Source organism: Papio anubis, chromosome 19 (assembly GCF_008728515.1).
Source record: "Papio anubis isolate 15944 chromosome 19, Panubis1.0, whole genome shotgun sequence".
Lineage (NCBI taxonomy): Eukaryota > Metazoa > Chordata > Mammalia > Primates > Cercopithecidae > Papio > Papio anubis.
The window spans coordinates 38,213,855-38,358,033 of record NC_044994.1 but is presented as its reverse complement, the minus strand read 5'-3'; the positions used below and the strand labels follow the sequence as shown (position 1 = coordinate 38,358,033).

At 42.7% G+C, this 144,179-nt stretch overlaps 1 protein-coding gene across 3 annotated transcripts; it reads right to left on the bottom strand.

Moving 5' to 3' along the window:
• Positions 1-34,564: 34,564 nt before the first annotated feature.
• C19H18orf25 (chromosome 19 C18orf25 homolog) lies at positions 34,565-133,324 on the bottom strand. 3 transcript variants are annotated; one of them, XM_009192662.4, is made up of 5 exons: positions 133,217-133,324; positions 85,318-86,102; positions 61,311-61,493; positions 47,656-47,782; positions 34,565-38,568 (listed from the first exon to the last, which is right to left on the bottom strand). In XM_009192662.4, exons 2-5 carry the CDS (start codon positions 86,030-86,032, stop codon positions 38,379-38,381), a joined length of 1,215 nt encoding a protein of 404 aa, XP_009190926.2. In that variant the 5' UTR covers positions 86,033-86,102; positions 133,217-133,324; the 3' UTR covers positions 34,565-38,378. The 3 variants fall into 3 exon arrangements, with proteins under 3 accessions (XP_009190926.2, XP_003914392.2, XP_003914391.2); XM_003914343.4 differs by lacking the exon at positions 133,217-133,324 and adding an exon at positions 132,598-133,021; XM_003914342.5 differs by lacking the exons at positions 61,311-61,493; positions 133,217-133,324 and adding an exon at positions 132,598-133,021 and having other exon boundaries at positions 38,197-38,568.
• Positions 133,325-144,179: the final 10,855 nt, after the last annotated feature.

Below are 144,179 nucleotides of genomic sequence, written 5' to 3'. Positions count from 1 at the left end.
GCACCTTTTCTTTATTGTTTTGCTGATGGGGCTTCTGCAGATACAACATCACGCGAACATCCCTGGGTTTGGACATGAGCCCCACCTGCTCTCCCCTACAGGGCACTTGGCCTATAGTCTCCTAGGTGTACTGGAAGGTATCTGAGCACCTGGGACCAGCCCACCTGTCTCTTTCATTCCACCGAGGAATGAGCTGAACGATTCCTGCCCGCATCTGGCTCCAAGAAGAAATAAACCAATCAGGACACATGGAGATAGTTTCTCCCTGAACAGGATTGACATCTCCTTGCGGGCACCTGAGGGAGGTCAGGAGTTATAGTAAGAGTATCCCCCTCTGCTCAACAGCAACCCAGTCACTTCTTCAATGTTGTCCTGTCCCCCGTCTCCCCCACACACCTGCTGGCCGGGGTGAGTGAGCCCCACTTGCCACTTTGTGTGCAGGCGGCATCTCCTGCCACTCCCCACTCCTGGTGAAAATCCTCGTTCTGTCTGCAGCCTCCCTCATGCCCTCCCCCTGGCCAAGCTACAGCCCCTGGAATGCGTGGAGAACAGCTCTCCTGTTTGCCAAGCCACACTCACCACCATCACTGCACTAACAGATGGCACCCACATTGGTGAGGCAGGGAGTTATTGTAAAGATACGAAACCAAGGCACAGAGAAGAGAAAGTCCCATGCATGGCTAGGGAGAAACGACAAAGGGCTATTTGGGACTCTTAGTCATTCATTCATTCATTCATTCATTCATTCAATGTTTGGGAGATTTTAGAGTCAGGCAGACCTGGCTTCAAATTATCCCAAGATCACTAGCAGATACCTCCAGCAATTACCCTCACTGAGCCTCAGTTTCCTCATTAGTAAAATGGGAATGGTAAAATTCTGGTTTCAGAGTGTTGTGAGGACTAAAGGAGACAACAGATGAGGGGTACTGGCAATGTCCAATGCACAGTAAGTGCACAATACATGAGGGCTCTTATTTTTTTAACTTTTATTTTGAAATAATTTCAAACAGAAAAGTAGCACTAATACTTTAGCATGTATTTCCTAAGAACAAGAATATTCTTCTGCATAACCACAGTGTTTAATATACTATAAACATAATTTACATTTGTCATATTGATACAATTATTTTTTCCTAATCTGAAGTCCATATTCCAGTTTTGTCAATTATCCCAATAATGTTCTTATTATACTGCAAAAAACAAGCCTCCTAAGAGATCAAGACTTACTTTTAACTCTGTTTTTCTGTAGACTGAGGGTATATGGTCAAAGCACTGTGTTCAAAAATTACTTGGAGCTGGGTGCAATGGCTCATGCCTGTAATCCCAACCCTTTGGAAGGCCGAGGCAGGAGGATTGCTTGAGCCCAGGAGTTCGAGACCAGCCTGGACAACATGGTGCAACCCCATCTCTACAAAAAAAAAAAAATACAAAAAGTTAGCTGGGTATGGTGGTGCACACCTGTAGTCCCAACTACTTGGTGGGCTGAGGTAGGACAATCACTTGAGCCTGGGAGGCAGAGGTTGCAGTGAGCCGAGATCGTGCCATTGCACTCCAGTCTGGGTGATAGAGTGAGTGAGACAAACAAAAAACAACAAAAACCAAACATACTTAGTTTCCTGTTTTTTCCCCTTTAGTGTGGTTATTTTAGTAATTTGAAATACACTTGGATTCATCTACTCCCATTTAAACTCAATTTTAGGGTTTGCCACATCCTTGTTGATTTACTATTAGTTTTTTAATACATATAATATTTATATAATTCTGAAAATGAAAACTCAGAGAAGCATCACTGTCACAAACTCCTCTCCAGTCTTCGTCCCTCACCTCACCCTTCAAAGATAATCAATTTTATTTGTTTCTAGTTTATCTTTCTTATGCTTCTTTTTGGAAAAGAAATTAGCTGATATATACACTTTTTCTTATTTCCTTTATTCCTTACATAAAAGACAGTATACTACATATTCTCTTTGCATTTTGCTGTTTTCACGTAACATTTCCTGAAAATCACTCTGTATCTGTTCAGAGATCTTGCCCGGTCATTCTTATGGCTGGGCAGCACCCCACTGTGTGGCTGTCTCCTAGTTTATTCAACTCATCTCTTATGCTCTGACATTTAGGTAATTTCCTATATTTTTGCCATTACAAATAATGCTGCCACGAGTGTGTGTATTTATGTATTTTCATACTGTTAAGATGTGTCTTCAGGGTAAATTCCTAGAAGGGGGTTACTGAGTGGAAAGGTAAATGTCTATGTAGTTTTCTCAGATGTTGACAAATTATCTTTCATGGGATTTTGCCATTTTGCATTTCCACCAGCAACGAATGTCTAAGAGAACCTGTCTCCCCACCGCCCTCAGCAGCGCGGATTGTCAAGCGGTTGCATTTCTGCCTGGCTGATGAGTGACTTTTAATTAGCATTTCTCTTAATATGAGTGAAGCTGAACATCTTCTCCTTTGTTTAAGGGCTATTTTTATATCTTTTATGTGTGTGAATTGTCTGTTCCTATCTTTTTACATTTTCTTATAGGATTTTAAGTCTCTTTTCCTTCAGTTTGTCCATATTCTTCATCTGTTAGGGACAGCTCTGTTATTATTACTGTGTATTGCGTGCCTTCTCTGTGCCGGGTGCCGTACTGGATACTAGCAGTCCTGGGTCTGGGATAGCCATAGTTTAGAAAGAAAGATAAACGATGACACCACGACCTCAGGGTTGTAACAGGCGCATGAAAAAGGTGGGAGGGAATTCTCTGCCTGATAGAACTCAGGAAGGCTTCACGGAGGAGGTGACCTCTAGAAAGCTAACTATCAAAACTATAAAATATGGAAAGGCAAATAGACCCAGTGGGGAAAGGCCAGAGCTCTGCTCCATGACTCTCTCCAGCACCTTTGACACCCAGGCTTGGAACTGAGCTCAGACCCTCCCACCTAGACCTCCTCCAGGGTCACCCCAGTATCCTTCCTTGGAGTCCCAGCTCTGCCTGGCATGTGGCCCACCAAGGCCTGCCAGCTGCCGCAGCAACTCTCACCCACGTGGGCGAGGTCCCAACTTCTCAGTTGTTTCAGGCACAACTGGCCTCGCTGTCTTGTTTGTGAGTCTGAAGGCGTGCGTGTGTCCAAGAGAAGAGTGAGAGAGGACATTAGAGGCTCATACCCAGGAGAAATGTAATCCATTATCAAGAGGTCCTGTTTCCTCCACATGCCTGACATCTGTGGGTTTATAGCTAAAATTAGCTTTCACCTTCTCTCTGCCACCTGAGACTTTTACTATCCCAGTCTGGGAGGATTCACATCCCTGTCTCCCCCGTTTTGCCCCCCAGAAAAGAATCCAGGAATGGGTTCGTGGACTGGCTAGTTGTGAGGGATTGAGTTGTCAAAGGCCTGGCCTGCAGCGGTCAGGAAGGGCTTCTGAGCAGGCAGCGGGTCTGAAGTAGACTGGGAAAATCGAATGGGATTCAGAGAAGCTGGAGAGGCAGTGAAGAGTGTGAGCAACACAGGAAGACATGAGTCCTGCACCTGGCACAGTGTGCACATCCAAAAAAAGTCAATAGCATTTGTAGGATGAATGGGTAGATGGGTGGATGGATGGAGGAATCCAGCAACTATGGAGGCCTAAGCAGGGACAGACTCAACAGGGGTAATGATGCGTGCACGTACAAGCCTGGGAATGTTGAGTATTAGGGCAGGTAAACAGCTGAGATAACCAGGCCCTAGATGCAGACAGGCTTGAACACAGTAGAAATCTATTTCTCCTGTCTGAGTCCAAGGCACAGTCCAAGTCCCGTCATGGGGCAGCTGTCTTCCTTGTGGTGATTCAGGCACCCAAGCTCATTCTCTTCTGTGGTTCCACCAACCCTGGCCTAATGCCTTGTGGTCTGCAACTGTGCAGTGGAAAGAAAACTTAGAGGAGGCACACCCACTGCTTAAAGGCGCCAGCCTGGGGTGGGGAGGGGGCGGGATTAGAGAGATGTCGATCGAAGGATATGAAATTTCAGTTAGGAGGAGAAATACATTCAAGAGAGCTATTGTACAACATGGTGACTATAGTTAATAACAATGCTGGACACTTGAAAATTGCTAAGGAAGTAAATTTTAAGTGTTCTCACCACACACACAAAAATGATAAGTGTATGTGGTAATACATATATTAATTAGTGTGATTTAGCCATTCCACAATGTTTACATATTTCAAAACATCATGCTGTATAGCATAAATCTATGCAATTTTTATTTGTCGATAATAAATAAAACCCAGCCCACAAATTCCCACCAGGGACACACATCATTTCCACTCATGCTCCTGGAGGGGGTGGCCACTCTTCTATGTACTTGGGACCCTGAGCCCTTTTCTCTTTAATGGGTCCTGCCAAGTGACAGGCCTCAGGCCCCTCCCCTGCTGACGATGGCTTCTATAAACCTGAGCTTGCTCTCTTGGGCCCTCCAAGAGGTTTGCTGGCCTGTACCTCCGTACTTCCTGGTGACAAAAACTGCAACTTTGGGCTCTCTTCACTGGGTAAATTTGAGCCCTAACCACCCCTTCCCTCATGCCTACGTGCACACAGGTGCTTGCCTGTGCATGCACACACACACACACACACACACAAACACACACACACACGAGAACCGACCGGCTCAGGAGAAGACTCCAGCCTGCCCTCCACACTTGCCCCTAGAGAAGCCTCCTCCACAGGGCATGAAGAACAATGCCCAGCTCCAGGTTCAGACCCACGCCCCTTTCAAAGGTACTGAGAGAGGCCAATCAAAGGAGTGCACGCAGGAGGTCTAGCGTGTCCTCTTGCAGATGAAGGGGTCCAAACCAGCTACCCCTGCTTCCAGAGTACACAGCAATAGCTCCTGCCGAGCCTGCTCAGCCTCTGGCTTGGTGCTTCTGGCTTCTGGTGCTCGCCTCCTTCAGGAAGCCTCCTGGATTGGCACTCTGACCACAACCCACCATGCAATATCTCAGTGAGGGCTCATTTATTTGGTTCATGTTTGCTCTGTGAAAAGTTCTGGAGTCATTTAGTCTACAGGGCTCCTCTTCTTCATTGGAGAGTAACTCTCCAGTACAGAGTGCGTAATTCTCCATCCTCGTTTTTTCTTTTTCTAGTTCATGTCTCACCCTGGAATCGTCTTGTATCTTCACACGGTCAAAGTCTGACTCTCTCTGATTGCACTTGCAGGTGGCCTTGATACAGGGGCAATGCAGCCACTGTCATGGCGTGGGATCAGCTCAGACACACCTGTCCCTTCCTATGCAGAGAAAGGGACTTCTTTTCTTTGTTTCCACAACGTTTTAAAGAGAACATTGTATCGGTCCTTTACCCTTTGCCCTGTAAGCCATGAAACAGCCTTCAGGAAAAAGAAACACACACACACACACACACACACACACACACACACACACACACAAGTCTGCTTTTAAAAAATGTCTAACCAAGACCTGGTGCGGTATGGCTCATGCCTGTAGTCCCAGAGCTTTGGTAGGCCGAGGCAGAAGAATCACTTGAGGCCAGGAGTTTGAGACCAACCTGGGCAACATAACAAGACCCCCAACTCTACAAAAATATAAAATATTAGCTGAATGTGGTGGCGCATGCCTGTAGTCCCAGCAACTCCAGAAGCGGGGCGAGAGGATCGCTTGAGCCCAGGAGTTTGAGGTTGCATTGAGTTGTGATTGGGTAACTGCACTCCAGCCTGACCAACAGAGTGAGACCCTATCTCAAATAAAATAATAATAATAATAATAATAATACTGATCAAAACAACTTTCCATTTTTGAAAATTGTACAGGCTTTATTTTATGTGAAAAAACATATATGTTAAATAAATCCACATTTTATTCCCAGAAGAAACATTCAGAAGTGGCTTAAAGAGTTTGCTTGCTTCATTTTTCTTCCTTTTTCCTCTCCCTGTCTCTCTCACTCTCTCTCTCTCTTTGTTCTCTGATTTCTTGTTGACCCCACTCCCTACTCTCTTCCTGTCTGCTCCATGGGGCACCTTGCTAACAGACTTCATGTTTTTATACATGCACATCTTCGTTTGGGGCACATCTATTTTAATTAATGTAAATGGGTTGTGTTGTGCATCTCACGCTCTGACTTTCTTCTCTCGGCTCTGTTTTAAGCTCCTCCATTTGGCCGTGCATGCATCAAATCTGTTACTTCTGACTGCTGTGTGTGGGGAGGAAGGAACACTGGCTTTGGCATCAGATGGATCCGAGGATAGAAGAGGGAGGCTGGTGTCCAGGACACGGGATGTGTGAAGACCTAGGGGGATGAGTTAACTCAAAGGGCAGCACCAGTACGCCTTCAACACTAGAGCCCCTTCTGTTCTGCTCCAGCAGGGCCTCCCTCCTTGGTCACATTTATAAAATGCATGCTGTCGTTCTCATGTGTCCAGCCAGGGGCTGCCCAGTAGCCTGGCTGGATCAATTTCAGAGGAATTTGTTTGTTGGGGGTGGCAGCTGGGCACACACAGCAGAAAGCGTGGGACCTCCCTCCAGTGGCATTTCAGGGTACAGGAGGGAGTGATGGTACGGACAGGAGGGATAATATGGGGTGACAGCTCATCTGATCAGCCCACCTGGGCTGTGGGGACCCTGCCTCTAAAGCACTCTCACCCCTAATCCCTGGCACAGGGAGGCAAGAGTGTTGGCAGTAAGTGGGGTTAGATCTTCATTTTTGTCCCCTCCCTGCAAGCTCCCAGGACCAGGAAACAGAAAACCCTCAGACAAGGGCTGGAGACCTCAGGTTTCGGGCAGGAAGGGTCTGGCACAGGGTCCATGCCCAAATATCGGAGTGGGTCCTGCAGGCCTGGAGCCAGTCTGGCAGGATGGGCAGATGAGAAGCCTCCCCGTCAGTCCCCACCACCAAGGGCCGAGCAGGAATCTGACGACAGGGTTCTGAGTTCAAGTGCTGACTCTGCCCTTCCTGGCTCCAGGAGTGTGTGGGCGGCGGGGGCAGGAGTGGGCAGCTCACAGGGGAAGGGGACAGGGAGTGGATGGGCCTCAGAGGCTCTTGTGGCTGAGACTCCCTGGCAATCATCTCTCCCCAGCCCCAGGGACCCAAGGGGTACCCCTGGGACTGCTGTGTGTGTGGCAGGGACGATGCCAAGCCCCCCGTCTCTCTCCAGTCTGAGCACTTGAGTAAGGAACATTTGAAGAAAGGGCTCTGGTGCCAGTTGCAAAATCACTACAAGGTATTGCCCCATCTTAAATACGACACTTAATGGGTGTGAGTTGGCTGAGCCCCCTTCCCCTGCATGGAGGGTGCTTTGGTAGTGTGAGTGCCTGCACACCTTGGGGATCAGGGCTGCCAAAAAAGAGGGAAGAGGGGATTCTGGGGAGTCTGTGAATGTACCTCCTTCACAGCCCTGTCAAAGCCTCCCCGCCGGCGCCAGCACTCCTCGCCCACCCCCAGCCCCCCAGCATCCTTCTCTGGTTCCAGGCTTCCCACCTGTTCATGCTGAAAAGGAACGCCTGTCTGCATGGCTCTCCCCTCGCTGAGAACAGCCCCCAGAAGAGAAAGGGTGCGGGTGACACCAGAAACTCTCCAGTTCCCAAAACCAGTTTCCCCAGCTCCAGACAAAGGAGGGTGGTCCCAGCTCCAGCCTGAAAGGAGATCTGGCTGGGCTGGATTTCCGGAGGAGCCTCTAGCCATTGGCATCTTGCCTGTGAAGGAGGGAGAAGAGTCTGCAGCTCGCTTGGGCCCCAGAACAGAGAACATTCCTTCCCCTTCACCCTTGTCTGATGTCACCATTGGAAATAACAGAGTGGCTAACATTCTTGAGTGTGGTGTGTCAGATTCTGTGCTAAGAGCATTATCTCACCTGAGGTAAGGGCTTCGATGATTTCCATTTTGTAGATAAGCAGGCAGAGGACTTCAGGGTCAAGTGACTTGCCCAAGGTCAAATAGCTCCTGAGGAGGTGGACCAGGCAAGTCTGACTTCCCAGCTCCGGCTGTATACACAGCCCTGACTCCACGCTCCCCTAGGAGCAGGTGGCTACATTCAGCCGTGAGCAGATCTGGGTCCCCACGGACTTCTTACTCCCATGAGCCCCTTGGGCCATGGTTCTCACTCTGAGCATGGATGGGTATAAGATTTGCCTGGGAAATTTTCCAAAATGCACCTGTCTTCTCCCTATCCCTGCTGGTATTAGAATAGGTTGGGATAAGGCACACAACACATATATAAGAAAAGCTCTCCAAATGATTCTGATGCTGTTCCCTTGCCCAGAGATATGCTGTCCAGAGATCTGTGCCCATCAGACCCCAGGGAGACACAGACTCAGTCCTCTCCATGCTCAGAAGCATCCCGTCAGCTCAGCTGCAGACAGCCCCCCAGCTGCCACTGGATTCCTGCCCCCACCCTGAGGATCAGAGGTGCTGCCTGTTTCCAAGCCAGGTGGAAGGATGCAGATGTGACCACATAATTACATATGTCATGTGCCATAAAGTGTGGGGGCAGCATGGAGAGACGAGTCAAACTGCAGAGATCATGCGTCTGGCCCTGCCATTCCAGAACCGGGTGCCAGGGAACGTCACCAAGCCCATCCTGCACCATGCATCGCGCGTGTTCACCTCCTTTTGTGTACATTCAAACACTGCCACAATGAAAACATGGAGTTTTTCCCTAATGGTTTGCAGTAAGGATCAAATAAAGTCATGTGCTTTTGCCTCTGCACGTGTGAGGGATGACTGAACAATTAACAGGATCATCTCTTAATTCTCTCTGGAAGAGGGTTCGAGGCAAGGTCAGGGCCCCATCCCTGCCTAGAAGGAAGGACACAAGGCCCAAAGAGAGTGACCGAGTCATGGGTCTGCAGTTTACTGGGGGTGGCGGGGGAGGTTAGATAAGAAAAATAACACCAAGGCCGGGCACGGTGACTCATGCCTATAATCCCAGCACTTTGGGAGACCGAGGCAGGCGGATCATCTGAGGTCAGGAGTTCGAGACCAGCCTGACCAACATTGAAAAACCCCGTCTCTGCTAAAAATACAAAAAATTAGCCGGGCATGGTGGCACATGAGCATAATCCCAGCTACTTGGGAGGCTGAGGCAGGAGAATCGCTTGAACCTGGGAGGTGGAGGTTGCAGTGAGCTGAGATCGCACCATTGCACTCCAGCCTGGGCAACAAGAGGGAAACTCCGTCTCAAAAAGAAAAGAAAAGAAAAGAAAAATAACACCAAATAACAAATACAAAATTAGCACAAACATGACAATTTATGTAGAACGAGAAAAGAAAGCATAACAAATTACAAGTGTTAAAAAGCGGAGAACTACCACAAAATCACAAAACACAGAAAAATAACACAACATTTTTATTAGTTAACAGCCCAATCTGCCTCTATTAAAATTTTCCTGTATATTATTTGGGGGGCTGCATACTTTTTGATTAGCTCTTCTTGGGACAATTTTGTAATGTTTTTCTCCATGGAGAAAATAGAAAGATATTTCAGTGTTTTCTCTAACATGGTTAATCCAAATTTGGTTTTGATTATGGACAGTTTAGAAAATTCACATTCACAAATTATTATTGGTATTGTCATGTAACTGTTGAGGGTTGTTGCTAAAGTTGGGGAAACCCCTATCAGTTTTTGGACATGAGCTATAAGATTTCAGGGCATTTCAAGTTTCCTTGTTCAAATCAGTCAGAAATTTGCACACCAAAAAATCTGATTCTATTACAGAATAGAAATACATTCTATTGCACATGATTCCCACTTAAAAAAAAAAAGTATTGTGACCAGGCAAGGTGGCTCACGCCTGTAATCCTAGCACTTTGGGAGGTTGAGGTGGGTGAATCACCTGAGGTCAGGAGTTTGAGACCAGCCAGGCCAACGTGGTAAAACCTTGTCTGTACTAAATATTAAAAATTAGCCAAGTGTGGTAGCAGGTGCCTATAATCCCATCTACTTGGGAGGCTGAGGCAAGAGAATCACTTGAATCTGGGAGGCGGAGGTTGCACTGAGCCAAGATCGTGCCACTGCACTCCAACCTGGGCAACAAGAGTGAAACTCTTTCTCTCTCTCTCAAAAAAAGTATAGTATGCATTATAGGATTGTACTGCCATTGAGATGAGCCCAAGCTTCTGATGTTATGCATTCGATGGTCAGAAGAATGTTCCCCAGACCAGTTTCTGGCTCTTTCATTTCAAACCTTACTTCTCCAACACTACCCACATATACCACAGTCCAGCCTCACCAGACACACTCATATTGCAAACAGCTGCTGGCCCTAAGCCTTCATGTCATGGCATTGGAAGAGTCAGTAGTGAGCTGCAGGAGTCGCCCCAGAAGCCATTTCTACACTAGGATGACTAGCAAGAAGCAATATATACATGGAAGTGGCTGTGAGCCACATAAGTGAACCCCACTTAACCCTAACTCAATGTTCCTCCAACTCAACTTCCCCTTAGCTAGATCCCCAAATACCCAGAGCCACCCCAACACCATCTGTCAGGAGAGGAAGTGTGACAGGGGGCAGCAGAGGAAAGGGACAATGGACTTAACCAATGCCATTTAAAACTATCTTACTTTAGTCAAATTTATAAAACCAGATGGCCATGTACACACCGTGCGTGCTAGGGCCTCTCCCGGTGCAACCTTTCCAGGTAGTGAGCCTCCAGTCCAAGGTGGGTTTAACCTCTGCCTCCCACCTTCAACTCAGCAAACATTCTGACCACTTGACCCACCTGGCACAAAATATCACCCTGGGTGTGGTGTGGAGGAAGGACTAAGAAACTAACACCCAGGCTCCACCGTTAGGTGTTTCTTACTTAGTGGAGGGGATGAGTGGGTCCAGCAAGGTGCTAAGGGTGGAAAGTTCAAAGAAGTTGGCTTCAGGAGTCCTGGGTTCTGGTCCAGCTCTGCCACATAACCTCCCCGGGCCCGTGTGCTGTGCTGCAAAATGAGCATGGAGGAGACCTTTTGTGAGAGCGGCTGGGAAAGCACACTGTAAGCTGCAGATCCCTGTGCAGGCACCAACGGTGAGAAGAGTCGGTGGGTGTGGCTCAGAGCAGCCAGGAGAGGGTACTCCCGGCAGAAGACTCTGTGTGCCAGCGCAGGCCCCCCGCTGGCTGCCTCTGAGGGAGACTGGGAGAAGAGAGGCAGGTTCTTTTGCTTTTTCATAGAGATGGGATCTGGCTCTGTTGCCCAGGCTGGAGTGCAAAGGTGCAATCATAGCCCAACGTAAACTTGAACTCCTGGGCTCAAGGGATCCTCCTGCCTCAGCCTCCCAAGTAGCCAGGACTACAGGCATGTGCCATCACACCCATCTTTTTATTTTTTATTTTTTTATAGAGAGAAGGTCTCACTATGTCACCCATGCTGGTCTTGAACTCTTGGCCTCAAGCAGTCCTCCCACCTCAGCCTTCCAAAGTGTTGGGATTACAGGCATGAACCATTGCACCCAGCCGGAGAGGCAGGTTCTGAATGCCCCCAGCAAAGAGGGGTCCTGGAGATGTGGGGAGTGACTCCCTGAGAAAAGCAACACTGCAAATCAGTCTGTGGGTACAATGGGAGCCAGGGGTGGCCTGTTCTTGCTAAATGACTCTCAAGAAGTCTTCTGATCACAAGGAATGAAAAATGTCCCAAAGTGTCTGTCCTGGTCTACAGGTCAGGCAGCTGGGGAAAGTCCCAGGTCAGTGTCTGGGCCACTTGCTTCCTGCTGTTCCTCAGTGGTCAGTGGCACTGAGTGGTGTGTGAGCCCCTACTCAGGCAGCCTCAAGGGCCACCTACGCAGTAGAAATGTGCTCCTCCTTCCATTCTGTCCCCACCCACTAAACACTCCTATGATCTCTAAGATTACTACATCTGCCTTCTCACTGGTCTTGACTCCACGCTCTCTCCCCACTAATCTGCTGTGCATTCATTCATCTGACAAATACTTACCAAGTCCTGTTATGTACTGGGCACTACATTTTTCACTGGGTACAGCTCTGGCCAGAGTGTGTGAAGGGAACAGACAAGTAAATTGACACCACAGTGAAATAAACTCCATGACCCAGAAAGGACGGTGCTCTAGGAGTATGTAGACAGAACTCTGAGGCTGTGGGGAGGGGAGTAGGAACCCTATGCCAGGACTCTCTTCCAGTTACCTGGCTGTGCCTTGAGAGGCATCACAACCATTCCTGGCGATAGCAAAGACAGCGGCTGCATAGCAAGAAATATTTGGGAGGGCTCTAGAGATCTGTTTTCCCTGATACCTCTCACTCTTCCCTGATATCCCCATTCCAGTCAACCAGGAGTCATAATCCACAAACTAAAATCAGATTTAGAAGTGAGGCCAGGCATAGTGGCTCATCCCAGCACTTTGGGAGGCTGAGGCAGGAGGATTGCTTGAGGCCAAGAGTTTGAGGCCAGCCTGGGCAACATAGTGAGATCCCCATCTGAATTAAATTTTTTTTTTAAAAATTAGCCAGGCACAGTAGTAAGCATCCGTTGTCGTAGTTCCTGGGGAGGCTGAGGCAAGAAGATCTCCTGGGCCCAGGATTACAAAGCTGCACTGAGCTATGATCGCACCACTGCACTCCAGCCAGGGCAACAGAGCAAGATCCCATCCCTTAAAGAAAAAAAAAGAGACAGAGAGAAATGGGCTGTGTCAGAATTTTGCTTCTGTAACTGATCAAGGCAAATGGATTTCTGATCCTTCAGCCATCTCAGATTAGTGGTTTTCAGCAGAAAGGATTCATTACATCATGGAATATTTATTATTCTCTATCTACTTTCTGCCCTGGGTTAAAGTTTTTATCTCCACGTTTTAACACCTACACCCATTAGAAATACGCTCATATAGTGTATTTCTCTGAAATACACTGATGTAAAACATAGTGCTCTTTCACTGTTAAATTCCCTAACTCCGGGTGGGTACATAGCCTGAGTCTGAAAAGAGCCACAGTTTCAGCGATGTCTGTACCACCACAAAGAAGGAACTGCCGGCCCCTCCAGGATGTGAGAATGCGTGTTACCCTTCACCTCACTTTTGCTTGGTCCATCTCCCACGGACCCCACAACAGGACTTCAGAAGTGGGCTGCAGCCAGGGGCTAGACCACTGGAGGACATGCAGACAGTCCTCTCCCAAGTATGTCTCATCTTGGTCCTTCTTGGCGTACCTATATCATTTCTACCTCACCAGGACCTGGCCCTCTTTGATACCCAATTCACAAGATAGGATATTAGACACACAGCTCTCAAATTTACAGTAACTGCAAGAGATCACTGAGGCTGATGCTAGGATCTAGTGTCCCAGTTCCAAATTCCCTGGAAGGACTCTGAACATCTCAGTTTGGTCAGGATTCCATCCCTGGACCAGTCAACTCTGGTCTGACAGACACGTATATCCTCATAACTCTTCTTGCTGTAATTATGTAGAATGGGATGGAGCAGTTTTCAGAAAGGATAAAGGTTGGTTGGGCTGACAGCCCTACAGATGTGCAACCAGCATTCTTTGTTTGTTTGTTCATTTGGTTGAATTTTTTCGAGACGGAGTCTCGCTCTGTCGCCAAGGCTGGAGTGCAGTGGCATGATCACGGCTCACTGCAGCCTTAACCTTCCAGGCTCAAGCCATCCTCCCACCTCAACCTCCTGAGTAGCTGGGAACACAAGTATGTGCCACAAGTATATGCCCTGGCTAATATTTTATTTTTTGTAAAAATGAGGTCTCCCTATGTTGCCAAGAATGGTCTCAAACTCCTGGGCTCAAGCAATCCTCCTGCCTCAGCCTCCCAAGGAGCTGGGATTACAGGTACCCAGCCCGCAGCCAGCTTTTAAGGAATGCTGGAAATAAATGCACACACAAAGCAGACTGAGAGGGACCACGCCATCATTCCCCCACCATACCGTATACCTTATTTTTCCATCTACTGGGAATGACTTCCACCACTCATCCCACCCATGGACCATCCCAGACAACTCCGTGTGCCCAACTCAGATGTCACCTTCTCTCTGGTGTCTTCCTTGACCCCTACAGATTAGAATATTTGTACCTCTATCTGGGCTCACCTTAGTTCACATTACATTAGTCTGTTATAAGTGCTTTTCATTGCTTACATTTGTGTCTCTCCTCTCAGACTGTCATTTGGTGGATGCCTTTGGGGTGATGGCTATGTCTCTTCCTTGTAGCTTTAGCAATAAGCAATATAGCTGGCATGCGGTAAGAATTCAGGGTAAGTATATTGCAACAAAGTGTTGATTAATAATTATTCTTCATTTGAGGTTCAGTTCAAGCCCTTCTACCCACAGAAACATTTCCATTACTTACCTAATGTATGTTGAGTGCCTACTGTTTACCTACCCCGTTCAGGGTAATGAAAAGAACCCTTAGCCCAACTGTGAAGCAAGCAAAGGCTTTCTTTAAATATCACCAGAACTCCTATCCTCACCACTCCTATTCCTGAGACTTAGAATCCCTCACCTAGATTTTCAGGGATCTGCTAACTGACCTGATGAATTTAACTTTCATCTTCCAGTGTGTCCCATCACAGCTCCCACAAGACCTAATTACATCATATGCACATCAGTGTCTAGCACAGAGCTAGGGCTTCATAAATGCTACTAAGCTAAATGAATGAATAAGCAAATGAATGTCACTATCTTAAGAATCCCACAAGGCTCCCAACTGTAATACTGATCGTTATGGACAGAATGTCTGTGTCTTCCTGAAATTCATATGTTGAAGCCCTAACCCCCAAGGTGATAGTATTTAGGGACGGGGACTTTTCAGAGGCAATTGGGTTTAGACGGGGTCATGAGGGTGGGGACCCTATGATGAAACTGGTGTCCTTATAAGAAAAGGAAGAGAGTACGGTGTTCCCTCTCTCTGCCAGTCGGGACACAATGGAAAGGTAGTCGTCTGCAGCCCAGGAAGAGAGCTCTCACCAGAACCTGAACTCTGATGGACTCTGATCTTGACTTTCCAGCCTCCAGAACTGCGAGAAAATTAATTTCTTTTATTTAAGCTACCCGATCTATGGTATTCTGCTATGGCAGCCCAAGCTAAGACATGATTTTTTCAGAGACTTTTGCAATTTTGAATACTGTATTCTGTCCTCTTATCCCCATTAGCATGCTATTGTTTGTTAGATTATCAGTCCTGAGTTTGGTTCAGCAAATAAAGTCATTTTCATTGCCACTATAGTGACCTTCAAATCTAAACAGTCCTGCCTGATTTTCGAGGCCTTCGACAATCCATCCCACCCTATGTACATACCTAGAGAAAAGCTCCCTCCTGCCCCTGCCCTAATCTATTGTTTCAGTAGAGAAAGTATCCTCACACATGTAGCAGATACATTACTGGGTTTTAAAATAAGTCAACTGTAGAAAAATTGGAAAAATCAAAACAGTCCAAAGGTGAAAACATCTCCCACAGTCCAAGCATTAATATTCACTTCCTTGCCATGTCTTTTCAATGAATATATATTTAACTATATTCTTCCAATAAAATTGAGAGCACACTGTTTTGCATCATGTTGATTTCCCTGAGCGATAACTAAACACATTTCTTTCTGCCTCCATGTCTTCACCTATAGATACACAATCTTAGCGTTGAAAGGAGCCAGAGAAGGGCAGGGAATCTTCGGTAACATTCAGAGAAAGTGACAAAGAACCAGCTTCCACTGAATACTCCCAGGAATGGGCACCCCCCTCCCTCCCAAGGCAGCCTGACCCCTTGGGGGAGAATTCCTGCCTGCAACGCTCTTCCTGTTGTCCATGAGCTGAAACTGGCCTCTCTGAGCCTCTGTGTTCTACTCCTGCCCTCTCGAATGGTACCCGATAGCCTATAGATTCTTCCTGACAGCCTGTCAACTCCTCAAAAACTGACAGCATGACCCCTTTTCTTGGCTCAACAATCCTGAACCCCTTGCCATCTTCTATATTACCTAAATTCCACTCTCCCGGTAATTCTTGTCAGCCATGTTATTAAATCGTGCCATTCAGGTAGACTTGCAGGTGTCTTTTAGTTACTTCTTTATGATCTTCTGTATTTTCCCAATTTTGTACCATGAATGTATATTACTGCCATTACTACAAAGAATAATTTCATGTATAATGTTACTTCTCTGTTGTCCTGCTATTGCTTTTCATGCTTAAATGGCAGGCGCCTCCAGAGCCACTGACGTTCTCTAATGTGCCATCCCTCCCCATCAGAGAGAGGGTCAGGGTGCTCCTCTGACCCTCCAGTGACTGGACTAGAGCCCCATAGCTTCCACTGTCACGGACTTCACCTCCTCTTCACACATCGCTTTCTCATGACCACACAGAGAGCATGGGAGACTTCGTTCAGTGCCTTGCCAAAATGCCCCTGGCATTTCCTATGATGCTGACAATAAATATGTGACATGAATGAAAAAAAATTCTTGGCTGAGCACGGTGGCTCATGCCTGTAATCCCAACACACTGAGAGGACAAGACAAGCGGGTCACTTGAGCCCAGGAGTTTGAGACCAGCCTGGACTGCTTGAGCTCAAGAAGGCAAGGCTGCAGTAAGCCATGATTGTGCCACTGCACTCCAGTCTGTGTGACAGAGTGAGACCCTATCTCAAAAAAGAAAAGAAAAAAAAAAAAAAAGGAAGAAAAGAAAAAGAAAAAAAATTATTTGATAACACAAGTCCCTGGGAGTTTGATTTGACACGATTTTAATGTGTTAATTCCAGGATAGGCGTGGTTCTTTGCAAAACACTCCCAGACCACCTGTTCAATAATTCTAGAATGCTACTGAGTGTCATTAAGCTTACATCCCAGGAATCATATTCTTCACTTTTTGGAAATCGGGACATTTTGCTCCTACTGGCTGGTTGGTCCTTCCTCTCTTTCCGAACTCATCCTAAAAGTCCCGTCTCCTTCTCCGGCCATTCAGGACCATTCTCGGTGGACTCTCCCTTCCTGCAAATCCGGTAATTATTCAGAACCAGAATGAAACAACAGCAGGAGCAACAGCTGCCACATACTGGGAGCTTGCTCTATGCCAGACACCATGCTAAAGACCACAATACTTCATCGTGTGTATCACTTAGCACTGTATCATACTTTCGAATATATATATGTCTGTGTGTGTAAAGTTTTAATAACTTGAATAACAGTTGCTATTATGACCATTTAGCAGATGAAGAAACTGATTCAGAAAGGTTCAGGCTCCTGCACTGACCCTTAGACTGTGAACAATTGCAGGTCCAAACCTGGGTTTATCTAGGTCCAAAGTCCAAGTTCTTACTTCCTCTACCCTGGCATTGTTTCTGGGGCTGTTATTTCTGAGGCTTCTGTCTGAGTAGTTCTGGCACGTCCTGTGCAGCACCTAACATGGCCATAGGCACATAGTAAGGGAGTCCTTAGGGGCCAAGTGGTTTTTCTAGAGCACTGGCCGTGGTCCTGCCTCTTGCGCGTGCTGGTGGCATCTTTCACCTCCACCTCCAGGCACCGGGAGAAGCGGATTGGAAGGGATTTGGCACAGGCCAAAGAGGGCTCAGCCCAGCTGTCTCCACCTCTCTTGCTGGATGGGAGAGGCACCACATTACAGAAACTGATATACCCAATTCCGGAGACCCAGGGAGGGCAATCCTGTGAGAAGTTCCCACCCTTTGTTCTCTCTCACTGAGCCCCCAGGGGCTGATAATCCAATTCTCAACAAGTCCTTCCTGGCTGGTAATTGAATTGTGTTTTCTTCCCAGTCTAATCAGGGCCCTCATCCTACATCTGTTTGACAAAACACTAAGCCAGGCATCTTGGGAGGGGCAGAGACCTGGGAGGCCCTTTTCAGCCTCCAGGAGCTTATATTTCAGTTGCCACAGGTGCATGGACTGACATCCGATTGAGCAGCAATCCACGACTGCTGCTCACTTCCAGGACAATCGCTGAGGTCAGGAGGGCTCAAAGCGGCGAGCCTTAAAGGAGCGGTGTGTTGTGAAGGGGAGGATGATGGACAGCTGGGTTCTGGTAGACAGGGAGGAAAGGTGGAGGTGTGGGCAAAGGCCTGGAGGTGGGAACATGCATGACACATTCAGTAACAAGAAGTCAGTCTGCCTGGATGGGCCTTCACTGTCTTCAACCGAGGGATGACGAATGACTCCAAAACATTCAAATTGTTCCTGGGAAGTCGGGTGGGGGGAAGTGTGAGTCAGCAGGCTCCTCTCACTATGCCTATGGCCCAGACTCGGTCTACAGAACAGAGAGAGCCTGGTGCTGGGACTGGGTGTGCAGGGGTGCCCCAAATCAGGACACAACCACCTCATTCATCCAGCCCAGAAATAGGGACATTTCTTCATCTCCTCTCCCACTCCCACCTAATCTAATCTGTCTCCAAGTCCTGCCTATTTCACCATCTCAGCTCTTCAGTCATCTCTCTGGCAGGCAGGCACCACCACATCTCCCCTGTCTCTTGGGGACAAGCCCCTCCCTGATTGCTCTTCTCCACCTTGTTGCTCTCTGGCACATCCACACATATCTCCATGTGGCTCCCCCATGCATGCCACTTTCCATGGCTTCCTAGTGCCTTTAGGTCCAGAGCCTTTTGTGGCTTTGTCCTCTCATCTGGCTGGTGCCATCTCTTGCCACTCAAAGCTCCCCAAAACATTCTGGTTTAGTTCTGGGCCTTTCGCTCAATTTATGATTATAATGCCCATCCCACCAGCACCTTCTATATGTGCTGAATGGGAACCCCGTGTGGAAGAGGAACAGAGAGGTTAAGTGACTTTCTATGGTCACACAGCTGGTAAGGGCGGAGCAGGATTCGCACCCAGGCGGCTTATCCCCATAGCCCAGCTTCTTTATTTTTAGACACAAGGCCTTGCTCTGTCACCCAGCCCAGAGTACAGGGGCATGATCATAGCTCATTGGAACACTGAACTCGTGTACCCCAGCTTCTTAACGCTAGATTATAGTGTCTTCAGAAATGTCTATGGACACCAGTGGCCTCCTAGCCCCTCCACATTCCCCTCCAACCCATGTTCACTATCAAGCCCCAACTGCATTTAAGGTTTCTGCTTATCTAACACCCCTCCAGGAAGCTTTCTCTGGTGCCCCACTGCCCAGGTTTGGGTTAGGGTAGCAGTTCCCCTACTTTGATGCACACTGGAATCACCTGGGAATCTTTGTAAAAATCCTGCTACCTGACTCCCACTCCTAGACATTGCAATTAAACCAGTACAGGGTACACCCTAGACAAAAGCCCTGCAGATGACTGTAACTTGTAGTGCGTCTGGTAACGATGGGCAGTCATTCTGAAATTGGAGCAGGCATCAGAATCACCAGGAAGGCTGATGAAAACAGATTGCTGGGCACGGCCCCAGACTTTGATTCTATACATCTGGGTTTAGGTCTGAAAATGTGCATTTCTAGCAAGTTCCCAGGTGAGACTGCTACTGCTGTGGGTCCAGAAACCACACTGGGAGAGCCACTGAGCTAAGGAGTCCTCCAGGTGCCCATATGCTCCCAGAGCACCCGGTGGTCATCGCCACCTAAGCCCTTGTCACATCTACTGTAATTGTCTGCTCCTCCACTACCCCGGCCAAGCCACAGCTCTGTTTGGTAACCAGTGTCAACAGAGGTTGGGTCAATGAATCCACAAGACACCCAGGCAGGCTGCGCACTCCACAGCAATCCTTGTTTCTAACTGGAAAAAGAGTTGCTTTTTCTGAGCACCTCCTGGGGGCAAGCACTGTCCTAAGCGCCTCACAAGCACTCTACAAGTAGGTGCTACTACCATTCCGTTTCAAAGACCCTCGAGGAAACCTGAACACAAAGGGGTGGAGTAACCATTGTGCTGCAAGGCCCTTTATCAAGTGACCCCAAAGCTCTCCCCAACCACTGGACCCCCACGCCCAGTCTAGACTCCCAGTAGGTTTCTGAGTACAAGTCTCCATCTATTGGTGGGTTGTGAGATCAGCCAGTGGGTGTAAGCAGCATCTTTTAAATGACCCAATCTGGCAGACCTGAACAGAAATAGACAAGAATGCACTCAGGTAGTGACAGTAAGTATTGTTCAGCAAAACATCCATGTGCGTAAGCCTATACTGGCTCGTGCTATAAAATCTATGTCTGACTGTGAATCATAGTCAACAAAGTTTTCAAAACATTGGCTTAGAGAAACAGCCTCCAAATCTCCAAGCGAGTCCCCACCCCCCGCACCCACTCACCCCCCTCGTTCTGCCAGAGCCGGAGCTAGGGAAGAGCTAGGTCGGCCTCTGCTGGGCACTGCCGGGACTGCATCAGGAGCCTGGTAAAGTGCGGCTAGGCGGGAGGGCTCTCCTCTGACTGTGCAGCTGTGGAGAAGGAGTTCCAATTTCGAAATACAAAATAATAATAATAATCAAATAAATAAAATAAAATATTAATTCATTTTTATTTCCAAAATAAATTCTTCCCTGGCCATCAGTCCCACAGTGTCTCCGCTGTGGTTGATGGCTTTGTCTGTAATCATTTCATCTTCTCAGGTAGAGCAGAGGCTCCGGAGGGGCACCAGGGATTTGTGTCTCCACTGGAGACATTTGTGTCTCCAGACCACTGTGGCTGGCTGACTGGCCAGCATGAAAGAAGGAAGCTGTTGAATCATTTAGCTCATTATGTAGAACCATTTAGTTTATGATTCTGAATATCCAAGCAAGAAATATTAAGGCCTGGGCCTTTCTCTTGCTGCAAAATCAAAGAGGGGATATAGTGTGTAAAATATATTAAGTAGCTGACCGGTCACAGTGGCTCATACCTGTAATCCCAGCACTTTGGGAGGTCAAAGCAGGAGGATCACTTGTGGCCAGGAGTTTGAGACCAGCCTGTGCAAGCACTCACAAGCACAAGCACTCTACAAGTAGGTGCTACTACCATTCCGTTTCAAAGACCCTCGAGGAAACCTGAACACAAAGGGGTGGAGTAACCATTGTGCTGGAAGGCCCTTTATCAAGTGACCCCAAAGCTCTCCCCGACCACTGGACCCCCTACCAAAAAGTTGTTTTAAATAGCTGAGTGTGGTAGTTTGCACCTGCTATTCAGGATGCTGAGGTGGTGGGGATCGCTTGAGACCAGAGGGAGAGGTTGCAGACCATGATGGCACCACTGCACTCCAGCCTGGGTGGTGGCGACGAGACCCTATCTCAAAAAAGAAAATAAAACATATTAAGTAGCTACTGAGGCAGGTAAGCATATATCCTACATCACCAAATCTTTGTTCCCACCTTACTATGCTAACTTTACAGATGAAAGTACCAAGGCCTAAGATTATAGACTGATGAGTAGAGTAGCAAGTTCCAGAAGCCAGGCCTCTGGACCTCCAGGCCAGTCCTCTGGAGACAAGCAGAGGGGGGCAGGGTTGGCCAGGACCCTCTTCCCACCTGGGCCTTTCATTTGCCTCTAGCTTTGCTGTGCCTTTCAACTTCTCCCTACAAGGTCCCTGGCAAAGCTAATCCCTTACAGATGAGACTATGGTCTTTGAAGAGTGGGGCCTTCCTAGTTTAGACCTCTTTGAGGTTCCCAAACCCTAACTACTGAATTTGTGGCCTTACAGACAGAAAGTACATTTTCACTATTTTTCATGATAACAGCCTTCTATTGGAGGATGAATCGGACTAAGAGGAGGCTTTCTTGTCTACTGTGCACCATGATAATTTGAGCTAAGCCTGTTTCGGGGTGGGGAGCTCAGGACAGTTGGGTAAATAGTAGAGGAGAGATTTGAAGATGGGGGGAATTTGCAGGGTAACAGATGAGGAGCAGTGAAGAAACGAGGATCACCAACATGCTCACAAAATGGCACGAGGGTACTACAAGATCTAAAGCAGACCCAGCCCACACCCAAATGCTTGGGCCTGGGCAGTTCTGTGGAGTAACAGAAGGGTTTCATGTACAAGTTTTAAGTCCATGGCAGAATAGAGGGAGCACGTGCAGACACAGGAACCAAGAGGCAGAGGTAACATCAAGAACCTACACCCCAAGTCCACAAACATCTTGGAGTGAACTTTGAGTTTCCACAGGGCATTCCACAGAGAAAGGGAGTCTCAGCTGGCATCTCAAGAAAAACCCGAGTTTCTGGGATTGCCCTGTGTTTACCTCTGAAACACACCAGGCAAGAAGGACAAACTTCCCAAGGAGACCCTCGGGAAAGCAGAGCAATGCAAACTGCAGTAAACCGCCATATGTAATGAATCAACAAGTAGGTATTAATACCAGGCCTCTTACCTTATCACTTCTGTACTTACAGCCTGCAAAACAAGCAAAGAAAAAAAAGGCTTATAGATTAACTCTCTCAACAGTCTACCCTTCCTCCCTGACAACTAGGTATAACTATGCCCGCCCTTGCCTCCTTCCAACTTCCAGGGAAGGTTTTCCTTACCTGATCCAAGTTAGTTCATCTGTCTTTGAGTACCACATTATGTCCCTGGGCTCTCTCTCTTCCATCAATCATCCCTTTCTGGTGTCCCCACTGGTGCTCTGTCATCAGCATATACAGGATGTTTATCATTCCAGTATCTTTTAGAACTCTTCCTTGACTCTACAGCTCCTTCTGGCTAAGCCCAAACACTTGTTCTTTTCCTTCCCCTCAAAGCTCATGGAAAGAATCTGTACTCATCTTCATTAACTGCCTTCAAGGCACTGGCTTCTGCCCCATGGTGCTGATAAAATTGTTTTGGCAGTTGCTGAGCTCAATGGGCAATAATTGGTTCTTACTTCCCATGGCCCCTGCAGCACTGCCTGCTGGCCCCTCTGGCTACATGAAACTCCAGCTTTCACAGCATCACTCTCGCAGCAGCTATGCAATGCCCTTAGAACAGGTTTCTCCACCTCAGCACTAGTGACATTTTGGGCTGGATCATTCTTTATTATGGGGTTCTGGCCTGTGCACTGTAGGATGTTCAGCAGCATCCCTCACCTCTACTCATTAGATGCCAGTAGCAGGTTCCTGTTCCTGTTGTGACAACCAAAAATGTCCTCGGGCATTGCCAAATGTTTGCTAGCGGGTAAAATGGCTCCTGGTTGAGAACCCCTGCCTTGGAAGGATGCTTCAGCACTGGCCTCTTAGGAATGCATTTTCTCTAGCCTGTGGTTTTATCTGTCACCACATGCTGATACATAAATCAGCATCTCCAAAAGTCACGTGGCCGCTGCCTTGCTGCACATTTCCACTGGATGTCTCTTCAGCACCTCAAGCTCAGAGTGAACTTGACCTTTTCCTTCCTGTCTTAGTTTGAATTCTCCTAGGAGCAGAGATTGAGACAAGGATTTAGATGCAGGTGGTTTAACTGGGAGTTGATCTCAGGACATAGGAGTGAGGAATTGAGGAGAGTGAAAAAGTGAGAGTGAGGAGGAAAAGCCAATATAAAGTCCATCATCAAAGTCACTGCCATGAGCAACGGGGGCTCAATTGTGCTGGGATCTCCTGAAAAGCATACAGAATGCTTCCCAGAACTATCCAACTCAAAGAGGCTGGGGCATTTGTCTACCGGCTCCCATCCTCCATTGGTGAGGGTTGTCCCAGGGCCACTAACTCCCCTAATTTCTGGGCTCTGCTTGAGTCACACAAGCCAAACAGACTCCTGAGACTTTGGAGTAGGAGCTGAAATAGAAATCAGAATGATGCACTCCGTGTGATGGAATTGGGGTGCTGTCAGCATGAGTCCAAGCTCACACAGAACTGCCTACCACAGCTGCAGCTGGTCAGAGGCCAAGAAAGGGGATGTGATGCAGGACATGGAAAGCGGTCTACTCCCTGCTTGCACCACTCTGATCCACTCATGCCCCACATTCATTAAGTCCATTCTGTTACTGGGTCTTCAAGGTGGTAGCCAGGCAACCAGCAAAAATATTTCATACAAGAAAGTTAACAGGAGGAGCTACCACCCCGCTCCCTGCTGCCGTAAATCCAGGGACTGACGTTGCTGTTCATTGTCTTCCTTCTCCAGCCTCTATTCAGGATTGCCCTCATTGTCAGCACTTGAGCTGGTCTAGGTTGCTTGCCTGATGGGTTGACAGTTACTGACATCCCTGGGGGTCTGAGCCCTCAGGTGACTTGTCCTTTTCAGGCCATGCTTGCTACAAGGGCCCATGGCACCAAGAGACATTCTCCTGGATTTCAGATCTATTCTTGAGTATATTTTTTGAATGCTAGACATTCTTTCACCTTGGTGCTAGTGGATCACTGAGAGTGATGGTGAGAGGGACCAATCCTGTATCTACCCCTGATTCCTGAATCTGTGTGTTCTAGCAACTGGAGACACAGTACCACATATCAGCTACATCCTGGATGACAACAGCCAACCCCAGTGTATCATCCTTGAGTTGGGAACCTTAACTGAGTCTTTTAATATACATATATCTTTTACCTTTATGGTTTGACTCTGGGAAACTGAGTTTTTAACGAGCAATCCCATCATTCTATTAGGTCCATGGCTTCCTCTAGTTGTGGTATATACCAGATCAGTGAACCCCCTGGTCATGCAACCCTTATTGCACTTAATTTGCCGTAACATGGGCCCCTTAATCTACAGTGATGTGATGAGGCATCATATGTAGATAAATTAGGCACTCCAGAAACCCTCAGCTTAACACCAGAGGTAGCAACCCCAGGAAAAAGGATTTGCTGCCCTTTCCAAGGTGGAAGGGGCCTGATGTAGTCAAGATGCCTCAAGTGGCTGGCTGACCAAAGGCTCAGGGCCTGTCTCTGCACTGACAGATCACCAGTCAGCAGTGGCAGTAGCTATCTCCGTGGGCCCACGCCTCGCCTCCATCCTGGTCACCATGGCTACTCCATTCACAGGCTTACTGTGCAAGCCCTGGGGACGAAGCTGGCCTCTACAGGGTGAGTCACGTCATCCACCTTGCTGTTCAGCACCCTTCCCATGGTGGATGCTCTCTGGGAAGCATTTGTGCGCACTCCCATGGGATCATCCACAGGCCTCCTTGTCTCCCTTCTCATCTTTTTCCTTTGAGGCCCGTGACTGACCAATCAGCCAAGCCGCTTGCTGCCCAAGATTCCATATATATTCTTATGGAATCCTAAGTCATACAGTTCAAGCAACAGAAATACATACACTCCTATGTACTGCAATGAGGACAATCTAGAATAGAAAGAAGGAAGATAATGAACAGCAATTTCAGCCTCCAGATCTGCTGCAACAGTGAGCAAGGTTGTAGCCTGTTCTACTTTCCTGTACAAAGTATTTTTACTAGATGACTGGCTGCCACCTTGAAGACTCAGTGACAAGACAGTCTTAATGTGGGGCATAAGTGGCTTGGAGTGGTAGATTTATCCCATGCCAGGGAGGCTCAGAGAGTGTGCAGTGGGGAAGGTGGCACTTCCAGTCCACCCTATTTTTATTTCTTCCTGCACCAATAGGTCTTTTCAAGCTGTATATTCAGCAGGACTGGCCATGGCCACACACGAACATTCACAAATCAGAAATTTCATCACATTCCCTTCTTCAACCTCTGATTTCAGCTGCAACTGTGACAGACAGTTCTGTGTGAGCCTGCATACCACCTTTCCCTCTTTTCTAAGTTGGTGAGCAGGTGTACATGAAGAGGCTTGAAGCTCTGCCCACTGCAAGAATTTCCCCTACCCACTGTCTTTCAGGGTTACCTTAACTGGAGCTTTAAATAGAAACAGCAGTCCATTTTGGCTAACACGAACACAATGAACTAGGCCTAGGATTATTCTAGACTAGTCAAAGAAAACCCTTGGTGTGAAGTGAAGGAGAGTCATTAACGCAACAGGGTGCCGGCCTTGGGGGCCTGAGGAAGAGGCATGTGCTGCTTACTTTTACCCTCTGGCCCTGTTCATGCCGGATCCCTGAGCTGTACACCTTCCATCTTAGAATGAATTGCTGTTTGCCTGCTTGAATTTATGACTTGAGTGGCACAAAACCCAGCTCATGATAAACATCTCTGATGTCTTGATTAATTATGTCCAATGGTCAGATGCTCTGTCTCTACCAGGACCCAACATATATTGGGATCTGACTTTCAAAATGTTTATAGTTCTCTGCTGCAGAAGGCATAGCCTTGTTCCAAAATCCTTAGGAATCTATAATACACCTCTCCTACTGCAGCTTGCCAGAGACTCCACACTTCATGTTCTACTGGGAATACTTCTGGCATCGTGGATTTGCTGGGTCATATGGTCCAAGTGACAGGGCAGCTAGCACTGTAGCCTGGCTTGTGCTGCAGAGCCTTTCCTTGCTTCAAGTCATGCAATGAATGGGTTGGAGCAGTATTTCTAAATATGGTATGTGTTGTGTTCCAAAGCCAAAGAGCACCATGTGTTCTTCGTAATGCCAGAGCAGGGGTCCCCAACCCCCTGGTCACAGACCAGTACCCGTCTGTGGCTGTTAGTAACTGGGCCGCACAGCAGGAGGTGAGCAGAGGGTGAGCAAGCATTACCACCTGAGCTCCGCCTCCTGTCAGATCAGCTGTGGCATTAGATTCTCATAGGGGCACAAATGCTACTGTGAACTGCAAATGTGAGAGATCTAGGCTGCATGCTCCTTATGAGAATCTAACTAATGCCTGATGATCTGAGGTGGAGCAGTTTCATCCTGAAACCATTTCCCCCATCAGTCCCCAGTAAAACTTTCTTCCACAAAATGGGTCCCTGCTGCCAAAAAGGTTGGGGACCACTGTGGTAGAGCATACAAAAGGCAATTAACTTATCCTCACCTCAGAGGGCACACGTGACCCAAAAGCATCTGCTGCACTCTCCAAACCTGATGCCTTGTCTGTATTTCCTACTTAGCGAATGCAACATCTGGCAGCCTTTCTTCCTCACCCATGGGCTCTTCACCTCATCCCTCACCCCCGCCAACACTGCATCAACAAGTCCCACAGATTCAAACTTTCTTCATTCTGACCTCTTTTCCATTTCCCCTCCCACTGCCTTGATTCAGCCTTCATCATTTATCTGTTTCGATTCCTGCAGAAGCTTCCTAATAAAATTCCCTACTTCCAATGTCAATTCTCCTCTAACTCACTCCACTTCCAGGGAGAGTGGCTCTTATTCCTCCCTTCTATACAATACTTACATTGTTCCCCATCATTTCGGAGGTACATCTTTGTTGCATTTATGTGTCTAGATGCCCGCTTTCTACCTCCAACAGTAGGCTTTTTGTAGGTAATAAACATGTTCTATTGGTTTCCAGAGGTGGCATGTCTGTGGAATGTTAGTGAGGCATTCAAGGTCCATTGCCATATAGCTCTTACGTCTCCAGCTTGCTCCCTATCACTCCTGCTTTCTCCCAACTACCAGTCCCTCTACTGAGACATGCTCTCTCTCACCTCCATGCCATGCCTGAGCTTTGTATCTGAATGACTCCTACCCACACCCTCCACTCTTTACCTCCCTGGATTTCATTTATTCCTACTCATCCTTCAAACTCAGCTGAACTATTGCCTTCTGCAAGAGCTCCTCCATCATTCATTCATTCCATCCCACCAGCTAGTTTAGGGAGTCTTTTTGTTCCCAAAGCACCCTGCATTGAATGCTAATCTTAGCAGCATTTGTCAGGTTTTGTGACAATAGTTTGTTATACCAGACAGAGCCCGCTACTTGAGGGTGAGGATTGGCCCCAGGGTCTGGCCGAGTGCCTAGCACATAGTAAATACTAAGTGCTGGCTCAATCAGTGAAATGTGCATATTCCAGAGGGAGTAAACCCCCAGCCCCCAAGCTAAACCAGTCCTCTAGACAAGTATTGTTTGGCCCACACAGTTCCTGGCTGAGAGGACAAACAGGATTGATCCAGGTTAAGACTTTCAAGACTGATGACCCAGAGCTGGCCTCCATTCTCTTTGGTTACCTGTCTAGCCAGCCAGAGATGTACACAGGAAACATCAGACCAAGGACGCAAGTGACCACAGCTCCCTGGGTGCACTCAGTCCCTTACAGCAGTACCTCAATTGTAACTCCAGGTCTCAGTAGTCTGCACAAAAATGGGGGTCAGAGCACCAGAACCACCCTAGGCTCACTGTTTTTTATCCCAGGCCAGGGAGGCTCACAGTGTGGAGTGGGGAAGGTGGCACATCAGTGACAGCCCACCCAATTTTTCTTCCTTCCTGCACCAACAGGTCTTTTCAAACTATATATTCAGCAGAACTGACCATGGCCACACACGAACATTTACAAATCAGAAACTCCACATCTACATTTTTAAAATCCAGATTTCCATTTTCTCTTGAAAAATCCATAGATATGGCAACATTGAACATTTACTCTCATAACAGTTGCAACTTCCTCCTTTAGATTAGCATATATTCTATCCAGTTTGCCACACTCCCCATTTGACTTTTATCTGGACCAATGAATTATTTCCATTAACAGCATTGCTTCTATAGTCATCTGAGTCTGCAAATTCCAAACTGCTGTCCTGTTGTCTTATTTGATCCCTCACAGCAAATCTAGGGATGGTGGTAGGCATACAACTATCCTCTCTTTTAGAGATGAAGAAGGTAAGAACCAGAGGTAGCTGGCCTCATAGGTCACACAGCTTGTTGGCAATGAAGACATGACCCAAACCTAGACCTTGGGACTTGTGATTTTTTGCCACCCCATGCCAGTTATCATATACCCAACTGTTGCTTGCTCCTTTCTCTAAAGTACTTCATTTATGTCTCAAGGATGCACGTAATGCTTTAACGGTGTTCCTGTGAAATAGTCAGCAGGCCTACAGACAGATTTTGTTATACACACTTCTCAGCTGAGCTAGCCAAATAAGGACCAGTGTAGGGCTGACAAGATGGATGGAGCGAACTAGACCTCCACTCATTAACTCTTTATGACAATCCTGTAAGGTAGGAACTATTATCCCCATTTTATGAGTGAAGAAGCTGAGGTCCGGAGAGGTTAAGCAAATGCATTCTTTGGTTCTATTGGCTATTAAAACAAGGACATACTTGAGTTCCAGCTGGTAAAGGGCCCCTGCCCTGAACTGCTTGAGTGCCTTCTTCCCCACCCTGGCAGCGCCCGAGGATTCACACAGTCTAGCAGTGTTAGGGTTAATTCCGTATCTGCCACAGACTGCGGTTCCAGGAACTTGTGGCAGCCACACCTCCAGTGTTAATTCTAACTGGTTGGTGCCTGAAAGGATGCTGAAAATTTTTTGAATATTTCACCTGAATAAAAGGTTTGCATTCTTAAGATAGCCACTTTTAACGTAATGGCAAATGAATCCACTCTACCAAGAGCCCAAACTAATCAGCAAGAATTTAGCCAAGACTTGAGGAGATGTAGACTATTAAATGGACCAAAGAGATGTGCCCAGCACTGACTAAAGTCAAGGTCCCAACATGTTTTCTGCCTTCACACCCCTAAGGAATGCCATGAAATTTCAGCAGTTACAACAGTGACTCTCAGGGCTTGCAACCAAGAGAGGGAGTGGGAATCATGGAAGCAGCATCTCAGAAGGAAAGGGCATGTATAATGAGAAAGCATCCCCATCCCCACCTCAGTGCCCAAAGGATGGAGTTACAGCCTCTCTGGTAGGATGTCAGAGTGACTGCAAAACTTTCTGGGCAAAAGCCAGGGGCAGGCCCAGGAGCTCACAAGCTATGGTGATGTTCTTGCCCAGAGGGGGAAAATGCCTGCACCCTTTACCCCACCTCCCAAAAGCCTGTCTGTGGAATGCTCCCTGGCAGTTGATAAGCACTCAAATTTCAGCAGGGAATAAAGGTTAGTTTCTTTCTGAATCTTCATCCTTCGGTGGCAGGTTTGGATGTCACAGAAACCTCAGCAAGCCACATTTCTCTTCACAGGGGATAGGTCTCCTACTAAAGGCACATCTCGGGGTCAGGGAAGCCTGCAGCCAGGGAGAAAGTTGGTCATGCTCACCTTCAGTGACTGCCATCTTGGTCTTTGGGGTCCCCTGTAGCTGAGCTGTACCTTCCTACTATCCTTCCTACCTCCACCATCTCAACTCACTTTCTGAAGTGTGGTACCTATTCATAACATGGTATTAACAGCTTAAGGCACTACACTCTCAATTCCAAAGGTTATGTGTATTTTCACATAACAGCTTTATTGAGATATAATTCGCATACCATAAAATTCACCCTTTTAAAGTGTATAATTCAAGGCTGATTAGAACAACAGTCCCCTTATTTGCCAGAGATAGATTCCAAGACCCTTAGTGGATGCCTGAAACCATGAATAGTACTGAACCCTATAATACAGTGTTTTTTCCTCTTCATATATACCTAAACTTTAATTTATAAATGAGGCAACGTACCAACAAAACAGAATTTTAATATACAGTAATAAGTTATATGAATGTTGTCTCTCTCAAATCTGACTGTACTACACTCACCCTTCTTGTGATCAATCTTATAAACAAGACAGCTACTAAGTATCTGCATGAGCAGACAGTATATACAGTACGGATGTGCTGGACAAACGGATAATTCATGACCCAGGTGGGACAGAGAGGTACGGTGCAAGATTTCATCATGCTACTCAGAAGAGTGTGAAACTTGAAACTTATGAATTGTTTATTTCTGAAATTTTCCATTTAATATTTTCAGACTGCAATAGACAGGTTACTGAAACTACAGAAAGCAAAACCATGGATAAGGGTGGGCTACTGAATGTTCAGAGGTGCAACTACCACCACTCTAATTTTAGAGTATTTTCAAGACCCCAAAAAGAATCCCCTTACCTATGAACAGTCACTCCCTATTTCTACCTCCTTCAGCCTCTGGCAACCACTAATCTACTTTACTTCTATAGATTTATCTATTCTGGATATTTCCTGTAAATGGAATAATATGTGGTCTTTGGTACCTGGTTCCTTTCATTTAACATTGTGATTTTTTTTTTTTTTTTGAGACGGAGTCTCGCTCTGTCGCCCAGGCTGGAGTGCAGTGGCCGGATCTCAGCTCACTGCAAGCTCCGCCTCCCGGGTTTATGCGATTCTCCTGCCTCAGCCTCCCGAGTAGCTGGGACTACAGGCGCCCACCACCTCACCCGGCTAGCTTTTTGTATTTTTTTTAGTAGAGACGGGGTTTCAACGTGTTAGCCAGGATGGTCTCAATCTCCTGACCTCATGATCCGCCCATCTCGGCCTCCCAAAGTGCTGGGATTACAGGCTTGAGCCACCGTGCCCGGCTAACACTGTGATTTCAAGGATTATCAATGTTGTAGAATGTATTGGCATTTCATTCCTACTTACAGCCGGATAACATTCACTTACAAGGCTACATTGTATTTTGCACTCATTGGTTGATAGACATTTGGGTTCTTTCTCATTTTGGCTATTATGAATAATGCTGCTATAAACATTCATGGCAACTCTTAGGTTTAACCTTTGAGGGACAGCCAAACTCAAAAGTGACTCACCATTTTATATTCCCACCAGCAATGTACGATGGTCCTGATTTCTCCACTTCCTCACCAATACCTATCTTTCTTATTCTAGTTATCCCAGTGGGTGTGAAGTCGTATCTCATTGTGGTTTATCTTGGCAGCTCTCTGATGGAAATGTTAAGCATCTTTTCATGTGCTTATTGACCACTGTATATTTTCCTTGGAGAAGAGTCTATTTAGATCCTTTGCTGATTTTTTAATTGGATTTTTTCTTTCTTTCTTTTTTTTTTTTTTAGTATTGAGTTGTAAGAGTTTTTTATATATTCCAGATACAAGTCTCTTATCAGATTTAGTATTTCCAAATATTTTCTCCCATTCTGTGGGTTGTCTTTTTACTTTCTTGATGGCATCCTTTGAGGTACAAAAGCTTTTTTTGATAAGTCTAATTTATCAAATTTGTTTTTTGTTGTTGCTCATGCATTTGGTGACATAGCTAAGAAGTGTTGAGAGCTTCTAAAAGGAATCAGCTTCAGATCTTGTTTCCACTAACACTGGGAAAGTCACAAAAGAGTTTTCATTCTCAGGAAAAAAATTAATTTGATTAAGAAATATTTAAGATATACAAAAAGGTACAATGAATAACATACATTTGTGTCTTTGCTACCCAACTTATGAAATTTTACCGATAAAGCTGAAGTCCTCTGTGACCCCTCCGTTCCCCTTCCAGAGGCAACTATTACCCTGAATTTGGTGTTTATTATTCTCATGCATGTTTATACTCTTACTACATGTGTATCCTTTATCAGTATGCAGTATTATACTGTCTTTTTAAATTTCAAACAAATAGCATGTAGTGCACATTCTGCAATTTGCTTTTTCTCTGCCCTAAGTGAAGCAGAGAAAATGGGCAGGAAAACCAGAAAATTGAGGTTTTGTTTTTCTGAACAGTTAAAAGGTTCTAATTTGAACCATTTTTTTTGAAAAATCTACTCTCCCAAAGTCTACCTATGTAAATCCAAATACACAGTTATTCTTCTATCAGTTTTCCCATCTGTAAAATTAGGATAATCTGTACTTCTTACCCCATGTGAAATTTTTGAAATAAACATTCTTTTAAAACTTTGAAAATAGCTTGTAGAAATTCAAGGTTCTGTGGGTGTTAGTCATCCAATGCCTTCCCAAGGTTTAAGTGAGATGATAGAACTATAGTCCTTTGAGCAGTTTTTTGGAGTAAGCAGCTCTCTTGAGTTACTGTTTGAAAAGCCTGATGGCTCTGCAGAACAATGAATCATCCCCTAAAATCGCACAGCCTTTTAATTTCAAAAAATAAACCTGAGACATTCTTCATTTTACAGGTGCAGAAACCAAATCCTTTAGCAGTCACTTGGCCTTTCTGGGATCTCCTGTTCCCTGGGTCAGGCCTAAAGTCACTCACCTGGCCTCTGGTCTAACCCTCTCATGCTGCAGAATTCAAGATCCAGCCTCAAGTCAGATTTGCTCGCTTTAGAATCAGTCACAAAAGTGCGGGCTGAACAGTCCACTACACTTTACCTTTCCACTCTCAGTATGGAGCAATCATGAAAGAGGAACAGATGTGACTCTTATATGTCAATTACCAAAGCACAAAAGAAAAAGCTGGTGTCTTCTAAAAGCTTCAGCAAGGCCAATGGGGAAAAAAAAAAATTAATAAAAAAGAAAAAGCTGGCACCAAATAGCTTCCTTCACTAAAGAGTAAGAAGTTAGACAGATATAATTTACAACCAAGGTGTGTTCCCAACAGCAGGCCAGGGTCTATGAACAGATTATACCACCTGCTGCTGCCATACTTCCTTTCCGAGGGCTGACTTTGCTGGCAGCACTCACTCCCATCATTCACCCTACTCTACCAAATGGGTCCTCAAGGCTTGGCAGGGAATCTTCATCACACAGAGGGATCCCTGCCTAAAGCCATTTCCACCTAGAAGGCATGTCACGTGTGGAGCAGTACATGGATTAAACCAACAGAGAGTATCAAGTGAATGGGTGCTCTTTCCCAATTTCTGACACTCATGATCATTACTTGCATCTTTTTCTGAGCTCACTGCTCCTACCACTACTTACTGTTGCTTTCTTCTGCTCCAGGCAGATTCTCCCAGCTAAAGTTCCACTGTAGCCCAGAACTTCTCTAATTCTATGAATCAGTGCTTTCAATCATGGAATCATTAAAAAAAAAAAAAAAATAGTGCCTACCAATGACTTAGGAGGATCGCTCTTTCATAGAGCACTTGGTTCCAAGTGCGGTTAAAACAAAACCTAGAAGAAATTCACTTTACTTTGGTTGCAAAAATGGAGCTGAAGAGATACATATATATTTGGTAAAGACTCTTTATCTGTAATTTTTCTGATTAGACTATAATTATAAATAGCTGGCATCTACTCTGAAAAACAAACCAATAAGGGAAGGAAAGGCCAAATGCCTGCAAAAGAACAGAAAGAAGCAGTCCAAATGAGATAAAGCACTAGCTACAGATTATATTACTTACTTGTGCCTAGTTTCTTCTTCAAAAAGCAGCATCCAAGGGCAAAAGGGTTCAAACGTGAGATCCTAGGTAAACTATTTCCTTCTAGAGTCAAAGAAGAGTTTTCCTTTTTTTTTTTTTTTTTTGTGAGACAGAGTCTTGCTCTTGTTGCCCAGGCTAGAGTGTAGTGGCACGATCTTGGCTCGCTGCAACCTCTGCCTCTCGGGTTCAAGCGATTCTCCTGCTTCAGCCTCCTGAGTAGCTGAGATTACAGGCTCCCGCCACCACACCCAGCTAATTTTTGTATTTTTAGTAGAGACGGGGTTTTGCCATGTTGGCCAGGCTGGTGTCAAACTCCTGACCTCAGGTGATCCGCCCACCTTGGCCTCCCAAAGTGCTGGGATTACAGGTGTGTGAGCCACCGCACCCAGCCAGAGTTTCTTATAGGTATGAATATGTCTATGTCTTAGATACAGGGTGGTATAAAAGAACCATTTCAAAAATCTAAAGATATTTCCTACTTGTTAATATTGTGTTTCCTAATTGTTAATAGATCATTTTCCAGTACAAGCAGAACTAAAAATTCTTGAGGAAAACTACTTCTTGGGAGTAGTTTTGCAAGTAACCTTGCAAGGATACAGCTCTTGCTTTGAAACTCAGACATCTTATAAAGATAAGACCTGTTAACAAAATAGAATCTACTTTCACATTCAAAAGGTAACCTGGAAACTGCTCCAGGTACCACTTAGTTAACTGAAGCAGATAGGAAAAAAATAAAAAGTAAAAAAAATTAAAAAACCTCAGAAGATATCATTGTTTAAATACACTCTATTTTATTTTGTCTTAAAATAGTTCAACCTTTATGCTACAGACTTATTTCAAAAAACAGAAAATCTTATCTTGCACCAAAAAATATATATATAACACTCTGTTTTATTATTTTTTCTCCAAAGACCATTAAATACTAAAGGGAAACAAAACCTAAATAATGAATGTAAAGAACCAATTTTTGTTTTAAAAACTAGAGTTGCACATTTGAAAACATTAATTCTAAGCAATGATTTGTCGTCACTGCATCAAGTCCACACTCACACTCCAGCAACAGCAGATCCATTAACTGCCAAGTGCATTGGTTCCTAGCCATACAATGGCTAACATTTCATTTTCACGGTAAGAGGAGCAAAAGGCTTCAATGGCCTCTGTACTCTTTAAAAAACAAAACAACAACAAAAATATTTCCTAGTTATCCAGTGATTTTTTTTTAAGATCACTACCTTTTAAAATTTGTTAAGAGAATAAGAAGTAAGTAGTGTTTTAAATAAAATGAAAAAATACAACAGCATCAGACTAAAATACGTGATTATTTTAAACAAACAGTGCACAATCTGAGGAAGTTTGGTTAGGGCACAATCATTTTTATATCTACATGGAAGTCACATCATACACATATTGGAGAACAGGGATTGGGGTGCTTGCTTTGCCTTAAAAAAAAAAAGTTTAAAACTAAAAGACAAAATAGTGTCCCCAGCTTTTTCAAAAACCTTTGTGACAGTATGAAAAGCAGGTAACAAACTTATTTTAAGTTAGTTATGGTGCTAATCTACTAAAAGTAAAGATGAACAAATGACTAAATTAGTAAACCAGACGATTCATATTGATAATTGATAATAAAAGCAAAGTTTATGGGATGTTTGCCAAAAATAAACTGAATGAAATAAACTGAATAAAAAAGAATGCATTATTCATTCAGTCTGGCCCCTACCATCAAAATGAAAAGACAATTACTGGAGAGCAGCACTTATAGGTTACATGGCAGTCATGATGATAAAACAGCTAGGTCACTGCTCTGTTTTTCACAAATCGGAGGGAATGGAAACTTTACCAAGTCAGTGGCATAAACCAATCTGTGACCCATGTGTACCATTTTAGCAGAGAGATTACTCTGAAGACAACGTCCTGTGAAGCATAAAGAACTACTTATGCTACCAAACGTAAAACTCTGATTAAGAAAAATCCCTTTAAAATAAACTTCAAATGTCACAGGAGTTGTATACCACGGAATTGTATCATTAATACCTTGCCTGAAACCACACTCTCCACTCTTCTGAAAACAGCAATGAAAGGAGAGTTGAAACAGTCTCTCTACAGTTATTAGGGAAATGTCCCGACCTAGTAGGGGAGAGCTGTCTATCTCCACCATCCCTTCCCCTCCCCTCTTCATCTTAATATCCAAATCTCTGTTCTGGTCCATTAAGTCAGGCAGTTGGGAGCTGGACTAGGAATAAGTGAGGGAAAAGTGCAAGCTGACATAAACGCAAAGGGCCAGAGAAGAGACTGGTTACAGCTCCACTCTGTTCCTCATTCACAGTGCACACAGCACACCAACTCTGTAGAGGATGACTATTAGGGACTATGAAGAAAATATGTCACGGGAAATCACCTGCTGTGTGGAATTGGGGGGGAAAAAAATATGTGGTTAACATAAGAACGGGTCATGCAAAAACATTCATTAAAATGGGCCTCTGCCCTGATAGTGGGGGGAAAAAATAAGCTGCAAAAACTTCAAGTCACATAATCCACTCTATTCTCTTCTCAATGATTTTCCTGGAAAACACAGACCAGAAATTGTACATTTCTGCTTTGTCTAGTATTTTAATTCAAGTCAAAAACTATGTGTAACAGTAAAATTCAATAAATTAATCCTAAAGTAAAATGTGAAGGTCCAAGGATACACCAGTAGTGAATCTTCAGACGGTCCTACTTTGCTCTGGCCTCTGGGTCTTTGGTTTTTGTCTAGAATTGTGGCCATGTGAGAGATTGATTTGCTAAAATTGGAGGTTCATGATCTTAAAAGCCTGATCTAATAAAAGCAGGAAAAAAAAAAAAAAACTGATGAAGGACAGAGGCCAGATCAAATGAGATGTTATCAGAGAAGATCAAAGAAGAAGGAATATATAGGAGAACTAATGCAACAAGAAGGGTAAAGGAATAAACTTGTCTTTACAAAACAAAAAAAAAGAAGAAGAAGAAGAACAGGCCAGGCAGGTGGAGGCAGGCAGACTCTGATGCGTGCTTAGGTGGGGTGTGTGTCATTCATCTCAGCAGCCCCCAGAGCACCCACCCCTCACAGTGCCTTATGCAGAGCAGGCACTTGGTAAATTTGTTTGCTGAATGAAAACTGAAAATGGTAGTTCTCATACTCTTATGATAAGAAGAGCCACCAGGGGATTTGGAGAGAGAGGCAAAGGGCCATAGTAATGGTAACAATGGAAACAAACACACACACAAAAAAAGCAAACAAAAACCCATGAAAAACAAAAAGTGAAGTCTTCTAAACCAATATTACTTCACTCCCCCTGTGCAGAATAGTGTTCTAACTCTAGGTATTGCTTTTAAAAGAATTCACTAGTAACTACAACATATTATAAGAAAGAAGGTAGTAACTAATGCCACAAAATTCCAATGCTGGCATTTCCTGAATTCCCTGAAGCTCCTACTACCCTTTGCTAATCCTTTTAGATACTGTAAAACTTACCAATTAACGTGCTTTGCATCTGACTTCTTATGGTACATTCTGATTCTTCTTATGGTATTTTTTTTTCTTAGAAGATAGAGGAGAAAAATACCCAAATACAACATCAGGTCCACTTCATCTTGGATGTTAAACAGTTGTTGCTACATCCTCTTCATATAGAGACCAGCTATGAAAGACAGCACTTTCCTCTCAGATTTGCAAGTGCCTGTAGCCTCAGAGGCCACGTAACTTTTCATATTCTTCCCAACAGGTTTCTATGTTCACCCATTATTTGACTAAACCAGAAAAAAAAGCCGAGGGAGAGAGATTTTTCCCACTGAACTCTTAATACTTTCAGATGCCCAGAAAACCTCATGGTGGGTATCTATCTGAAATGCCTCTGTCTCCAAGGAGACATTTTGCAAAGAGTTATTAATTATTGCAACAAGGAGACCAACTAAGTCACCTTAGTAGTATTTATAAACACAAAGGGACATGTCAATTATCTGTGCTGTGGGAAGTCAACAGGAGCAAACTCAGGAAAGAAGGCAGAAGACTTACTTAAAATAAAGAAAAAATACTTTTAATACTTCTGTCTTCTATTTTTAAGGACAGGTTTTTAAATGCACATGCCCTACTAGGTGCCAATAAGGACCTGACTGATATGTGTGCGAATGCCCTAAGATGGAAGTGCCAATGGGGTGGGCAGATAGTGGTCAAGTCTAGATATTAATTTCATTATACAGAAAAATAAATACAAGATTCAAAAACTGAAACCCATTTTGCCTGGCAATTAAAATATTATTCTAAAAGGAAGGCAGAGTTTCCTAAGATTAAAAGTCACCAAGTAAAATAAAGCTGTCTAATAAAATTCATCATTCTCATATTCCTACTGAGTGAAGGAAGAAATTCTTTTCTCTGTGATAAGTTATTTTCCTAAGTGACTTCTTTTAATTAAAAAAAGGGGAAGAGGAGGGAATTTTCCATGAGTTTGAATCCTACAAATGCCACAAACAGCTTCTGAAGCTGAAGCTATGACAATGAACTTCCATGTCACAAAGGATGAGGAAGTGGAAGGGAACAGTGCAGAGGAAACACAGTGACATTGTATTACAGTAGGTATTTACGCCTGCTATCCTCATCCAAGGTAAGGTCAACAACTTCTGCTGGTGAAGCCCAAGTCTGCTGGGGAGTCACAGCAGTCCATGACTGTGTTTGCCTGGTGCTAACATACTGCGTGCCCGAGCCATGCTTCCATGAAGAAACACTCTGAATCACACCACCTCGAGGATGAACACACCTGCAATCGAGATGAAGAACAAAAGCATGGTTAATTCCACCACAGGAAAAACAGAAGACGATATGACCTCAGTTGTACTGATCAACATTTTTACTAAGATAAACCTAGTATGCAAGTTCATAAAACCCACAATCAATATCCTTCCCTCCATCTCTGTCTCCCTCTCTCCCCACCCCACGGCACTCCACTTGGTCTCTCTCTCTCAATTTAGCCTTAAAAAGGCCAAGGGTCTTATCTCAGCCGGAAACTCCTGAGCTGTGTCTAAATTAGTCACTGACCATGGGTGAGAGGATGTTTCTCTGGACTCATTTACACCTCTGGGATCTTCATGACAGGGCAACACATAAATCCAGAACAAAGATGCCCAAACAATCTTAGTCTGAACAAACCAAACAGTAAGAAAAATAGTTAAAACTTGTTCTTAAAATAAGCTTTATAATTGGTAATAATGCCTTCAAAGACAGTGACAGTAATACCCTTTTATAGATTAAATTTCTAAAAGTCTGTCAGTAACAGATCATGAATAAAGGATCAATTTCCCTTGTCCTGAAGGTCACAACAGAAGCACTTGGTTCATTCAACAGAATCGCTTACAATTTGGTTCCGTGAAAGTAACACAGCTGAATCTTCAGTTTAGATCCACTAAAAGGGTTCTATCAGAGGGACAGAACTGCCTTGTTAGCAAGTCATACCAAGAGTTCACTGAAATAAAATTGTTTCAGAAACACTGACAGTTTGAATTCCACATTCCAGTCAAATGATAGAATTGTGAACCTCCAGGCCAAAACACTAAGTTCTGACTCAAATGAGAGGAAGGCAGGCAACTCATGAGACCAATGCTATGTCCTCTCATCTAAACTTTCTGAGCAGACCTTAGGTAGCGTACGTGAGAAGTAACAAGTGGCATGAGTCCAGTCACTAAACTACCACAGTGGCTCCTGAGCAGCTGTCTGACGATCTGTAAGCAACAAATAATGCTGGGCCACTTGAGAATTTCGGCTTTGATTTAATGCTACCTAAACTCCCAGGTTCAAAAGAACATTCAGGTAATAATGGACAAGATTCAGTTGCAAAACTACCCCAAGGACCCTTAAGCTCCTGCAAACATGCCCTACTCCTACAAAGGCTTAACCTGGTAACTTCTCCCTTACTAAGAAAAGTTCCTAAGAACAGAACTCTCAGGGCCAGAGCAGAGGGCAGAATGCAAATTTGTTACAGTACCAGAAGCCCGTCATCTGTCCAGAGATGGGCTAAGTAGTTACTAACCCAGAGGCTACTACCTTTTCAAATATTAGCTAGCGAAATAAATAGGAACATTAAAATAAGGGACATAAAGCCCAATGTCTAATTCATATCTGTTCAACCCATTATATAAATTCATATTAAATGACCATGTAGTCATGGAAAAATGTCAGCCAAAGGAGTCCATTCAACATTTATAGAAATGGTTTTGAGGACTGAAGGCCAATGAAACACTACATTTACTAAGCAGTTTCACATATATTATCTCATTGGACAATTCCGACAGACCTATGAGGTAAGCATGGAATTTACTATCCTCACTCTACAGAGGGAAACTGAGGCTTAAACAGGTTACATGATTTGCTCAGATTCACAATGCTTGAAAGTGATAGGCCAAGGAAGACAGGTCGGATTTTGGGTCCAATGCTTTCCATATCATGTTGCTGCTTTACAGATATGTGTATCAAATTGGGTGTGGCAAAACACAGCTAAAATCATCAGAATACAAAGATAGGCCCAAACTAACAATTTAGAAGTATAAAGTTACTTGACAATTCAAAAGCTCACCTGTACAAGCACTAATTGAAGTCAAGCTGGCTAGAAACCTGGTAAGAATTCAGGCAATGAATGAGTGGCAGAGAGAGTCAATGTAATCTTTGGCAGAATTTCTAAAAATATCTTCGAAGTAAAAGAACTATATTGTCCCAATTGTTTATCTGTATTGCTCACTAAGTAATCATACAATGTAACATCAGGCAATGGCTTTTTAAAAAATCTGATCTAATCTGTTTATTATACAGAAGAAAAAACCTAGGCCAAAAGACAACCACCTAGGCTCTTAAACAAGTTAAGTATAGAACTGGAATAAAATCAGGTCTCCACTCAATGGTTTATTTTCCACTGAATAAGAATGCCTTCTTCAGGCTATACCTGAAGTTACTATAGCATGTTTGACTGAGAGAAGCACTGCCTGGTTCCCAGGGCCATTCGATAAGCAGCAAAGAAGAGTCTAGAAAGTGTCTGGCATAGGAAAAGAACTGGGAGAGTAAGAGGTTTAGAGACCATATCTCCTACTGAGGAATGGCTGAAGGAGACAGAATAGGAGACAGGGCACTTCAACTATCTAAAAATAGATCACTTCTGTAGTTATGTTACAAATGGTTCCAGTTACCAAAAACCAGCTTAGGCTACTTTAAATAATAAAGAGAATTTATTAGAAGGACACTGGGCACCTCAAAGAGCCTAAGATGACGGAACAACCCCTGACCCTCTCTATTTCTCCTACTTCAAAATTTTAGATTATCTGGAGAATGTGATGATACTACCTTTGGTCAAAAGCTTTCCTAACTCTAATTATTAATAGTTGTACATGGAATTCCCAAAGACGGGAGAATCACTGTGAGGCGGAAGCCACCATGAAAGGTACTATTTCATGCTCAAGGTAAAACTACTGAGAGCATGCTAAGAACCGTGAATCAGTTTTTAGAAGGCAAGTTTCAGATAATCATTGCTATAGAACAAAGCCACTAACAAATAGAATGAATTGCCTTTTAAGCGCTCAAGTAATTGCTGAGGCATTTGTCAGGAATGTTAAGGAAGATTTTAAGATGCCCTCCAAGGTCAACAGTGACTTTAACATTTGTTCAAAAACAGGCAAAACAATCATTAAAAGTCAGAATAGGCTGGCACGGTGGCTCATGACTCTAATCCCAGTACTTTGGGAGGGTGAGATGGGAGGATCGCCTGAGCTCACAAGTTCGAGACCAGCATGGGCACCATGGTGAAACCCCATCTCTATCTCACACACACACACACACACACAAAATCAGCTGGGTGTGGTAGTAGGCACCCGTGCTCCCAGCTACTCGGAAGGCTGAGGTGAGAGGATGGCTTGAGCCTTGGCGGTCAAAGCTGCCGTGAACAGAAATCATGCCACTGCACTCCAGCCTGGGTGGCTGAGCTTTGTCTCAAAAAAAAAAAAGAAAAAGTCAAGATAGTAGTCACAGGGGAAAAGAGAAGGGGGAGGTTGTAATTAGAAAGTAGTGCAGAGTGGCTGAGCGTGGTGGCTCACGCCTGTAATCTCAGCACTTTGGGAGGCCAAGGCAGGTGGATTCACAAGGTCAGGAGATCAAGACCAGTCTGGCTAACATGGTGAAACCCTGTCTCCACTAAAAATACAAAAAATGAGCCAGGCGTGGTGGCATGCACCTGTAGTCCCAGCTACTCCGGAGGTTAAGGCAGGAGAATCGCTTGAACCCAGGAGGCGGAGGCTGCAGGGAGCTGAGATCGCGCCACTGTACTCCAGCCTGGGTGACAGAACGAGACTCCGTCTCAAAAAAGAAAGCACAGCATGACTTCTGTGTTTTGATCTGAGTGCTTGTTACTTGGGTATAAGGAGTTTGCAAAAATTAAAGATACATTATTAGTTACCTATACGTGTTATTAGCCAATAAAATATTCACAAAAATCATTTACTTTAATGATCTCAAACACACTGAATAAAATGGGAGTTAGGAGATGGATGAGGACAGAACAAGGCTTTTAACACATTTTTTTTAAACCACAGAGGGAAAAAACAGTCCATCTAGTAAACAGAAGGGTGCTAGAGAAATATTTCAACTATTTTATAAGACAGTATACATTACACAAAAATGTATACCAGATAGGGAAAAAATTCCAGGAGAAAGAGGGAGCACAATGGTTGTTAAGCCTCTGGAGTGGTCCTATAACAGATGTTAAGAGGCTCAAAATTTTGTGAGACAACATAAAAAATAAAGAGTTTCATGTATTATCACATATGCTTTTTCTGTATCATGAAAGATATGAGGTAGGAACATACTCAACTGATTTTCAATTAGTCCAATCAATTGTATTACTAATCTGTATTAGTGCAGATATAGGCTTTGTTCTCACAAAGCGTTTAATCTGCATACAATTGGTGACAGGTATGAAACACAACCTAGAGCCATATTTTGCATTTTATAACCAAGAAAATGCTTGGGTCTCGCTTCCCAAAATGTTGGGGAAAATACATTATAAACAATATGGTTTGACAGAATAATTTCCTGTTCTTCATACACTAATATCAATAGAAAGGCTGCACAGTGGAAATGAAGTGCGCGCGTGCACACACACACACACACAGAGAAGGCTCTGATGATCAACTTTTGATATAGTTAGCTTACTATTCTAGGAAAACAACATTTAAAATTAATCATTTTTACTCTTATTTATAGACAGCCTGAAGGTGACCTCTTAGATAACATTTCTACTTCTTTTTCCTAACTGAAGAGGAAATGAATCCTTGTGATTGTAGGGAAACACTCATTTGTCTCCCTAGTTTTTTTGGAGTTAATGTTAGCAACAGGGCCGGGCATGGTGGCTCAAGTCTGTAATCCCAGCACTTTGGGAGGCCGAGGCGGGCAGACTGCCTGAGCTCAGGAGTTCGCAACCAGCCTGGGCAACATGGTGAAACGCTGTCTCTACTAAAATACAAAAAATCAGCCGGGCATGGCGGCGTGCTCCTGTAGTCCCAGCTACCCAGGAGGCTAAGGCAGGAGAACTGCTTGAACTCGGGAGGTGGAGCTTTCTGTGAGCCAAGATCACACCACTGTACTCCAGCCTGGACAACACAATGAGACTCCATCTCAAAAAAAAAAAAAAAAAAGTTAGCAACTGGTCCTATGAAGCAATGAGTCTCAAATACAGCTTCCTACACCAATTATTTTGCTGAGGAATAACCCAATAGAGTGAGACTCCATCTCAAAAAAAAAAAAAAAAAAAGTTAGCAACTGGTCCTATGAAGCAATGAGTCTCAAATACAGCTTCCTACACCAATTATTTTGCTAAGGAATAACCCAATATTAACACCAATGATCACAGGATTAACAGACTAGAATGAGGTCCTCAGAACAGGTATCAAAAGAACTGTTTCAACACAGTTCCAAAACATACAGATCTGGGCTATATGTATTCATCTTCCTAGAGCAATTATCAATGAGGTCGGTAGAAGGAAACAATAACAGGACCAAGGACAAAAACACTTACTGGCCTGAAGTTTGTAAATTAAGAGTTTTGGCAAAATTAAGTGGGCACAGAAGAACTAGAGATGCTGGGAAAGTCTCCATCTCACTAGAAAAGAGCATCTGTGAAACTGGACTGTCCAAAAATTAACATCTGGAAATAACATTTAGGTAACACCAGGAGTTCAACACAGCAATACAAGGCAATCATAAAATATGCGTTCAACCATTAGTTCAGAAAGCATGCTTTCTAGTCTAGGACTAGGGGATACACAAAAGAGAAACGAATACATCAAAATCTAAAATAAAAGAATAGGGGAAGATATTAGCATTCAAGAAAAGAAAAGTAACTATCAAAAAAGGTGGGGGCGGGGAGGCATATCACAACTAGAATTACTGAGTGCAAAGGCCAAACAAAATGCTTCCAATATGGAAAAATGGCACCCAAAACAAGTCAGGGCAGCCACAATTCCAGAGAACAACTCAAGGACCAAATCTGAGTTCTTAAAAACTCTTAAAAATCCAACAACAATGTAGAATATGAAAAGAAAAAAAAAAAACAGGACAACTAAATCCAAACAAAACATCTACTCTATACATGTAAATCAAATGAGAACAAAAAGATGTGGATCAAAACCTAAAACCTTTTTCCAAGTGATAACCCTGCCAGAAACACATCAATACTTCATAACTGCAACCCTAGACCTGTAAAAGAAATAAATTCCAGATGAGATACAGGCAGCCAAGGGGCAACTCTGAAGCAACCAACAAGAACGCCTCTTCTCCTACTTGCTTCTCAGCTTTTTAATCTCAATGTCTGAAAGATTATCAGGCTACTGATACAGAAGCTGCTGGGGGGAAAAAATGTTGGAAAGACTCAGTCCTAGACCCAAGATCAATATAAAAGACACCCTCACAAAATAATAAAGGAGTCAGTTAAAAATACTCCAAAGAACCTGTAAACTCTACATTCCATTATATGGACAATTTTAACCACCAGTGAGGTTTTAAAATGGATGTCACCTACAAGATATGATTTCCCAGGATTCAACCAATGAATAAGAATAAAACACAGCTTTATGCTTCAGAGCCTGTAAGAAAAAATCCTTGAAAATAATGTAATGTTATTTAAAATGTAGACAAAGTCACTTTGTTCAAGTGTAGAATAGGGATTGTGTGTTGGGGTGGGGAGAACTGAGAATTTAAATTTCCAGGTTTTAATAGAAAGATAATGATAATTGTAACTCCAGATATAAAAATGTTGTTTTTTTTTAAAAAAGAAGATAAACATTTAATGATGAAGAAACACTGAACAAAGAAGCTAAAAATAAGTGTGGTTCATGCTGTAACATTTCTAGGCATAAGGAAACAATAAAAAGGGAGACGAGTTAGAAATTAATAGAGAACCTGACCAAGTGATATGTCTTAGCACAGAGTAAGAGACTAGATAAACAATACAGGTTTCTACCTATTCCTTCCCTATTTAAGTAGGAACCCATAAGTCCAATGAATTAACATTTGAAATGTAACTCAAAAGGAAGTTGGTGAATGAATAATATGTCCCTGACACATCTGAAGATAATTCACACACATCAATCTGTCAGTGGGCAGGGTATCATAGTAGGAACCCTAAAATTTAAAAATACAATAGTCTAGAAAGATCCTGACACATGGCTTAAAAGGATAACTTATATCGTAAGAAACAATGGTGAAATAAACCAAAGGCAAAAATTTGCTGATGTAAAGGAAGAAATCAGTAGTTCTAGCTTTCTCATCTGGTGGGTAAGTCGGCCTAAACAGAAAAATGGAAGAGAATTTAATAGGAAAAAAATTGTAATTAAGGCAGAAAAAAAAGAGGAAAGACTGAAAAATAAAAATTCTTTCCCACCAGAATAGGGAAAATAATCATTAAAAAAAGAAAGAAAGAAAGAAAAAGAGGCAGGGCATGGTGGTTCATGCCTGTAATCCCAGCACTTTGGGAGGCCAAGGTGGGCAGATCACCTGAGGTCAGGAGTTTGAGACCAGCCCGACCAACATGGAGAAACCCCATCTCAACCAAAAATACAAAATTAGCCAAGCGTGGTGGCGCATGCCTGTAATCCCAGCTACTTGGGAGCCTGAGGCAGGAGAATCGCTTGAACCCAGGAGGTGGAGATTGCAGTGAGCCTAGATTGTGTCATTGCACTCCAGCCTGGGCAACAAGAGTGAAACTCCATCTCAAAAAAAAAAGAAAAAGAAAAAATGAAGCAGCCTTACAGGCATACTTACAGAATAAAACACAATAAATACAGAAGGCATAAAAATACAAAATAGAAGATGAAGTTCTAGGACAAGACTAGTTCTCAAAAAGTCAGAATTGGCCACTTTTGGGGAGATGGCATGTTAAACTACAAATTAACTCTACATCCTTAAGGTTCCAATTATTTGACTGCAAAATGCTCTCAAAGTATACTTAGATCTCACTAGAAAAGGTACCCTTAACATACATGTATCTGTATTTCATCTCCACTCTACACTTCTAAGTTCATCTTTTATATAAAAGACAGAAGAAATGCTGGCAAATGTGCTTTATTACCTGGGTAACCAGAGTAAAATCAGATCAAAGAGCCAGGTAATGAATACACTATGTTATATACCTATTTATCAGAAAATCACAACTTCACTCTTGTGGCATGGGAGAAAAGTTGTTTGCTTTATACAAAACACACAAGCTCTAAAGTCTAAAGTTTGGGGGGTGGGTGGGTGTGTGCACGTGCGGTGGGGGAGGTGGGGAGAAGAGGATGTTCCAGAATGTTTCAGAAGAATATCGCTGAAAGGGCTGGAACCAATTATTATGAACATACCTTAAAGCAGGAGTCAGCAAATGTATTCTGCAAAGGTATTGACTTTTCAGACAGTACATACCTTAGGCTTTGGGGAGGACATATAATCTCTGTTGAAATGATTCAACTTTGCCAATGGAGTGCATAAACAGACATAGATGATTACATACAAAATGAACAAGCACGGTTGTTAAAATAAAACTTTATTTATAGACTAAAATTTTAATTCCTGTAATTTTCACATGTCACAAAGTATCATTCTTCATTTGATTTTTTTTTTCCACCAGCCATCTAAAAAGGTAAAAATCATTCTTAGCTCACAGCCCAGACAAAAACAGGCAGCAGGCCAGAACTAGCCTATGGACCACAGTTTGCTGACCCCTACCTTAACGAATGCCAAACTTCATAAAATTATGTTTATAATGCTACATACCAACTTGATGTCTTGTGGGGTTTTTTTTAATCCCAAGAAACAAGACTCCCTTAGTTATATGAACATTACTAGAAATATATTCTGTAAAAACAGACCAAAATAACTTAAAAGTTTGCTTTTAATGAGAGACAAGGAGAGGTGCTCTAGGAAACCAGTCAAAGAGGCATGATGTCAGATGCATGTTTCCCAACTGTTTGCTCCCAGTATATTTCAAGGTAAAGTGAAAGGCAAGAAAGTACGAACGTGAGAGAAAAAAGTAGTGATACTTCTGCCTTAAATGAGAAGTCTGTCAAGCTAACTAAACATTTGCTTAAAAGAAAAAACCATCAGCTCTAGTTCACAGACATGTATGGTTGAAATGTTCTTGATATGAGACAATATATAACACACTCTAAGGCTCATATCATGTCTAAAGAAAAAGTACTTCTTAGGCCAAACAAAAGCGAGAACTCCCATCATTCATTCATGCCGGCAATGCCATAAAGTCTACCATTTTCTTTTAACTTGTTTTCTGGTTAAAATAGAATTTATAACTTAAAATATCAGACTACTCCAATTAGTATCCTACCTTGCATGTTCCTGAACTCCCACAATCTCTACTTCACTATCTGAAGAGGCAATGTTAATTTCTTCATTGAGTGGTGCATTGCCAGCAGATGTTTTGTCACTTGCTAGGAATCCTGGATCCAAATGACCTGAGAGAGAAGGGGAGAGAAAAAAGCACTATAATTTTATTTCTCATAAACAGTGGAAACAACTCATTGACAGATTTGTCATCTAGGTTTAGTCACGGAAACAGAATCACCCTGTGAGAGCTTGCCACAGCAAAACTGTCAAATAAGCTGGGGCAGTGTTCTTTGTTCAAACATTGGTTTTAAAAAAATAAACAGAATACATGCTCATGATGTATATTCAAACAACATGGCAGTACATAAAAGTATGAACTCAAAGTCTCTCACTCGCTACCTCCTTAGGATAAATAATTTAAATGCTTTGGTAAATACCTATATCTGTCTACCTAAACCATAATAAACTCTATATATTTTATGCTGTAATGCTTTCTGCATTCAACTCCAGTCAGTTTTTAAACGACCTGCATAACCACCTAGAAGGCAGTGGGGATCTCTACTGCTTATCATTTTAATACAGCCAAACTCTAAACCGGAAAAGCCCAAAGGCACATATGGAACAATAACAGAAGTAATCTCTAATATCATATTTATACTGGGATGCTTTGTGAAAGATTTAGCATATGTTCTCTCTAAAGAAACATAGATTTGACAAAATCTGACCCAAAACTACATCTAAAAAGAAAGACTGGAGGTAAATCACAATTTTGGCTCTGAGCAACTGAAATGTAACTTGCACATTGCTGAGAGTTCTCCTTAGAAACAAACCACAAACTCTGGAAAAACAAACAGTTTGTGGCACTGGGGCATGTAAGGACTTCTTCTGTAAGAGTCTTCCCAAAGCATGTATTATATGATGCAATAAAACACATTCTCCAACATCACAGAAAACACGAGCTTCACAGAACTCTCAATAATGGCTAATGGCATGGCATCAAAGTACGTGGCTCTAAAAACAATTCTAGCAACAGCTAAAATAAATCGGCCTATGTGTACCAGCTCTTAAATGTTCTGATTTAAAAGGGTGAATTTTAGAATACCTAGGAGTTAACACAGAATAAACAGAGTTGCAATGAGTACAAATTCCCATTTACTCTCTAAAGGGTATTTTTATTTAAATATATTATGATCTGATACAAAATTATTTCCCATATTAAAAAAAAAAAAAAATCTACACGATACCTAACCTAAACTAAACCAATGTAAAGAAAATAAAATTTTGGCTCACGCCTGTAATCCCAGCACTTTGGGAGGCCAAGGCGGGCGGATCACAAGGTCAAGAGATCGAGACCATCCTGGCCAACATGGTTGAATCCCTGTCTCTACTAAAAATACAAAAATTAGCTGGGCATGGTGGCGCGTGCCTGTAGTCCCAGCTACTCAGGAGGCTGAGGATAGAGAATTGCTTGAACCCAGGAAGCGGAGGTTTCAGTGAGCCGAGATCGCGCCACTGCACTCCAGCCAGGCAACAGAGGGAGATTCCGTCTTAAAAAAAAAAAAAAAAAAAAGTAAAACATAGAAAATTTTACATACAACTCTCTTCTCTCTTCACTCAACCCAATGCTTCAAGGTTATTGAGAAATCTTGTACTTTTTTTTTTTTTTTTTTGAGATGGAGTCTCGCTCTGTTACCCAGGCTAGAGTACAATGGTGCAATCTCGGCTCACTGCAACTTCTGCCTCCTGGGTTCAAGCAATTCTCCTGCCTCAGCCTCCCAAGTAGCTGGGATTACAAGCACCCGCTACCACATCCAGCTAATTTTTTGTAATGTTAGTAGAGATGGGGTTTCGCCATGTTGGTCAGGCTGGTCTCAAACTCCTGGCCCCAGGTGATCCGCCCACCTTGGCCTCCCCAAAGTGCAGGGATTACAGGTGTGAGCCACTGCACCTGGCCAAATCTTGAATTTTCATACTCCTGTCACCCTTGAGTGTAAACCTTTTGGAAAGCTACAGACAGTCACAAAGCAAGGCTTACAATTTTTATACCTTCTGACCCTGTAAAAACCCATCCCTAATAATTTACTCTTTAGCCTTTAAATAAGCAAAATGTTATATCCAAAGATATTCATTACAGTGCTATGTAGCAACTTGGAAAAATGTATACTAACATATAAAGTATTACATATAACACTATAAAAACATGTAGATTCTGGGTAAAGCTGTGAAAAATAATCAAGTTTGAATATGATTGTGGGTCTTTTTCATAATTCTTTAGTACTATTTTTATCTTTTATCCTTCGACTGAAAAGGATGCATATATGTGAAAAATTTTTAATGCTTAGAATGGCTCCTAGCTAAACAAGTGATTGAGATTATATATCACAGTCTGCATGGGTTTGTAATCCAGATCATGTGGCACTGGCAGTGGGCACATATCTGGACCCTATAAGTACACAAAAGGTGGCATTCACCAGATAAAACTGTTTTATTAAATCTAGGGAGGCTGCTTAAATAGAATTGGTTAAGCCTTGCTTTGGTAAACCTAGATTCTTGTTCTGATCCCTAATACCTTGTTGTGGCCAAGTCTTCATCCAATTTCTACTTCAATGTTTTAGTCATGGCTATCCTCATGCACACTGTTCCAACTGTACTGCTAGGGAAGAATGCAAAATCACAGACTCTCTCAATAATTCAAACAGTCTTTACTGTTTATTTGTTTGTACCTGCAATAAATACTTGTGACATGCTATGCACTGTGCTAAGTGCTAGAAATACTATGGGGAACAAGGCAGGCATAGTCTCTACCCTCAATGAACCTGCAATATATGCAGAGATAATAAAAAGCAGTCTATTGCACCATCGCTTGAAAACTGCTCTGATAGGGAACATTCACCAGACTTGAGGGCAATCAGGGTAGCTGAGTTCTAAAGGAAGAGTAGGCACAGGTGAGGGGAAGTGGCATACGGAACATTCTGTTGTCCTTTAAGGTATAAAAGTTTGGTGAGATTTTGGGGTAACAGTCAAAAGAGTAATAAGAAACAAGGCTACCAAAGTCAGCAGGTCAGATCATGATAAGCTGTCTGGATTTAACTTCGAGAAGTAGGAAGCCACTTAATGATTTAAGCAGAGGAGTGACGTCATCTGGTTTTGCATTTTAAAGAGTTTCTTTTCAGAGTATAGAAATGAAACTGATAGCAAGCAGGACAGGAAATACTGGAGGCAACAAAATCAGACTGCTGCAGCTTCCTGGGTGAGAAATGACTGCGACTGAACTAGGAAAAAAAACAACGGAAAATACTCTGTGTGTGTGTACGAATGGAGTTAGTGACGTTGGGAATTAGGCAAATGAAAAAACACAGAAAGTCAAAAATGATGCTTAGGTTTCCGACTTAGGTAAAGGGATAGAGTTACAGGGCCATTCAGTGCACTAATAAAAGCTGAGGGTGGTTGCTTAGGGCATGATGATAATGTGCCTTTAATATATACAATAAGCAGTTCACATAACTTAAGTTTTCACATAAATAATGAGTGTTCATAATAGCAGGACTTGCAAGCAGAGACAGACTAAGACAGGTGCCAGGAATGTTTCAAAAATGAGTGAAACTATCATAAAGTCAGTAGATGACAGTCAATGGTACAATCGGTACTGTTCTAAAGCTCAGGTCAGAGATCTAAAGAGGAAATACAGACTTGCTAAATCCTCTGCAATAAGTGAGAGAATAAAGATCATCCAGAAAAGTAAAAGTGGTCTATAGAACACAACCCAAGTATTGATGAACATAAATAATTAAGAGACAGGGTGGGGCGGTGGGGCGGGGAATTAGGCTTGGTGGTATGTAACTATAGACTCAGCAACTCGGGAAACTGCGACAGGATTGCTTGAGCCCAGGGGGTCAAGGCTGCAGTGCGCCATGACTGCATCACTGCACTCCAGCTTGGGAGAAAGCCAATATAGCAAAGCAATCTGAAGAATAATGAAAGGGAAGGAAGAGTAAACACAATTTAAGAAGTTTGGCTATAGAAGAAAAGGAGATAGGATGATACTGAGTAAGGAATATGGGCTTGAGGGAGGGGTGTATGCATGTATGTATGTACGTATGTATGTATGTGTAGTTTTTAACAATGAGAGAGACCTGTTCATATTCCAAAAGGGCAGAGAATAGGTTTGACAGCAGAAAGCTGAGGTAATCTGGATTTTGAAGAATGTGGCAAGGCCATCTGCAGAGTGTAGGTGCAGGCAGATGCAGAAAAGCCAAGTAGCCACTATGAAGAAAGAATCCTGCATAAGGAAAAGGCGGGATTTATGGGAAGCACTGAGAGCCTGAATGAGGCCACAGACTAGGAAATTAAGGCAACCTTTAACTCTGTAACAAAGTGATTTTCTCCAGCTATGCTTAGCAGGGTAGATAAAGGCTCAAAGTGTGCATCCAGTGATCAGACTGCCAGGTGAGTACAACAGGAAAGCCAACTCTACAAGTGACATTTGGCAAAGGACAGCTAGGCCTATATAGGCTTGATAGGGAAGGACATGAAGCTGGGAGAGGACTGATAAAGGGATGGGTGATTGGTCCAACGACGTAGAAAAGTAGTGTGGTAGAAGTAGCTACATAAGAGAATAGAGGCCGGGTGCAGTGGCTCACACCTGTAATCCCACCACTTTGGGAGGCCAAGGCAGGCAGATCACGAGGTCAAGAGATGGAGACCATCCTAGCCAACATGGTAAAACCCCATCTCTACTAAAAATACAAAAATTAGCTGGGTGTAGTGGTGTGCGTCTGTAGTCCCAGCTACTCAGGAGGCTGAGGCAGGAGAATTGCTTGAATCCAGAAAGCGGAGGTTTCAGTAATGAGCCAAGATCGCGCCACTGCACTCCAGCCCAGTGACAGAGCAAGACTCTGTCTCCAAAAAAAAAAAGAGTGTAGAAAAGCCTACAGAGTAGAAAAGGCAAAAGCAGTAACGAGGGGTAGAAGGAAAACCAGCGATTACAAGAAGTAAAACACTGTACTTTCTCCCTCTTAGCTACCCACAAAATACAAGCACCAGGGATCATCCATTTTTTGCCATCTTATCCCAAACTCTGTTGTTTTCCTTTGCTCCAGTCACCCACTGCTCACCCTCCTACAACTTTACCACTGCTTTCTGGAATGCCAACTTCATGGTAAAATACACTGAACTTTCTCTCCACCTCCTTGTGGAAACCTGACTGACCTTCCTGAAGACGTTGTCTCCCCTGAAGTCTTCTGAAGAGGAAGCTGCTCTTAACCCCCAATGCTGGGATGCAGATCACTTATAAATTACTCATCTCCATCCTCTTGTACCAACACCAGCAGGCAGTGCCTTCCAGGAGGTTACCATTTCACTGCCATGTACTGACTCCAGGACAGTTACTCATTCATGAAACAGTCCTGGCACGTGTCTTAGTCTCTCTCTACTTACAAGTCCTGCTATCATGAATACTAATTATTTATGTGAAAAAACCACCTCAAAACTGTCTGTGCCTACTCACTAAGAAGTAAGAAGCTGGGCTGGGCTACATGGCTCACACCTGTAATCCCAGCACTTTGGGAGGCCGAGGCAGGCAGATCACTTGAGGTCAGGTGTTTGAGACCAAGTCTGGCCAACATAGCAAAACTGTCTCTATTAAAAATACAAAAATCAGGCAGGTATGGTGGTATGCCCCTGTAGTCCCACCTACTCAGGAAGCTGAGGCAGAAGAATTGCTTGAACCCAAGAGGCAGAGATTGCAGTGAGCTGAATTATACCACTGCACTCCAGCCTGGATGACAGAGCGAGAAGCCGTCTTAATCAATCAATAAGCAAGCAAGCAATGAGCTGAGCTCCAAGAGGTACTAAAAGCCACTTGTCATAGACTCACAGTAAGGGGTTCAGCCTGTTGGGATCCTAAAAATAAATAAATGAAATGAATTAAACCAAATTAAAAAGGCAGATTGTGGACAGGCAGGGTCACCATAACCAAACTCTTCTTCCTTGATCACTCAATGCTTTTAAACAACAGTAATTAAGAAAATACAACAAGAATATGACATAATTAGTTAATTCTTAGTATCTCTTTGCCCAGTTCCTATAACCAGAGTTCTAATTTATAATTCTACCGTCTCTAGTAGGAATGTTTTGTGAAACATCCATCATCAATATTTCTGAATAACCAGTCTTCACTGACTAGGACCCCGCCATCCTCACCTTACCACCTCCAATAGCCTTACTCCCGCCATCCTCACCTTACCACCTCCAATAGCCTTACTCCAGAGCTAGAAATATCATCACTTTATTTTTTATGAAAAGTTACTATGTTACTTTTGTTAATTTTGTACTGTCTTAAAAAAACAAAACAAGGTACCATCACCAACATTTCAGATTCTTCTAACTTTATTCATTCATTATGGATCTAAAAACTAGTAATATTCCTTCCACACTGTTAGATAATCCAAACAATTCTGGCAGTGCAATTTCTGCCGTAAAAATTGCAATCCAAACCTGCTGGTATTTAACATGGTTATAAAACCCAAACAATATGCTAAAACTGGTCACTTAAAATTGGGGTCTGCTTTTTTTTTTTTTTTTTTTTTTTGAGATGGAGTTTTGATCTTGTTGCCCAGGCTGGAGTGCAACAACGTGATCTCAGCTCACTGCAACCTCCACCTCCCAGGTTCAAGCGATTCTCCCACCTCAGCCTCCTTAGTTGGGATTACAGGCATGCACCACCACACCAGGCTAATTTTGTATTTTAGTACAGATGGGTTTTGGCCATGTTGGTAAGGCTGGTCTCGAACTTCTGACCACAAGTAATCCACCTGCCTTGGCCTCCTAAAGTGTTGGGATTACAGGCGTGAGCCTCCACGCCTGGCTTAGGGTCTGCTCTTATAGACTCTGGCCGGGGGTCTGCTCTTATCTGTATTGCTTGGTCAAAATACTAGTACAAGATAAAATAAGAGGCATGAGAAAGTGATGGGGGTGCTAAATATAGACTGCCTGGTAAATGTTAAGAACTCCTAGACTAATAGTGTGAGACATTTGCCAAATTTCCTGTCAGAGCCTTAGATAAATTGTGCCACGGAGAAAACAAATCAGCTAGGACAATGAGATGGGGACACCAAAGGCATTCTGGGATGCCTCTGCCTCTTCCTTCTTCTATTTCAGAGCCAGGACCATTAGTCCTTTTCTGTCACTGTAACCCTCTTCAGCATGCCATACATTCCTTTGGGAGCTCCAGTACAGAACCTGACATTCTCTGGCCTTTGGGCCTTTTCTGTTCTGCCCCTCCCCACCCCACCCCACCCCCCAAGGAGGACCTCACAGGATTCCAATGGCAGAACAGTGCCTAAAGCATACACAAAAGTGAGCCAAAGATGCTATGAGGTTCTTCAAATACTGTCAGTCGTAGTAATCTTTTCCAGTTCTAAGACAAGAACAAGCCCTGTAGAGAAAAATGTAAATACCACAATTATCATATATTAAACTGAAAATAAAGCAGAGCACTTATATTTAGCTATTGTGACAGCTGGCTGTCTCTGTGTAGGTCTCTGCCTGTGTACGTCTTTGGAAAGATAACTTCTTTCACTATATGAGAAAATTCTGAATTTTGTCCTCCCACTGCAGACCTTTTCAACAAGATAGAGTAAGAAAAAGTTACCAGGATAAGGTAGTTACCAAGATAGGGTAAGAAAAAGAAGCACAGAAAAAGTAGTAACTAAATTATCATGGAAAACAGTTTCTTTCTGTCTTTAAAGGAAATAATCCAGCTACTTTTTAAACTGTAAATCCACTGGGTCAGAACTAGGCCTGAGCTTTGCAGCAAACTGAAGAGAAAGTAATATTACACACTGTATGACAGTCGCATACTAGGCATTTAAAAAAAATAATAATAACATCTTAAGTCACTACTCATCTAGCTTTAAAAACAAGCAAATTACTAGTTTTAGGGTTTTTTTTAGTTTTTTTTTTTTTTTTTTAATTGAGACAGAGTCTCATTCTGTCACCCAGGCTGGAGCGCACTGGCGCAATCTCGGCTCACTGCAACCTCCACCTGCTGGGATCAAGCAATTCTCCTGCCTCGGCCTCCCGAGTAGCTGGGATTACAGGAACCCACACCACCATGCCCAGCTAATTTTTGTATTTTTTTTTAGTACAGACAGGGTTTCACCATATTGGACAGGCTGGTCTCCAACTCCTGACCTTGTGATCTACCCGCCTCAGCCTCCCAAAATGCCAGGATTATAGGCATGAGCCACAGTGCCCGGCCTACTTTTAGCTCTTTAAAGAGAATGTTAAAGACAACCTTAAAAAGTGAAGGAAGAGGGCCAGGCACAGTAACTCACACCTGAAATTCCAGTACTTTGAGATGCAGAGGCGGGTGGATCACTTGAGATCAGGAGGGCGAGACCAGCCTGGCCATCATGGTGAAACCCGGTCTCTACTAAAAATACAAAAAAATTAACTGGGCGTGGTGAAGGGTATCTGTAATCCCAGCTGCTGGATAGGGTGAGGCAGGAAAATCACTTGAACAAGGAGGCGTAGGCTGCAATGAGCCGAGATTGCCACGGCATCCAGCCTGAGCAACAGAGTTAGAATCTGTCCCCCCACAAAAAAAAAAGTGAAGGAAGAGGTCAAAAATCTAAAATCTGGCTGGGCGTGGTGGCTCATGCCTGTAATCTTAGCACTTTGGGAGGCCAAGACAGGCGGATCACTGGAGGTCAGGAGTTCAGGACCAGTCTGGCCAACACGGTAAAACCCTGTCTCTACTAAAAATACAAAAATTAGCCGGGCGCGGTGGCACACACCTGTAATTCCAGCTACTTGGGAGGCTGAGGCAGGAGAATTACTTGAATCCAGGAGGCAGAGGTTGCAGTGAGCCCAGAATGTGCCACTGTACTCCAGCCTGGGTGACTGGAGACTTCCTCAAAAAAAAAAAAAAAAAAAAAAAATATATATATATATATATATATATATATATAAAATCTTACCATCAATTTGATGCAGATAAACGTGAAAAACATGACCATACTTCATCTCCTTCACAATACTGATTCAGAAACATGGCCATTCTGGTCTGATTATTAAAAACCCTACACTAGGAACAGGAAACCCAGGATTCATTTCTCTGTACTGCCACCATGTTAGGGATAAATCAAGATTACCATCCCTATTGTAAAGATGGGGAAAATGCTCAGAGCCTACCTTCTTGACAAGAAGGCTGATGGAAAAGATAAGGTATTTAAAGTTTTAACTTCCCAGGGAAGAAATTCTAAATAAGTTCAGTTTACCACATTTATAAGCCTTCCTCTCCAAGACTTCTGCTTCTTTTTGCCCCAACTACATTTATATTTGCAGTGAGCCCTTACTAGCAACAAAAATGAAGCCATTTTCAGATACATTAATACAGTTTTCTAAACGTGCTGGATACAAGAGTTACCTGAGGTTATTATTAAAAAGAGATTCCCAGAAACCATTTCAGATTTATTGACAGAATCATCCGGGAGAAACCTAGGAGTGTGAATATTTATAAGCACACTGAGTAATTTCTACGCTCTGGCAAAATTTAAGAAGTACTTATAGCAAGAGCAACTCGCAAGAGAGTAATTAGAAATTCAGTGATTGATACATTAATCACTTCCTTATTCAGTCTACTTCAGCATATTAACATAATGCTGGTTAGCATTTCTGAGGGCCTACTCTGTGCTGTCCTCCATAGTAAACACATTGTATTTCACTTAGTGGTAACAATAACCTTTTGGAGTAGATACTATAACTGGCTGTGTCCCAGTTTTGTACATAGGGAAAACTGGGGCTTTATATAATTTACCTGAGGGCATGTGGTTTCTAAGTGGCTACTGGTTCAAAACCACCCACTACAGTGTTCAATTCCATCATCAATTTAAAAAAAGCAAACACATGGCAGGAGCTGAAATTGAAAATTTAGGTCTTTTGTTGATCAGCAGCTTCTCTAATTTCAACCTACTTTTTAACACCTGCATGTGATTCAAGTATTTTGCCTAGGTTAAAACTAAAACTAAATATATATTTTGGATGCAAGATAATCATCTAATTGCTTGGAAATAGGCAAACTACTCTATCTTTAGTGCGTACCGATGCGATCCATGAGGCTGTGGACCTGCATTGAGATGCTGCTGTTGATTAAAGTGAACCCCTGAATAGTCTGTTCAATAACTAGGCTTTTATTTTGTTGTAAAGGGGAAAGAGAGACCCCAAATTAACTATTAAAATTTTAACTTACACTCACACCATAAGAATGACCATCTGACTAATAGTCCAAGTCTCAAAACTATTAACTGGCTCCTAAGCATAAATTCTATTAATATTTTATTGAGATACCATAAGCACATTCAGGTATCTTCACAAGATGGGTTCCACTATGATAATCACATCAAGACTATAGTATTATTTTTATTTATTACCCACATACCAGTATTGTCTGACTTGAGAAAAAAAAATGCCTTTGAAAGAGCCAATAAGCTTCATAACAAAATGTCATGGGGATCTGCCGAGCAGTGGTGACTGCATCCTATGATATACAGAAACCTACACAAAATTTATAGTCCAATATGCACAAATGCTCTACCAAAAAACACATAAAGAAATGTTAAGAGCAGTATCACTTAAGATAGCACCCAAAATGTCCAACAAGAGAATGGGTAAATTGTGACATATTCATATAGTGGAATACTAAATAGCAGTGGAAAATGAATGAACTAGAGCCATACATTACAACAACAAAACTCATAAAATGTTTAACTAAAAAAGCACATTTCATATGATTACCTTCAATGATACCAATTAGTTTTAAAAACATGCTTATTTAGATACATAACAAATATAGTACAAATATATAAAGAAATACATAGGAATACCACACATTAAATATCAAATTTAGGATAGTTTTGGCATGGGAAGGGCAAAGGGAAGGAAAACATCTGAAGCCACAGTTGTTTTCCTCCTCACATACTTTTACCATGCTTTCTTTCTTAAAAAGAATGGTAGGAGTTTCCTAAGAGTGCTTTTTAAATAATCAGGCTAACAATTACTTGAATCTGAAAATGTGAATGCTATCCCAAAAGCTAAACTTTAATGATACTTTAAAACCTCGAACTTTGCACTATTCAGTTAAGTCATATGAAATGGCTGGATTTGTGGCAGGTCAAAAAATCAAATATTAACAATTCCATATGGTTCAACCTAATATTAAGAATTCTGCATATGAAGAGCAAAACGTTGGTAATCATTCATTTTTTAACCCAAAACTTTACTATAAAATGGTCTGTATTTAATAGCAAGACTAAGAAAACAGGGAAATAAAATTGAAGTGGAATGGATGACTTAATTGTCAAAGGATGAAAAACAAAGATAAACTATCTAATATACAAATTACAAGACTGGGTGTGATGGCTCACACCTGTAATCCCAGCACTTTGGGAGGCCAAGGTGGGCAGATGATCTGAGGTCAGGAGTTCAAGAGCAGCCTGGCTAACATGGTGAAACACCATTTCTGCAAAAAATTAGCCGGGCGCAGTGGTGCGCGCCTGTGATCCCAGCTACTCAGGAGTCGGAGGCCAGAGAATCACTTGAACCCAGGAGGCCGAGGTTGCAGTGAGCCAAGATCGCACCATTGCACTCTGGCTTGGGCAACAAGAGCAAAACGTCATCTCAAATAAATAAATAAATAAAGTAACTTAGAAACACACACTGTACAAAATGTGGCCAAACTACTTTCTACTGATATAAAGCATTATTACTTCCTTTTTTTTTTTGAGACCCAGTCTAGTTTTGTCACCCAGGCTGCAGTGCAGTGGCACAATCTCAGTTCACTGCAACCTCTGCCTCCCAGGTTCAAGCAATTCTACAGCTGAGATTACAGGCGCCCACCACCACGCCCACCACTGCGTCCACCACCACACCCAACACGCCCAGCTAATTTTTGTATTTTTAGTAGAGATGGAGTTTCACCATGTTGGTCAGGCTGGTCTTGAACTCCTGACCTCAAGTGATCCTCCTACCTCGGCCTCCCAAAGTGCTGGGATTACAGGTGTGAGCCACTGTGCCCAGAAGCATTATTACTTCTTTGCAAAGTATTTGTATTAATATGTATTAATAAATCCTTAAAAGACACTTGTTGGGCAAAACAAGTATTTATATATATAAAAACTGAAGTCCAGAGGAGAAACAACTGGTCCAAGGACAAACAGGCAGTTACCAGTCAAAAAAAAAAAAAAAAAAACAAAATCAAAACTAAATCCAGGTTCTGTTCCAAAATTAGCTACAGTAAATCAATCAGGTCAACAAACAAGTGATTTTTCTGTAGTTCCAATCGAAGATTATGAAAGGAATCATTTAAGATAACAACAGGCCGGGCGTGGTGGCTCACGCCTGTAATCCCAGCACTTTGGGAGGCCGAGGCGGGCGGATCACAAGGTCAGGAGATGGAGACCATCCTGGCTAACACGGTGAAACCCCGTCTCTACCGAAAATACAAAAAATTAGCCGGGCGTGGTGGCAGGCGCCTGTAGTCCCAGGTACTCGGGAGGCTGAGGCAGGAGAATGGCGTGAACCCGGGAGGCGGAGTTTGCAGTGAGCCGAGATCGTACCACTGCACTCCAGCCTGGGCAACAGAGCAAGGCTCCATCTCAAAAAAAAAAAAAAAAAAAGACAACAACAATCAGTGGAGTTCTGTCGCAATATAAAAAGTTCTAAACTATAACTCAATTTTTTATAAAACTCATTTTTCATAAAAGTAACTTTAGGTAGTGATTAAACTATTAGATAACTCATAAAACCAATGCATTTATAAATTAACTAGAAAACTATAATCTTTCAGCAACACTAAAGAAATTATACACTACACAAGCAGTCTCTCAATCCCCTTCTTCTCTTCTTAAATGTTCAGTGCTAGTACTTTCACAACAACAACAACAAAAAGGTTTAAATTAGAATGCTGAAAGTGTTGAGGAAAATACTGAAGGAGACTTGGAGGTATCGTGAAAGTTTTTCAAAGGTAATAGCAGTGGATTTTTTAGTGAATAAATACCACTTTAAAGAATAATCACAAAACTAAAAAAATGTAAGACAGGGACAGAGATTTTTTTTCCTGAGCTAACAGAGATAGAAACTAAAAGAAAGGGGTTAGAAAAGACAAATGAGAACTTACTGAAGAGCAATTAACAGGCTCACTCCACAGCAAGAAGCACAAGAAACAGTGGCAGCGCTGTGTATGAACAGCCAGCCCCACAGGGAGAGAGATTCAACAATTCCCTATCCAAGCTGCAAGGTCACTACCCAGAATTAAAGTGAGAGAAAGAACTGGCCAAAGAATATGAGCATATCTGGGACATTTTTGCATATATTGGGCATTTTTAATCCAAGAAATATGCCTACTGAAACCTACCAATACCTACAATTAATGTCTTAAATGCTCTTATTTGTATTCCTTCTGAGTAGGAAAGATGAATGACAAGCTATCCAAATTTTTTTGGGTATAAATGGCAGCCTGGATAGTCACAATCAATCATTCAGTGCCAGATGTCTCTGGTATGACCTGTTCTCCTCATCAGGGTCCACTACAAGGAAAACAGCTGCCAGGACACATGCATATTACACCATTAGAGAAGGGGAATGGGGAAGACCAACCTGCCTCTGCATTCAGCTCCTCTAGAAGCCCGGTGGTCCTCCAGGTAGCTCCTGTGTCCTGGCCGCCTACAGAATTATTGTGCTCTTGAACTACTGCAGCCGCCAATAAATTGTCCACATTTACCACTTCTGGCTCAGAGTTGGTGTCAGACATATCATAATGAGCTACAACTGGAGGTCCATCTAGGGAGGAAAGAAAATGTATACTTGTATCTAACGTGCGGGGTGAAAAATACTTCTGAAACTAGTAAGAGCCCTCTAATGTCAGTTGCCTTCATTATTCTATTTGATCAGAAAAGCTGCACTTTATAGATCTAGTATTTTGTACAAAATGTGAAAGTAAAAAAGATAATCCAAGCTTACAAAGATGATGGACACATTTTGGAAGGAGGAAAAGGAGTGTTACTATGAAGAACAGAAGACAAGACTATACTCAACAATGTTACACTGAATTCCTGTCATACTTTTAAAGAGCAAGATTAAGAAAAAAAGGATGACTCCACAGAGAAAGTGGAACTGATTTCTTAAAGGAAAAAACTGATGCAAATTATTAAAACCCAATTTATATTTTTTAAAAGAATGAATCTAGTTCTTTCTCTTACTGGGTAATATAAAAAGTCTCTAGTAGATTCAGAAAAGAAAATCACATATATTTTGCTATGTCCTAAAGAAATAAGGTTAACACTAGAGCTCTTTGACTAATGCATCTATTTCCAGTAAAGTCCTTTTATAATAACAGGGATGTTATATACTTTATGATGTTCTATTAAAAGACAACACAACAAAATCCATTTTCAGGATTTTGCTTTGGATATCTTATGAGGGATATTTCTATTTCCTTTTCCCTAAGAAAGACAACCAGCTCATACTACAATTAAATGACATGCAATCTTATGGGTGATTTTACAAGAAGATATTAAAGTTCTTACTGGAAGAGGTCCCTTCCACCCTCAAATCCCCCTAACTGGCTGAAAAAGGCAGCTGAGTTTCAAAGTAAATTTATTCCACTGCAGCAATTCATGCTAAAATAAGTCAAAATTCATGCTTGTAGAATAGATACATGCTTTAAAGTGCTAATTCTACCCCTTTTTTAAGAAAAACATTAACAGCAAAAAGCAAACATAAAGTTTCCCTTCAAGTAAGAAATTCCTCTACTACCCCTATTTTAATATAAAGCAGAAATAAAGGAATGTTGTTTTCACCCCCAAAGGCTATTTATGAAGCGCAAGCAAACTATTTATTTCCATTAAGGTTTTTAAAATATCATCCAACAAATGAATATTAAACACACCTATTTTATGAAACTCTGTGAAGGAATGCATATATGTCAATGAATCATAAAAATGTAACACAATGAAGTATTACTATTTTAATACAAATATCCATTGTGTCAACTGTCACTGAACAAAAACACACTTTGGGTAGTGACCCCTTAAAACTAAACTACCAAACCACAAGTTTATGTAGTAATATTTTTTAAATACAAAATGACCAAACATAAAAGCAAATGAGTTGTTAGGTGCCACTGTATAAAGAACAGACATGTCACAATATGAAATTCTGACGATCAGGACAACTTTAGTTGACCACTTAAAAATAATTTCCAGATCCCCTTAAGGGGTAAATCAAGTTCAATGACCAAAAAATTCAACAGTGTGGCCTTGGTATCAGTTGGTAATTGATTTTAGTTTAAATATCAAGAAACTGATTCGTGTTTGAGGTTTTTCTTTTCTAAAAAAAGAAAAGAAAGTTGCAATATTCTATGGCGTTCTCGTCAGAGTTCAAAATGATTATTATGGAATCAAGATACTGTGTGATGTCCAAATACTTGGGTGCAGAAGATATGAGGGCCAAGTACAATATTGACTATTTGACCATATGTTCTATTTTTTAAGGGCTTTTTTTTTTAGGTGTTTGTAGTAAGTTATTTTAGTGAGTTATTTTAAAATTTATGTGACTAATACCATTCAGAGCATCTTGCCCTCATATTCTCCACCCCATCCCCAAATTGAGGCAACAGGTCAATAGTCAAGTCAAAATTGTACCACTCCTACATGTATAATCATGCAAAAAAGTATAAGTGTATACATGCAGAGTGACATCACCTACCCATGAAAATAACTCGTCTGAAAGTCTTCATCAGTAGGAAATACAAGCATAAACTTGTTATCTGGCTTCATTCTTGTATCTTCCATATTTCCAAACAGCATACCTTATAACTTAGCTTAAATTTAGTATTCATCATAAACAGAGACAGCAATATTTTCATATATTACACTTAAAATTGAAAATAAATTATGATCACTGCCATTTTTCATTTCCAATATATTCAAACAATGACAAGTCAATACTATATAAACTTCAATAAAATAATGAAATGGTTGTCTTTCCAACTTTGTCTTCCAACAAGAAACCACAATTAAGGATCTTGTGTTCCAAGGTCATTTTACACTATCATTAGGAAATCAAACTTAAATAAGATTTGTTTAAAGCACTTGGGGCCAGGTGTGGTAGCTCACGCCTGTAATCCAAGTACTTAAGAGGCCAAGGCAGGTGGATCACTTGAGATCTGGAGTTTGAGACCAGCCTGGCCATCATAGTGAAACCCCGTCTCTACTAAAAATACAAAAAATTAGCTGAGTGTGGTGGCGTGCACGCCTATAATTCCAGCTACTCGGGAGGCTGAGGCACAAGAATCGCTTGAACCTGGGAGGCAGAGGTTGCAGTGAGCCGAGATCATGCCACTAAACTGCAGCCTGGGGAACAGAGCAAGGCTCTGTCTCAAAAAAAAAAGCACTAGGCGTCAGGATTTGTACTCTGAGTTACTATACAAATATTAGCTAACTTATGGTAACAATTCGTGACATTCTTTTAAAATGTGATTCTTGCTATACAGAAGTAAATGACAGGTAAGATTGTAAGATTCTGCAGTTATTTTATCTGCTTTTAAAAAGAAATATCTCTTGAAGGGGAAAAAAAATCGCTGGGGAGGAGCTAGGAAAATTCAGCATATTAATAACAGAAGCTGACCGGGCATGGGGGCTGACACCTGTAACCCCAGCACTTTGGGAGGCTGATGCAGGCAAACCACTTGAGGTCAGGAGTTTGAGACCAGCCTGGCCAACACGGTGAAAACCCGTCTCTACTAAAATTACAAAAATTAGCCAGGTGTGTGGTTCATGCCTGTAATCCCAGCTACTTGGGAGGCTAAGTGAGGCAGGAGAATCGCTTGAACCCAGGAGACAGAGGTTGCAGTGAGCTGAGATCACACCACTACACTCCAGTTTGGGCAACAGAGCAAGATTCCATCTCAAAAAAAAACAAAAAAAACAAAAACAAAAAAACAGAAGCTGCTATCTATTTGACTCTATCAGTTCATTATAGGATAGAATAAACATGGGGATACTGCCCTTGCTCTCACATGATTATTCCTCTATGCTACTAAAACAACTGCATTGCTACAAAGAGACTGTTTTGATTTTCAAAAATATAAAAGTAATTACTTCAAGTAAAGTTATACATGAAAACATTTCCAATTTAAGATTCAGTCATTAACATAGGCACATTCCATGCTTACAACATTTAAGTTATCCAAGCTGCACATTCTCCCATCTGCCAGCTCTGATGTCTGTCACAATCTTAAAACATAAATTTCTAATATTGAACTTACTGGTTTTTCTATAATCATTAAAAGCATCTTTCTATAGAGGTAAATGTAACACATCTGTGTTAAATAATTAATAACCATTCAATCTGTGGGTAACTCAGGTGCTATTTCTCCTCCTGATCAAATTATTTTGAAATGTTTGCTGTTATAATGACAACACAGGGAAAGTTAAAGGTCAAAAACCCAACAACGGCTGGGCACAGTGCCTCATGTCTATAATCCCAGCACTTTGGGAGGACGAGGTGGGAGGACGAGGCAGGAGGACTACTTGAGCCCAGGAGTTCGAGACTAGCCTGGGCAACATAGCAAGACTCCATCTCTATTATTTAAAAATTATAATAATATTTTAGAATTTTTAAAAAATCTACCAACTACTTTTTATTTAAAAACATTAACTCATCCATTTTATGCTAGAAATGGGTTTGTACTGTCTCACTAAGCTTCTATCCTACACTAAATAGGTTCTAACTTTTCAAATACCAAAATATAGATATATCTGTGTTGTCACATATTCCTGATACAGTGAGGTCTACCCCCTTATGACCTTAAAGCCTTCTGCACTGTTGCCATCAAATGTTTAATTTTATGAATTAGTTTCCTTTTCAAATATGTTCTAAATCTCATTAGAAAATCTGAATCACAAAAACAAATCAAAACAAAACCTAACTTTTCCTTTACCATGTTCATCCCATGACAAATTCCCCTTTCCAGGTTTGATAATCAGAAGCACAGGATTTTAAAACTAAACAAACACTACTCTCATTTTACAGATGAAAATTTGAGTCCTAATTAGGTGAAACCACAATAGACTATAATTGTTCTCACTGCTGAAGGAAAGAAGAATATACAGGATGAGACTGGTGTTCCCAGCACAGGAACTATAGATTTTTGGCAGCAGACACAAGTTAAAGCCCTGCCTACTTCCTCTTAGCTACATGACCCTGGTAAACTATTTCACTAATCAGTGTCTTCACGGAGTTATGGTGAGGGTTAAAGACAACGTTAACAAAAAACACAAAAGGAATTTAAATATTGGTCCACTGCCCTGCCTTTCCATTATACTTAGCACCTGCCCTATTTTGTTGTTTGTTTGCTTACCTTTGCATGTATACTCTGTGTATACCACCGGCATGCAAGAAGCTCTGAGGAACATCAGTGCCTATGCCAGTGCCTGATGTTGGTCATAGATGAACCCAACTCGGTAAGTAAATGCTTTGGCTAGGATTCATAGTTGAATAAGGTCATCGCAAACGTGACTTTTGTATTTTTGTTTGAAGTGAAATGTCAGCTTACATGTATTCATAGAAAAATGTTTCAAAGCCAAATGGAAATTGCTCAGGATTAATCTACATTTAGCATCATCTTGCCTACAAGAGCACCTCCACTAACACAAGTGTTGTCACTCTCTCATTATGAACGCTAACTAAATCTAGGAAACATGAATAATTCTTGTAACCCAGATACACATGGGAATATCATTCCCCCTTCCCTTTCTATTGCTAAGTCTAAGGCACAAGGAAAGGTGGGGCAATGGACAAACACATGGTTGGCCCCTTTGACCCCCATTTCAATGTCTATGCAGCCATAGTAATATACAATAAAGCCTAGAAGAAATTCCCTTCTTCCTCTTTGCCATACCCAATCTCTCCAATCTCCTCACTATAAGAAGAAAAAAAATCTGTCTTGTTGCTGTCAAAGGACCCTATGCCATCAAAGGACCCTAGGCCCTTTGATGGCCTAGGCCCGGTTCTGTTATCCACACAACACCAAGAGAAAGGAGGGGGTAAACATCATACTTAGCCTCAATCCAGATAGTGAAAAGCAAAAAATCTTACACCTTATCTAGCCAAGGAATCTAAATACTGGGAATAAGGTGTGGGCATGAGGGACTGAGGGAAAGAGGCAAACCTCAAGAGCTACAGAAGGAAATTTGCATTTTAATAGAACCTACTCAAGAAAAAAAAAAAAAAAAAAAGCAGTTTATTACACATTAGAATATTTACCAAGATGAAAATGTATATTTACAAATGAGGCTAGGCACAGTGGTTCACGCCTGTAATCCAGCACTTTGGGAGACTGAGGTGGGTGGATCACTTCAGGTCTGGAGTTTGAGACCAGCCTGGGCAACATAGTGAAACCCCCATCTCTACTAAAAATACCGAAATTAGCCCAGCAGAGTAGCACACGCCTGTAGTCCCAGCTACTCGGGAGGCTGAGGCAGGAGAATCACTTGAACCTGGGAGACAGACGTGGCAGTAAGCCAAGATCACGCCACTGCACTCCAACCTGGGCAACAGAGCGAGACTCCATCTCAAAAAAGAAAGAGAAAAAACAGTAATAAAAATGCCAATCATCGCTTCTTGGCCTTTTGACTAAGATCAAGTGTAAAAATATCAATCAAAAAAATAGAAAATACATGCAGAATAATTTGAAAAGAGAGCAGTCATTTTCAAAACATCTCTTAGAAAAGAAGAATTTCATCAACAAAAGATAAAAATCTATAAAGGGCCATGTCCAGAAAAAAGCCTTAAATACCAAAAACTATATATGTATTATTTTCTTCAGAATAATATCAGAAAATTATTTTAGTAAAAGGAAAAATGTCTAAGATAGGGCTACATGGAAATGAAATGCAGCAATATGCACTGAAACTTTATGTTTAGGAGTTAAGTCATTTTTAAAATAAAACCAAATGAATGTATTTTGTACTTTTTCCATTATACTCAATTATTAAAAATTTAAACTTTTTGTTATAAAGTTTCCAAGATGAAAATAAGATTTTAAGGATTAAATTTGTCCTTATACTGATAAACGTTGCATCATTTTGACCACCCAGGAAAGTTATTTATGATATTGATGAAGGGTTTACCATTTTGAAATGATCAAAAGAGGTAAAAGCAAAGATCCAAGATTATCAGAGTAATGGAAAAGCTGATCAAAAGAAAAAACAACTTAATGTGTCACCACTAACTATAAAGTTGTGAAGTCTCTGATTCAAGTGGGATTATTCGAAAGATAACTCAGGTAATTCATCTGGATATTTAAGAAAAGCTATAAATACAGAAGTGAGGCACCTGAAGAGGTCACCATCTTTCAATTTATCTGTTTCAGGGACAAATCCATGACCTACTGCTTTGAGGATTTAGATCCGTAGAGAAAAAAAACTAAAATATCTGTACTACATACAGCGAGAAAGAGCACAAAATTTAGATATATTAGCCACATCCCTATGTCTACGTACCCTGCTAAAGAGTCATTCATTCCACATTCTAGCCTTTTGATTTCTCCTTGAATCAGTCTAAATTTTGCTATTTTTTCAAATATTCATCAATTTTTAATAGGATAGTTTAGTAGGACATACAGTTTAAAGAAAAAAAATCTTGACTTTTTATGTTCACAGTGGTATTCTTTTCTCAACTACCAAAAAACCTAAAAATAATCCCCCAAATACGTAAAATCTATTGTTATATTAACTAGAAACTAATATCATTTATTTCATTACAGAAAAGCAAGTTTCTTGATTCAGAAACACCTAATATGAATTAACTGGTAGGGAACCACATAACACCATCCTCAACAGAGTAACAGGAAACATTTCTTTTTCAAAATTTTTATTCATCTAGGTTACATGTCAAATGCACAGTGAGGTAAAGGATATTAAGAAAATGCAATAAAATAAAAACAGTAATTTCATAACATTCTTCCCAAATCTTAAAGTTATATTATGAATAAGACTTAATAGCCAAAGAATACACTTCTTTCTGGATTATTCCTTTACTTTTTATGATGTCTTCTATTTTACACTGTGGTAATCTAATATAACATGAGAATATCTACTCAATACTAGCAAACTAACAGTTTGGTTGCAATTTCTACTAACTTTCATAAACTTCAGAGGAAATAAAAATAGAAACCAGGGGGGGAAAAATGAGTATAGAAACTTGGAAGTTATTCCATGTTACTTACAATTCACAATCTCGTAACTTCTAAACAAATTAAAATGACATGTTTTTTATCTGTACTAGGATTAAGGGCATATGTTATTTCTGAAGAGGATTTTGAGAAAAAAATTTACTGAAATTGTTTTGACACTGTATTTTCTGACGTGGCATTCCATGAAATCTTTTTCATTGTACCCTCACTGTACTATTTAAATAATGTTTTTAAAGGAGAGATGAAAATCAATATAAGCTAAATAAAATATAAAAGGTACAATTAATTTAAAAGGCTACCCTTTGTGTAAGATAACTTGCCCATAATTTGCTATTTTAAACAAATAATAACACAAAGCCTGTTTGCCATCTTTCTTATAACATTCACGTAACTGTGTATCTTTATGCAAAGTCAGCTATATGTTAAAAATAAAAATTACCAGTAATATCAATTTACGGTACTTTGCTTAAAAAAGAATTCACTATATTGTTTCTTTCATTAACAAACAGACAATACACTTTAAATCATTCTGCATACAACTTTTAAGAAATAAATCAGACTGAGCACTGTGGCTCACGCCTGTAATCCCAGCACTTTCAGGGGCTGAGGCAGGTGGACTACCTGAGGTCAGGAGCTCGAGACCAGCCTGGCCAACATGGTGAAACCCTGTCTCTACTAAAAATACAGAAAATTAGCTGGGCATGGTGGCGGGCGCCTGTAATCCCAGCTACTTGGGGAGCTGAGGCAGGAGAATCGCTTGAACCTGGGAGGTGGAGGTTGCAGTGAGCCGAGATCGCGCCATTGCACTCCATCCAGCCTGGGCAACGAGAGTGAAACTCTGTCTCAAAAAACAAAAAAAACAAAAAACAAAAAAAAAAGAAAGAAATCTTATGTAAACTGAGATATACCTAGACCCAGGGACTCTTGCTGTTAAATCTTAGTAACAGCAGGGAATGACAAAAGCAATACTCAAAATAAATTAGTTACTGTATATTCTTTTACTCGGTCTACTAGTGAGATTCAAAAAACAAAAATAAAAGCCCCAAACCTTTAATCTTAAAAAGACATTTTTTATCAAGCTTAATTACCATAACTAGGTTTATATGTAGGCAACTTTTATTTTCTTACATACTGTTAGGAAGCAATAAACAGGTATTATATTAATAATCTGAATCCATTAGAAATCACTGTAGCACCTGTACAGTTATCTGCCTCCAGCCACTTGACAAGTCTAACATTAATGAAATTCAGTTATTTCAGAATTCTGAAGATGGGTACAAACATGCATACACACATCCCTGAAACTAGACTCATTTCTCTTAGTAAAAATCCAAACAAACAAAAAACTGATAATGCTTTCCCTTGGAGCTTTCCAAATAACAATCTGTATGCTACTTCTAATTTTAAAAAAAGTAAAACTTCATGTAAAATATTAAGCCTTAAGATTTTAACTTGACCTTGTTGTGCTCGAAATTAAAATCGTATGTGGGCTTTAAAAACTATGCTCGATTTTAATAATGCACAAAAAGTACAGATCAATATGATTAAGAGAGTTACTATTGTCTAATAAGTGGCTCAAATAACCACATCACTCTAATCTGCTGGTTAAATTCTCTTAAGATGATTAGGTATCTAATGTCCTAGGACTGAGCTAGCACAAACTAGGCAGAAAGCAGGCTGTAGCTAGATTATCAAAAAACACATTTACCTTTAGGGAGAGGATAATGGCCTCTTAAATGCCAACTAAAGAGAAATACTAAAAGGAAGTATCAACATGTAACAACCAGTAAGAAAATTATAATTGTGGTAGTTAAAACTATAATTTGTTTCCTAACATTTCTCAAGTTACTTTTTTTACAATGTTTGGTGATTTTTTAAATGAAACATTTTTTAAAAGTCTGCAGCTTATTCCTTTTAATTCTCTCCCATGAAAACAAGAGAAAAAAAATTATCTGATGGATTAGACAAAGGGAAAATTCCATATGCACATATTAGAGAGATGCAACAGTCCAGACATGGGATTTTATTCTTAAATAAAAAAGCATTTCAACCATTTCTGGATTAGTGTTGTAGGCTGAAAGAGATTTCTTTCCAGCATTAACCTTTTATAGACTACAAATAAATACAAACAGGACACGGTCCTTAACCTTCTTAAAATTCTAGGAAAATTAAGGGAATTCAGAGGAAATGAAGAGAGGACCACTAGGGACTTAAACAATAGCTACATAAAAATGCTGTCACATAATCCAAAAGTAATTCCCACTTACTAGTATTATTAGTACTATACATGTAATCTTGAGAATACATACTGCCTCAGGAAAAGAGAATGCAATAACCTACACTAGTCAAGTAAAAAATATATATATTAAAACTACTTCACAGGCCAGGCACAGTGCCTCATGCCTGTAATCTCAGCACTTTGGGAGGCCAAGGCAGGCAGATCAACTGAGGTCAGGAGTTTGAAACCAGTCTGGCCAACATGGTGAAACCCCATCTCTACTAAAAACACAAAAATTAGCCGGGCCAGTGGTAGGCACCTGTAATCCCAGCTACTCAGTAGGCTGAGGCAAGAGAATCGCTTGAACCCAAGAAGTGGTGGTTGCAGTGAGTCAAGATTGCGCCATTGCACTATAGCCTGGGCGACAAAGCGAGACTCCAACTCAAAAAAAAAACAAAAACAAAAACAAAAAAAAACCCTACTTCATAAGGCAAGGCGTGGTGGCTCGTACCTGTAATCCCAGCACTTTGGGAGGCCGAGGCTGGGGGATCCCTTGAGCTTAGGAGTTTAAGACCAGCCTGGTCAACACAGCAAGACCCCACCTTTGCAAAAAATAAGAAAATTAGCCAGACATGGTGGCACACACTTGTGGTCCCAGCTACTTGGGAAGATCACTTGAGCCTGGGAGGTTGAGGCTGCAGTGAGCCTTGACCGTGCCACTGCACTCCAGCCTGGGCAACAGAGCGACGCCCCATCTGGAAAAAATAAAAAAAAAAACAACCCCAGCACTTTGGGAGGCCAAGGCAGGCGGATCATGAGGTCAGGAGATCGAAAAAACAACCCCAGCACTTTGGGAGGCCAAGGCAGGCGGATCATGAGGTCAGGAGATCGAGACCATCCTGGCTACAGTGAAACCTCATCTCAACTAAAAATACCAAAAAATTAGCCGGGCGTGGTGGCAGGTGCCTATAGTCCCAGCTACTCAGGAGGCTGAGGCAGGAGAATGGTGTGAACCTGGGAAGTGGAACTTGCAGTGAGCTGAGATAGCGCCATTGCACTCCAGCCTGGGCGACACAGCGAGACTTCGTCTCGAAAAACAACAAGTACTTCCCATATTGACACTTCTTTAAATGTCTGTAATATAAAAACAAAGTATGTTGAAAGGGGAATTTTTTAATTGCTCTACCTGGAAAAGGTGTAACCATTGTAAAGCAAAATCTATTGTTTTTCAAAACAACACTCCTTAAGACAGAGATGTATTACCTTCAAAGCACTCTGCAAAAACTGAAAATCAAGATAAAAATTTTCCTATATATGTTTCTGTTATAAATTATTCCTAAACTCTCCAAACCACGGGATGTTAAATTTTACTTTAGGATAAATTTTTAATATTTTGGTATAGGTTCTAAGAATTAAATCAGTGTATTCTGGCATTCCTTATCTTTCTGCCAAAACCTCTTTTTCTTCCTTTACTCAAAATTTTGTAGAAAAGGCTTTCCAAAATTATTAGTGTTTTCAAATATTCAAAATATTATTCTTACCTTGAATATCAACTATTAATACCTATGTTTTAGGCCAGATGCGAATCCCACAGAATCCCAGTACTTTGAGAGGCCAAGGTGTGCAGATCACTTAAGCCCAGGAGTCTGAGGCCAGCCTGAACAATGTATCAGAACCCCGTCTCTACAAAATATACAAAAATTAGCCAGGTGGTAGTCCTAGCTATTTGGGAGGCTGAGGTGGGAGGATTGCTTGAGCCTGGGAGGCAGAGGTTACAGTGAGACAAGACGGCACCTTTCTGCACTCCAGTCTAGATGACAGAGTGAGACCCTATCTCCCCAACCCCCACCAAAAAAAAAGCCTACCTATGTTTGTTAATTCCATTCCACTGAAATTTTTTTCTTAAAGGCAAAAAAAATCTACAGAGCTCTTGCCTGATTATCCAATAACAATAAAAATTAGAATGGATCCAGTCAATACAACACTAGCAATAAGTTGTCTATGTTATTCTTAAAAAAATTAACCTTTTCTATCTTAAAATGCATTTCAAAGCATGCTTAATATATTAAGTATTATATCATAAAACAAAAAAGAAGCCTGTTAAGTGCTTGAAGCAGTTTACACATGCATAGAAAAGTAGTCTTTAACATGATGAAATTAAATTAATATTTTCTTACATCTAAAAATCTATGTCTAATAAAAATCTGGGATTCCAGGAAGAAGGTGAAAACAGAACTTCCCTGAAAATACCTAAACTTCAAGTAAAGACTGTAGATTCATTAAAATTCATTCAGTCATCCAAAACCAATATGTTCTTCCTATTGATGTAAAACTTAATTTAAAAAAATCTGTTTGGGGAAATAGTTAACCAATGTTGCACTATCATTTCAGAGAGAAACCCATCAGTTATAACAAACTCTCATATATTTTACAGTGAAAAATCATACTAACATTATTTATTGTAAGTTGCTCCCGGTGTTCAAACCTTACCTCTACTGGTCAAATATTAAGTTCAGAAAATCTAAAAATCATTATACAAAAAAAGAAGAGATCGACCAGGCACAGTGGCTCATGCCTATAATCCTAGCACTTTGGGAGGCCGAGGCAGGCAGTTCACCTGAGGTTGGGAGTTCAAGACCAGCCTGACCAATATGGAGAAACCCCATCTGTACTACAAACACAAAAATTAGCCAGGCATGGTGGCGCATGCCTGTAATCCCAACTACTCAGGAGGCTGAGGCAGGAGAATCATTTGAACCCAGGAGGCGGAGGTGGCGGTGAGCTGGGTTCACGCCATTGCATTCTAGCCTGGGCAATGAGAGCGAAACCTCATCTCAAAAAATGAAAAAAAAAAAAAAAAAGGGAGAGACTGCTAGTCATATATATTATATACATCCTTGTACAAGGATGTATATATCCTTAAACAAAAACTGAACACAGAAATAAGTCATCCCCAAAGTTAACTTCCAATTCTCATAAAACCAGTTCTAAAATGAAAAAAACAAATAAAGCAGCAATTTTCAATTTTTCAATTCAAAACCAGAAAAGGAAAAAACCTGGTTCAGTCTATTGCTGGTAATTTACAAGTTACAAATATTTGGATATAGAACTGAATCAAAACAAAGTGGTGACATATTTTCTGAGTAACGTTACTAACAAATATTGAGAGAGATATCGAAGATCTTGATTGTTTATATGAGACTCTAAATATACCACCTATATTTCCTCTTAAAAAACACAAGCAGAATTCGGTTTTTTTTCCTAAGTGGCAACTTCATTAAATAAAATGAACCTTTTTCATATTGATGTTATTATAAATGTGAAAGACTAATTTCCTCTCAAAAATAAATCCAGGCCAGGCGCAGTGGCTCATGCCTGTAATCCCAACACTTTGGGAGGCGGAGGCAGGTGGATCACCTGAAGTCAGGAGGTTGAGATCAGCCTGGTCAACATGGTGAAACTCCTGTCTCTACTTAAAATACAAAAATTAGCTGGGCATGGTGGTGGGTGCCTGTAATCCCAGCTACTTGGGGGGCTGAGGCAGGAGAACTGCTTGAACCCAGGAGGCAAAGGCTGCAGTGGGCCAAGACCACACCATTGCACTCCAGCCTGGGCAACAAGAGTGAAACTCCATCTCAGGAAAAAAAAAAAAAAAAAGTAAATCCAGTGGAAAACCCAATTTTAAAAAACCACTTAGTATCAGCAAACTTACATATTCCTATTGAAGACTGTCATCCTAATTTAGCTGTGTCTCACATTATTACTAGAAATCTTTAAAAGATAAAATGCCAGCATTTACCAATCCCAGGCTGCACATAAAAACATCTATCATGTTGCAAGACCTTCAATCCTGTGATATTTCCTATCTTTTGACACGCTCTATGAGTTATTTAACATAACTAAGGTCCATTTATTTTTAATTCGAGGACTGAAAACAAAATTAAACTGGTAGTACATTCACTAATAAACTTAGTCACTAGCAATTTAAAACCCCACCCAATACATACCCTTGATATAGTGACCATTTTATCTTTATCCTCTACAGGTACCCTTTACATCAGGGTACCAGAAATTCCACTGGCTGATGCCTACCAGATTACCACCTTGGGCACTGAGCTTTAAATTAAAGCTCAAAATAAAAATCCATCTCCATGTCAATGAAAAATACTATTTTTCTCATGCATGAAATCAAGCTGCAGTCTAATCTGTTTTCCCTACATTACCTTGAATAGTAGGCACATAGCAAATATTTGCTCAAAACCGTATTGTGTTCTTCTGCATACAAGTGATACTGAATATAATTCATGAAAAACTAGCAAAAAATTAGATTATTAAATGACATGTGGAATAATTACATAAAAATGTTCATGGAGTACATTCACAGTTAACTACGATCTTCACAGTTAACTATGAGGTCCCCCAATTAGAAGCAGAAGTCAACAGCATCTGTACAGAGTAAGTGCTAAGAGATTCTCAAGGAATTAACCATCTACCTATTTAGGTTCACTAAAATTTCCAGTTTTTTGTTTTATTTCTATTTTTGGTAAAAAGCAAGGAAGAGGATGGCTCCTACTATTGTATAAATATGGTTCTATGTTCCAACCATACATAACAAAACTCAAGCTAAAATGTATCCAATTCTGGGGCTTTCTGTCGCAAATACCTAATTTTTAAAAAGGAAGCTGTTTTTTACTGCAGCTTTTAAAACATCATCAGGGCTGGGCTTGGTGGCTCACACCTGTAATTCCAGCACTTTGGGAGGCCAAGGTGGGCTGATCACGAGCTCAGGAGTTCAAGATCACGAGGTCAGCCTGGCCAACATAGTGAAACCCTGTCTCTACTAAAAATACAAAGAAAATTAGCCAGGCGGCCGGGCGCGGTGGCTCAAGCCTGTAATCCCAGCACTTTGGGAGGCCGAGACGGGCGGATCACAAGGTCAGGAGATCGAGACCATCCTGGCTAACACAGTGAAACCCCGTCTCTACTAAAAAATACAAAAAACTAGCCGGGCGCAGTGGTGGGCGCCTGTAGTCCCAGCTACTCAGGAGGCTGAGGCAGGAGAATGGCGTGAACCCGGGAGGCGGAGGTTGCAGTGAGCTGAGATCCGGCCACTGCACTCCAGCCTGGGCGGCAGAGCGAGACTCCGTCTCAAAAAAAAAAAAAAAAAAAAGAAAATTAGCCAGGCATGGTGGTGGGCTCCTGTAATCCCAGATACTCGGGAGGCTGAGACAGGAGAATCGCTTAAACCCAGGAGGCGGAGGTTGCAGTGGGCCAGTGGGCCGAGATCGCGCCATTACACTCCAGCCTGTGCAACAAAGTGAGACTCTCGTCTCAAAAAAACCCCAGCAACATCATCAAAAGAAACTTACAATGGGCAAAAGCATATTATTTCTCACACAATCCAAAATGCAGATTGTCAATACAATTCATTTGTGATAGATTCAAAGGTTGTTAGGTAATATTCCCATTTCCAGCAACGTTAACTAGAAAACTGCAATTATACATCTTTGGGAACTCTGACATACTGTCAATATTTGGACAAGTCATGTAAGAACCAAAGGGCTGCTGTGGCAGTACTTGGAAATCAGGCATCTGCCATGTAAGCACTTGATGGGTGATAGGGAAAATTCTTTGGCCAACTAGTTGCATTTAGGTCCCCTCGGTTCGAGTAGCTGCTTGTTCTCTTTGCCAGTGTCAGGGTAAGTTACCTTTTCCATCCACATGTGGAACTTCTCTGTCTGCCTCTGCATCTTGGAAAAACAGCTCCTGGCCTCTTCTAGGACACTGCCTGTGCAGTTCCTATCACACAGCACCCCTGTCAAGTAATCCTGTAACTTCCCTGGGCGCTCCTTCAGATCCCCCAGCATGACCGAAGGCACCTTTAAAGACACTGAGGCCATTTCATAAAACATTATTGCTTCAGAAATTGTATTTTTATTAAGACACACTTACTCAGGAAAATGACATAAGCATTGCTAAGGAGAGCCTGATAGATCTAGCATTCATAGGTAGTGATTAAATTCATTAATCAAAGCCACTAATTCCAAAAAAAAATGAAATAATATTATTTTTCATAGCTTTAATATATCTACCTGGCAGCATGTATTCTGTTACTACACAGGCTGAATACAACTGACTGAATCTGTAACAGTAGTTTCCAACCTTTGCTGAACAATAAGAACTGGAGAGGCTTAAATACCAAAACCTAGGGTGGCTCCAAGGCACCTAAGATTTGTTTCGGTTTAAGCTCCCCAGGTGATTTTAATGTACATCCTTAGTTGAGAACTACTGCATTCTTGAGTATTTTAACTCCTTTCACTTTAAAATTCTAAAAAGTTGTTTTGTCAGCTGGCCCATACTCAATCATTATACAATCACTCTCAGGTGATGATTCTTACCACACAAAAGATCTGTTTTAATTTTTTTTTTTAATTCTTATGGAAAACCACATGAAGGAGATGATACAGAATACCTCTGGGTCAGCTTTTACAAACTGGTCTGTGTAAAGTGTTAAAATGCACATACAAAACAAAATGTAGTTAAGTTTGGGATATACTACAAATCACATCCTTCCCACTGGAGAGCACCTTCATTAATGGCTGAAGCGCCCTGAGGTTTAAAACAAATGACATCTGTTAACACATAATCCAGCACTTTCCAAACATCTAAACATGTGTACAACTATTAATACCCAGTAGCACAGTGGTCCAGTTTAGGACATGGTCCCATACATATAAAATTTCATCCTTGAACTAGGCTAGATCATCTTTGGTTTGGGTCCCCTATAGTTTAGGTCTCTAATAAAACTATACTGAACTCTTCATTCTAAGGGATCTAATAAAAATGTTACTTCCTCAGATCATTCTTGACTACACTAACTAAAATAGCTTTTCTACCCCATTCCTAGTCAATCTTTATCTCTTATATCCTGCTTATTATTCACATCACATATCCCTACCTGATAGCATATGATGAATTCATTTATTGTCTCCTCATGAAAGATTAAGTTCCATGACAACAGAGACTTCTCTCACTGTAGTATCCCCAAAGCCATGGACTAGGTGCTCAGATACTTGCTGAATAAAAGAATGATTGATGGAATCAATCAATCTTGGCCTTATACCATCAACCTACATCGAGAGTCTTATAAATAATGCTCTTATGGAATGCTCTATTGAGCGTTTGTTAAACTAATTTGTGAAAACATGGTTTGCTTTATCACAAAGTGACCTTTTATGAAGATGCAAAGAGAAGTTTCCCATGTCTCACTATCAAATACAACTGTGCTTCTCCTAGATAAAAAAGAATTTTTAATTCAGTCAGGCCACCTATTTTCAATGCCTAAAAGGCTGTGAGACAAACATTTAGCCCAGTTCTACCTAGCAAATAAAAACCTCATGAAATCGGTCACCAACCTCTAATTTCATATTATTCCTTTTCCTCTGATTACTCCATCACCTATGCTGTCCTCACTTTTTAAAAAAGTTTTGTTTATATGAAAACTCCCTCAAGAAGGACATGACTTTCCCCAAAGGTTAGTATGTTTAGCTTATGGGAAAAAAGACTAAATGAAATTTAAAGCTTAACTTCCTTTAAGCCCCATTATAAGTGCTGGGCAAACTGAAGCACAGGACAGGAAATCAGATGCCTTTGATCTGCTTTAGATTCTCGCATTATTTATTTCTCAATGAATACTAAAAATGAATATTTAAAAGCTGAAAATGATATAAGAACATTTATGCTGGGGGCAGTGAGGTAAGTTGTAGCCTCATAAAGATTCTTACAAGCAATAATCACTGATAAGCAAGACATTCTGAGGCCTTAAAAACAGGGACCAATGATGCATTTATCAAAGCCCACAGAACTTACAACACCAAGAGTGAACCCTAACAGTAAACTACAGACGTTAGGTGATAATGATGTGTCAATGTAGGTTCATCGTTGTAACAAATGTCCATTCTAGTGCAGGATGTTGATAGTAGGGGAGGCCATGGCTATATGGGAGAAGTGGGTACATGGGAACTCTCTGTCTCCTCTGCTCGATTTTGCTGTGAACTTAAAACTGCTCTAAAAGCAAAATCTATTAAAAAACAATGACAAAAAAAAGGGACCACATTCTCACCTTAAACACACACATGCTCTTTTATTAACACTAAGATATACCTTATTTTGAGAAAAAGACTTTATGCTTTTCCTTTTACAAAGTTAATATAGGCACTCACTTTAGGAAATAAGAAAAGCAGGCCAAAAATAGTATCTTGGTGCTTTAACACGAGAAATTGCCAAAGGATACCCACCAGTAAGACTTTAAAGCTTTTTAATTAAGTTAACATCATCCAGACCTTGTAGCATATAGAAAACCACATTTAGACATTGCATGCTTTTCAAATAATCGCTTAAATGAAGTAAAAGAGGGCACTTAATGCTTGTTAATTAATATAGAACTCTGCTGTAATTTATAACTAATGTAATTTCAAAAAAACCAGACTCCACTGTTTAGAACTTGATAACCATTCGCAGTAAGAGAACTTAATTGAATCAGACTACCAGTTTCACAGTGATTTTCAGATATAGGAGACTTAACATATCATTGCTTAACTGAGCGGTTCTGAGCCCTGGCTACTCAGTGTCATCACCTAAGGCTGATCGTATAAATGTCATCAGTTTTAAAGCTGATGCCTGGGGTCAGACTCCAAAGACTCTGATTGAATGGGGCTAAAATGGGGTCTGGGCATCAGACGTTTTAAATGCCACCCAGCTGATTCTAATACATAGCCAGATTGAAAACCGTATGTATTTTACCCACCTGATTTGCATTTACCAAGCTGAAAATAGACAGCTTTTACCTGATTATTTTGTGTCAGTGTTTTGTTATCAATGTATTTTGTGAGTCTCTTAAATAGCTACCAAACTACAACCAGATTACAAAAGGCTTAAAATAGGGACATGGGGCTTTTAGCCACTGAAATCATTTGATATTCAATCTAGGAAAAAGATCAATTACTGTGCTTCATGGATTCACTATGTGGGTTTGGGATCTTCAACCATGAATCCTCCTCACTGCCTTATATTTAAAATTTGCCAAGCAATTAAATCCCCAAAAGGTTAAAAGGCCTCAAAAATTAGTAAGAAAAAACATGTCGGAAGAAAAATGTGCAAAGAATATGAACAGACTTTACCAAACGAATACAAATCGCTAAACATTTTTCAACTTCAGTAGTGATCAAAGAAATGCAAATTAACATCAAAATACCATTTTTTTTTTAAATAGAGTCCTGCTGTCACCCAGAGTGCAGTGGCGTGACCTCAGCTCACCGCAACATCTACCTCCCAGGTTCAATCAATTCTCCTGTCTCAGTCTCCCGAGTAGCTGGGATTACAGACACACGCCACCACGCCTGGCCAATTTTTTTTTTTTCTCCCCATAGAGATGGGGTTTCACCATGTTGACCAGGCTGGTCTCAAACTCCTGACCTCAGGTAATCCATCTGCCTCAGCCTCCCAAAGTGCTGGGATTACAGGCGTGAGACACCACATCGACAAGATATCACTCTTCTATCAAATCAGCAAGCTTTTTAAAAAAAATTAATATTCCATAGCAAGAATACAATGCATGAACACTCAAGCTCCTGGGTGAAATAAACTTATTTTTGTTTTTATTTGGATTTTTTTGAGACAGAGTCTTGCTCTGTCACCCAGGCTGGAGTGCAGAGGCTCAATCACAGTTCACTACAGCCTCTTGCCTCCTGGGCTCAAGCAATCGTCCCACATCAGCCTCTGGAGCAGCTGGGACTACAGGCACGTGTTGCTATGCCCAGCTAACTTTTGTTATTTCTAGTAGAGATGGGGTTTCACCATGTTCACCAGACTGGTCTCGAATTCCTGGCCTCAAGTGAACCACCTGTCTCAGCCTCCCAGAGTGCTGGGATTATAGGCGTGAGCCATCGCACTCAACTTAATTATTTTTTAAAAGCAGTATGGCAGTATGTGGTCAAGAGCCTTAAGTGTTCATACCCTTAACTCATAACAGCAAAAACTTAAAAGAGCCCAAAGGACCAACATTAGGGAAGTTATTTTTATGATTAGCTAAATTATTCAAAATCCGTATGTTCTAGGGAGAATATTTAGTGCTCTAGTTAAACGCTCAAAACGCAATGCTAAGAAGGAAAGGATGACATACACAATATCCAGACAAATTTTGTTATATATCATGGAAGACAACATATTCAAATGTTAACAAAAGCAGAATTATGGGTGATTTTAATTTTCTACTTCACATTTTTCTATTTTCAAAAATTTCTACAAATAATTTGTCACTTAAAAATATTTTTTTAATTTTTAAGCAAGAGTTAACTGATCAAGTATAATAAGTATAATTATCTCTACCAGAGAAAAACTATGAGTTAAGATGATAGCTTGTCATGATGCAGCTCACTGCATTAAATATGTATGGTGAGTAATGAGTGTTGAGATCCTGTCTTGAAGTGGGGCTGAGCTGGTCTAGCCTGGCTGCATGGATTGAGAATTCAAGTAAACTTAGACAGCTGTCCTCAGTACCCTCAACGACATTCTCCAAAAGAAATCAGATTTTCAAAGGCAAACCAACCAAGACAACTCACTCTTACCTACCATGGGGTGTATTATTTTTGGAACCTCAGTGTGAATAGGCATTTAACCACAAAGCAGGTCATTAAAGACAAGATAAAGGTACCCTGTATGGAGGTCCACTCTGCTAAATATTTATGAAAAACAGTTACCGGAAAAACTTTTCCCCACTGACCATGTATACCCATGCATGTATGTTAGTATGTTCAGAAAATTAACTTTTTCAAACTGAATGAGGGCTAATGTCCATTATTTACATTAAAATCAAAATCCCTCCAACTACAGATTTTATAGAGCTAGTCTCAAAACTGATTTTACAGAGAAACTGCCCCCCCATTAAAAGTAATGCTCTAATCATAAAATTGCAGAGAACGATCAAAACACAAAAACATAATGCATAAAGAAACCACTTGATAATGGCTGGGCGCAGTGGCTCACGCCTGTAATCACAGCACTTTGGGAGGCCAAGGCAAGCGGATCATGAGGTCAGGAAATCAAGACCATCCTGGCCAACATGGTGAAACCCCATCTCTACTAAAAATACACAAAAATTAGCTGGGCATGGTGGCACACGCCTGTAGTTCCAGCTACTAGGGAGGCTGAGGCAGGAGAATCATTTGAACCTGGGAGGCGGAGGTTGCAGTGAGCAGAGATCGCACCACTGCACTCCAGCCCGGCGACAGAGCAAGACTCGGTCTCAAAAAAAAGAAAGAAATCACTTGATAAAAGTCTTGATATTCAAGATAACCATCACATAGTACTTTTACATGAATTCACCATAAAATATTACAAATTTACTATAAAATGCCCTTTACTCATCTCTAAGTCTCCCAAATGAAAATACTGCCAGCATTATTTTGATATGATACCTCCAAACAGATCCTTAAAACATCAATATACTTCCAAAACCTTTAAGGATAGATGATCTAGCGCCGACACTAAGCTGCCTGTCAGTTAATTAACTGCTGACTTTAAAAATCATCATAAACATCTGTTGCCCAGATATCAAACTCAAAGTATGATCGTGCACTATACTTGTCTGCATTATTAATTACTTGCACTCTCTCAAAGAGAAAATGCATTAACAGTTACAATTCTTTGACATAACATTTAGGATTAAGATATTAGGATATCCTAATAGGAATTATTTAAGATAACGCCTTCAACTTTTAAGCTGAGCCCAAACAAAAGCTTATAGAGTATTTCCTGAATTACTAAATGGGTTGCACCTTAATGAAAGAGGATGGCAATAATTGGTTTTTACTTTTCCACTTGGTTTCCATTCTGTGTAAACAGCTGAATTAACGTTCCAACATCCAAGAGATTCTGTTAGGCCCATCCAGCGTAAGTTCACCTGAATGTCCATGTTGTTGAACTCAAGTCAGTTCATAATTTATCCTACCTTTACAATTTATGCAACTTTTCGACAACTGCTCTTACTATAAGGTTGAGTGTGCCTCCTCTCTTCCCCAAAGTCATAAGGTGACTCAGGAAACTGAAAGATACATCACTGTTACATTAAAAATTCACAATGTCACAATTTTTCAAGAGACAATAATATGGACAATTGAAATGAAATTCCTAATATTTGAATTCTAGGTTGTTCCGTCTTTGCTGCTTTGCATAATTCCAGTACAGATCATTCATACCTGTCTTATGGGAATGGCACCTCCCAAAACTGCCAGCACACACACAGGCAGTCATATACAGTGGCCCTATACCTCAATCTACCATTTGATTCTCCAGGATTACCTTAGAAAACTATATTTCAAAAGCCACAAACTTACTAAATGGTGTGAATAACAGAAACCAAACTATAGATTTAAATTAATTTACTTTGGTGTTCAGTTAGTACACAATTCAGAAGAGACAAGAAATAGACCACTGGTGTTTTAAGTTTTAAGCAGTAATCAAGATACTCAATTAGAAAGAAGATTAGGAAAATATGAACAAAGCACATCTAACCTATTTAAGCAAAACAGGGAAAGTGCCTATGAAGACATTTCTCAAGCCACCTTACAATGGGGTTCTGTCTTCAGAGAGAATTTTGTTTACCCACCTTCTTCCTTTCCATAAAAAGGCAAGTATTGGGGTAGTTACATAAGATCCTGTTTAGTAAGTTGGATTAAGTATTGTATTAAGAGATCCATCAAGGTCTTGATTAAGAGGTTAGAACAAGATATAGGAATGCACAATTTTACAGGTATTAATAAGGTTTTCTTAAAAATATTATTACATGTAAAACTAAAATACATACCTAAAACCTGCCTTAGAACAACCCCAAAGTCTGTTTCTCTCATGCATTTAACTGATGAGCTTCATTGAAATCCCCTTCCCGGTAGTTTTATTACAAGGAACGATAGCAAAGGAATTCAACAGAGATATTAAAACAGTAAAAAGCATTTCTAAAGATTGTTTGAGATTCATATTTATATTATATGAACGAGACTTATTATCAGAACTTCAACATCTATAAAGTGCTTTAAAACCAATCATTCTTGTTACTGAATTTATATAACTTTGGGAAGCTATAGATTTCATTAACCAATATGATTTTTCTTCAAATATTCTTTGTATATCAGCAATATGCTGTCTTCACATGTAGATACAGAAAGCTTTCAGAAAACCAGAGAGAAAAAAAAAACATAGTCACTCGTAAAACTTTAGAAAATCAGAACTTGCCCCTCTTCAATGTGGCAATAAACAATACTGCCATGACCTATTCAACGTCATATAGTTTACAAAATGTTCCCGATCATATTGTAAGGATCTCTTGGATAATAAGAATTCACTACTTAAGAGCCATTCAGATACATCTTTCTTCCACTATGAAATCTCAAGACTGCCTTTGTATTATAGTACACAGTACCAGATGGAATAATATGGGGAAAGCAGATTTACCAAATATGTAATAAATTACAGACCCTTATACCAATGAGAGCTAGAACAAGCAGATTTCTAACAAACTTTTTTAAAGCTTGGGAAACTAATGGAAAATTTTTCAGAAAGACATTCTTTTCAATGTGAGTGACAACTTAAGATAGAAAGATTTGTAACAAGGATAATTAGCTTATCATGCACTGAATATGGGGTAAAACACATAAAACTACTGTTTTTGGAGGAAAAATTATTAGAAAACTTTAACAAAAGATAGAATGTGTTATTTCAGACACTATAAGCTCGAGTGCAGTGCCTATATAATAAAGCAAGGTGCCTATTCCTGAGGAGAATGTACTCAGTAATGATGCTGAACAGTGAGTATTAAATCTAAGCAGTGCTAAAAAGGCAATGATGGGAGTTCAGGTAATGTGTTACAGAGAGACTTGTGAGAAATTCCATTACTTAAAAATAATCTTGTCCCTATCATTAACCATTTAATTTTTTTTTTCCTGATGTGCTAAAGTGCACTGGAAACCTCAGAACAGGTTTTATAAATTGGCCATGTCTTGTAATAGACTGCAGTCTTCAAATTTACACAGAGCTGCAGGTCTCCTGGATTTTTTCAAGTGTCACTCATCTAACTGAGCCTGACAGCTGAGAATGCCATCAGGTACTTTACAGTCAGTTTAAAAAACATCCTCTACCTGGTATCTCTGCAGTGATTGTCTTGCTGCTCCCTGAAACCTCTTCATCATCATCCGATGAGCTCGTGCTTGAGTCACAAGTCAGGTCACTATCACTGGTACTACTGTCCTGCAGCAGGTTGTATTTCTTCCTTGCAGCAGCCTCCCGTTTCTGCCTCAGTAGCCTGATCCTCTCCTTGTGCTTTTGGCTCCGATGACCTTTAACCTTGGCAACTCGGCCATTCTGTTTATCACTGGATTGCCGGTTTTTCTTGGCAGCCATAGTGGATGTTTCACTTTCTGATCGGGACCGCCTAGACTTGCGCCCAACTGTGGCACCAGACACTCCTGAAGGGTCTCCTTCTACCGCTGTTTCTGCCTGAGAGGGTTCATTTTCTTCTGCGGAAGACAATGTATCTGAATCAGCCAGGTGACCACTAGAGGAAGGGGAAAGCATGCAGTGATTAGAGGAGTCACTCTCATAAACTCGGCCAGTTGTAGGCTTGTCACTCTCCGTGGATGCTAACTGAGACTCAGAAGAGTCCCTTCTCAGTTCCATCAACAAGCAGGGCATTGAAGAAATCACTGTAGAATCCGCTACACCATCTTTCTGAACTTGAGATTCCAGTTCTACAGATCCATCTTCCTCCTTGGCTGTCTCTTGTTCAGATGCTTTTGGTGGGGCTTCGGACTCAATGAGTTCTTCGACTTTTCCCACTGCCTCCTCCATCTTCATTTCAGAATTTCAAGTTAAATCATGGAGTAGAGTCTAGGAAATGATATCAAAGATGCAACAGGAAAGCAACCTGTACAAAAACACACAAAGTCAATAAACAGAATGCCAGATTATTTGGTCAACACAACACGCCTACCTTTATAAGTCGGTGGGGCAAAACTTACCATTACACAGGCCTTTAAAATATATGCATATTATTATCTGCTTCTCTGATCAAAAGTCAAATTCAAAGCACTAATACCATCAAAATCTAAGCATACTGAGCTACTAAAAATGCCATAATATTAATCACTATTACTGAACTTGCAAGGCCAACATGTAACGAACATTTTCCAGTTTACAATTTTATTTAAAGTGTTCTAGAAAGAAATCTTCAAAACTCTGATATAATTAATATGCATGTATTGACTTTGATATAAATGAAAAAGAATGCTTTAACACTAGTCTAGAAATGCATTACCTGGAATGACTACTTTTAAATTCAAATCCAAAAAGAAAGGAGGTAGGAGGAGGGGAGTTACAATAGAGAAACATCAAATTTTTTTTTTTTTTTGAGACAGGGTCTCACTCTGCCACTCAGGCTGGAGTGCAATGGTGCAATCTCAGCTGCAACCTCCGTTGCCGTGGCTCAAGCAATTCTCTTGCCTCAGCCTTCCAAATGGCTGGGACTACAGGAGCACACCACCGCACCCGGCTAATTTTTGCATTTTTTGTAGAGACAGGATTTCACCATGTTGCCCAGGCTGGTCTCGAACTCCTGAGCTCAAGTGATCCACCCACTGTGGCCTCCCAAACTGCTGGGATTATAGGAGTAAGCCACCTCACCTGGCCCCTACACTTATGTTTAAAAAAAAACAAAAACACATGCACAATCCAATTACATGCATTTGGCAAATGAGCAACCAAATACTATGCATCAAACTTGCCTGCAGTCCCCTTAATAGGAGTTGCTCTAGTGAAGCATTAAGATGAAAGGCCAGAATTTGATGCTTCCTCAATCCTACCTAGCTCCCACATACCTCATCATGCTGAATGTGAGGCTAGTGTTTAAACTGATGTTTTATCAACAATGGTCACTAAATACAGAATCCAGAAAGCCTAGTATATTCTATGAATGAATTAAGGATTTAAGAGAAAATACTCTACACCCATTTTACACTTTGGATGCTAAATTTAAATCCTAACACTCTACCACCACTGTGAGTGATACAACTCCAATTAACCATACAGGTACAGGACATAATATTTAACCTCAAAAGCTTATGACCCATACAGTTAAGTTCTTACTTAACATCGTCAATAGGTTCTTGGAAACTGAGACTTTAAGTGAAATGACGTTTAACAAAACCAATTTTTTCATTAACGTTATAACTAAAGGACATCATTCAAAGACCAGCAGTATCTTGTTCCATTTAAAGTTGCGGTTTCTAAGAACCTATTGAAAATCTGGTGGTTTTTAAAGAGGATGCTAAATATAGAAAGCAAGTAAATAACTTGCCCTGTAAGTGTTACATTACAGAAAGCAACTATCATGTCCATAGGTCACAGACACACACAACCATTAATCTATATGGAATGCTAGTTAGGTGCAATATGGCATCTCCAGCATCTCACTCCATCAAGTTAACTTGATAGTTCAATCTATAGTAGACAAAACCTAGGAAATACTTGAAAAATCCTTTAAAACAGATCTAACATGCCAAGTCCACTTTTTGCTTAATACAAACATTCTGTATACCTGTTTTGTTTTTCATAGCCCTGTTCTCAGCTGTTGATAAAACAGGCATTCTGATTAAGTTTCCTTAACACATTCCTGGAAACCAGAACATTCATGGCCACTGAAACATTTGTTAATTTAAAACAATCCTAGGCCAGGAGTGGTGGCTCACACCTGTTATATCCCAGCACTTTGGGAGGCAGAGGCAGGTGGATCACCTGAGGTCGGGAGTTCGAGACCAGTCTGGCCAACATGGTGAAACCCCGTCTCTACTAAAAACACAAAAACTGGCCAGGCACAGTGGTGAGCACCTGTAGTCCCAGTTACTCGGGAGGCTGAGGCAAAAGAACCGCTTGAACCTGGGAGGCGGAGGTTGCAGTGAGCCAAGATAACGCCACTGCACTCCAGCCTGGGTGACAGAGCAAGACTCCATCTCAAAAACAAATAAAATAAATCAAAAATAAATAAAACAATATTGTGTGCAGCCTACTTCACATATTTGTATCAATTACAGTACTAATGTTGGAGCTAAGTGAAAATCAGCATAAATATTTTTTCTGACACCATTACAAAAAAATGTAACACCTCTGAAAGCCAACAGAGGGAGTAACAGTTAAACCAATGGAGACCGTTATAAATAAAGCATGCTGTCAATACAAACATGACTTAAAATATTCATAGATACAAAATACCCCCAGGTATGAGGATTAAACCCAAGTTCTTTTTTTTAAGCCAAATTTAGCAGTGGAGGGGACCAAGATTTTCTAACTGAATAAAAATGAGAGTTAATTATATTATGGAGATTCAAGTTGTATATTCTGGAATAAAGATTCTTCTCAAGGTCGGGCACAGTGACTCACACTTGTATTCCCAGCACTTTGGGAGGCCGAGGCGGGTGGATCACAAGATCAGGAGCTCAAGACCAGCCTGGCCAAGATAGTGAAACCCCATCTCTACTAAAACTACAAAAATAAGCTGGGCATGGTGGCAGGGACCTGTAATCTCAGCTACTTAGGAGGCTGAAGCAGGAGAATCACTTGAACCCAGGAGGCGGAGCTTGCAGTGAGCCGAGGTCGCACCACTGCATTCCAGCCTGGGCGACAAAGTGAGACTCTGTCTCAAAAAAAAAAAAAATTTGGCCGGGCGCGGTGGCTCAAGCCTGTAATCCCAGCACTTTGGGAGGCCGAGATGGGCGGATCACAAGGTCAGGAGATCGAGACCATCCTGGCTAAAACGGTGAAACCCCGTCTCTACTAAAAAATACAAAAAACTAGCCGGGTGAGGTGGCGGGCGCCTGTAGTCCCAGCTACTCGGGAGGCTGAGGCAGGAGAATGGCCTGAACCCGGGAGGCGGAGCTTGCAGTGAGCTGAGATCCGGCCACTGCACTCCAGCCTGGGCAACAGAGCAAGACTCCGTCTCAAAAAAAAAAAAAAAAATTCTTCTTAAGGTTAAAATATCTGAGAAAATATACTCAGATGAAATTAATGTCAGCTATATAGGACAAGCATCAAAGTCTCAATTTCTGAAAGAAGGCAGCACTGGATATTTTCAAAGTACATAATACAGCATCAGACTGAAAAGTAAATTTGTTAAAATGACCATACAACTATTGTTTCTTCAAGAAATAAGTTGTGTGGATAACACAAGCAAATCTAGATTGTTTTCCCTGTTAAAAAAAAAATGACAATATGGCACATCATTCAATTTAATGATTATCTTTCAAGTTCCTTAAATTTGAGTGTTAACTGAGATTTAATTTCTACTACCTAAATTAGTAACTGGTATTGCAGATAAAACCACTTAAATATGCTCAAATCAATCACAAAAGACTAGTAGTGACCATAAATAGGACACAAGTTAGCTCATCATGGTATGTTCATACAATGTGGCCATTAAAAAAGAAAAAGCATTTTATACAGAGAGATAAGAAACAGCTCTCACGCAATTTTAATGAAAAAAGATACATTATAGCATTTATGTAAATAAATAACAAAACTATATTTACATGAGTTTACCTGTAAATGCACAGACTTTGGAAAGACACTTAAGAAAATAGTAATACCAACTGGGAAGGAAAGCAGGTGAATAAGGGAACAGGAGAAGACAGTGCGGTATGCAGTTTTGTATCTCTTGAATTTGTAACGTATACAAGCATTATCTATTCAAAAATCCACTCTGACATCAAAGTCTTCTGAAGAAAAAGGAGACTTTTTCTTGGGTCAAGTTTAGTCAATAAATTCTACTATGCTTTCTCCCTATAGTGGAATTTTGCTATAATTAATTAAATACAGGAGAAAAAAGTCACAGAAAGTGAAAACATAGGCTCTGACTAAACTCTCTGCAGTGGAATAAAAACAAAGTGTGCTAACCACAGGGGGAAATGATATCATACATAAAGAGTAATATTTCCAAATGACCAGATTATTTACTGCATATATTGTTTTTGGTCAAGGGAAAAAAAATAGGTTTTTCTGGTAGGAACAGTCAAGTAGCTAGCAGTATAAAATGATATAATTGTCAAATAGGAATTGCATCACATAAATGGCATAAACGGTTATCAACCCTCTGGGTTAACGTTGACAGTAAATTTACATTCAGTGAAGTAATAAATATACAACATTTTTCCTATTAGAACAGCACTTTCCCCCATGCTGTTCTTCCCTCCAATCTAAACGCAACCTCCTCTACATGAGTACTAGAGCTCATCCCCCTCTCATTTCCCTAGAACCTTACATTATTGATTATTCCTTGGCTCTCGTCCACCTGTCACATCCAACTGGAACATTCATTCATTCATTTTTGAAATCCTCCTTCGACCTATCACCTTCAATCTCACATCTCCCTCTCTAGGTATCATGCTCTTCTTTCACAGTCGATCTTATTATGAGAGCTGTATAAACTTCTATTTCCTTAACTCTCACACTCCCTTCTGCAACCCAATCCAACCTGACACCTCCTTCTATCAAACCAGTGGAACAAGCCTAGGCAACATAGCAAGACCCCATCTCTACAAAATATTTAAAAATTAGCTGGGCGCCGGGCGCGGTGGCTTAAGCCTGTAATCCCAGCACTTTGGGAGGCCGAGACAGGCGGATCACGAGGTCAGGAGATCGAGACCATCCTGACGAACACGGTGAAACCCCGTTTCTACTAAAAAATACAGAAAACTAGCCGGGCGAGGTGGCAGGCGCCTGTAGTCCCAGCTACTCGGGAGGCTGAGGCAGGAGAATGGTGTGAACCCGGGAGGCAGAGCTTGCAGTGAGCTGAGATCCGGCCACTGCACCCCAGCCTGGGCAACAGAGCAAGACTCCATCTCAAAAAAAAAAAAAAAAAAAAAAATTAGCTGGGCATGTGGCACATGCTGTGGTTCCAGCTACTGGGGAGACTGAGCAAGGAGGATGCCTTGAGCCCAGGGAGTCAGGGCTGCCATGAGCCGTGTTTGCACCAGTACACTCCAGGTTGGGTGACAGAGCAAGACCCTGTCTTAAAAAATAAAAACAAAAAAACCAGTGGAACAGTTATTACCAGGGTCATTAATGACCTCCCTATCTCTAAATCCAACATATTTTGGCCCTAATCTTACTTAATATTTAAGCAGCATTTTATGCCTGACTACTCTGTTCTTTAAACCAATTAATGCTTTTCTTTGGCTTCAAGGTTTCTCTATTCTTCTGGCTGGTCCTTCCCAGTCTACTCTGTAGGCTTAACTTCCTCTACCAAATCTCAGGATTTAGTCCTAGGTCTAGGTGTTTTGCCCATCCACCATGAGCTCTTCTTTTTTTTTTTTTTTTTTTTAAGACAGGGTCTCACTTTGTCACCCCAGCTGGAGTGCAGGGGCGCCATCTTGGCTCACCGTAACCTCTGTCTCCTTGGCCCAATTATTTCCACCCCCCCTCCCGCCTCAGCCCCCTGAAGTAGCTGAGACTACAGGTGCAAGCCACCATGCCTGGCTAATTTTTGTATTTTTTGTAGAGACGGGGTTTCACCATGTTGCCCACGCTGGTTACAGACTCCTGAGTTCAAGTGATCGACCCACCTCGGCCTCCCAAAGTGCTAGGATTACAGGTGAGCCACCATGCCTGGCCCAAAGTGAGCTCTTCTAAACCCACATTTTCCAACACCATCCCTAGACTAGTAATTTTATTTCTCCAGCTCAGATCTCTGAACTCTATACCAGTCCACCCAAATACCCAGTTGATATCTCTAGATTTTGGAAAGGTACCATAATCACATCATATCCAAATCTAGATCATCTCTGATCTACCCCACTCTGCTCCTTCTCTGGCTTTCTCTAGCTCAGTATATAGCACTATTGCTATTATCTCAGTTGCTCATGTCAAAAACCTGAGTTATCTTTGACAATGCCTTGTTCTTTACTCACTGCATCCCATCATTCACCACTTCCATCATTCACTAACTCCTATCAATCCCACCTCCTTAACAGTTTTCTAGTCTGTCCACTATTCTCTATCTCCGCTGTCACCACTCTAGACACAACCTCCATCATTTATTTTCAATAGTACTGACTACCATCACTGTCTCTCTTCAGACTCAGTCTTTCTCCTATGCACCAACCTGTTTTCCATACAGTAGGCAGAGCAATATTTCTACAAGGTAAATATGTTATCTTTATGAGAGAAAGTAATTTTTAAAGTTCTAGAAGATAGGGTAGAGGAGGATAGGTAAAGGCAAGTTGAGATTTATCTGATGTTTTTCTCTCCCTTTAAAAAGGGATTATATATTGCTTTCTGATCAGTGGTGAACGTGGAGGAAAATAGATTATATGCAACAATCTGAAAAAACACGTTGTTGGCCAGGCATGATGGCTCACGCCTGTAATCCCAGCACTTTGGGAGGCCCAGGCAGATGGATCACAAGGTCAGGGGTTCGAGAACAGCCTGGCCAACATAGTGAAACCCCATCTCTACTAAAAATACAAAAATTAGCCAGGTGTGGTGGCGGACACCTGTAGTCCAAGCTATTCGGGAGGCTGAGGCGGGAGAATCGCTTGAATCCAGGAGGCGGAGGTTGCAGTGAGTCAAGACCATGCCATTACGCTCCAGCCTGAGTGACAGAGCGAGACTCCATCTTTTAAAAAAAAAAAAAAAAAAAACAGGTTGTTAATTATGGACAATGAAAATGAATTCACTTTTTAGTCCTTGTACTCTTTAAGAAACTAAGACAACAAAAGATGCGTACAGTTCAGAGTTAAACCATGGAATTTAAGCAGTATACAGTGCTCAAACAGGAGACAGGGAGTGTAAAGTATAAAGCTGAATAAGGCTACTTGTGAAAATCTGGAAGAGAAAAGTTGAGGAAGTTCTTATCAGACCTCCTTCTTGGTCAGCAAAGCTTAATACAAAGTGAAAAAGAAGGCAGGCTTGGGGGTTTGTTAAAAAAAAAAAAAAAAAATGAAGAAGTGTTACAACATCTGCTACGGAGAATCTGACAGATTAAAACTGCTGAGTACAATAGTTCATACAGTCAGAACAATTCACAATGCTCAATTTCCAAATTATGGGACCATTAACACAAACTTAAGAGGAAAAATGTGATTGCTTTCCCCTGCTCAAAACCCCTGCCCACCTTTCTAGTTTTCATCTTGGGCCACTCACACTCTAGCTCCCTCCAACTACCAAGAATGTCACATAAAAAGAGTTTTTTCCAGATCTCTGGCCTTTCACAGTCATTTTCATTTTGTGCCTATCCTCTTGCTGGCTACCCTTCAGAAATCAGAATAATCCTTTGGTAATAATACAGGCTAATATTTTTAGCCTTTGATAAAATTACACACTAATATTATCCCTAGGAAATGCATATTACCCACATTATCCTCCTTCACAGTACTTTGCACAATTGTAGTTAAGTAACTGTATACTGTAACTGGCTGATGTCTACTTCACATATATAAGGACACATAAAAAATTTAAGAACAGAGCCAGGCATGGTGGCTCACACCTGTAATCCCAGCATTTGGAAGGCCGAGTTGGGTGGATCACAAGATCAAGAGATCGAGACCATCCTGGCCAACATGGTGAAACCTCGTCTCTACTAAAAATACAAAAATTAGCTGGGCATGGTGGCGCATGCCTGTAATTCCAGCTACTGGGGGGCTGAAGCAAGAGAACCGCTTGAACCTGGGAGGCAGAGGCTGCAGTGAGCTGAGATCAAGCCGCTGCACTCTAGCCTGGCGACAGAGCGAGACTTCATCTCCAAAAAAAAAGAAAAAAGAAAAGAAAAAAAAAGATTTAAGAACAGAAAATCATATAATCAACTACCATCCCAGCTGATTCATCTTTATCTGCAATAAGCAAAACAGACCTTAACACAAAAAGTATTATCAAGAAAAAAGGCGTCATTCTAATTTTGCATGGACTAATGATAAACATTATAAGAATCTGTGTATGTTTTCTTTGGATTGCAAATTTCTTAAGGTATAAAGCAAGGTCATCAGTTAAGGTGAGGATGAATGAGGTAGTGCTGAAGTTGATCAGAGGACTAGGTGTGAAACACTACTAGGAAAGTGAAGGAACCAGGGAAATACAATATACTATAATATAATTTCCAGGCAATAGTAAGGGCCCACTCTAAGGACTGTAGCCATGAACTTAAAGACTGGTATATATGTATATGTTTTTCTCCATTCAAGTTCAGCTGCATAAATCCAAGTGCAACAAGGTAAATCTTGGATTTAACCAGAATTTTAGTTTTGCCCAACAAGTAGAATGAAGCAAGAAAGAAGCAAGAGGGTATGCAAGGAAATCATTCTAATGATCACATGAAGAAGGTACAGAGAACTAAAAATGGGATAGGCCGATGGAATGGACATCCCAACAGAGCCAAAAAATATTGAAATCAGGGTACTATAAAGAATGAGCTGGAAAGATAGAATCCAAGAGTGCTGTGAATGAAACAGATTATGGAAGGGTTACAGTTATTGATAACTGACAGGATCTAAAACAATGCTACTAAAAGTGTTGTCTGTAAATCAATGTACACCTGCAGTGAAAGAAATATAGAAGGCAGGGCGCCGTGACTCACACCTGTAATCCCAGCACTTTGGGAGGCCAAGGCAGGTGGATCATGAAGTCAGGAGTTCAAGACCAGCCTAGCCAACATGGTGAAACCGTCTCCACGGAAAATACAAAAATTAGCCGGGCATGGTGGCATGCGCCTGTAACCCCAGCTACTCGGGAGGCTGAGGCAGGAGAATGGCTTGAACCCGGGAGGCGGAAGTTGCAGTGAGCCGAGACCACACCACTGCACTCCAGCCTGGGTGACAGAGCGAGATTCCATCTCAAAAAGAAAAAAAAAAGTATAGAAACTGAGTAATTACTGAGAAACTTGTAACAACTTTATATTGTTACAACAATCGAAATCAGTATTTCAACTTCCTAGTAATCGATTTTTATCATATGTTATAAAATAATCAATCCACAGTGGACTAGAAATGAAAATATGCTGGTCCTTCACAATGGATAGTTCAAGAAGCCCTGGTTAGGGTACAACCATGGAAGTAGGTGACTGAGGTAAGGTGGTAGACAAAATCTTACAGGAGAGTTCCTCACAGAACTTACTGAGTAGTGTCAGAAGGATCACTTATGTGTACACTGAAATCAGTAAGAACTGACCAGGTGCAGTGGCTCACAACTGTAATCCCAGCACTTTGGGAAATCAAAGTGGGAGGATCGCTTGAACCCAAGAGTTCAAGACCAGCCTGGGCAACACAGTGAGACCTTGTCTCTATTAAAAATTTAAAAATTAGTTGGGCATAGTGGTGCATGCCTATAGCCCAGCTACTTGGGAGGCTGAGGTGGGAAGATGGCTTGAGCCTGGGAGGTCAAGGCTGCAGTGAGCTGTGATTATGCCACTGCACTCCAGCCTGGGTGACAGAGTGAGGCCCTGTCTCAAAAAAAAAAATAAAAATAAAAAAAGGGCTATGGCAGAGAGAGGAGGAGAATGAAGAGAAGTGGGTTAAAAGGTACAAACATACATTAAGATAAAAGGAATAAATTCAATGTTTGATAGCAGGGCAGAGAAAACAAAACAAGGACTGTGTTTTAAGTATCCCCAACAACTCAGTTGAGTGATTCTCAAAGAGATAGTGTTTAATGTCTGAAACGAAAATATTATTCAAATTATCCATAAATGAGATCAAACAGTATCAGTAAAGTCAGATTTGAGAGAAGATATTTTAAAGAGAGAGGAGACAAGGTTTCATCACAGATCAGGGAAGTTCTCTAAAAGAGAAAAAATGGGGCTGAAGACCACTCTTTGGGTGACTACAGGTAGACTACAGGAAAAGTAAAAAGTTTGGTGGTAGAGGCCAAGCAGTGGCTCAGCCCTATAATCCCGGCACTTTGGGAGGCAGGGGTGGGAGGATCTCTTAAGGCCAGGAGTTCCAGACCAGCCTGGGCAACACAGTGAGACTCCATATCTACAAAAAATTAAAAAATTAGCCGTGTGTAATGGTGCATGCTTGTAGTCTCAGCTACTCAGGGAGCTGAGGTGGGAGGATCACTTGAGCCTTGGAGATTGAAGCTACAGTGAGCCATGATCATGGCACTGCACTCCAGCCTAGGAGACAGAGCAAAGAAAAAAAAAGAAAAAAAAAAAAGCTTGGTGGTAGAGAAATAATCAACCTGGATTTGGACTGGATAATCCTCATAACACAGGTCTCTACTGGGGGCAGTGGCTCATGCCTGTAATCCCAGCACTTTGGGAGGCAGAGGTGGGAGGATCGCTTCAGTCCAGGAGTTAAAAAACAGCCTGGGAAACATGGCAAAACCCCACCTACAGCCCGGCGCGGTGGCTCACACCTGTAATCCCAGCACTTTGGGAGGCCGAGGCGGGTCGATCATGAGGTAGGGAGATCGAGACCATCCGGGCTAACACAGTGAAACCCCGTTTCTACTAAAAATACAAAAAATTAGCCAGACGTGGTGGCGGACGCCTGTAGTCCCAGCTACTCAGGAGGCTGAGGCAGGAGAATGGCGTGAACCTGAGAGGCGGAGCTTGCAGTGAGCTGAGATTACGCCACTGCTCTCCAGACTGGGCGACAGAGCGAGACTCTGTTTCAAAAAAACAAAACAAAACAAAAAACCCACCTATAGAAAAAAATATTAAAAAATTAGCCGAGCACGGTAGCACGCACCTGTAGTACCAGTTACTAGGGAGGCTAAGGTGGGAGGATGGTGTAAGCCCACGAGGTCAAGGCTGCAGTGAGCCAGGACTGCAGCACTGAATTAAATAATGCCCACCTGGGCAACAGAGTGAGACCCTGTGTTGAAAATACAAAACAAAACAATCCGCAGGTCTCAAAAATATAGAAATACAGATTTTGACATCATTGATATAAGGACAGGTGATGGCTAAATACATCATTTCATCCAGGGAAAAACCACAGTGAACACAGAAGAGACTTTAACATAAATTAAAGTTCAAAAGATGTGAATCAATTGTTTTCATATATAAACTGACAGGCAAGGAATTATTTTTGGAGGGAAATAAGACACACCCATAAAACACAGAGAAAACATTCCTTCTCGAAAGGCTCTTCTTAGATTGTTAACAACTTCCTGTAGACTTAGATTGTAAGAAAGGACCATGATTAATGGAATCTTACCAAAGATCAAGCACTACCAGAAATCCTCCTGAAGATTTAGACACAGCATTGTATAAAATCATTAAGCACTCAATAAGCTAAGACTTGTTTTTTACCCCTTTCCGTATTACCTGTGAACAACCGTCATTAACCATCCTTTAACATCACTAAAATGACATAATGCTCCCATTAAAACAAACAAATAGGCCAGGTATGGTGACTCACTCCTACAATCCTAGCACTCTGGGAGGCCAAGGCGGGCAGATTGCTTGAGCTCAGGAGTTCGAGACCAGACTGGGCAACATGGTGAAACCCCATCTCTACTAAAATACAAAAAATTAGCCAGGCATGGTAGTGGGCTCCTGTAGTCCCAGCTACTCAGCAGCCTGAGGCAGGAGAGTAACTTGAACCCAGGAGGCAGAAGTTTCAGTGAGCCAAGATCGCACCACTGCACTCCAGCCTGGGTGACAGAGCGAGACTCGTCTCCAAAAAAAAAAAAAAGGGGGGGAAAAAACGAATAAACTAAAACTGTATCCTCCTTCCTAATGTAAGGAACGCAAAAAGTCATCTGCTGTTACAAGTTTATTGTTGCCACAGGCCCTTTTCCTTTTCAGTTGAAACCACAAGTTGACACCATAAACTGACAAAAGCATAGCCCATTAAATGATAGTTTCTAAGTAAGATTTTCCTCTACACTCATGTAAAATAGGGTATTCTAATTGCTAGCATTCTTGCATCTATTTATTTTACATTACCAACCTAGAACTGTAAGAAACACAAGCAGCTAATGCCTCAAATATGGTCTACATAAACCAGTTAACTTATATTGCTGCTCCACATGCAAAAGTATTAATATTAGGTAATTCATGAATTTGATGTTTCTTTATTTTACAAAACAATACTCTGAACTAAATAATGCTTTCTATTTAGACCAAAAAACAAAGGCAACTTTAAAGAAAGTCAATGTTTTGCTAACAAAACAAAGCCTTTGCGGCCGGGCAAGGTGGCTCAAGCCTGTAATCCCAGCACTTTGGGAGGCCGAGACGGGCGGATCACGAGGTCAGGAGATCGAGACCATCCTGGCTAACACAGTGAAACCCCATCTCTACTAAAAAAATACAAAAAACTAGCCGGGCGTGGTGGTGGCGCCTGTAGTCCCAGCTACTTGGGAGGCTGAGGCAGGAGACTGGCGTGAACCCGGGAGGCAGAGCTTGCAGTGAGCTGAGATCCAGCCACTGCACTCCAGCCTGGGCGACAGAGCAAGACTCCGTCTCAAAAAAAAAAAAAAAAAAAAAAAAAACCAAAACAAAGCCTTTGCATACAAGAGGCTATAGTACTTTTCCTGTCACAGAAATTCAGGCTTACAAAAAAAGAAAAAGAAAGCCTAACAGGTGATCGATCCTGTTGATTCATTTGCAATCTAGGACTGGGCCTAGCAGGACACCTTCTGCTGCTTATCTAATTTAGCTTCAACACCAAGTGGATAGGGTGTATACCAATCTCCCTTGAGAGAATGAGAGAACAAGGTATTCTGAATAGAATTTACCACAATTTTTTCTAAGATTACTGCAGTCTTTCAGTTTATATAAAACTGATATTAAAATTCTGTAACTGTGACCAAAAAAAAAAAAAAAAAAAAAGAACATAAAAACAAGTCTATAAGACACATACTACAGATCAACTTTCCATGCAGGTCTATTCTTACCTTCAATATTTAAATTCCTACCCACTTCCCTTCCCGTAAAAACTCAATCTATGCCCACAAATTCTCAAAAGGATATGAGCCCACTCAAAAACAAACTAGGGGCTGAGTTCTCTGCTCTTTAAATCAAATCAGACTCCTTAAACATTTTTGGGGGTGTGGTGGCTCCCGCCTGTAATCCCAGTACTTTGGGCGGCCGAGGCAGGTGGATCACTTGAGCCCAGGAGTTCAAGACCAGCCTGGGCAACATGGCAAAACCCCATCTCTACTGAAAATACAAAAATTACTTGGGCATGGTAGTGCATGCCTATAATCCCAGCTACTCAGGAAGCTGAGGCACAAGAATCACTTGAACCTGGGAGGCGGAGGCGGAGGCTGAGATTGTGTCCTTGCACTCCAGCCTGGACGACAGAGTGAGACTGTCTCAAAAAAAACAACAAAAAAAACCTTAAGAAAAATTTTATTGTAATATTACCACAAAGAAATGCACATCGTGGCTGGGCGCCGTGGCTCAAGCCTGTAGTCCCAGCACTTTGCGAGGCCGAGACGGGCGGATCACGAGGTCAGGAGATCGAGACCATCCTGGCTAACATGGTGAAACCCCATCTCTGCTAAAAAATACAAAAAACTAGCCAGGCATGTTGGTGGGCGCCTGTAGTCCCAGCTACTCGGGAGGCTGCGGCAGGAGAATGGCGTAAATCCGGAAGGCAGAGCTTGCAGTGAGCTGAGATCCGGCCACTGCGCTCCAGCCTGGGCGACAGAGTGAGACTCCGTCTCAAAAAAAAAAAAAAAGAAATGCACATCATTAAGTGTGCATCTTGACACATTCATATAAAATGAACTTATCTATGTAATGACCACATACAGAACATTCTCAACACCCCAGAAGCCTCCCTCGTGTCCCCTCTAGTCACTATCCACCCTAAAAAGTAACCACTATTTGACATTTATCACAAATCATTTTGCCTGCTCTTTTATTTTTGTGTCAAGTTTCTTTAGTTCAACAATGTCTCTGAAGCTTATCCATGCAACAGTATGCAACAGCAGCTTATTTTCATTACTGCAAAGTATTCCACTGTATAACTATATCACAATTTATCTATCCATTCTACTCTTGATAGACATTTGTGATTTTTTCCAGTTTGGGACATCATGAGCAATGCATTCATGAAAAGTTTCATACATGTCTTCTGGTGCACGTTTGCACATGTTTCTGTTGTATATACACCCAGGAGTTAATACAACTCCTAAATTAAGTCATAGAATATGCTTATGTTCAGCTTTACTAGAAAGTTTTCCGAAATGCTTCCATCAATTTGTCCTCCTGCCAACAATGTCTGAGAGTCTCTGTTTTTTTCACACTTTACCAGCACTACCATTGTTGGTTTTTTGTTTGTTTCAGGCATTTATTTTAGTCATTCTGGTGGAAGTAAAACAGTATTCCCTCCAAGTGCTTCGTATCTAGAAGACACATGATCTACATATTTCTATTTTATTCTCCAACAGTAACGAAAATGGCAGGAATATCAGATCTAGTTTTATTTTTTGAGACCAAGTCTCACTCTGTTGCCCAGGCTGGAATTCAGTGGAGCGATCTCGGTTCACTGCAACCTCTGCCTCCCAGGTTCAAGCAATTCTCCTCCTTTAACCTTCTGAGTAGCCGAGATTATAGGCACCCGCCACTACGCCCAGCTAATTTTTGTATTTTTAGTAGAGACGGGGTTTCGCCATGTTGGTCAGGCTGGTCTCAAAACTCCTGACCTCAGGTGATCCAACTTCCTCAGCCTCTCCACACAAATATAGTCCACACAATCTCTCCAAACAAATATAGTCTCTTCCTTCTCTATAATCCCTCCAATGACATTAATGCAGCAGTTATTTGAGAATATCTTATTTCATCCTTAACTAAAGTGCTGAGTTCATGCTAACTACACACAAATAAATGCCTTTTCTATGTTGAATGCCTTTTCTATACTGCAAGTACACGGGTGCTAGTAGGGCACTTATCAGCTAGCGTGCATGCTACCCAAAAAGGGTAACTAGATCCTGAGGAAATTACAACATTTAATACTTTGCGAACTATCAACAAAGTAAGAAAAACTTCAAAGTATGCCTCCCAACACAGACACAACAGTGAGCTAAAAACTGGACATAAAACAACCTGGAAATACTAGAGTTGTCCTGGGAGCAAATACCATACTAGTTTGAGAACAGAGATTAAGCTTTAGGCCAGGGCAAAGTTAAGAAAACCAGATCTAGGCCAGGCACTGTGGCTCACACCTGTAATCCCAGCACTCTAGGAGGCTGAGGAAGGTGGATCACCTGAGGTCAGAAGTTCGAGACCATCTTGGCCAACATGGCGAAACCCCGTCTCTACTAAAAATACAAAAATTAGCCAGGCGTAGTGGCGTGCGCCTGTAATCCCAGCTACTCAGGGGGCTGAAGGAGGAGAATCACTTGAACCCAGGAGGCAGAGGTTGCAGTGAGCCAAGATCACTCCACTGCACTCCAGCCTGGGTAACAGAGTGAGACTCGGTCTCAGAAAAAGAAGAAAACTAGATCTGATATTCCTGCCATGAGTTGGGACCCTCACAGTAGCTTATACCACTAGTGAAAAGGAGATCTAGGGGGAAAAAAAACACCTGCCAACAGAGGGCTTACAAGAAACTTGCAGGCCAATGCTGGGAGATCAGAACTCGGAGAATTTGATACCACTTCCTTATTATTACTGGGATCTAGAATTCAAATTTACATTGTCCACGTGGTCAAGAAACCCTGAAAAAGCAAAGAAATCCGCAATGAAGGAAAGCATTGTCACCCTAGGATCTCAGAATCTCCATCACATAAATTTAACCAAATAGAGTTTATAGGACAAAAAAAGTCCAAAATGGACCAAAAAACAAGTCTACTTCACAGAGTCTGTTGAAACTACAAACACATATTCAAACCCACAAGGAATCATCCTACACATATTTTTTGAAAGTCTATATGAAAAGTATTTCAAAATTAAAAAAATAAAAATAAAAATAAATTTAAAAAACAAGGTCAGGCATAGTAGATCACATTTGCAATCCTAGCACTTTGGGAGGCCAAGGTAAGGAAAGATCTCTTGAGCTCAAGAGTTCAAGACCAGCTTGGGCAATATAAGGAGATCCTACCTCTACAAAAAAAAATTTGAAAATTAGCAAGACGGCGGCATGCACCTGTGGTCCCAGCTATTCGGGAGGCTGAGGTGGGAGGATCGCTTGAACCCAGGAGGTTGAGGATGCAGTGAGCTGTGATCACACCACTGCACTCCAGCCTGGGTGACAAAGCAAGACCCTGTCTCAAAAAAAACAAAAAAAGAAAATGATGTAATCAAAATAGTAGTAGTGCCCTACTGGCACCCATGTACTTGTAGCATACAAAAGGCATTCAACATAGAAAAGGCATTTATTTGTGTGTAGCTAGCACGAGCTAGGCACTTTAGTTAAGGATGAAATAAGATATTCTCAAACAACTGCTGCATCAGTGTCACTGTCTCAAAAAAAAAATGATGTAATCAAAATAAGCAGGGACAATGACAACAGATGCTAAAAAATATTCAGAGGTCCAATGCAATGCTTTGCAGCTGTAGTAATGAAGAAGAAGCCACTTCATGGATACTGCTACCTACAGCCAGACTTCAACTGCCCTAGCTGTGCCAAAGCCCAACCATAAAAATCCCATCCTGGCCAGGTGCGGTGGCTCACACCTGTAATCTCAGCACTTTGGGAGGCTGAGGCGGGCGGATCACGAGGTCAGGAGTTCAAGACCAGCCTGACCAACACAGTGAAACCTCATCTCTACTAAAAATACAAAAATTAGCCAGGCGTGGTGGTGCGTGCTTGTAATCCCAGCTACTGAGGAGGCTGAGGCAAGAGAATCGCTTGAACCCAGAAGGCGGAGGTTGCAGTGAGCCAAGATTACGCCACTGCACTCCAGCATGGGCGACAGAGCAAAACTCTGTCTCAAAAAAAAAAAAAAAAAAAAAAAACACCTGTATCCTGCGATATCCCGGTCCTGACATCTTGTCCCTGGCAAATCCTGAGCTCAGTATAAATGACTCCCATCTTCCATAAACTGATAAAATTGATTGATTAGATGGACAGCAAACATGGTCTTTTGGAAAAATGAGTAATTCAGGGTTTGGTCAGAGAAAGAGAACCACCAGGTCTTAAAAATATACCCTCTGCCCCCAGCACAAACACACACACATGTGCACACACACACAAACACTATGAAGAACTTTCTGTAAGGCGATCTTTGCATCTGATGCTGGCACTTAAAATCCACAGGGCTGCAGATGAGACAGAAAGACGGATGGGGCAGAGAACAAGTAGGAGAGAGCAAGAAACAATGCTAGAAATCACACACACAAGCTTAAGTCCACAGGACAAACTGAACTCTGTATTAGTTCTTGTTGCCTCTAACCTTGATGGCATAGATGTCCTACGGAATCAAACCTCTTTGTCAAACAGCTAAACATATACCTAGCCCGAGTCAGGAGAGCTGAAGAAGATCAGGAAGGAGATCTAGGGGAGGGTAAAACAGTTGCAGTCCCATAAGCTGCTTCACTACAAAGAAGTGACATGAGTCAACAGATAAGCAACAATGTATATAAGCAACAAAATGGCCACTGTGCAAATCTCCTACAGTAATCTCTCTCGTGCCCAACCTTACAAGAAAGACACAGGAAAGTGCAATCACAGCATTTTGGGAGGTTGAGGTGGGTGGATGATCACTTGAGGTCAGGAGTTCAAGACCAGCCTGGCCAACATGGTGAAACCCCATCTCTACCAAAAATTTAAAAATGAGCTGGGTGTGGTGGCACACACTTGCAGTTCCAGCTACTCGGGAGACTGAGGCAGGAAGACTCGCTTGAAGCCAGGAGACAGAGGTTGCAGTGAGCCGAGATCACTCCACTGCACTCCAGCCTGGGCAACAGAGAGAGAGATTCCATCTCAAAAGAATAATAATAATTTTAAAAATTTAAAAAGAAAGATACAGGAAAGGGGCTTCCAGGAAATGCAGTTCAGCCTAACTGGGATGACATGTAAGCCCACCATAGACAGGTAAAAGATGGCAAGAATACTGTGAAAGCAAAGAAAGGTTTAGGGTCTAGAGGTGCAAAACAAGCAAGAAGGTCTTAAATATTGACTGAGGGCCACTCTCAAATTTAATTTTCTTTTATCTCATTTACTCCCAGACTGCTTTCAAATCCGTAATCTTTGTGTGCTCATTTACTGCAATTCTACGGGTTCCATATTTCCCATTTCATCTTCCAATTCTAGCTGGACTACAGATTAAGTTTATGATTATATGAGAAAACTAAGCTACAAAAGGACTACAAATGAAGAACTCTTTTCTATATTAGAAAGGATCTCTAGGGTCCATTTCTAAGAAAGACAAAGGCTGGGCACGGTGGCTCACACCTGTAATCACAGCACTTTGGGAGGCCAAGGCAGGCAGATCACAAGGTCAGGAGTTTGAGACCAGCCTGGCCAAAATGGTGAAACCCCATCTCTACTAAAAATACAAGTATTAGCAGGGCATGGTGGCGCATGCCTGTAGTCCCAGCTACTCAGGAGGCTGAGGCAGAAGAATTGCTTGAACCCAGGAGGTGGCAACAGACCAAAACTTCATCTCAAAAAAAAGACGAGTGTGTACAATATGGTATTTGTATAAAACATGAGAGAAGAAAATCTACCTACATTTGTGTACTTTAAAAATCCATAAGGAAACAGGAAATTAGTAATTGTTACTTGTGAAAAGTAGGAAGGTGAAAGGTAGACAGAGAATCAAAATGGGAGAATCAACTTTTTATTATATTATCTCATAGTTCTTCATTTTATGGACCAATGTAAAAATTAATCTTTCAAAACTGCATTACAATGTAACTATTAAAAATTAAATTTAAAAAAGAACCAAACCATTCTTTTTTTTTTTTGTGAGATGCAGTCTCGTTCATTCTGGAGTGCAGTAGCGCAACCTCGGCTCACTACAGCCTCCACCTCCTGGGTTCAAGTGATTCTCGTACCTCAGCATCCCAAGTAACTGGGACTACAGGCTCTGCCACCACACCCGGCTAACTTTTGTATTTTTAGTAGAGACGGTGTTTCACCATGTTGGTCAGGCTGGTTTTGAACTCCTGACCTCAAGTGATCCACCCACCTCAGCCTCCCACAGTGCTGGGATTACAGGCGTGAGCCACCACACCTGGCCCAGACTTTTCAAAAATGGAAATATCGTAGGAAAAATTGGGCAGGTTAAGTAACAGAATACACACAGCTAAAGAGAAAACTAGCAAACTAAAAGACAGATTTGAAGAAAATACCCATAATGGCATACAAAAAAATGAAATGGAAAGTATATCATGCAGAATCATAAGTAGGCTTTAAGTCCTAATCAAGGAACTACCAACACATGTCCTTCTGGATTTCAGAAATGCTACAGATCAGTGACCCCAGTGTACTTCCTGTTTCCCCCTTTTTGAAAAGAGAGTCTACAGATGTTATCCAATGACTAACCCGCTATTATATGTTGGGTATATGTACAGGAACAGGTAAGTTCTCTCTTTAGTTCATAAGTTTTCAGATCAAATGAAACTGTATTCAAGGAACTACATTCAAGGAACCTCACCAGAGAAGCTTTAGCCAAAGTTGGACTTAATTAAATGCTGTAAAAAGATAAGACTTTGGCCAGACGCAGTGGCTCACGCCTGCAATCTCAGCACTTTGGGAGGCCAAGGTGGGCGGATCACTTGAGGTCAGGAATTGGAGACCAACCTAGCCAACACAGTGAAACCCCGTCTCTACTAAAAATACAAAAATTAGCTGGCGTAGCGGTGGGCGCCTGTAATCCCAGCTACTAGGGAGGCTAAGGCAGGAGAATCACTTGAACCCAGAAGGCAGAGGTTGCAGTGAGCCATGATTGCGCCACTGCACTCCAGCCTGGGCAATAGAGCGAGACTCTGCCTCAAAAAAAAAAAAGAAAAAGAAAAAGAAAGGGATATGACTTTTGGGCAATCTTGGAAGGTAAGTATATCCGGCATGTGGAAAACTGTAAATAACTCATGGCCACAAAACAGGAATTAAAGTCTTTTTTTTATATGTTCACAAATTCTTTGATGTTCCTCCCTTCAAAAGGGTGACCTTAATTCTCCTCCTTTGAATGCAGGCTGGACTTGGTGGCTTGCTTCTAATAACAGAAGATGGTAGAAGTAATGTTCTATGATTTCCAAGATGAGGTTATAAAGAAGACAGTTACCACCTGGCATGCTTTGCTCTCTTTATTCTCACTTCTCTCCCTAGGATTGCTTCCTCTAGGAGACCCCAGCCACCATTCCATGAGGGCACTCTTGGAGAGGTACAAATGGAAAGAATCTGAGGTTTCCACTAAAAGCCAACACTATCTTGCCAGCCATGTGAGTGAGTCACTTTGCAAACTGATACTCCAGCCCATCAGGCCTACAAATAACTGAAGCCTCAAGCTGACAACCTGACTGCAATCTCATAAAGTCAAAACTGACCAACTAGTTAGTTGCTCCTAAATATCTGACTCTCAGATGCTGAAATGATAAATGTTTATTGCTAATATCACCCCACTAAATTTTGGGACAATTTTTATGCAACAATAGGTACAAAAATACAAGTGGTATTATCTTACAAAGGCAAAATAGGCTTAACATTTACAACTCGGCCAGGCGAGGTGGCTCACGTCTGTAATCCCAGCACTTCCGGAGGCTGAGGTGGGCAGATCACAAGGTCAGGAATTCAAGACCAGCCTGGTCAACACAGTGAAACCCCATCTCTACTAAAAATACAAAAATTGGCCGGGCGTGGTGGCACACGCCTGTAATCCCAGCTTCTCAGGATGCTGTAGCAGGAGAATCACTTGAACCTGGGAGGCAGAGGTAGTAGTGAGCCAAGACTGTACTATTGCACTCCAGCCTGGGTGACACGAACGAAACTCCGTCTCAAAAAAAAAAAAAAATTTAAACCTCAATCACTGTAATTCTCCATATTAAGAAAACATACAGGCCTGTAATCCCTATACTTTGGGAGGCCGAGGCAGGCAGATCACAAGGTCAGGAGCTCAAGACCAGCCTGGCCAATATGGTGAAACTCTGTCTCTACTAAAAATACAAAAATTAGTCAGGCGTGGTGGCGCACGCCTGTAGTCCCAGGAGGGACTGAGTACTTGGGAGGCTGAGGCAGAAAAATCACATCACTTGAACCCAGGAGGCAGAGGTTGCAGTGAGCAGAGATTGTGCCACTGCACTCCAGCCTGAGGAACACAGCAAGACTCCATCTCAGGGGGAAAAAAAAAAAGCATATATATATATATAAACAATAATTCCATATATTACCAATTAGAAAATGAAACTTAAAAAGCAACACTCAGTGAACTATGACAGCATCACTGCACTCCAGCCTAGGCAACGGAGTGAAGCCTTGTCTCAACAAATAAAAACTAAAAAGAATGGCAGAGCAATCCTGTGAGATGGAAAGAGATACAGAGAGCTGTTGCGCAACAATATGCATATAGTTAACACTATTGTACTGCATACTTAAAACGATGTATGTAATGATGGTAAGTTTACGTTTTTTTAACCACTTTTTTTGGAGACCACCTTACTCTATTACCCAGGCTAGTGTACATAAACATGGCTCAGAGCAGCCTTAAGGTCCTGGGCTCAAGTGATCTTTCTGCTTCAGCCTCCCAAGTAACTGAGACCACAGGCATGTGTCACCATACCTCATTAATTTAAAAAATGTTTTTTTCTTTGTAGAGACAGGGTCTTGCCATGTTGCCAGGGTTGTAGTGTTAAACTCCTGGGCTACCTTCCAATGAGAAGCAGGACAACATTTCTCATCCTGCCCCCAGCTACCTGTCGCTGAGCCTAAGTTCTGGCAAGTACTGCCAGAGGAATGGGCTTCCTTCTTAACATCCCCCACTTGGGAGAACAGAGGCTCCACGCTGGGCACAGCAACAGTGAAAAGAGTGTGTCTATGATCACCCATGTCCTGGCACCATTTCCCATATTTATTTTTAAAACATGAATCTACACATTAAGGAAGCTCAATAAACTCCAAGTAGGATAAATGCAAAGAGAGCCACAATGAGACACATCACAATAAAAATGCTAAAACCCCCCAAAAAAAAATCTTGAAAGGGCAAAATGACTTATTACTCACAAGGAAAACTCAATAACATTAACAGCTGAGTTTCCAATAGAAACAATGAAAGCCCGAAGGCAGCGGATAGCATATTCAAAGTGCTCAAGGGAAGAAAAAATGTTTTTCAAAAATCCCATATCCAACAAAGCTACCTTCTAAAAATGAAGGTGAAATAAACCTTCCGAGACACAGAGAATTTGTTGCCAGTGAATCCAGCTTACAAGAAATACTAAAAAAATCTCTTCAGACTAAAAGCAAGTGACCCTAGATAGTAATCAAAAGACATACAAATAAACAAAAAACATTAAATAACTGCATAAAAGTAATTATGAAATTATTTTTCAAAACACTACAAATGGGCCAGGCATAGTGGCTCAAGCCTGTAATCAAACCATTTTGGGAGGCTGAGGTGGGCAGATCACTTGAGCTCAGGAGTTTGAGACCAGCCTGGGCAACATGGCGAAACCCATCTCTATAAAAAATACAAAAATTAGCTGGGCGTAGTGGCTCATACCTATGGTCCTAGCTACTTGAGAGGCTGAGGTAGGAGGATGGATTAAGCCCAGGAGGTCGAGGCTATAGTAAGCTGAGACTGTGCCACTGCACTCCAGCCTGGGCAACAGAGCAAGACCCTGTCCCCCAAAAAGGAGAATACAAATGCCTATTTCTGTTTTTTTTTCCCCCCCTCTTAACTGACTTAAAAGGCAACTGCTGTATAAAGCAGTATGTATGTAAATGTATTGTTAGGCCTACAAGATATACAAATGTAATATATATTTGCCAATAAAAGTGTAAAGGAGGCCGGGCACATTGGTTCACACCTGTAATCCCAGCACTTTGGGAAACTGAGGCAGGTGGATCACCTGAGGTCAGGAGTTCGAGACCAACCTGGCCAACATGGTGAAACCCCGTCTCTACTAAAAATACAAAAAAAATATAGCTGGGTGTGGTGATGAGCACCTGTAATCCCAGCTACTTGGGAGGCTGAGGCAGGAGAATCACTTGAACCCAGGAGGCAGAGGTTGAAGTGAGCCAAGACTGTGCAATTGCATTCCAGCCTGGGCAAAGAGCGAGACTCTGTCTCAAAAAAAAAAAAAAAAAGCACAAAGGAGGTAAGTGAAAGCAAAGCTGTATTGGGCTAAGAAAATGACAGTAGGCCAGGCATGGTGGCTCATGCCTGTAATCCCAGCACTTTGGGAGGCGAGGCAGGCGGATCATGAGGTCAGGAGTTTGAGACCAGCCTGACCGACATAGTGAAACTCCTTGTCTACTAAAAATACAAAAATTAGCTGGGCGTAGTGATGCGCACCTGTAATCCCAGCTACTCAGGAGGCTGAGGTGGCATAATCGCTTAAACCCGGGAGGTAGGGCTTGCAGTGAGCTGAGATCACGACAATGCACTCCAGCCTGGGTGACAAAGCAAGACTCCATTTCAAAAAAAAAAATTGACTGCAGATGGTATCCTGAATTCACAGGAGCAAATGAAAAAAACCAGAAATGACAAATACAGCTGATTAATATAATAAAAACTATAACTATATTCAGTCTCTACTCTTCTCCTAGCTTCTTTATGTTTTGTTTTGGTTTTGGAGACGGAGTCTCATTCAGTCGCCCAGGCTGGAGTGCAGTGGCGTGATCTTGGCTCACTGCAAGCTCCGCCTCCCAGGTTCACGCCATTCTCCTGCCTCAGCCTCCCGAGTAGCTGGGACTACAGGTGCCCGCCACTACGCCCGGCTAATTTTTTTGTATTTTTAGTAAAGACAGGGTTTCACCGTGTTAGCCAGGATGGTCTCGATCTCCTGACCTCGTGATCCACCCGTCTTGGCCTCCCAAAGTGCTGGGATTACAGGCGTGAGCCAATGTGCCTAGCCTTGTTTTGTTTCGTTTTTTGAGACGGAGTCTCACTCTGTTTCCCAGGCTGGAGTGCTGTGGTGCGGTCTCAGCTCACTGCAACCTCTGCCTCCCCGGTTCAAACGATTCTCCTGCCTCAGCCTCCTGAATAGCTGGGATTACAGAAGCCTGCCACCACACCCGGCAAATTTTTTCTATTTTTAGTAGAGATGGGGTTTCACCATGTTGGCCAGGCTGGTATCAAACTCCTGACCTCGTGATCCGCCCGCCTCAGCCTCCCAAAGCACTGAGATTACAGGTGTGAGCCACCACGCCGACCTTCTCCTAGCTTCTTTACGAGGCATAAGATTGTATGAAGTAGTGACTGTAACAATATACTGAGTTCATAAAATTTTTAGATATAATACACATAATATCCCTAATCTAAAAATTCCTAAATCCAAAATACTCCAAAATCAAAAACTTTCTGACGGCCGACATGACACTCAAAAGAAATGTTCATTAGAGCATTTCAAATTCTGAATTTTTCAGATCAGGAATGCTCAACTTGTAAGTATAATGCAAATTTTTTTTAAAAAATCCAAAACTCGAAACACTTCTGCTCCCAAACATTTTGGAATAAAAATGCTCAAACTTGGCCGGGCGCGGTGGCTCAAGCCTGTAATCCCAGCACTTTGGGAGGCCGAGGCGGGTGGATCACGAGGTCAGGAGATCGAGACTATCCTGGCTAACATGGTGAAACCCCGTCTCTACTAAAAATACAAAAAACTAGCCGGGCGTGGTGGCGGGCGCCTGTAGTCTCAGCTACTTGGGAGGCTGAGGCGGGAGAATGGCGTGAACCCGGGAGGCGGAGCTTGCAGTGAGGAGATCACGCCACTGCACTCCAGCCTGGGAGACACAGCGAGACTCCGTCTCAAAAAAAAAAAAAAAAAAAAATGCTCAAACTGTACCCAAAAAGGGTTTGGATAAGACCACCATAAAGAGTAACATATATATCTCACTGGAATTTAATAAAAATATTAGTTAGAAAGATCAGTTTTGGGCCAGGTGCAGTGGCTCATGCCTGTAATCCCAGAACTTTGGGAGGCCAAGGCGGGTGGATCACAAGGTCAGGAGATAGAGACCACCCTGGCTAACACGGTGAAACCCCGTCTCTACTAAAAATGCAAAACATTAGCCGGACGTGGTGGTGGGCGCCTGTAGTCCCAGCTACTCAGAAGGCTGAGGCAGGACAATGATGTGAACCCGAGAGGCAGAGCTTGCGGTGAGCCGAGATCACGCCACTGCGCTTTAGACTAGGCGACAGAGTGAGACTCCATCTCAAAAAAAAAAAAAAGAAAGATCAGTATCATACAAACCAACTTAAAAATGACATTTTTGAGGCAATCAGGAAAAAGTAAACAAAGATCAGACAGTAAATTATTTTATATTATTATTAATTGTTACAGATGACAATGGTATAATGGTTGGGTTTCTTCAAAAGTTTATCTGGGCCAGGCACAGTGGCTCATGCCTGTAATACCAGCACTTTGGGAGGCTGAAGCAGGTAGATCACTTGAGGTCAGAAGTTCGAGACCAGCTTGGCCAACATGGCGAAACCCCGTCTCTATTAAAAATACAAAAATTAGTCAGGTGTGGTGGCATACACTTGTAATCCCAGCTACTCTGAAGGCTAAGGAGGAGGACTGCTTGAACCCAGGAGGCACAGGCTGCAGTGAGTTGAGATCGTGCCACTACACTCCAGCCTGGGTGACAGAGCAAGACTCCCCCTCAAAAAAAAAAGTTTATGTGAGATGCCAGGCATAGTGGCTCAAGCTGTAATTCCAGCACTTTGGGAGGCCAAGGCAGGAAGATTGCTTAAGCCCAGGAGTTTGAGACCAGTCTGGGTAACATCATGAGGCCCCATCTCTACAATGGGAATGACAGTGCACACCTATGGTCCTTGCTACTTGGGAGACTGAGGAAGGAGAATTGCTTGATCCCAGAAATTCCAGGCTGTAGCAAACTACAATCAAAACACTGCACTCCAGCCTGGGCAATTGAGTGAGGTTCTATCTCAAAAAAAAAAAAAAAAAGGTTAAATAAAAAACTTTAGGAAAAAATTAATGAAAGCAGAAAGCATAACTAAAAACAAATGGTAAAATGTGGATAATCATTGAAACTGTGTAATAAGTAGGTACACGGGGAATCATTATTACACATCTCTGTGTATATTTTAAAGTCTCTGAAAATATATTTAAGGCCAGGCATGGTGGCTCATGCCTATAAATACAGTACTTTGGGAGGCCAAGGCACTTGAATCACTTGAGGTCAGGAGTTCGAGACCAGCCTAGCCAACATGACGAAAACCAGTCACTACTAAAAATACAAAAAATTAGCCAGGCGTGGGAGCACACACCTGTAGTCCCAGGTACTCGGGTGGCTGAGGCAGAATCGCTTGAACACGGGAGGCAGAGGTTGCAGTGAGTCAAGACCACACCACTGTACTACCGCCTGGACCACAGAATGAGACTCCATCTCAAAAAAAAAAAAATTAATTAATTAAATTTAAATTTAAATTAAAACAAGAGGCCAGGCACGGTGGCTCACACCTGTAATCCCAGCACTTTGGGAGGCCAAGGCGGGCGGATCACAAGGTCAGGAGTACGAGACCAGCCTGGTCAACATGGTGGAACCCCATCTCTACTAAAAATACAAAAAAATTAGCCAGGCATGGTGGCACACGTCTATAGTCCCAGTTACTCGGGAGGCTGAGGTGGGAGAATCGCTTGAACCCAGGAGGTGGAGGTTGCAGTGAGCCGAGACCACGCCATTGCACTCCAGCCTGCACGACAGAGTGAGACTCCGTCTCAAAAAACAAAAAAAAAAATTCTGTAGTAGCCCCTTTTAGCAGAGACGGGGTTCCACCATGTTGGTCAGGCTGGTCTTCAACTCCTGACCTCGTGGTCTGCCCGCCTCCACCTCCCAAAGTGCTGGGATTACAGGCATGAGATTCCGCACCCAGTCTGTTACAGAATCTTAAACCTCCCCTTCATAACAAGAAAGACATAGGGAAAAATAAAAACAAACCAGAGGGCAGACATGGTGGTGAACACCTGTAATCCCAGCACTTTGGGAGGCCAACACAAGAGGACTGCTTAAGGAAAGGAGTTTGGGACCAGCCTGGGAAACATAGCCAGACACCATCTATACAAAAAATTTAAAACTTAGCCAGGCATGTAGAAGGACTACTTGAGCCCAGGAGTTGGATGTGGCAGTGAGCCTATCACTCTGGCCTGGGCAACTGAGCAACACTGTCTTTTAGGGAAAAAACAAGAAAAGTTAGGGGCACTGAACTTAAAACCCAAGAAGAGATTTCAAAGTTACATTTGAGCTAACTTAAAGGTGTGTAAACATCCACTACAATGTAAGGTTAGGGGCCCGGCACAGTGGTTCATGCATGTAATCCCAGCACTTTGGGAGACCAAGGTGGGCAGATCACCTGAGGCCAGGAGTTCAAGACCAGCCTGGCCAAAATGGTGAAACCCCATTTCTACAAAAAATATAAAAATCAGCCAGGTGTATTGGCGTGCACTTGTAATCCCAGCTACTCGGGAGACTGAGACACAAGAACAGCTTGAACCCAGGAAGTGCAGGTTGCAGTTAGCTGAGATTGCACCACTGCACTGCAGCCTGGGCAACAGAGTGAGACTTTGTCATTAACAAAACAAAACAAAAAACAAAACAAAACAAAAAACAAAACAAAACCGACTGGGCACAATGGCTCACATCTGTAATTCCAGCACTTTGGGAGGCCGAGGTGGGTGGATCACTTGAGGTCAGGAGTTCAAGACCAGCCTGACCAACATGGTGAAACCCTGTCTCTACTAAAAATACAAAATTAGCTAAGCATGGTGGCACACACCTGTAATCCCAGCTACTCGGGAGGCTGAGGCAAGTGAATCACTTGAACCCTGGAAGCGGAGGTTGCAGTGAGCCGAGATCACACCATTGCACTACAGACTGGGCAACAAGAGCGAAACTCCATCTCTCAAAAAAAAAAAAGGGAATCTGCATGAACTCACAGAACCTATACTGCCAATACTGTAGGTAGTACTGTAGAGTCAGGATTTTAAATAAAGTCATTCCAGAGTCCACATTCTGACTTTTTTTTTTTTTTTTTTTGAGACAGTCTCACTTTGTTACCCAGGCTAGAGTGCAGTGGCACGATCTCAGCTCACTTGCAACTTCCACTGCCCAAGTTCAAGCAATTCTCCTGCCACAGCCTCCCAAGTAGCTGGGACTACAGGAACGTGCCACCATGCCCAGTTTCACCATGTTGGCCAGACTGGAACTGTTACTTAGTTTTATTCAACATAGAATCCCTGTGTTAATCAATACAAAAAGAGTGAACCCTAATGTAAACTATGAACTTTAATAATGTATCAGGCCAGGCATGGTGGCAAGATGAAGTTTTGGGCAACGCAAGATGAAGTTTTGTAGAGACTCCATCTCTACCAAAAAAAAAAAATTAATTAATTAATTAAATAAATGACAAATAATAATGTATCAATATTAGCTTGCCAGTTGTAACAAATATGCCAGACTAATGCAATATGTTAATAACAGGACAAAATGGGTTGAGGACCCTCTGTACTTTTTGTTAAATTTTTCTGCAAACCTAAAACTGACCTAAAAAATAAAGTCTAGGCCGGGCGCGGTGGCTCAAGCCTGTAATCCCAGCACTTTGGGAGGCCGAGACGGGCGGATCACAAGGTCAGGAGATCGAGACCATCCTGGCTAACACGGTGAAACCCCGTCTCTACTAAAAAATACAAAAAACTAGCCGGGCGAGGTGGCGGGCGCCTGTAGTCCCAGCTACTCTGGAGGCTGAGGCAGGAGAATGGCGTGAACCCGGGAGGCGGAGCTTGCAGTGAGCTGAGATCCGGCCACTGCACTCCAGCCTGGGCGACAGAGCGAGACTCCGTCTCAAAAAAAAAAAATAAATAAAATAAAATAAAGTCTATTAATTTTTTTTTCTCAATACTGAGGAAATTAGTTAGTTGAGAGCTACTGGGGGCCAACTCTGCCCTCATGAGAGGAAAGCCTGGCTGAAAATAAAGACCAAAAGTAGTACACAGAACCAGTACACAAAGAGAGAAAAACAGTGTCGAGATAATATCAAATGAGCCCTGGATCCAACTGGGCCAGAGACCAGTTACACACTGGATTTATCAGAGTTAAATGAATCTATTAAATCTCATTTTTGCTTTAAAAAAAACACAGATGATGCATAAACACACATTACAGCCATCTTCTGCAAAAACATCTTTCATAGGAGCTAGGGTCATAGCATACAGAAAACCAGTGCAGTTAATGGGTCTACACACAGACTTGGAAAAGGCAATATGGGAGCAATCTGTACTACCTTGGCCTTTGCTTCTTAGCATTAAAACTAGTGTCTCTATGCTGCACTACAAGGGTGTCACTGGGGCTGCTGGTAAATTTAAGACACAGCATAATCTTACCATGAATTAGCTGAGATCTCAATGTTTTCAAAGTTTCAAGAATTTTTTTTTAAAAGACGTAATTTCATTTCAAAAACCCATCCAAAGAATGCTCTAGACACTAATGAGTTTTTTTAAATGGTGAATGTTTTACTGCATATTTGTAGGTTTTTTGAAAAGCTGTAATTTGTTTGTTTGTTTTTTGAGATAGTTTCGCTCTTGTTGCCCAGGCTGGAGTGCAATGGTGCGATCTCAGCTCACCGCAACCTCTGCCTCCCGGGTTCAAGCGATTCTCCTGCCTCAGCCTCCAGAGTAGCTGGGACTAACGGGCATGAGCCACCATGCCCGGCTAATTTTTGTGTTTTTAGTAGAGACGGCATTTCTCCATGTTGGTCAGGCTGGTCTTGAACCCCCCAACCTCAGGTGATCCACCCTACTCGGCCTCCCAAAGTGTGGGATTACAAGTGTGAGCCACCGCGCGCAGCCTGAAAAGCTGTAATTTAAAAACACTACACAGGATAAATGGCCTTTCCATATTGACAACTATCTCTAAAAAATTCTATTTAGGTTTTCAGAACATTTTAATTATTTTCATTAATTATTGTTCATAGCTAACCTAAAATGCATAATCCTGATTCCTAAGAAACGAATATGTAGGTCAATGGCCAAGATATCTTTAGATAGATATATTTAGAAGAGTTTCTGAATTTCCAACCTGCCTCTTACGATAAAACTAGATCCTGCTACACAAGTAGCCTTCTTCAACCAAACATGAAAGTTCTGAATGTATCATTACAAAAGATAAACTAGGTTATACACATTTAAAATACAAGGTTTTCTTTTTTTTTTTTTTTTTTGAGACAGTATCTCACTCTGTCACCCGGGCTAGAGGGCAGGGGCATGATCATCACTCACTGCTCCGTCAAATCCTAAGACTCAAGTGATTCGCCCACCTTAGTGTCCCAAGTAGCTGGGACTACAGGCACATGCCACCAAGCCCCACTAATTTTTTATAGAAATAGGGATTTCACTATGTTGCCCAGGCTGGTATCAAACTCCTGGACTCAAGCAATCTACCCACCCTGGTCTTGTAAATTGCAGGGATTACAGACATGAGCCACCACACCTGGTCAAAGATAAGGTTTTATCTGGGCACCATAGCATGTGCCTGCAGTACGAACTTTTCCGGAGCTTAAGGCAGAGGATCACTTGAGCCCAAGAAATTTAAGGCCAGCCTGGGTAACATGAGACCCCATCTCTTTAAATAAATTTTTTTTAAAAAATGTTTTAATACAGACTCCTTTAAAGTAAGTTTTCTCAATGTATTTGAAGGTTGCTATTTAGAATTTGGTTACCCACAAATATACAAGAATACACCTTTTGTGTAAATAAAAGCACATCTACATTTCACACTTAAGAAGGGGAACAAGACAGCTCCTTGTCTTGACCTATACTTTCCCTACATGTTTCCTTCCAATTAGAATAAACTTTGATTTTTTTTTTTTTTTTTTTTTTTTTGAGACAGAGTCTTGCTCTGTCACCCAGGCTGGAGTGCAGCGGCGTGATCTTGGCTCACGGCAACCTCCGCCTCCCAGGTTGCGGTGATTCTCCTGCCTCAGCTTCCTGAGTAGCTGGGATTAGAGGCACCAGCCACCACACCTGGCTAATTTTTATATTTTTAATAGTGACGGGGCTTCACCATTTAGTCCAGGATGGTCTCGAACTCCTGACCTCAGGTGATCCACCCGCCTCGGCCTCCCAAAGTGCTGGGATTACAGGCATGAGCCACCCCGCACCCGGTCAACTTTGATTTTTTTTTAAATCCCAGATACGTGTCACTCAAATATCATCATAAGCATCATTTGCCCTCATTAGGCTCCAGATCTTTCAACATACCAAGATGTTTTCTGACTCAGGATCTTGAATTCCTGGGCTCAAGTGATCCCCCTGCCTCAGCCTCCCAAAGTGCTAGAACTACAGGCATGAACCACTGCGCCCAGCTACCATTTTGATTTCTTAAAAGGTAAGTTGACATTTCAAAATCTTGTATTTCTACGTTAATAATTCCCCAACCATTTAAAATTTTTGCCAGGCATGGTGCCTCACACCTGTAATCTCCAGCACTTTGGGAGGTCAAGGTAGGAGGACTGCTTGAGCTCAGGTGTTCGAGACCAGCCTAGGCAACATAGTGAGACCTCGTCCCTACTAAAAATAAGAAAAATAAGCTGGGCCGCCAAGCATGGTGGCTCACACCTGTAATCCCAGCACTTTGGAAGGATCATGAGGTCAGGAGTTCGAGATCAGGCAGCCAACATGGTGAAACCCCATCTCAACTAAAAATACAATAAACTAGCCAGGCGTGATGGTGTGCGCCTGTAGTCCCAGCTACTTGGGAGGCTGAGACAGGAGAATCACTTGAACCTGGGAGGCAGAGGTTGCAGTGAGCCGAGATGGTGCCACTGTACTCAAGCCTGGGCGATTGGGTGAGACTCCGTCTCAAAAAAAAAAAGAAAAAAGAAAAACAAGCTGGGCCTCATGGTGCAATGCCTGTAGTCTCAGCTACTCAGAAGGCTGAGACAGGAGGATCACCTGAGCCAGGGAGGTCGCTGCTGCATGGAGCCATGATTATACCACCACACCCAAGCCTGGGCAACAGAGTGAGATCCTGTCTCAAAATATGTATTTTTTTTTATTTAAAAAATATGATTTTAGGCTGGGCATGGTGGCTCACGCCTGTAATCCCAGCACGTTGGGAGGCTGAGGCAGGGGGATCACCTAAGGTCAGGAGTTCGAGACCAGCCTGGCCAACATGGTGAAACCCAGCCTCTACTACAAATACAAAAGTTAGCCATGCGTGGTGGCGCACACCTGTAATCTCAACTACTCAGGAGCCTGAGGCAGGAGAATCACGTGAACCCAGGAAGAGGAGGTTGCAGTGAGCCAAGATCACGCCACTGCGCTCCAGCGTAGGCAACGAGAGTGAGACTCCGTCTCAAAAAAAAAAAGATTTTAGGGGCTGGGGTATGGTGGCTCATGCCTGTAATTCCAACACTTTGGGAGGCCAAGGCGGGCAGATCATGAGGTCAGGAGATCAAGACCATTCTGGCTAATGTGTTGAAACCCCATCTCTATTAAAACTACAAAAAATGAGCTGGGCATGGTTGGCAGGCGCCTGTAGCCCCAGCTACTCAAGAGGCTGAGGCAGAAGAATCACTCAAACCTGGGAGGAGGAGGTTACATTGAGCTGAGATGACACCAGTGCACTCCAGCCCGGGTGACAGAGCGAGACTCTGTCTCAAAAAAACTATATATATATATATATGATTGTGGCCGGGCGCGGGGGCTCACGCCTGTAATCCCAGCACTTTGGGAGGCCAATGCAGGTGGATCACCTGAGGGCAGGAGTTCCGAGACCAACCTGGCCAACACAGTGAAGCCTCGTCTCTATTTAAAAAACAAAACTTGGCCGGGCGTAGTGGCAGGCACTTGTAATCCCGGCTGCTCAGGAGGCTGAGACAGGTGGATCACTTGAACCGGGGAGGCAGAGGTCGCAGTAAGCCAAGATCGCACCATTGCACTCCAACCTGGGCAAAAAGAACGAAACTCCATCTCAAATATATATGATTTTAAAGGACAAAATCTGCACAAGTGGACAGTTACTCTTTACCTCAGTTACTTCTGCCTGACGTTATCTGCCAAGGCATCATAAAAATAATATGTGCCCTTCGAATAGACATAATAATACTAGGCTTACAAATGAATTATTTTTTCAAAAAAGCAGGCCCATAGCTGGGCACAGTGGCTCACACCTGTAATCCCAGCACTTTGGGAGGCCAAGGCAGCTAGATCACGAGGTCAGGAGTTTAAGACCAGCCTGGCCAATATAGTGAAACCCCATCTCTACTACAAATACAAAAATTAGCTGGGCATGGTGGCATATGCCTGTAGTCCCAGCTATTCAGGAGGCTGAGGCAGAAGAATCGCTGGAACCTGGGAGGCAAAGGTTGCAGTGAGCCAAGATTGCGCCACTGCACTCCAGTCTAAGCAACAGAGTGAGACTCTGTCTCAAAAAAAAAAAAAAACCACAGGCACATGCACATGAAATGCAATCAGTATATTATATCCTTGCTTAGATCTATAGCTTAATTAGTATAAACTACTGTTTCCATCACAAATACTAAGCTACTTCATATAAAATTTAAGTGCTGTTGATTTGATAACTTTCCCTAAAAACAAAACATCCACTGTGTTATTTTACAGAAACCACACAACCACTATTCCTTTATTATCTTCAGTATTTTATCTCAAGAAAAACATATAGTGTATTTCCATACTGTGCTTACTTAAAATTATGCTCAATGCATGCCAAATGGTTAATCAATAAAAGAAAAACTATGCCATACAGGGAGGGGAGAGGGAGTTATTAAGCGAGGGAGGGAGTTACTTAGCAAGGGAGTTACAGTTTAGCCTCACAGCAGTTTAGTCTAAACAAATTTTTTAAGTTATTTTTTAATAGGCTTAGCTTGAAATCCAAAAACTGTCAGCTGGCTTACAGTTTAAATATTAAACCATGTATGTTTATTACTGAATCTATTATTCAAAAATTATGTACCATCCTGGCACCAAAAATCAAGGAAATTGGGCACTTCTCATATGAATGAAACTTTAAATAGACCGAAGTCAAGAGACCACCAATAAGAACATAGTTAACTCCAAGAAAATAGAAATTTCTGCCTTTAAGGCAGTTACTGGCCAGGCGCAGTGGCTCACACCTATAATCCCAGCACTTTGGGAGGCCAAGGTGGGCGAATCACCTGAGATCGGGAGTTCGAGACCAGCCTGACCAGCATGGTGAAACCCCGTGTCTACTAAAAATACAAAAATTATCCAGGTGTGGTGGCATGTACCTGTAATCTCAGCTACTCAGGAGGCTGAGGCAGGAGAATTGCTTGAACCCGGGAGGTGGAGGTTGCAGTGAGCCAAGATTGTGCCACTACACTCCAGCTTGGGCAACAAAGCAAGACTCCGTCTCAAAAAAGAAAAAAAAAAATTAAAATCAATAAAAATAATAAAATAAAAACTCTCTTAGCTCTTTGTGAAAGTTTGCCTATTCTACACCTAAACACTGAAAAATGCCCCCCTCCCTGTCCAAAATGCCCAACTTTTGGTATTTTCGAAGTTTTGCCTGTTTTTTTATTTTTATTCTTTGAGATAGGGTCTCACTTGGCCACCCAGGCTGCATGCAGTGCAGTGGCACGATCTCAGCTCACAGCAACCTTTGCCTCCTGGGTTCAAGCGATTCTCCTTCCTCAGTCTCCTGGGTAGTTGAGATTACCAGCGTATGCCAGCACGCCCAGCTAATTTTTGTATTTTTAGTAGAGTCGGGGTTTCATCATGTTGGCCAGGCTGGTCTCCAACTCCCGACCTCAAGTGATCTGCCCGCCTAGGCCTCACAAAGTACTGGGATTACAGGCATGAGGCACCACACCTGGCCTTGCCTGGTTTTTAAAATAAAAACAAGAATTGAGGATAGGGAATATGCAGACTGGACAACAAGAGACAAATAGCAACGCATGAAGATAAAACTAGAATGAAGCAGGGCTTTCAAACAGTATTGTGTGCCTATTTCCTGCTGGCTTTAGCAATTGTCACAAAAAGACTTAAAAGTTATTTCAGTTAGACAAGTTGGCTAGCACAGTAGAGTGCTGTGACAATGGTGGAAGACAATCACAATACTAGTAATCATCCAAGAAAATTAACACCTAACAATTATTACCTGATTTTTCCGACTGTGGCACACGCGCGCACATGGAGCAATCAGAGGAAATTTAAGCCCAAGAAATTAAGAGTTAACTTTATACATGAGGGAGGAGAATAATAAACAGCACACTATGAGAAACACAATTGAAAAGAAACAAATTACATGCGTAAATATTTTTACTTACCCCCTCAGCCCTCTATGCTGCAATCTCCCATGAAAACAGGGATCATGCTCAGCATCAGTTCACTCACAGTTCCTAACACATAATCAATATCTGATAAATATTTGTTGAATTGATGAACTCAATCTTTTAAACCAAGACCACTAATGAAAACAACTTGTTTGCTTAAAAGTACTATTCATTTGTACATGAAAATATATTCCATTACATAGAATCAACATTTCTCACAGAGAAACTTCCCTTTTCTCTTTCTACATAAAACCTAAAACAAAAACTGACTCAACTGCTAACAGCCTAAAAAAGCTGTTTCCTTACATTTAGAATACTGTATATAAAGTGATTGTGTGTCTATACATAAATATGCAAGAATGAGGCACTATGAAACTAAATATCTTTAGCTACATAATCACAAAATGAGGTAGAAAGCAATATCTTACTAAAATTCAAATGAAGGCCCCTCACCTCACACATTTAATTCTAGGAAGAGACTCCATTGCATTCATAATACTAATCTTCCTAAATCTTTTGTTGTTGTTGTTGTTGTTATTGTTGCTGTTATGACAGGGTCTCACTTCCATCACTCAGGCTGGAGTGTAGTGGCACAATCACAGATCACTGCAGCCTTACCTTCCTAGGCTCAGGTGATTCTCCCACCTCAGCCTCCTGAGTAGCTGGGACTACAGCCGCATGCCACCATGCCCAGTTAATTTGTGTATTCTTAGGAGAGATGGAGTTTCACCATGTTGCCCAGGCTGGTCTCGAACTCCTGTGTTTAAGCCATCTGCCCACCTTGGCCTCCCAAAGCGCTGAGATGACAGGTGTGAGCCACAACCCCTGGCCATAAATTTTGGTTTTTGAGGCCGGGCACGGTAGCTCATGCCTGTCATCCCGGCACTTTGGGAGGCCGAGGCAGGCAGATCACAAGGTCAGGAATTCGAGACCAGCCTGGCCAATATGCTGAAACCCCGTCTCTATTAAAAATACAAAAATTGCTGGACGCAGTGGCTTACGCCTGTTATCTCAGGACTTTGAGAGGCCAAAGCAGGCAGATCACGAGGTCAGGAGTTCAAGACCAGCCTGGCCAACACAGTGAAACTCCGTCTCTACTAAAAATACAAAAAACATTAGCTGGGTGTGGTGGTGGGCACCTGTAATCCTAGCTACTCAGGAGGCTGAGGCAGAATAATCGCTTGAACCCAGGAGGCAGAGGTTGCCAGTAGCCGAGATCATGCCAATGCACAGCATCCCGGGTGACAGTGCGAGGTTCTGTCTCAAAAATAAAATACAAAAATTAACCAGGCGTGGTGGCACACATCTGTAATTCTAGCAACTCAGGAGGCTGAGGCAGGAGAATCGCTTGAACCCGGGAGGCGGAAGTTGCAGTCAGCTGAGATCGTGCCACTGCACTCTAGCCTGGGCGACAGAGCAAGACTCCGTCTCAGAAAAAAATTTTTTTTAAATTTGGTTTTGAAGGACTTCTTTCAATTATTTGCTGGGATTTCGAGTCAGTTTTCCCACCAAGAAGTTGCAGCATAGACAATGAAGACAGTGCAAGAACCAAAGATTAGGACTAAAATAAAAAACACTTACAGAAATACAATATAGTAGAAAGAGCCCTTTTCTCCACAGCAACTTATCCCTTCCCTTACTCCTCAAAAGAAAGAAAAGTTTGAAGAAGCTATAAACAAGCATAAAAGACTCAAGCTGGGTATGATGAGAGGATGCCCCATTCAGAGTGAGGAATTACGAGCAATTAATTAACAGAACTGGGCAATGATCGCCAAAAGCTACTAACATCACAGGGGACCAAGTATTATGCACCTACAGATGCAAGTACCATCTATAAAGTATTCCCCTTCATCCCCTGCAAAAGAAGCAAGAGAGAGAATACATGTTATAGAAACAATCTGATCAAGCTTCTAAATCTAATACCAATTAACAAGAAACCCAGGGGTCAGAGAAAAACATTTACCACCACCACCACAGGAATCCAGAGGAATGTAACTGCTAAATCCAGACTGGGAAAACTTCTTTTGTAACTAATAATTTGCTAGGGAAAAGAAATAGAGGGCGAACCTACAGATTACAAAATAATGCAGGGAACTTATCTGGCTCTTGATCTGACACATTTATGAGATAACAGAAAAATCTGAACACTATCATATGACATTAAGGAATTATTCCTTTTTAGTGTGGTAAGTTTTTCGGTTTTCTTTCCTTTAACAGTGAAGCTGACTGGGAAACTGGAGTTCTAAAAAGTTAGAGTAGAGAAAGGGAACACTAATATTAATACAGCTGAATGGATCTGTCCATAATGTGCTGAATTTGGCCTATCCAGAACTTAAATATAAATTGTGAGATTGCAACCACCAGAGATCAGCTTTGCTTGCTTGCCAGCCAACCTTTTCTCCACTGATATAAGCTCTATAAATAGGCCAAGAGTGATAATGGCTGCTCAAATCACTTCATATTGCAGATATTACTACTTCTGGCATGTACCTGGACCTGCACCAGGGCTGTGAATAAACTAGCATCAAGTAAGAAGCCAAGGAAGTTACCAAACTCAAAAAAAAAAAAAAACCACTGTGGCTAAAGTACTCAAAAGCACCATCAGTGTAAATCAAGAATAATTTAAAACAGAGGTTCTTTTAATTTGTAAAAATAATTTTTTAATAGAGACGGGGTCTCAGTTTGTTGCCCCAGCTGGTCTAAGACTCCTGGGCTCAAGCTGTCCTCCCACCTCTGCCTCCCAAAGTGCTGAGATTACAGATGTGAGCTACCATGCCTGGCCCTAAAACAAAGATTCTAAATTTTCTCCAAGATTTCTGCCCTAGTCATTTTCTATGTCCTTCAGAAGACAATTCACATAAAGATGGATCACTACATGCCAGGAACTGAGGTCCCAAGATAAAAGCTGCCAAAACTCTCTCCACTATACACACCCGCAGGCTCACTGCAAAGTGCTCAGTTGATTTCAGTGAGAAAAATAGTAAGAAACCTTTGATAATAAATTGTTGATTTAAGAATAAGCTATAAGCTATGTTTCCACGCTAGGTTAAAACTAAAGCAGACAGAATACTGCTTAAAATTTTAACCACATGAAGTTTTTGTTCTTAATACAGAAAGAAAAATAATCCTGTTTTCCTTAAGTTTTAGTCCACACCCAACTTTCCTATCCCCGACAATACCTTTCTCTAATTATAAGGCACCTAACAAAATGCAGACTCCAGACATCATCGTAAAGGTCATTTTTTTAAACCAGTCAACTCAGTGAAAAAATAACTTCTACTGGTCACTTTGGTCAGTATTTTGTTTCTCTAATGCTAACTATGCTAATAAAAACTTACCTTCAGCCAGGCACAGTGGCTCACATCTATAATCTTAGCACTATGAAAGGTCGAAATGGGAGGATCACTTGAGCCCAGGAGTTGGAGACCAGCCTGGCCAACACAGTAAGACCCCATCTCAATCAATCAATCAATCAGTAAAAATAAACTTAATTTCTAGACTACCTAAGCACAATTCTAGTTTATATACATTCTTAGGAATGGCTGCTCTAAGTAAGTTTTAACAATTTAATGTTGTTTCTCTTTGAACAACAATCAGAATACATGGACTTGAATTACAAGCACAGAAAAAACGTATTTTACAAATGAACAGGCATTACAAAAAAACGACACCTCCCGATCTTGCTCTGTCGCCCAGATCTGGAGTGCAATGGCATGATCTCGGCTCACTGCAACCTCTGCCTCCCAGGTTCAAGCAATTTTCCTGCCTCAGCCTCCCAAGCAGGTGGGATTACAGGCGTGCACCACTACACCCAGTTAATTTTTGTACTTTTAGTAGAGACAGGGTTTTATCATGTTGGCCAGGCTGGTCTTGAACTTCTGACCTCATGATCCATCTGCCTTGGCTTCCCAAAGCGCTAGGATTACAGGCGTGAGTCACCATGCCTACCCAAAAAATGGCATTTAAGTTTCCAGCCTTTCAAGCTTAGAGATACTAAGAAAAATGCTATTTTCTAATACCTTGTTTAAAATGAATTTATAAAAGAAAACACCAGTTCCATACTACAGTTGTTTTGTTATGCAGTACTTTTTTCCCTTACAATCTACCTTCCCTTCTTCACATTTTAGAGCAGGAAGGAAACTTAGAAATCATCTGGTTCACTAGTTGAGTTCCCTGGGCAGAGATTGCTTTTTTTTTTTTTTCTTTTTGAGACAGTTTCCCTCTTGTTGGCCAGGGTGGAGTGCAATGGCACAATGCTGGCTCACCGCAACCATCTCCCAGGTTCAAGAGATTCTCCTGCCTCAGCCTCCCGAGTAGCTGGGATTACAGGCATGCATCACCATGCCCAGCTAATTTTTTATTTTTAGTAGAGATGGGGTTTCTCCAAGTTGGTCAGGCTGGTCTCGAACTCCCAACTTCAGGTGATCCGCCCACCTCGGCCTCCCAAAGTGCTGGGATTACAGGCGTGAGCCACTGTGCCCCGCCCCAAACTGCTTATTTTATGTGCCCATTACCACCTGGCACGTAAATGTTCAGTAAATGGGTTTTTAATTTAACCAGGTATAAATACCACATATACATTAAGTCCCTGCTGGCCGGGCGCGGTGGCTCAAGCCTGTAATCCCAGCACTTTGGGAGGCCGAGACGGGCGGATCACGAGGTCAGGAGATCGAGACCATCCTGGCTAACACGGTGAAACCCCGTCTCTACTAAAAATACAAAAAACTAGCCGGGCGCAGTGGCGGGCGGGCGCCTGTAGTCCCAACTACTCGGGAGGCTGAGACAGGAGAATGGCGTGAACCCGGGAGGCGGAGCTTGCAGTGAGCTGAGATCCGGCCACTGCACTCCAGCCCGGGCGACAGAGCCAGACTCCGTCTCAAAAAAAAAAAAAAAAAAAAAGAAAACATTAAGTCCCTGCTGATAGATTTCCACTTTAAATTGTCACTTAACTAGAAAATACTCACGTAGGTAGGTTTTAAAATTACTTAAAGTTAATAATTTAGGAATTTATACCATTTACCTATTAAGTGGCAGAGTCTGAGCAAAGAGGAATGAGGTCCCTTATTTTGAATAGACATGAAAGAGAACAGAAACAAAACTTAAAACACTGTATATTAAAGCCAAAAATTCTAACAACTAAGCAAACAACTTATCAAATCTCAATTATACTGGCTACTTTAAAGTATTTTAAAATCACATTTACTATTATCAGCTGCTACAAATATGTTCTGATCAATCTGTATAATACATAGATCACACAGTTTCCTCTCCTAGCAGTTCAGGAATATAGAAAAGAACTATAGGCCAGGCACGGTGGCTGACGCCAGTAATCCCAGCACTTTGGGAGGCCGAGGCAGGTGGATCACCTGAGGTCGGGAGTTTGAGATCAGCCCCACCAACATGGAGAAACCTGGTCTCTACTAAAAACACAAAATTAGCCGGGTGTAGTGGCCCATGCCTGTAATCCCAGCTACTTGGGAGGCTGAGGCAGGAGAATCACTTGAACCCGGGAGGCGGAGGTTGCAGTGAGCGGAGATTGCGCCATTGCACTCCAGCATAGGCAACAACAGAGAAACTCTGTCTCAAAAAAAAAAAAAAAAAAGGTAACTTTAAAAAAGCAAGATACTTTTTAGTTTCACCCTGCTCCTTACTTTTACAAGGCCCTGTAGGCTGAGTGTGAAAACTGACTGACTGAACATCAATCCCACTTCTGCTGAGAGAAGCTGCCCACACAGAAGCAGAAAACACTGCTTCTTTAAGTGGAATCATAAGAGTCCTGAAAAAGTAAGGAAAGGAGGTACAAGCAAAGATAAAGGCTAAAAGGATTTAGAAAAGTATCATGACAACAGTCAAACTCAAAACCAAGACCGGAATTTGACAACTAAAGAAAAATATCAGATTTCTTTAATCTCATGACCAAGAAATCAAAATAAATAAACCAAACCAAAATAAATAAAACCAATAAAATTTATATTCACTGGGCCAGGCGCAGTGGCTCACCCCTGTAATCCTAGCACTTTGGGAGGCCAAGGTGAGCGGAACACTTGAGGTCAGCAGTTCAAGACCAGCCTGACCAACAGGGTGAAACTTCGTCTCTACCAAAAATATAAAAAATTAGCTGGGTGTGGTGGCACGTGCCTGTAATCCCAGCTACTCGGGAGGCTGAGTCAGGAGAATCACTTGAACCCAGGAGGTGGAGGTTGTGGCAAGCCGAGATCCTGACACTGCACTTCAGCCTGGGTGAAAGAGCAAGATGCCATCTCAAAAAAAAATTTATATTCACTCAACTTAAGGATAATAAAAAAATATATTTTTGTTCTTTTTTTTGAGAAAGAGTCTCACGCAGTGGCGTGATCACCACTCGCTGCAGCCACCAACTCCTGGGCTCAATTGCTGCTCCCATTTCAGCCTCCTGAGTAGCTGAGACTACGGGTGCATGCCACCACACCCAGATAATCTTTTAATTTTTCTGTAAAGACAGGGTTTTGCCATGTTGCCCAGGCTAGTCTCCTGGGCTCAAGCAATTCACCAGCCTCGGCCTCCCAGCATGCTGGGGTTACAGGCATGAGCCACTGCACCCAGCCCCAGAAAAATCTTTAAAAAGGAATGTCGGGGCCAGGCATGGTGGCTCCCGCCTGTAATCTCAGCACTTTGGGAGGCCGAAGCAGGCGGATCACCCGAGGTCAGGAGTTTGAGACCAGCCTGGCCAACATAGTGAAACCCTATCTCTACTAAAATACAAAAATTAACCGGGCATGATGGCACATGCCTGTAATCCCAACTACTCAGGAGGCTGAGGCAGGAAAATCGTCTGAACCCAGGAGGTAGAGGTTGCAGTGAGCAAAGATTGTGCCACTGCACTCCAGCCTGGGCACTGCAGTGAGACTCTGTCTCAAAATAAATAAATAAATAAAAATAAAAATAAAAGGAATGCCTATCACATTCTTCATATTCTACCTGGAATTCTTTCCTCCAAAAAGAAGAAAATTCCCAACCCATTAGCGGACTAATAAGGTACCTTTGCAACTTGGCCCTATCTCCATCTGCCCTACCCATTCCTTTTGAAAACTCAAGGCACTGGCCCCACTTAACCATTCAAGTGCACTGACAATCATGACTTTGGTTAGGCTGCCCTAGCCTGGCATGCTCACCTGGAAATCCAACTCAAACCTCAGGTTTAAATGTCTAAGCTCCTTAAGCACCAGGAGGCCTTGTTGGTCTTATTCACCACTACAGTTCCTGCAACTACAGCACTGCTGGCACACAGTAAACACTCAATAAATTAGTGTTGTGAGACTAAAGAGGTTTTTATTATTATCATAACTGAATTATTATTTTGAGACAAGGTCTCACTTTGTTGCCCAGGCTGGAGTGCAGTGGCACAGTCACAGCTCACTGCAGCCTCAACCTCCTGGGCGATCCTTCCACCTCAGCCCCACAAGTAGCAGGGACTAAAGATGCACACCACCCCACCCAGCTAAGTTTTTTTATTTTTTATAGAAATGGGCTCTCAAAGCCGGGCGTGGTAGCTCACACCTGTAATTCCAGCACTTTGGGAGGCCGAGGCGGGCGATCACTTGAGGTCAAGAGTTTGAGACCAACCTGGCCAACATGGTGAAACCCCATCTCTACTGAAAAAACAAAAATTAGTCGGGCCTGGTGGCAGTCGCCTGTTTTAACTACTAGGGAGCCTGAGGTGGGAGAATCCTTTGAACCCAGGAGGCAGAGGTTGCAGTGAGCCAAGATTGCGCCACTGCACTCCAGCCTGGGCGACAGAGCAAGACTTCATCAAAAAAAAAAAAGGAAAGAAAGAGAGAGAAAGAGGCTCTCACTGTGTTGCCCAGGCTAGTCTCAAACTCCTGAGCTCAACTGATCCTCCTATCTCAGCCACCCAAAATGCTGGGATTAGAGGTGTGAGCCACTGCACCCAGCCCCTCACAAATATTTTATCCACTCTATTTTCTATCCCCCTTCTATATAGCTCTCTCCTTTTATAGTCTCACAACTTTTTATTCAAATTATCACGTGTATTTCATTTTGCCTACAGAATTACAGTAACCCAAGAAACTTTATTTGGTCCCAAACTCTTTCCTAAAATAACAGAAGATACCGAAATCAGTATTCCTTAAAGGAACACATTGAAAATACAACATTTAGGCTGGGTGCAGTTGCTCACAACTGTAATCCCAAAACTTTGGGAGGCCAAGGCAGGAGGACTGCCTGAGCCCAAGAGTTCAAGACAAGTCTGGGCAACATAGGGAGACTCCATCTCTACAAAAAATTTAAAAATTAGCCAGGCATGGTGGCTCACGCCTGTAATCCCAGCACTTTGGGAGGCCGAGGCGGGCAGATCGCCTAAGGTCAGGAGTTCAAGACCAGCCTGACCAACACGGAGAAACCCCATCTCTACTAAAAATACAAAATTAGCCAGGCGTGGTGGCACATGCCTGTAATCCCAGCTAATTGGTAGGCTGAGGCAGGAGAATCACTTGAACCCGGGAGGCGGAGATTGCAGTGAGCCGTGATCGTGCCATTGCACTCCAGACTGGGCAACAAGAGTGAAACTGTCTCAAAAAAAAAAAAAATTAAAAAATGAGCTGAGTGTGATGGCATGAGCCTGTGGTCCCAGCTACTTGGGAGGCTGAGGTGGGAGGATTGCTTGAGCTTGGGAGGTTGAAGCTGCAGTGAGCTGTGATCATGCCACTGCACTCCAGCCTGGGTTACAGAGTAAGAGTGTCTTTAAAAAAAAAAAAAAAAGCACACACACACAACATTTTTCACCTTTTACAGGTTTTTCTCAAGAACTGTCAATTCAGTAAACATGAATACATGTTATTGCCACATCCTCAGTTACGTGCAGGAAAATAAGGAAGATCTAAGATGATTTACCAAAGTAAGGTTTGGGTCTCTAGTGTACACGAATTCCAAACTTTAAAAAGAATACTGAAACTGCCTATCTATCAAGTCTGTTCATGCACGTGTCAACAAAAGCCGTAAGATTGGGAATCCCAACAAAACAACTTCTTGTATAATGAGTAACTACACAAGCGCACAGAATTTACTAGTCATACAATAAAAAGACTGAAAGTACCAATGTCACTATTAACATTAGGAGCAAGAAACCTTTGAAGGACACGCATTAGCCTTCAGTTCTAAAGGAACTGCATTAAATTAGAACCTAAAGCTGAATTTATCTTTACTATATGGGTTTTGAATTAATCATGATAACCATAAAACAAAGATTATGACAGCTACTCTCAAATAGATGCATGTTAAAGTAATATAAAGTGAATAAGTAACAACTACACTGTGAACTTATTCTAACAATGGGGAAAGTTTCCAGCTCCAATGTCCAGTCCATCCCATTTTTCACAAAAAGGTGTCAGAAAAAAAAAATTTCCCAAAAATGTGTCAGAAAAAAAATTTTTCCCATTAAGAAATCTGATTCAGGCCGGGCGCGGTGGCTCACGCCTGTAATTCCAGCACTTTGGGAAGCTGAGGAGGGCGGATCACGAGGTCAGGAGTTCAAGAGCAGCCTGGCCAACGTGGTGAAACCCCGTCTCTACTAAAAATACAAAAATTAGCTGGGCGTGGCTCGTGTCCGTAATCCCAGCTACTCGGGAGGCTGAGGCAGGATAATTGCTTGAACCAGGACCCGGGAGGCGGAGGTTGCAGTGAGCAGAGATCACACCACTGAACTCCAGCCTGGGCTACAGAGCAGACTCCGTCTCAAATAAATAAATAAATAAATAAATAAATAAATAAATAAAATAGCGATGTGACTCCTCAGGACATCAGGTAGTAACTATCAATTGCAGGCCTCTAAAAATGCTTGTTAAACCAAAAGGCAATGCTCTGATTACTGGAGCAATCTAGATTGCCAGGATCAGCAAAACTACATTAGAAAGTTAATAGCTTCCATCCTTAAAATATCCCAAGAGAAGAAAGGGAGTGATTCAAACTGTTAGCATGTACCCAATACTACACAATAATAGCCTAAGCAAAATTGGCAGATGTATTTGTAATTAAGAAGTCCAACCTTGACGAAGTATCATCAGTGGGATTTTAATTTTACTGGGTGGGAGGATTCAAAAAGCAAAAGGTCAGGCAAAAAACGAAAAACCCATCCAAGCCGAAACTGCTCAAGGATCTATCTGGGAGGGCTCGTACCGATGTTCTCTACTTCAACCTGCCAGCATCAATTTTGTGATGGGGGCTGCCGGGGATGTAGTGGGGCGGGGGGCGGGGGGCGGGAGGGAGGCGGGGGGTAGGCGGACAATTTAAAGGTGAGAATGAATGGCTTGCGTAAAGGCGATAGTCTTTAAGCCGGGTTCGTCAGTGTACATCCTCACCGCTTTTGAAATAAAGTTGACGAACTCCCCAGAAGCGGTCAATTTTGGAGACTGACACATCTCTCCTATTGACCGGAGGCGCCTGCCGACCGAAGGTAGTGGAAACGCCGAGAGGCAGGCGGCGCCAAGCCTAAGAAAAGCCTTTTCTCCCTCCTCCAAGGCCACTGCGGCCGCAGCCCTGGAGCTCTCCACTGCAGGGGCAGGTATCGGCGCCAGACCCCCGGCTCGCGGAGCTGGCGAAGTTGCCGCCACTGCTTCCCAGGCGGGCCTAGGAGCCAAAAAGTTGCGTGAAGACAACTCCAAGGCCGTGAAGCTGCTTCCCCCCGCAGCCCGGGGACTGCGGCACCTCCAACCTCTCCTTAGTACCCCACGGAAAAGGACTTGCCTGGACCCGGCCCCAGCGTCTGGGGGCTTGAGGTGCCGTAGCCAACTCCGCCGGGCCGGGAGGACGCTAGGGTCACCAGCGGCTGACGAGCAAGGAGGTCGGAGCGGTGCGATGCCCCCGCGTCAGACGCCAGTCCAGGCTGCGAGTTCCCGGCGCCCACCAGCCGGGCCCGCCAGGATCCCAGCGTCCGGACGCCGCAGAGCCCTCACCGCGGCCCGCAGCCCTCCGACTCGCCCCGACCCATCCCTGGGACGCAGCCCGGGCTCCGCAACTCGACCAGTAGCCAGGCCGCGGCCCTGCGCCCCTTCCCGCCTCACCTGCGCTCCGCTGCGACTCCGTGCCTCCTCGCTCGCTCCGCGCGCGCCCCGTCGGGGCACGCACCGACCCCCCGGCTGGGACTCTCCCCGCTGCGGTGACTCAGGACGCGACGGCCACCGCCGCCTTCTCCTCCTCGGAACAAGCGCCGGCGGCGAGCAGAGAGGGTCGCGGTCAGAGCCCCTGCCGGGACCAAAGCGAACCTCGCCGCCTCCGCAGCCTCTACCACCAAGTCCCTTCAGTCGTCCGCGCCGCCCCCAAGAAAATGTCACCAGAGGCCGTTCCGCTCGGCGCCTCACTTCCGCCCGGAAACACAGAGCCTGCGTCGGCCGGCTAGAGAGGCTGCTGCGCCGGGGACCTCTGGAGACTGGCGCCCGAGGCCCGAGAAAAGCCAGACAGCGCCATCTGGCGCGATGGAACCCGCGCTCCTCCCGCTGCAGACCGCGGGGCGTGAAGGCGCCAGCTCACCGGGCTTCTTTCCCGCGCTCCCTCCTTCTGTTGAGACCGTCTCCTTCCAGAAATGCCTTTCCCGGGGTGTGTGAAAGCCACTCAATGCAAGACAAGGACAATGCCTTCAACAAAGGACAGCGCTCCCGTTTCTGTGCGCTGCTCAGTACTCACCCCCTCCTGAAGCCCTTCCGAAAGCAGCTCGCGGTGTCTGAATCTTTGAGTCGCTCCAGCGGAGGGCCCGCGCCCTTCTCTCCCCGCTTTTTCGCGGATGCGGACAGCTGGGCTCGCGGAGACTCAGCTGAGCTCGGGGAGACTAGGCTGAGGTTTTCTTGGGCAGCGGCACCAACATCTGCTCAAGTTTCTGCCCGGGCACCTTGCAGGCCTTGCAGATCGACCGCCACCTGCTGGTGGGACGGGGCCCGCAGGGGAGACTCCGCTCTGCCCCGAATTCCGCCTCTGCAGTCGCCCTCCGATTTGCAGTCAGCCCTTAGAAGGGTAGGGGAAAGGAGGTGGATCGAACCCCGAGAAAGGGGAGGAGGGCGCGGGCCAACTGGCGGGTAGAGGGCTTCCCAAGGAGAAGCAGGAGATGCTGAAGACGCATCTCACGACGCAAGATCTGGCCAAGGACCCGCGCTCACCCAAAGCACTGCAGTGTTTTGAGAAGAAAAATAATAATAATAAAGCTTTCACCTTTACAGAGCTGTGCTGGAACCTCAGATGAGACCCGTCAAGAGGAGATTCTGAAAATCTTACACCACTGAGTCCGTACTCCCCTAAACATCAGTATCCCCCTTCAGACCAGGCCCATTAGTTCCCCCACTTCACTCATTTTTTCTGACTGCCTACAGGAGTGCGAGTTTTTCATCCCTAACTACAAGAATAATTATGAAAAGAAAATAACTTTTATTGAATGCCTATTACATACCAGGCACTTTGCATTTAAATGGGTTAAATTCATTGAATCCTCTTTACAACTCATAACAACCCTACGAGTTGGATGGCATTACTAGCCCCAAGTTGCAAAGGTGGAAACTGAGGCACAGAGTGACCTGCCCAAGATGACACATCCAAGTAAGTGGCAGTGTTGGATTACAACACAGGCAGAGCTTACTTCTTAACCACAGCCACCACTGCCTCATTGAGAATCACTGAGAACGTAGTGTGTGCTAGCTAAGTAGTTTATCTGTATATGTTATTTCACTCGTTCATTCATGTATTTACTTTCTGCTACCTGAGTCCTCAAGGGATTTGAGAGGTTGTGGGGTAGTGACAAGAGCCCAGCCTCTTGCAGGAAAAAAAGAAAAGAAAAGAAAAAATCACTACTAAGATCACAACTGTCCGAAAATGAATGAGTGAATGTGGACTAATACACTGAGTTTTTAAAAGATTCCATGACAGTCTGATCTAACCAATGCTGCGGGAATACTGAAGTAGGCCCCTGACTACTGAGATACCATCTTGGGTCCTTCTCCTGTTTTTTGTTGTTATTGTTGTTTCTTTGTTTTTTGTTTTGTTTTGTTTTGTTTTTTTCTTGAGACAGAGTCTTGCTCTGTCACCCAGACTGGTGTGTAGTGGCGCGATCTTGGCTCACTGCAACCTCTGCCCCCCGAGTTCAAGCGATTCTCCTGCCTCAGCCTCCCGAGTAGCTGGGATTACAGGCGCCCGCCACCACGCCCGGCTAATTTTTTATATTTTTTAGTAGAGACAGGGTTTCACCATGTTGGCCAGGCTAGTCTCGAACTCCTGACCTCAGGTTCTCCACCCGCCTCAGCCTCCCAAAGTGCTAGGATTACAAGTGTAAGCCACCACATCCAGCCCCTTCTCCTGTTTAATACCAATAAGTCAGTTTCCTGCAGCGAATGGCCTTTGCATATTTTTGGAGGCTAGGGTATTTGATATCCTAATTACTAATATTTTTATTACTACTGTATTTCCATTATTAAATGGGACAGTTACTTGCTTCTTCCTCTTCTTCTGTAGGAGCAGAAGGGACCCTACTTCTGCCTCAAAGTCTTCTGTGTATCCAATACTTAGCTCTACAAGCTCCTGAAATGCCATCTCCCCCATAAAACCAGCTCAGCCCAGACACAACCCCCATCACCACTACCCTCACTACCCACTCCATCCCGGCCTCCCGCTGTGGGTCAAGACTCCCCTGCTCACACACACTCTCCTACAAACATGTCTGCCCTTGGCCTATCTGTAGGGTTACTACTAAATCATATTTGTCATCCTCTCAATTTCTGTCATAGCCCTAGAGTCCAGAGCCAAGCCTGTCAGAATCACTCTTCACCATCATTTTTTGCACCTGATATACCACCTAGCCTGGGGCTAAGCCTGCAGCAGGTACCTGCCAGCCGTAGTGGCCTGGACAGTAGCATCAGGGTGTGGCTGGTCTGGCTTTGACTGTAATCTGATCTATCCTGACTGAGCAGGTTACTTCTACCATTTGCCCTGTAAAATGGACATGATTTTGAGAACCACCCTACAGATGATGAAAGTAGGGGAGACGAGGGGAAGAACCCTCATTTTTGGGCTCTGGGCTGCCCCCTCCCTTCCATCTCAGATTACTAAGAATTGGGCAACCTAAGGCCAGGCGTGGTGGCTCAGGCCTGTAATCCTAGCACTCTGGGAGGCCAAGGCGGGCAGATCACTTTAGGTCGGGAGTTCAAGACCAGCCTGGCCAACATGGTGAAACCCCGTCTCTACTAAAAATACAAAAAATTAACCAGGGGTGGTGGCACACACCTGTAGTCCCAGCTACTCTGGAGGCTGAGACAGGAGAATCGCTTGAATCCTGGAGATGGAGGTTGCAGTGAGCCAAGACTATGCCGCTGCACTCCAGCCTGGGTGACAGAGTGAGATCTGTCTCAAAAAAAAAAAAAAAAAAAAGCCAGGTGTGGTGGCACGCTCCTGTAGTGGCACGCTCCTATAGTCCCAGCTACTTGGGAGGCTGAGGCAGGAGAATTGCTTGAACCTGGGAGGCAGAGGTTGCAGTGAGCTGAGATTGTGCCACTGCACTCCAGCAAGACTCTGACTCAAAAAAAAAAAAAAGGAGGCAACCTGGCCTCCCTCAACATAACCACCCACCCCTACCATAGCCAGCAGCCACTAGGATTGCCAGTGGCCTCCGGGGAAATGCTGACCTTCTGCACGATAGTAGCCACAGAACCTCAGACAAGTCACCGCTTCCAGGGTTAACATGACTCGCTCTGCCTCACAGCGTCATTCCATGGGATTAAATGGCTTCCTCCAACACAAGGACATCCAGAAGCATTCTAAGGACTCTAAGTAGTAGAAGATCAGACAGTTGTCAGGACCGGGGGCTCTGGGGTTTGACAGATCTGATGTTGGAGCGAGTTCTGCCTCTCTCTAGCAGAGTGACCCTCAGGCAGTTATGTAACCTCACTGAGCCCCATTGTCCTCGCCTGTCAGACATGGATGACCCCCCAGTACTCCCTTGCAGGCTCTGGAGGAGTGACAGTAGAATGACTCATGATTTCAGCTCTCTGCTCCATGCTGGGCTCGGGCAGAATGCTCTAGAACGAGGCTGCCACTCTGATGGCAGCACTCCAGGCCAGCACCTTCTAGGCCACAGACTCTCAGTGGTCAAATACAAGTGAAATTTCCATCTCAACAGACTCATTTTTCCAGAGCAGCAGGTTCACGTGGAACCAGAATGGAACAGTGCAGAAGGATACCATGAAAATGGAGCCAAGGGTGACTGGGAGGGGGGCCCCTTTCCCCCACAAACTTCCAGCTCCCCACCCTGGTTCTCTGGGCTGGTCAATTAAGACTCATCTGTCTTGGATAAAGTACTCTGAAACCCAGCTCCAAATCTCTCTTTCCAACCAGGTGATCCCCCAGAAACTCCATCTATTTAGAAAGTCTGTAAGTTCTGAAAAAGGAAAAAAAAAAAAAAAGTGAAAATAAATGCAAAGGACAGTTTCATTTTTTTGTTTCGTTGTTTTTTTTGTTGTTGTTGTTTTGTTTGTTTGTTTTGTTTGTTTGTTTGTTTGAGACCGAGTCTCACTCTGTCTCCCAGGCTGGAATGCAATGGCACAATCACAGCTCACTGCAGCCTCAACTTCCCGGACTCAAGCAATCCTCCCACTTGAGCCTCCCAAGTACCTGGGACCACAAGCAATTTTTTAAAATTTTGTAGCCGGGCACGGTGGCTCACGCCTGTAATCCCAGCACTTTGGGAGGCCAAGGCGGGCAGATCACCTGAGGTTGGGAGTTCAAGACCAGCCTGACCAACGTGGAGAAACCCCGTCTCTACTAAAAATACAAAATTAGCTGGGTGTGGTGGTGCATCCTTATAATCCCAGCTACTCAGGAGGCTGAGGCAGGAGAATCGCTTGAACCCAGGAGGCAGAGGTTATGATGAGCCAAGATCGCGCCATTGCACTCCAGCTTGGGCAACAAGAGTGGAACTCCCTCTAAAAATAGTAATAATAATAAAATAAAAATGTTCGTAGAAACAGGGTCTCACTATGTTGCCCAGGCTGGTCTTGAACTCCTGGACTCAAGACATCTTCCTGCCTCGTCCTCCCAGTGTTGGGATTACAGGCGTGAGCCACCATGCCTGGCCCTAAGGACAGATTTTAAATTTAACAAGTATGTATAAGCCTCTTATTTTTTAATGAAAAGGAATTATCCTGTATGACATGGTGCCTGACCTTGGGGGACCTCCTGGGTGGGGCAGAGGCTCCTCTGACACCCCATCTAAACTAGCACCTGCACTCCCCGTGACTGCACCCATCTTCTTCTTAACACATGCCCTCATGTGTTCCTGCTTTGCATGCTCTTTTTCGCTTCCATCGGACACACCAGAGGGAAGAGCGGCCAGGGGGTAGGGTCCTTGCTGTCTGACCATGCTCAGAGCCTCATGCAGAGACCCCAGACACACTCAGTGCAAGTGTAGTGAATGGAGGAAGTAGACCTAAGATTCCGAAACCTACAAGGATGTCAAAACAAGGAAGTGGTGCCAGGTGCCAAGTGGGTGAGAAGTCAGGAGGAAGGAGAGATCCCTGCAGACAAGGCAATAGGGGAATGCCTTAGGGAGGGTCTGAAACCTGCCTACAGGTGGTTAAAAAGGAGGAAGACTCCCCAGCACTTTGGGAGGCCGAGACGGGTGGATCATGAGGTCAGGAGATCCAGACCATCCTGGCTAACACGGTGAAACCCCGTCTCTACTAAAAATGCAAAAATTAGCCGGGCATGGTGGTGCATGCCTATAATCCCGGTTACTCTGGAGGCTGAGGCAGAAGAATCACTTGAACCCGGGAGGCGGAGGTTGTAGTGAGCCAAGATCATGCCATTGCACTCCAGCTTGAGCAACAAGAGCGAAACTCCATCTTAAAAAACAAAACAAAACAAAAAAAAGCAAAGGAGGAAGACTCAGTGCCTTGAGAGCAGAGCCAGGTCATCCTTCTTCACCGTCCCCTTGGTGTCCAGCATAGAGCCTGGCAGATGGGACAGCCAAAAAGAGTTTGTGTGATTGAAAGGACAAGTGTGCAGAGAAAATGACTTTGTGGGAGGGGTGGGTAAGAGGTAGAAAAGCCCCTGGGATATTTGGAGGACAACTACCCAAGGGCCAGATGCCTGTGGCTGGACAGCAGAGGAGTGAGGAGAGAGAAGGCTTCAAGGAAAGTTGGGGGACTGAATGAGAGTGTAAGAAGCCTGGGATTTATTCTTTATTTTTATTTTTAATTGTGTTTAATTTTATTTTATTTTGAGACAGAGTTTCGCTTGGTCGCCTGGACCAGAGTAGTGCAGTGGCACAATCTCGGCTCACTGAAACCTCCGCCTCCTGGGTTCAAGTGATTCGCCTCCCTTAAGCCTCTCAAGTAGCTGAAACTACAGGCGCCCGCCAGCACACCCAGCTAATTTTTGTATTTTTAGCAGAGACAGGTTTCACCATGTTGGCCAGGCTGGTCTTAAACTCCTGACTTCAGGTGATCACCCTCGTTGTCCTCCCAAAGTGTTGGGATTACAGGCGTGCGTCACTGCGACTGGCTGAGACGCTGCTTTGGAAGAAAGGGCTTGGTAAAACTTCAAAGCCCTTGTAATATCAGCTTTATGGAGACTGTCTTCATCTTCCTCTCCCCAGCTCCCAAAAACTACAGTATTTAAGTAAAGACAAAATCAGGGTATCTGTGATAGAATAAAAAATACACATTTGGTCTTTGCCCCAGTTCCTGGCACAAAGCTCTTAAGTGCCTCAGGATCTCCTGAATGGTAGGAATGTCCTTTGTTATTCAGGATGAGCCCCTTTCAGCCACACCTGAGTGTGGCTCTTGGAGAGTTCCTAGATAGCTTCTGGATGAGGGCTGGTCACCACAGGAACCAATCATATGATTAGAGAGAGGGTTGGAACATTCAGCCCCCTCCCCACCCACAACCTCCCAGGATGGAAGAGGGGTTGGAGATTGAGTTCAATCACCAAAGTCTAAGGAAACTTCAGTAAAATCCCCAAAACCATGTATCAGAGAGTTTCCAGTTGGTGCTGGGAGGATGGCCCACTGGAGAGGGCATGGAAGCTCAAAGCTATAATCCACCTTTCTTCCTTGCCTAAGGTAAGGAAGGATATTATAAAGGATCCAACTCGGGACCTCCCATCTAGATTCCTGAGTTGAATCCTTTATAATAAGCTGGTATTAGTAAGGAAAGTGCTTTCCAGAGTTCTGTGAGCCCTGCTAGTGAATTATTGAATTTAAGGGGGGAGAGGTCATGGGAACCCCCAAATTCACAATCTGCTAGACGTAAATGTGGGTAGCCCAGGCACCTCACTTCTGGCTAGCATCTGAAGTAGGGGCACCCTTGTGCTACTGGGCCCTTATCCTGTGGGGTTTGAAATAACTCTCGGTGGTTAGTGTCAGAATTGCATTGAATTGTTTGGATACTCACTTGCTGTCAGAGAATTAGAAAATTGGTACCAGACAAAAAAAATAAAAATAAAAAATACAGGATTCTAAAACTTTGACTTCATTTTTATTTATTTTTTATTTTTATTTTTATTTTTTTTGAGACAGAGTTTCACTCTTGTTGCCCAGGCTGGAGTACAATGGCGCAATCTCGGCTCACCGCAACCTCTGCCTCCCGGATTCAAGCGATTCTCCTACCTCAGCCTCCCGAGTAGCTGGAATTTACAGGCATGTACCACCATGCCCGGCTAATTTTTTGTATTTTTAGTAGAGACGGGGTTTCTCCATGTTGGTCGGGCTGGTCTCGAACTCCCAACCTCAGGTGATCCACCTGCCTTGGCCTCCCAAAGTGTTAGGATTACAGGTGTGAGCCACCGTGCCTGGCCTATTTATTTTATTTTATTTACTTTATTTTATTTTTTTGAGACGGAGTCTCACTGTGTCACCCAGGCTGGAGTGCAGTGGCGCCATCTTGGCTCACTGCAACCTCTGCCTCTTGGGTTCAAGTGATTCTCCTGCCTCAGCCTCCCGAGTAGCTGGGACTACAGGCACATGCCCCCATGCCCGACTAATTTTTGTATTTTTAGTACAGATGGGGTGTCACCATGTTGGCCAGGCTTATCTTGAACTCCTGACCTCAGGTGGTCTGCCTGCCTTGGCCTCCCAAAGTGTTGGGATTACAGGTGTGAGCCACCGCGCCTGGCCTATTTATTTTTATTTTTAAATTGTTTTTAGAGACACGGTCTCTCTATATTACCCAGGCTGGAGTACCATGGCATGATCATAGCTCACTGTAACTTTGGACTCCTGGGCATAAGCAATCCTCCCACTTCAGCCTCCTAAGTAGCTAGGACTAGAGGCACATATCACCATGGCCAGCTAAATTTTTCCTTTTTTTTTTTTAGAGACAGGGTCTCACTCTGTTGTCCAGGCTGGTCTGGAGCTCCTGGCCTCAAACGATCCTCCTGCCATGGCCTCCCAAAGAGCTGGGATTATAGGCATTAGCCACTGTGGCTGGCCTGACTTTAAATAAATATGTTATATTTGGTTTGAACTAAATATGTTATATTAAGCAAGACCAGTCCTAGGCCAAATCTCGAGAGGATTCCTTGCCTTCCTTCCGTGTGACCCTCTCTACCTTTTATTTAGGTGGCAGTCAAAGCGGTCATTCCCCCAGACACTAGAAGGTGAGTCGGTTTCATGCTCTGCCTCTCCCAGGGGTCTTGAATTATAAAGGAGTGCCTCTGAGGTGGAATCCATGGGAATTCATCTTTCCTGGTGACATTTCAGGTAGAGTAGTGGGTGGGGAAAATATTACCAGGTGGGGACCATCCCAACATTCCTTGTGTGCACACGTGATTACACGCCCGTCTTCTCTAGGTGAGTATTAAGCCAAATGATGCATGTTGTTCGATTTTACTCTAAAGGTATTCATTGGAAGCCTGCCCACTGACCACAAGGCACATTGTTAGGCTCTTGTCATATAATCCTCATGACAATGAGCAGGACAGGTAGGTTTTACAGAGAAGGAAACTGAGGCTCAGAGAAGACAGCTCACCTAAGCAAGTCACATGGGCTAAAGGGCAGGGAGGGAATCAGGATTCCTGGAAGAGAACGTGGTCACCTCCCTCAAGATGACTGCTGTCTGTCTAAGAACAGGGCTCAACCTAGAAACACATCGCAATAGCAGAGGGGGTTGATGCAGTATAGGGACATGTCGCAGGGAGAAATTAATTCCCGAGAGCACCAAGGACTTCTTGGAAGAGGAAGCTTTTGACTAGGGCCTTGGGGAAAGAGCAAAGCTTCCACGGATAGAGATGAAGAGAAAGGTATCCTGGGCAAAGTCTGGCATAAGGGAAGGCTGGCATCAGGAAAGTGCAGGGCACAGCCAGACTCCAAAACAGGTGTGTCTTTCATACAAATGATATATAAGGGTTATGGTTTGGGCCCTTATGCCCCTCCCCTCCAATTTCGTTTTTGTCTTTTTGTTTATTCATGCCAAGAATGTACATTTGTATAGAGCTTAACTTGAACCCTCTTATAAGTAGGATTTCATTAGCTCCTCTAAACAGCCCTGAAAGGTAGTTAGGGTAGGTGGATATTGCTACCATTTTGCAGAGCTTATACAACTGACACCAAAAGATTTCAAATAAATGCCTATTGAATGAATGAATGAATGAATGAATGAATGAGTTGCCCAAGGCCACCAGCACTAAATGGGAAAATAGGGACTAAACGTCATTCTGCTGCCTTCAAATCCCAAACTCTTTTCACTACCGTTCATATCTGTGGGACTTAGCAGTGCCATTGTGTGTGCATATTGGGGGTGGGGAATTAGACTCATTATTGTGTTTTATAATGTGCTGATCATCTGAAAAAACTCTGGGCAGGAGAACAATACAAGCATTCATTGAAATACTTCAATAGACTGACAGCAGCAACAATAACCTAAAATTAAATGAAGCAGAGTATCTCATGTGAGTCTTCTCTTGAGGAGTCTGGTGCAAAGGCACCAGGCCTTGGGGAAATAGACTGGGACTCCCTAGGAGAAAGACAAAGCAGAGATTTACAGAACCTGGTTGGGGGCTGGGGACAGCAGACTAGGAGGGCCCCCACCAGCCAGGCGACAAACCCCCAGGACCACAGACCTCTGGGTAGCTTTCAAAAGCCTCCACAATTCATGAGTAGCTGTAATTTACTGGTAACCACGAGTAAGCACCAGCCTAGAAGGGACCTCAGAGATCACTACCGTATTTTAAACAGTCCGGGCTGGGCACAGTGCCTCACGCCTGTAATCCTAGCACTTCGGGAGGCTGAGGCGGGCGGATCACAAGGTCAGGAGATCAAGACCATCCTGGCTAACACAGTGAAATGCCGTCTCTACTAAAAATACAAAAAATTAGCTGGGCGTGGTGGCAGTCGCCTGTAATCCCAGCTATGCCGGAGGCTGAGGCAGGAGAATGGCGTGAACCCAGGAGGGGGAGCTTGTAGTGAGCCGAGATCGTACCACTGCACTCCAGCCTGGGCGACAGACCAAGACTCCGTCTCAAAATAAATCAATAAAGTAAAAAAAATAAAGAGTCCCAACATAATGGCATCTCTGTACTAACTTCACTTTTTGAAGAAATGTGTCCTTAAAGTGCATAGTACAACTGTTCTAGCTTTTTAATTCTGCTGGTGATTTCTTTCATTAGTTCTTCGAGTCATCAGAAGGGCAGAAGGCCAGCTCTGCAGGGAGGCATACCTAAATCTGTCCCTGGGATATCAGGGAGGCCTGACTGAGTGAAGCCAGGCCCACCACAAGTCCAGGATGCCTGCAAAGCTGGAGGGTGAGCTGCAAATCTGGCCCCATCCCTTTAATCTGAGAGAGCACACACGCATGCACTTTGGGTCAGACTGGGGGGTATATAAGGTACATACAGCCAGTCTCTGCCTGCAGACAACTAAGACTGTCAGAGGTGTTTGAACCAGAACGACTCCATCTTGAATAAGGGCAGAGTAAAATAAGGGTGAGAGCTACTGGCTACATTCCCAGGAAGTTAGGCATTCTAAGTCACAGGATAAGATAGGAGGTCGCCACAGACACAGGTCACAAAGATCTTACTGATAAAACAGCATGCAGTAAAGAAGCTGACCAAATCCTACCAAAACCAAGATGGTGACGGAATTGACCTCTGGTTGTCCTCAGTGCTCATTATAAGCTAATTATAATACATTAGCATGCTAAGAGACACTCCCAGCAGGGCCATGACAGTTTACGAATGCCATGGCAACATCAGGAAGTTACTCTATATGGTCTAAAAGGGGAGGAACCCTCAGTTCCAGGGTAATTACCCATCCTTTTCTAGGAAAACTCATGAATAATCCATCCCTTGTTTAGCATACCATCAAGAAATAACCATAAAATAGCCAACCAGCAGCCCTCAGGGCTGCTCTGCCTATAGAGCAGCCATTGTTTTATTCCTTTCTTTTCTTTCCTTTTTTTCTTTTTTTTTGAGATAAAGCTTCACTCTTTTTTTTTTTTTTTTTTTTTTTTTGAGACGGAGTCTTGCGCTGTGTCACCCAGGCTGGAGTGCAGTGGCGCGATCTCGGCTCACTGCAAGCTCCGCCTCCCAGGTTCAGGCCATTCTCCTGCCTCAGCCTCCGAGTAGCTGGGACTACAGGCGCCCGCCACCACGCCCGGCTAGTTTTTTTTGTATTTTTAG

Coding starts and splice junctions, on each gene's coding strand:
- C19H18orf25 (XM_009192662.4), bottom strand. CDS start 86,032: ATGAAGATGGAGGAGGCAGTGGGAAAAGTCGAAGAACTCATTGAGTCC. Junction 61,494..85,317: donor AATCACTGCAGAGATACCAG/GTAGAGGATGTT, acceptor TTTCCTCCCTAG/ATGGACCTCCAGTTGTAGCT. Junction 38,569..47,655: donor GGAGTTCAGGAACATGCAAG/GTAGGATACTAA, acceptor TCTCGATTGCAG/GTGTGTTCATCCTCGAGGTG.